The sequence below is a fragment of the Aphelocoma coerulescens genome, chromosome 3 (genome assembly GCF_041296385.1).
Source record: "Aphelocoma coerulescens isolate FSJ_1873_10779 chromosome 3, UR_Acoe_1.0, whole genome shotgun sequence".
Classification (NCBI taxonomy): Eukaryota; Metazoa; Chordata; class Aves; order Passeriformes; family Corvidae; genus Aphelocoma; species Aphelocoma coerulescens.
Genome location: NC_091016.1, coordinates 65,106,291 through 65,250,469, shown reverse-complemented (window position 1 = coordinate 65,250,469; position 144,179 = coordinate 65,106,291). Strand labels below are relative to the sequence as shown.

Below are 144,179 nucleotides of genomic sequence, written 5' to 3'. Positions count from 1 at the left end.
GAAAAGCCAAAAAGTCAAGAGAAATTTGATATTTACATGTGCAATTTTCAAGAGGTCTTTTCAGAGAAAAAAAAATATGTTCTACTCTCATAAAATTTATCAAAAATAAATATAAATTTTTGATATGAGAAAATTATGGTGCTTTTATCCATTATAAAACAGCTTAATACAATGCTACAAATTACAATAATTTTAATTTTTTTATATTCATCTCTTCCATTTGATGCCTTAGAGGTTTTTCAATCAAGTCAATTAATAAAAATAGAGTGAATCAATAAACATGTAATAACAGTGCTTGGATTAACACATTTTGAAATTAAGTAGATTTATATAAGAAAATAGCATTACAATAAATTTAATTAACAAGCCCATTCATGTTCTGTATTAATACTAAATAAAAGGCCTTGTATCCGTATTCTGTGAAAGAGGAGCCTTGCATTATGCAAAAACCATGCTTAGAAAGCATTTCCATGCAAAACTTCTCTTTAATCTGAAAATATTCATTAGGCAATTCTACACATCACTGACTGCTGGATCTGTGGGGTGAAAATTATAAAAACAGATGGTAGGATCATTTGCAGTAGAATATTTTATGTCTGTGGCTGTCCCAAAACAAATCAGTATGACTTTCTGCCCTTCATAAGAAAGGTCCAGTCAATGAACAGATGAGCTTTAGTGTGCTACTATGTTTCAATAGGTATTTTTGTCGTGCTTCGGTGAAGGAAAAAAATCTTGCTATGAAAAATTGACTAGAATTTTAATTTTCAATTCAGAAGTTGGAATCAAACCTTTTTCCATTTTAAATCATTATATATGCATTTTACCAATGACAGACTCCACTAGGCTTCATGTTAATTGGGAAGTTGGCCTGTTTGATCTTAACACATACTGCATTTTGAATCCCTTGGTTTCTACCAAAGACTGACAGTGTCATCTGATGAGTCAAGCAGAATGACATGCCACTTCAGACAGACTTACACAGCCTGCAGTATTTCAACAGAATGAGAGCTAGACTGCTGTGTGTGTTTCAGTGCCTCTTTCAACTCCCTTGAGGAGCGTGGGTAAAAACATCTCAGCACTTGCTTAAACTGCTCTAGTTCTCTCACACGACTGAAAAATCAGTTAGAGAACGACAGGCTGGGCTGTTCCCAGAGTACCAGATAAACTAAAAGAAGCAGTAACTTTATTTCTGGTCTATATCATTTACTGTAAGTAGGGTTTGTGCTAAACCCACTGTTCACGTCCAAAGGTGCATCAGAGAGAGAGCAAGTCAAAACAAAAGGATTTAGCTTCCCACAGAAATTGGTCTAAGCACTATGTCATCAAATAAAATCATATTAAAACTTTTGGCCTGACAGGAAATATCACTGCCTTCCAACATCACCGCATGCTGGGACATTGGGGGTGTATTTTGATCTAGTCCCTGAAGGGGCTGCAGTTTTCCATGTCATGCCCTCTTGGCATTTTGCCATTAGAAATAGGAAGGCAACATCTTCCGACATCAGAAGTCATATTCTGATGGCTGTGTAGCTAATTGTGAAGCTAATTGTAGCTTTATCACTGCTGCCCTGTGCTACACACTCTACTGTATGGAAAAGTTGTGATGCACTTGTACCAGCCCAGTTCTGGTACACCACCATGGTCTGCAGAGCTCCACTAGGGGATATGAAGATTTTGTCAGACAGACCCCACAAATGGTGATCCTTGTCTGTGCCTGATTTCTTCTATTCCTTCAGCCATGAAATGAACCCTATTGCAATATGTTCTGGGTGAATATCGGAGCATTCAGAGCTCAGGTACATCTCTGACTCAAGACAATCCCAGGAGAGTGAACCACCAGGTTTTTTTGTCGCCTTCAACTGGACAGGCACACAGATCCCTTTATAGATTTCTGCATTTTGGGTTATAGCTTGATCCATGGCCTTTGTATGGATTTGAATTTTTTTCTTGATAAGTTTGCATTTCTATGAGAAAAACAACATATAGCCTTGTGCTGCAACACAGTCCTAAAGATTCAATCAATTTACACAAATTGAGGACACAAATTTAGAAATTATGGTAAAATAGTAAGAAAGTGTCACATGGACCAACTCCCCACATTTTTTGGTGATATAATTCCACTGACTTCAGAAAATACTGGCTTAAGTTAAGCATCGACGCCTTGATCATGGTCTCCAACTCAGAGCATGCAAATGACTCACAGCAGTTAGCTTGACAAACAAAATCACATTTTGCTGTCATGAATAATTAGTGATTAAGCTGTGATGATACATTTGTTTACCATCTTGATTCAAGGTATGGTTTGTGCCTGTAGAGTTTAGCCTGGCATTTGTTCATGTAGTACCTCTCACACAGATCACTTTGCAAATGTGTACATAGTAATTTGTTATTTATGCTGTGGTACTTAATTTACGTTGTGTTATTTCTGCTCCCTGTTTCATTACATTTGGAAAAGATTAAGACTAGAATCACAAATACCGATGCAAACTGAGGGTTGAACAAACATTTCTGACATTTTCTCTCACAAGAGAGAGTCTTCTGATCAAAAATCATGATTCATATTGCGTGAATAAATTGTCCTAGAGAATATTAGAACAAAGCTTGTTTTGCTTGAGCAGATGTTCACGAGTAGTTTCTCCCTGTTCTCTCTTAACAGAATTTTAGCTAAAACACTACTTTATGAAGGTGAAAATACTTGAGTTTTTACAGAACATGTGATATGTACTTCAATACAATTTCGAGAAGTAAATGTAAGTTTTCTTTTTATATATATATTTTTTTAGTAGAGTCCAATCTCTCCTACTTCTTACTCATCACTATTTTAGGGACATACAAATGAAATTTGAATATTTATGTATTGTCACTCGAAATTTGCTCTCCTCAGTTATTACTTCACAGTCATAATGAGGTGATAATGTGTCTCTGTATAATTCAAGAGCCAGCTGGATGATTCTTGTCCTTCCTGCAGTAGCCTGATGTTAATTCAGCCAATGGTTTTGATGTGAGGAGAGCTGTATTTGATGTTTGTTAATTTATTCTATGTTGCCTGTTATGGCATAGTGAGTTTGGATGACTGCTACTTCAGAATGAATACAGTAGTGCATTTTCATATCATTTGCTCCCTCTAAATCACATCTTACTAAATCCTGCTTAAGTGATCATAATGATTTCCATTAGACATATATATTCATATATATTGCCTATATGCTTTCCCTCTTTCGCTCCAATTTACAAATTCTCAAGCTATTAAAGCCAGCAAACAGGAAGGTATGCAAACAAGGTTTTTAAAAACTATAATTGTAATTAAAATAAACAATGACATATACCAGACATAGAAGATATGAAATGCAAGGGGAAAGGAGAAAAGTAGTGCTTCCTGACATCAGAGTAATTAAGCACATAGTAGCCTGAAGAGATGAAGACTGGAGTTAATAACATACCACGGCTGTTCCTTCAGCTTTATGTGTTTTCTAGCAGCCTCATTTTACCTTCTTGCCTCATAGTCAGTGAAGTCTTAATATGTTGATGTATTACTGATGGTGCCTCTGACATGAAGAGCTTTTCAATAAGATGAACGATGGTATAATCAGTTAGTTAGTGAGGAGACAACAAAATAAATTCTTCTTACTCTTGTCTGATATATGTGCTTGAGTTGGGTTTAGAGATGGGATTTCTGAAATCTTTGCTCTATTACTGAGTAGGCTTTTTTTTCAGCCTGTGGTCTGAATTGATGCTGTGAATTGGTCAGAAGGAAATAAAAGTTCGTGTCTAAACTGTGAGGCTTGAAAGAGCATGAAATTTCTGCAGCAATTCTTAAATTTGAACATTTTATTCTTAGGGTATTTTCCTGGTTTTCTTCTTTTATATCTTTTGTCAGTTCTCTAACCATCACTTTCTTTTTCAACAATTTTGATTTTGAGAATGAAGGAGAATGATACAAAATTTAGGGGGAAAGAATGTTACATCAAAAATATTTTTAATTGCTTTTGTGGTGGCTTCTAATGAAAAAGAAAACATTTCAAAATTTTTAATGCTTTTCAGTGTTCAGTTACAAAAAATACTTTCTCTTTATTCTTCTGTATGACCACTTTATTCCTGCATTTGTGGACTGTACAGAGGTTCTTATCTATGGCTGTCAATTTGTTAGTTCCCTGATATTCATTTTCCTGGAATCCTCCTGAAAAGTCTCAGCTTTCAGATGATGTGTGGCAGGTGAAGTGGTGGGGCAGGACTGCCAGAAACCTGATAGTGGAATTCTGAATACAAAGTTTAATAAGTATGGAAACACAAAGCCGTCAAGTACGATATTTTACCAGAATTTGTAGTGTCTTATTTTAGTGCAGCAAGGTTATCGAGTATCTTTACCTTAAATTATCTCTTCTATGCAAGATGAGTAAAAAAGTGAGGTTTTTAAAAGTAGTTCTTAAGAGAAGAAAGTATCAGATGTGCCAAATTTTGAAAAAGAAGCAAAATAAGTATGGCTGCATCTAATTTACTAAATAAAAAAGAGCCAGGGATCACTCTGGCCTTGAAGCCAAGTGGCCCAAACTGACCAACACTGAGCCTCCCATGGGTTCTACATATTGCCCACCTAGGATCAATATGCTGTCATTTATTTTAGGGCAGCTTTGTCAATTCAGAGTTTCTGAGATAATGTAAATAGCTTGTCATGGTTTCCAACTTGAACCTGGGAGCATGAGTTTCATTGATGTTTGGCATGTAGATGAATCTGAGTGTTAATGGGTATAAATTCTAATGTTGGAAGAGCATGGAAAAGGCCTGTTTGGGTTATGTCTTGGTAGTTAGTGGATACCTATGTAGGGTATGCTCTGACTCCGGCCTGTGCACAAGACAGTGGTCGTTACATGGTCCCAATCTGTGTACAGAGTTTGAACAATCAGCAGACGGTGCTTGAGTCTGCTGTCCATCCCTTTTTATTCAGCAGTAGTTGTGTAGACTGTAAGACAGTCTAAAAATACTTCCTCCCAAAATCCATATGAATGTGCTGGGGTAAAATTTTACCTGTCTGATAGCACAAAACACAGTGCTAAATGTCTTAGTGGCCTACTGGACTGCCCAGGAGGAGGTTTTTCACAAAAAATCCACTTTTCCATCTTCTGGGCCTGCTCAGCTTTCATCACTGCATATGGCTGTACCAGAAACTAATGATGGCTGTGAGGGAATGCTGCATACCTCAGAACTGAGCTCTCAGGTATTGTTTTGTTTTCAGGAACTATCCACTGGGAACTGCCTTTAGATGGAACTTGAACCTTTGCTCATTTGATACTGAACACTTTCTGAATTGTTTTAAATAAAGAGCTGTGGACTCATAAATTCTAAATAAACATATTTTCTTGTTATTTAAATGGCATTAGCAAGATAATTTTAATATCTTTTGATAATTTGCTTTACAATTTAAAACAACTCAGAAGATTTTTATTTGCTTTACACTCTTTTGGGGGTTATTACAAGCATATTTCAACTCTGTCCCAATGTATTTTTTACCTAGTAGGTTCTGTTTTCACCCAAATTACCAACCCACTTGTGCTTCTGAGATGCAATTTTTCATCAAAAGGGTTTAATTCTCTTAGCATGACAATTAGGTTGATTATTTCTAAGTGTAGACAGATCCAGCCATGCTAATAGAGTTAATTACTTCTGTTGCATTAAAATGGTTTGGAGGGATTTGCCTAGGCACTAGATGTGTCACTTGCTGCAGCTGTCTGTGGGCTGGAAAGTGTTGGACAGTCTGATTAGAACAATGATTGACGTCTAGAAGAACTCTGTCAGACAGGCAAAAGCCTTTATATCTCGAGATATTTGGAGAAAATTACACAATCTGGCATATTTGTCTTTTAGACAACAATTCTCCCCAAGATGTCTTGAAAACAGGTGAACACACCAACAAGGGATGTCCCAGTCTGTTTGGCAGAAGCTTGCTGAGTACTACTAATAGTCAAAAAACATCTTAAGAAATTTTAGGATGTGCTAGACTTAATAATTCTTTGACCACTTATTTACCCACTTGGTTAAAGAAGAGATTTAGAGAAGAATTGAAAAGTTCTATAAAATCAACAGGGATAAACAGAAAGATTGTTCTGTGGACTGAGAATCTTGATGGCAGCAAGACTGATACAGTAACATGACTGAAGGTTAACAACAGCTGAGACTCTTGGAGGAGGCTGCTCAAAATTCTGCCTCTGACTTTTGTTGCTTGAATTCTAGACAATGTATGGTTGGAATTTATAACTGTTATTTTCTAGAATAAATCTTTCCAGGAGGATGCAGCTCCAAATCTAGTGTAATCCATTGTGGAACCAAAGAGGGAACATGCTGTAAACTACCCTTGGGAAAAAAATGTACAGGAAGTGAAAAGGAACAGTCTGTAATGGATGAAGACACCAACAAACTAAAACTGGCTTGAAATAGTTCAGAAAACAAACCTCTTTTTTGGGTTAGCACCATAGTTATTCATAAGGGAGTTCATGCAGAAAATATTAAAGAACATAAGATTTGGGACAAATAATTGATTTAATGGAGAAAAAAATCCTGGGGGGAAAATCTTTGAAGGTGCCTTATTTATGTGTATGAAGTCTGCAGATTTAAGAATTCACACATAAGGATACACACAGTATAATGAAAGGGACATTATTTGAAAACATATCTTGGGTGGCTCATGAAATATCAAAATATCAGTCTTATGTTTTCCTTGCAATGTTTAAATATATTATAGTTGACTCATTCCATGTCTAAGCACTGACATAAAAAGCAAAAAAAGCAAAGCCCACAGAAAACCAAGTTAATATGGATGTCAGGAAGAACCATGATGGTCTAGAAGAATGCCACAAATAAGCTGACAATCTAGAAAATATATGTGTGGAAACATAAGAGGTACAGCAAAAGAATGACACTAGAACAATATTTAGAATCGGTCAATGTGCTTTCTCCTCAAGAAAAAAAGAAATACAAATGTTATTTTCACAGAGGATCATTAAAGTTATCATCTGATCTCCTTCATATTTTAAACATAGCTCCTTGTTTTGTAAATTACATCTTTCTACTTTAAAAAAGGGATTCTCTCCAATAGTCATTTTCAAAGAACCTAATTTTTTTTTTTTGCCTTTTTTTTCCCAAAGTTATTCACTTTTATCAGAAAAACCTCAAAAAATACTACAGTTAGTATAAAAACTTGCCTTCTCACCCAGGGGATGAGCTTTCCAAGTGCTCTCCAACCTGGGAAGAATGCCAAGACATTTCTCTAAGGATCATAATCCTGAAAAAGGAAGTGAGACTAGCAAATTTAGCAGAAATGAACCTGAATTGTGATCTTTATTATTCTTGGGGAAAACATTACAACAATATTCTAAAGTACTGTAGTTCAGAAAAGGGTATTGTTGGAGACTGAAAGACTGTCTTTGGGTAGGTGTGCCCAAAAACACCTACAAGGTGGTGAGACAGTGCCATCCATAGGAAAAAGAGTGGCCTGTAAGGCAATGTATTGTCTTTAAGAGGACTTGCAGTCATGTGTCATCCTCCAAAGCTCTCAGAGGAAGAATGAGTTCAGCTCTGTTTGCTGCAGAGTGTGTCCAGGGGCTCCACAGCTGCGAGCACACAGATATTGCCTGGTGTACAAGAACCACCAGAAACAGAGCATGAAGCAGAGGTCTTCTGCTGCTTACTGCCTGCCGAGGCTAATCCTAGACTAAACTCTGCTTCTTCTCACCTTCATACATCTCAATCACCACATTGTATGTGTCTCACTTGTATTTTCCATTCTTTAAAAATGCTAATGTGTAATCGTTAAAATTACTGGTGTGAAAATTGTTGCAAAGTGTCATTTTCAAAGGCTCAGAATTCAGATGACCCTAACTTGGTCCTTTTTTCTTAGAAACCTTATTTTCATTGAAGCAACTGCTTATATTATCAGTCTTTCTCCATTTCATTTTTATGTTGTTTAAAGTTAAGATTTTTAAAAATAAAACATATATGAAAAATAATCTCATTCCTACATATGAAACTGCCAAGTGATCTTATTCTCCTTTTCTATCACTTTTTTATTAACCACACTGAGATTTCCACTGTATCTGACATGAAAATTAGTATTATTCTGCATCCACTCTGAATTTTATGCAGCACAATTATGTATGTATTTCTTGATGAAATGTTCAAATTGAACATTCCTCTTCTCCCTTAACTGTCACTTTTCTCCTTTGCTGCTTCTATAAGAGACAGATTCTGTAGTGACTAACTCCTTTTCAATGAAATTTTGAACACCCGCAGATTGCTTTAAAACCAATGGATGTTAAGCATTCAATATCTTGGTTTTTAAGGACTAGAATATTAGAGCTTTTTTTTCCCTAGAGTGTCAATTCTAAGGGCAATGTGTCACATTAAAATAAAAATACCTTAAAATAACAGGTATCACGAGCCTAAATTGATGAAAATGCTAACATGAAATGTTTAGTGATTAGGTTAATTCAGCTTCCTTTACTTTCATAAAATAGTTTCAATGTCTTTTGTTTTAGGAGAAAAATTTTAAATGTGTCTAAAGGCAGATGAAAATGTAATTATTTTTTCTCTTGTCTGTGCTGGTTTTGACTAGCATAGAGTTAATTTTCTTCATGGCAGCTGGTATGAGGTTGCGTTTAGGTTTTTTGTGCTGTAATACTGTTAATAACACAAGAATATTTTCATTATTTTTGAGCAGTACTTACAATGTGAAGGCCTTTTTTTCTTCTCATCCCATCCCAACCAGCAAACAGGCTGGGGGTCACAAGAAGGTGGGAGAGGACACAGCCAGGACAGCTGACCTCAGCTGACCAAAGAGATATCCTAACGCAACCGGGGGCTTGTAACCACAAGCCTTGGCGTGCCCTCAGGCAGAGGGGATGCAGCGTTAGCCTCCACAGCGTCCTCGCTGGATGGCTCAGTGGAATCGGCAGATGGTGGGCGAGTTTTTCATGCCTTGCGGCAGAACTCGCCAGTGGTAGCGCTGCATGGGAGCCTCTCGGTTGAGGGAAGGCACCGAGAAGGCAAACCGGGGAGCATCATCCGGATGCAGGGGGATATGGAAGAAGAAGTCCTTGATGTCTATGACTGCTAGCTTCCACTGCCTAGGGAGCATAGAGGGTGATGGCATTCTGGGCTGCAGGGGTCCCACGTCCTCAATGACTTCATTAATTTTCCGCAGGTCGTGAAGGAGTCTTCACTTGTCTGTCCCCGGCTTCCGGATCACAAAGACCGGGGAGCTCCAAGCGCTGTTGGAAGGCTCAGTGTTCCCCTTCCCCAGCTGCTCCTCCACGAGTGCAGCGAGCACTCTCAATTGGTGTCTTTTTAAAGGCCACTGATGCACCCAGACCCTTTTATTGGTGAGCCAATTCAATTTCTGAGTGGGGCGCTCCGCAGTGGCCCCTACTAAAAATCCCGGGGTTGAGATGGGATCTCAACCAGGGCTCCCCACTGGGACATGAGATCCCTGCCCCACAATGTAAACCCAGAGTCAATAACAAATGGACGGACTGTTGCAATCCGCCCCTCTGGACCCTCAATCTGGACAAGTGTCCTGCTTCTCTGGGCAGCCACGGATCCTCCCACACCTGTAACAATACCTTCTGCCGGCTGCAACCCCCAATGTGACGGCCAGTTGTTGGAGGCAATGACTGTCACCTCTGCCCCCATGTCCATCATCCCTGCTAGGCTGATGTCCGAGCCCTGGCATGAAATCTTGCATCTTAGCATCGGCTTACCTTCCCCTACCACCTCAGCCCAGAAGACAGATGGGTTGCAGTTTTCTGGTGAACTTCTGGGCATAAGGATGGCCTGGGCGAGAACCTGGCCAGCTGCAAGAAAGAAAGGCGAGTTAATACACTGTATGTTAATGGTAAAGAGTCCTTGTGATCCTACTTGGACGATCTCTGGTGTTATCGAGATCTCTGGTGGTGTACACGTGGTGTCTCCTAGAATAAACAAGCAGCAGTCTTGCAGTCCTTCGCAGCTCATGAGGACCCGTTGAGGTGTGATGGAGTCCATTGTGGTTGCAGTAGCGTTAGTCACAGTTTTCCTGGTTGCGGCTTCTTTATTTATGTCATCACGCGGGGCCACAGATCCGCGCTGGGTCCTCAGTTTCCCGGCTGTACCTCCATGGGAGTGGGCGATGCTACTTGCCCTGGGGAAACAGCTCGGGAACTTTGATTAATCGGGGCTGGAGCTCTGCAGTTCCAGGCCACATGTCCTGGCTTGCCACATCTGTGACAAGTCCAGGTTCTGTTTGTCATCCTCTTGTCCTGAGGTGCCGTTGCCTCAGTGGCACCCGCAGCTCCTACCACGTTCTCCCTCGTTTTTAAATTTGGTTGGTCAATTGGAACTAAGGTTGTGCATTGTCGAATAATTTGCCTTAGTGTTGGTGGAGGATCAAGTGCAAGGGTCATAATCACTCTCTTACAAGGTTCATTTGCATTAGCTTTTGCTATTTGAGTGATTATGCTTTCTCTAATTCTTGTATCTTCCACTTGCTTCTCCACCACTAATTTTAATTTGTCAATAAAGTCAATAAATGGCTCATTTGGAAGTTGCCGAATTTCAGTAAAATTTAGTAGAGGCACCGATTTAGGGGGCATCATTAAAAATGCTTGCTCCGCCACATGTTTAACAGCATTTAAGACCGGCTCTGGGGTGTTTCGGGCCTGGTCTTGTGGCTTGGCAAGCAACCCCTCACCGGTTAGGTGGTCCATGGAAACCCCTGCATTATTAGGGTCTTGCAATAGGATTGGGAGGACCTCTCTTAGTTGCTTTCTCCACCCGTCATCCCACAACTCAAATTTGGCTGGAGAAAGCAAGCAAGAAAAAAATGCTTTGGAGGTCTGCTGGGACCAGCACTGTATTAGTGAGGGTGACCCACAGGAGATTCCGGAAATACGGACTCTCCCTCCCAAACTCCTTCTGGGCTTTACAAAGTTCTTTGAGCCCAGCAGGGTCAAAGGGTTTCCAAGTGGGGTTGCCGCCAGCTCGGTTATAAGTAACTGGAGCGGCGAAGGGACCAGAGGAAGCTCCCGGTTCCGGGTTCAAGATGGCGTCAGTTCTGGTTTCCACAGCGTGGAAACCGGAACACAAGGTGTTGGAACCAGAAGGCTCCTCCCGGTGGGTGGGGGCTGAGGACAAAGAGGAGTGGCCACGGGAAGGGCAGGGACTCCCGATGCAGGGAGCGGTACCTGACACGAAGGAGGAGCTCACAGTCACCACGTTAGGAGGGGACGGGGCCAGAGAGGGCGAGGAGGAGGGGGGGAGAAGAGGATTTTGGGAAGGAGAAAGAAAAAAGGCGGGCTGTGCCATGCGGTCCCCTCCATTTTGGGCGAGTGCGGGAACAGCAGGGAAAGGGGACAAAACAGTGGACGAAGAAAAGCCTTTGCCGTCATTTTCAGGGCAGTAAAACTGGGAACCGCTTTTTGGGCGAATAACCGGGGAAGAGGGCATAGGAGAGCAGGTTTGGGTAGAAGCCAAAACAGCCTGGCCAGGGCTACTTCGGCGGGGTGGCTGAGAGGATCGAGGAGAGTCAGGGAGACAGTGGCAGCCCTGTGCCTCTGGGCATTTTACACCTCCCAGTCTTCTCAGCGAAGGGGTAGTGGGATGAGGAATGTGAGGGGGGAAAGAGGGACTTGGGAAGAACTGGGAAGAACTTGGGGATTTTCTTTTATTTTCCGATTAGCTTTGTGTATATCTCTCAAAGCCCAGACCATGTAGAGAAACCTCTCTCCAGAGGGATCTCCCCCTTGGTTTAATTCTAAAATTTTGTCCCCCACAAATTGCCAAAACGTGGCCGACTTCAAATTAACAGGGGACATCTGGGGAAAATAAAAGGAGAGCCACTTAACAAACCTTTTCAAAAACCCCTTTGATAACTTTAACCCACAATTCTTCAGGGACTCCCCAACTTGGAGATAAACCTCCCACTGAGGCTGGGAAAGCGTAACTCCCATCTTAAACCTCAGCCTCAACTTCACCCACCACCGGCAAAAAGGAGAAATTAAACGTAATTTCCCAGGGGCTGGGAATCACAAGAATACTCACACACATGAGAAGAAGACACAGGCGTCCGGTCCTTGAAACAAAAAGGCACGGTGGGGTCCTCCAGATCAGGCTGCTCTCCTGGCAGGAGATGGTAACCTCCTCTCGGAGAGCAGCTTTTAAAACAGAGCGCGCTGTCTTGAGAGGCGTCGGCAGCTCCGAATCGCTGACGCTCGCAGCCTCCTGGCAGCAAGGACAATGCAAGAATGCACACGTGTGTCGTCCCTGTTCGGGCGCCAACCTAATGCAACCAGGGGCTTGTCACCACAAGCCCCGGCGTGCCCTCGGGCAGAGGGGATGCAGCGTTGGCCTCCACAGCGTCCTTGCTGGACGGCTCAGTGGAATCGGCGTGGGATGGGTGCGGGTGCTGGCTCCTCCTCAGAGGAAACACGTCGGGCGGCCGATGGATTAGGCTCGCGTTTGCCCGGAGGCAAAGAAGGCGGGAGGGGCTTCTGGTGTGGGTTCCAACAGGTTTATTTGCAGGAGGGTCCAGGGACCAGCAAAAGCCTCGAGGAGATGTGGGCTAGCCCCTTTATGGGGGGATGGAGTAAGGCAGGGAAAGAGAAAACAACCAATGGGGTACAAGCAGAGGGGAGGATACAATTTTTCAGAACAAATGGGGAAAACAGGGAGGCAGGAGTCATAACAGGGAACCAATTAATAACTAAAAAAGGGAGAACTTTCTGGAACAGGGGGAGGTAATTTAGGATTGGGAGCCACCCAGGGGGAGGTAACCTAGACCTCAGTGATCTCTTCTGGTGACTGACATTTGATGGTTTCAGCCCAAGAGCAGGCTGACCCACCCCAACAATATCCCACACCGTATGGCATCAGCATATAAAGCTGGGGGAAGAGGGGGAGGACATTCAGAGTGATGCCATTTGTCTTCCCAAGTAACTGATATGCTGTGGAAAGAAAGTTTCTTAAAAATTGTAGCAATTTGTTGTGTGAAACCTTTTTTTCTGGAAATACAAAACTGAGCAAGGATCTAGATTTGTTGAATGACAGAGGAGGGAAATGACAAAAGATATGCAGTATGCAATAGGTGAAGTGGGTGAAAACAGAAGGAAAAATCCCTGCTGTCTAGAGATGTATCCTGCCAGTGTCTCACTTCATTTCATTCCTTACCAGGAAAGACTTCAGAGATCTGCTGCTGACCTAAGAGTGACTTGTATCACTGCCCTGGTTTGCTTAATTATTGGGCTGTGAGAAAGTCATGTGCCTAGAAATGACTTTTCTAGCACCAGCTGGTTACAGCTGGGTATCTAAAGGCAATTTTCTGGGGAAACAGTTGTGCCCATTAGTCTAGAAATTCTTCCCTTGGTGAGATGCTCTGTCTTTCTTCTTCATGTCCTCTATTTATCAGAGAAGAAATGATAACTTTTCCACTCAAAGTGATTAACTGCCAAAAGACACACATCAGCACCAGTGACACACAGCTGAACTTAATGAAAGCTGCCACCAGACCTCTGCATTTCTTATTCGCTCCAGCAACAGCAGTATTGTTTGAAGCCCTGTCATATAGGAATGAGAGATAGTAATTACAAAGCCAAGAGAATAGATGAAAAGGACTTTTCACGCGGAGGAATGGCCTTTAAAGCAATTCAAGACAAACCAACAAAATGAGACAAAAAAAGAGACTTTTACCATATCTTAATTGGGCTACATTTCCAAAGTTGCAGAGGCCAGAACTTTAATGTGCTGGCCTTTACCTTCTTCATACTGCCTGGAGAAAACACATGGTTTGATTTATCAGAAGACAAGCTGTCCAGCACAAACAAATCAAAATTCCCTATATCCATTTCTATTTGGAACAAACAAATTGCGATTATCTTAATGGTTTTCCCTTTAAGCATTTTATAATTTCAATAGCTCTATATACAATTATAACAGCACAATGTAAGATTGCCTTCTGATTTCTAATAAAATATTTCTTAAATTATGTAATCCAATTATTCCCTTTGGCTTTTTGAAAATTCCTTAAATTAGTCTCAGGAAAAAATCTTGCAACTCACAAAAAAATAAAATCATTTAAGGAAAAAAGTTCTTGTCTAAACATGAATAACCATGACATTATCTATCCCCTGCAGTCTAGAGCCAGCCAAACCAAACCCAACCAAACCAAAACCAAAAAATAAAACCCCCAAACAAACAACAAAAAAGTGATTTTACGATAATTTTCACCAAAAGGCATCCCCTATTCTATGGTACATTTTCAAGATTAGAATCATTATGACTACCCCTGTTTCTAAATTCTCTGAAGTACTTCAATTTTTTAGGGTAGAGTAAAAGCGAAACAACTGCTACAGCTCGTTCTGTGCTTCTGTTCTGTTGGCACCCAGCTGTTCACCAACAGCAGGGAATCCGACTTAGGGCATCTGACTAGGACCATGTGATATTTTGCAAACTGAAATATTTGTCATCATAAAAGCAAATAGAGGTGGTAGCTGGACCCATTGAGTGAATATTGGTACATGCTGACACGCTTTATCACCTCATCATTTTTCTGTCAATTTTCAAAGACTTCCAGCTATAGTTCATGTTGGTTTTTATTTTTCAGTCTTCAAACCACAGAAACATAGTGGCCATGAGGAGACCATTCTGTTCACCTCTAAAGAGAAATTAATGTTCTCTGGAGAAAATTCTTTGGTTTAAGAGTAAGCTCAAAATTTCATGTCTAAGAGCAAGTTAGCACTGTTTATCCATCACATGCAATTTGTCAAGACCTGGACCCTCCATTTATGTTATTTGCTACATATTTTGCTCAAAAGTAATCTGCAAATTGCAGAAAAGCACAAGTAAAAGTTGTTTCCATAGGAAGCTTCCATAGGAGAGAAGTTTGTCACTAAAAGAGGAAGCATCTCTGGAACATACCAAACCAATCTTTATGCCTTTAGCAGGTGTCCTAAGAACTCAAGCGAGATAGGTGAAGTTCCATAAATAAGTGCCTAAACATGGAGTCCATTCAGTCTGCCTTCACAGACCATATTTTCTAGATTGTGATCTTTTTATCTCTCCCACACTGTCTTCAGTCAGTCTATGCCATTCCTGGAAAGTCTTTCCAGAACTGTTCCAGCCTGCACACTACCCTAGATAAACACATGCCAAGGAAGTGAAGAGGTTATTCCCCTAAACAAAACAAGAGTTTTGTTGAATTGTTACAGAACTGTGCTTGGAGTGAAAGAGTAACACCTTTTTAGATTCATCTTGAGCTTATAATTCATGTTACCAACTGCTCTAATTACGAAGAGGAGCTGCCCAGCTTGTTCTCCAGTTCATGCTGTTGTTATGTTTTGTTACCTAAGAACTTCACATTTATCCTATTTGAGTGTCCTGTGTTTGTTCAGCCCACTTTTGAATTTGCTAAGGTAACTTCGAATTCTGTCAGTGTCTTAGTAGTGCCTTTCTCCCTACTTGGTGTCTTTTGCAAATGTAATGAGCATCCACTAGCTCATCATAGAGTCAGTAGAGAAAATGCCTTGATGAAAAAGCCTCTTGATGATAAATATATACAGAATGTCAATAAATCACATTAAACTGAAAAATATGAATAATTAAATTTACAGCACAGATCAATAACTTCTGACACCTTAGCAGTTCTTCAGCTTGGATTGTATTGCTCTCCTCCCCTTGTAAGAATATCATGTGAGTCATAGTACAATTCATCTTGTTCCAGTTTCAGTGTCTTCAGTACAGATGTTTACTCTCTTCATGTTGCCTTTATTGTTTGCAGAGAGCAGGTACTTTAAATGCTCAAGTCTTTTGGCCAGTTGTGAATAACTTTCTTAAGATGATGTGAGTTGCTTTCAGGATTTTTTTTCTCTATTCACTCTAAGAAGGAGCCTTAAACTGAATGTGGATCTCTAGACTGTGAATGTCTTCATACATTTATATGAATTTTGCCTAAAGTCTCACAAGTTAGATTACATCTATCACCTGCCTTATTTACAGAGCATCTCACAAAAATTACTTTTTGATTAAATTGATTTACAACAGCAGACACTTTCCAAAACCTGTTAAAAGAGAATCAGAGGACTCAAAACCACTTATAAAGTCAAAAATTATCTAAGGGATCTTCCTGTAAATATTTAGATAAGAAACGTTTTAAACATGTATTTAGGACTCTTACAGATATGTCTCGGTTCTTAAAAATAAATAGATTTTAAACTCTATTTAGTATGGCATATCGAATTAAATACAAAAGACTAAAAGAATCAAGTAAAATTTTCAAACTTAAGCACTACTTCTCTCCTTCAGTAATGTAGAAAACAAAATCCTGCATAAATATTTGTTTCTCCTGTGTTAGTCTCTCCCTTTTGGCCTATTTTTTTTCTTGCTGAGAAAACACTTTTTTTTCCTTTATAGGGAAGAGGGCAGAGATGGAAAGAGGAGTGAGGGCTTCATCCTTTAATTAATCCATGACAGTGTTTTTTTCCATAAAAAACAGTATTAATCTTTCATGAGATATCTTGTATTTGCACTTCAAAAATAAATTATCTTTTGTTGACCAACAGAAAACCTTTACATGCTTAAAATTCTCTGTCCACTTTAGCTACAGCAATTAATGTTTGAGAAAATTGCGTATTACCCTAGTGATTTGATGGCCTCAATATACAAGAAGAACAAGGTTTCTATCAGAAGTAACATGATTTATTAAGCTGTATCATTTATCTAGTTAAAACTGACAAGCTTTCAGGAAGTTTTCCTTCTCACAGGTTATTATTATTATCATCATCATCACCATCATTATTATTGAAACTATTATCATTAATTGTATCCATACAAGCAACAGGTAAATTTCATGTGGTCCTGAAAAATATAGCTTTGAAAACTATGCACTCTTCACAAGAGAATGGTTCTATAAATCTTTAAAAATTCATTACAGAGAATAGTACATAATGCATAGTACATAAAAATGTGGTGATAAATAAGACATTGCTACCATATTTTGTGTTATAATTCACTTAGAGAAAGCTATATCTTATTTTTAGAGAGAGGAACCTATCAGAAAAGTGCTATGAAAACTTTATTTCCATGAAACATAACATGCCACTAATTATAAATGCCTCGTAATACAAGAAATATTGAAAGCTTCCCTTTCTATTTTAAAAAATCGTAATGGAATTTTTGAATCAATTCCTGCAGTCCTAGGAAAAGCTGTGAATTTTTTTTCAGAGTGCTGTTATTAGAAGCAATTAAACTGCCTATAATTAGACCTCATAGAGTTTTTTCCAGGTTTATGAACATTTCATTGATTTGAATGAGAGTCCTACACAATGAACAGCTTTGAGATTTCTTGATTAAACTAATTTTTTTTTCAGTTTAGTAGACTTTTTGAACTGGTATGTGTTTTTCCTAATCCTACACTTGTACCTTTTAAAATATGCATAACAACAAAGAAAAATTAAAAAAAACTTACATGAAAGACAGAAAAAGAATCAAAGTATAAAGATAGTAAATAATTGAAGATCAGATTCATTGTGTAGTTACTCTCTATGAGCAATAACACTTCTGTATTGGAGCAAAGCATCCCTTCTCTATTCATCACTGAGAATAAAAGAAAGCCTTTAAAAACAGCTGAGCCTAGATATCGATTAGTTGGTTAAAACTACAGGACATTAGTTCCACCATGGCTTTTCTGTGCCTGTCTCCCTAAAAGAGGAGAAAATGCTGTTTTCTACTGCCTCGATATTTGTACAGATGGGAAATGGACAGGTCTCACCTGAGCATGGCATGCTTTTCTTCCAGAAGCAAAGAGGGATTTCAGGGATCCTCAGGGAGCTAAGGGTTCTCACTCTCTTCTCCTGAGGTAGTAATTAGCATCTGCGGGAATTCTCCATCTTTTGTTACTTCTCTGAGCTCCCACCCAGGGAGGAAAGACAGATTCACCTTTCTTATCGCTCTTTCTCAAAACCCAACTCTTCAGATTTTGGTATGTAATCTGCTGCTTTATACAAATTAAGTAAGGTTTTGTTAAAAAAATTTCTACAAGATCTTTTTCCCATTTTCTGTCTCTTTCTAGTCTTGTGGGCTTGGGGTTTTTTTGGTTTTTTTTTTTGTTTTTTTTTTTTTGTTTAATTGGGTTTTCTTTTTTTCTTTTTTTTTTCCCCTTTTTTTTGGGTATTTAGAAATATGACATATAAAGTACAGAAGTAGTCACATACCCATCTTGTGAAGCAATTTTCAGTGTTTAAGCCTGCAGGAATGCTGCTAGTTACCACTGCCTCAGGATCTTCTAGGTGGATGCACACACTGCACATGGGGATCCATTTGGGAGTGCAGCAGATGTTGCTGAGAGGAGAATGCTCCAGGTGGAACCATGTAAGATGCATTTTGAAGAGCTACACCATCCCTGTGTTGTCAGCCTTGACTTCTGCAGCTGTCAAGAGAGTAAAAACCTAATAATGAAAGAACAGAGTTCTCGTTTCTGAACAATATGATTTTTTAAACACTTTGTATATTCATTATTTTTGGAATGGCAAATATTTCCTGCACTTTATTCTTCTTTTAATACTTTTTCTTGTATATGAGGCAATTGAATGTTGTTCACATATTGCCTGGTATCAGTTACCTATAAAACAAAAAGACGATTTCTCTTGAATACAGCTCTTATGTTTTCCTCAGCAAGTAACAGATTATTACTGCATCTGCAGCAGACATGGGTGTGACAAGGCACCAAACTGCTTCACTGCCTATCTTTTCTGACTGAAATTGGATTCATACCAAGCAGAATAGGGAATATAATCTGTCTTTGAAGTTCAATCCATCCATTCACACAGTAAACCAACCATGTGGTAAAAACCAATTATCCTCACTTATAATTCATTCCCAGAATCAAAAGACCAGATTCTCACAGTAATCAGGGCAATCTTCAGCACAGAAAAAACTAATACTTGCATATGAGTGAGAATAACTGAGTGTAATTAATAAAATGTGTGGATTCACCTTTTTTCAGTAGACAACATGCAGCTTTTCCTGTCATCCATTTCTCATAGGAAAAATAGACTTCCCTATGAGAAAGAGGACTTGTAAAAGGAAACTGTTTTAAGCCAATCGTTCATTAATTTAAGCAATTGTTTAATTAAAAGAGACAAAATATTTCATCAGAGGGTAGCTCAAGTGTATGAGAAACTGAGTGAAGTGCCAAGTTATTCCTGCATGAATATTTTAGTTTTGGCTTGAGATTATGTGTGCAGAGCTGGTTTTCCTCAAGAGATCCATAAGCCCAATTGAATACAACAGTAATGACCAACCTGCTGCAGGCAGCTGTAGTAGGTGCCACGTTTGGGCTGGGCAATGCCCAGGATCCCTCCCACTTCAGCCATTCTTCACTGTCTGTGGTTCCATCATTTTGGACATTACAACTGTCACTCATCTAAAATTACTCATAAAGAGCATCCTTTTTTGCCATAATACAACATGGTTGGAAGAACTTAAGATGTAAAATGCTAAAGGCTTGGGCAGAATGGCTGGAAAGCTGCTCAGTGGAAAAGGATGTCAGACTGAACCAGCAGTGTGCCCAGGTGGCCAATGAGTGCTGCACTCCCAATGAATGGCATCCTAGACTGTATTAGAAAGTGTGGCCAGCAGGACCAGTGATCATTTCCCTCTGCTTGGCACTGGTGAGGCCGCACAGTGGACTCCGTCCTCAGTTTTGGGCCCCTGACTCCAGGAAGGACATTGAGGTGCTGGAGTGATGCCTGAGATGGCCACCTAAGAACAGAGACCAGGCAAGAATAAGGGAATAAAGGTAGGTATTTATTTGAGGGGCTTTCAAAGTTACACCCTGGACAGTCAAAAGGCTACATGCAAGGTGGATCGTGGGTCACAAGTTCTTCACACTTTTATAAGTTTGGTTCATTTGCATATCAGGGTTAATTGTCCAGTTACAACCTCAGTTCATGATGTAATCACCCCAAGTTTGCCCCTCTTCAGAGGCTTTTAGTGTACACATTTTGGGGCCTGGTGTCCTTGATGCAGAAACCTAGAGAGGGTTTGTTATGTCTAACCAGCATGAGAGAAGAGCAGCTAACAGGCCACAAGAAACTTCAGAGTTACACACTAGGCAGTACAGGATTTGAAAAATATAAAAGTTAAAACCTAAGGCATCAGGAGCATGTCCAGAGAAGGACACTGGAGCTGGTGAAGGCTTTGGAGAACAAGCCATATGTGGAGAAGATGAGGAAGATGTGGTTGTTTAGTCTGGAGAAAAGGAGGCTCAGAGGGAAACTTATCACTCTCTAAAGATGTCTGAAAGATGGTTGTAGGCAGGTGGGGGTAAGCCTCTTCTCCCAGGTAAGAAGGGATAGGACAAGAGGAAGCAGCCTCAAGTTGTGCCAGGGGAGATTTAAATTGGATAGTAAGAAAAATTTATTCCCTGAATGGGAGGTAAACAATTGGAACAGGCTCAAGAGGGGGGGGAATCCCCATTCCTGGAAGTGTACTATAAACATGTGGATGTGGCACTTAGAGACACAGTGTAGGTGTGGACCTGTTAGTGCTGGGTCAGTGGTTGGACTCAATGGTTTTTTCCAACCTTAATGATTCTATGATTCTATATTTTGTGGGAATGAGAGTCAGTGAAAAGCAAATGCTTGGTAATGCTAACTTCTTATCTTCACTTGCTCAGGCAGACAGATAGAAGACTGTCTCCAGAGTCATAAATTATTCCTTGTGAACCGAATTCTTGGAAAGATCCTTGAGGAAATGTTCTGGACTGTACATCTTTTCAATAGCAACCAAAATCTTGAATCTTCATTGCACCTAATATCAGACTGTAATACTGTTCTCAAAATAGGAATATGACTAAAATTTTTACATCTTCAGAAAATGCATAATATGTATCTTAGGAAAACACTCAAAGACACCATTGGGTTTCCATTTGCACTTCTGCCCCAGGACTATCTTAACATGGGAGCAAAAGCCTGGTCTTGGTTTTTTCTGCTAAAATGCTATGAAGTGATAAAGAATGTTATATACAGGGAAGAGTAGCAAAAAAAAAAAAAAAAAAAAAAGACTGCTTTTTAAAGAGCTAACTCACATAATTCTCTTTAAAAGATAACATTTGATGTATTTCTGATTGTACCTTACAGACCATATTTGAAACAGCAGGAAAATTTGAAAGGAAAGGAGTTAAGAAAATAATTCTAGGATCAAGGTATCCCTTATAATCCCACACATTTCAGATTGCTATGTTCAGAATTAAATGGATAATTTTATTAAAACTAATAAAAGCAGAGATTATTGATGTGGCAGAGTCCACGGTGACTACTCATTGGCTGACTGCCCTGTGGAAAGAGCAGTGCCTGGAATGTTTCACCACAATGAATAATCCAACAAAGATACATTTACACATTTTGTCCAAAATTAGCTAACAAAATTACCTGGACAATGACATCAAGTGCTTCTTACTTTTACGATAGTATTATCAGGGAAATACTCGTCTGTAACTAGCAGGAGACAACCAGACATTCATAGATTCTCTCTTCTATCATCCATTACAAATCTTGAGCAAGAAGTGTCCAATAAATAAATGTATAAATCACGTATCCCCCTACCAGCACCCTAAGACTTAAAACAGTTAACTATTCACAGTTTTCTCTGTATTTCCAAACACTCATTATTTGCCTTCTTCATCCCTTTGATTTAGCTTCTAAATGCTTTGTACCAAAGATAATCTTTCTGCTTATATTTTTATTTTTTCTTCTTTTTATAAATGGATAATTTCAAATCTTAAAATGCAACAATAATGGTAAACACAGTTAGAGTCATCACAATAGAGACTAAATTAGAAAAAAAGTCATTCTGTATAGTTTGCTAGTAAGCAATTAGAAAGAAAATCAATAACCAGCATGGTTCCATATCCATTTCCTTCTCTAAAAACATTTAATATATGTTTTCTGAACAGCACATTGACAGGCACTGGGATATTTGTATTGGATTTGCACAGCCATAAAGTCATATGTAGACAACATGCATTGTATTTCTCCAAATCAAACTCCAGCAAAGAAAATTGAGTGCATTAATAGCACTCCTTTCCAGTTCTGACATTCAAATTCTGTACTAGAAATATTAAGCAATGTAATCAGGATCAGAGGATGAGAGAGTCAGAAAGAGAAGCAAGAAAAAGGATAGCCTGTTATTCTGTCCTAACCATCAGAACTATCTCTGCCTTTTTGAATTAGTGTAACTGAAGTGTACTAGTATAAAGAGTTAGATTGAAGTGGTATGATTTCAGTAAAATGCAGATATTCTTGTTGATTATTTAAATAATTTTTTAGCAATGAAAGGGCAATAAAACCTGGAGTCTTCATTGATTTTCTGTGTTGAAGACAGAAAATTCTGGATTACCGTAATTTCAACAGAATTTCATGAATTGCACTGTTAAAAGGCTGTACATGATACCTTTATTGATGACATTCAGTGAATGTAGCAAGCTTGGAATGTGGCTTTAATTCAGTACATTCAATAATTGACTAAGTCACTGATTTTGTGCGGGTTATTTTGGCTTGTGAAATTACCAGGAAAAGTAAACACATACATAACTGAAAGAGAGCTACATAAAGTGAGGGAAAAAATGTCGATAATAAAAGTAACACTGCTTTGTCTTGATTGACAGCTTGGAGTTATCAAAATTAATTACATAATACCGATTTGCTTCGTGAATCATAAAGTTGACAAGAAAACCAGACCAATGGATATTGAATAACACTAACTTCACTAGCACTAATTTCAAAATAAATTTTCCACAAAATAAAAGTTTAAAATTCCACAGATGGATAATGACTCTCATGGTTTCACTGCTGTCCTTTTTGCTTTTCACAAGACTTGGTAAATGTTTCCTACATCTATTCATGTGAGAAAAATGGTAGCAACAACATTTTGTATCATTAGATTTTCTTTTGAGGGCTACTTAGTATCGACATTTCAATATGTTAGATACCAGCTGTAAAATACAGTTAACCACTTTTCTTTTACCTGATTAATGAGATTTTACATCAAAGGAGTCATGTATTATTTCCTCATATTGTTTGCTTCAAGTGTGTTGGAGGTGTATGTAATTTAAAGCAAAATTATGTGAAGGACTTTGGAAAAGGCCCTGGTTCTGGTCATAGTAAATCAGAATGATTCAGAAGATGCAGCTGTTCACTACTTACACTACTTTCTAGTCTACTCTTTTAGCCTTAGAAATCAGAATTCAAGTGGTAAAAGTCAATCTGATGATATGCAGTTGTTAAATTTTGTTTCACTGGGTAAGTATATTTTAGTCAATACAGGAAAAAATCTGACTGATATTTCTATAGACACGATGGAATAAAACTGGATCTTTCTTGATTACAAAGCTCAGTGAAATATCAGAAATTATGCTTGATCCTCCACAGCCTTGTACATTTTTTTGCTTTCTACATTATTCTGATATTCTGATTCAGTAGCATATTTCAGTTTAAATAAGTACAAATAACCCCACAGGGCTGTTAAAAATCAGAGTCTTTTTATGAGTGCTGAAAAGCCATTTGTGAGGAATCTCTATGGTGAGCTAAAAATCATCTCATCTTTATAATTTCAGAGGAATGACAGTATATGTTGTTAAATTTAAGTAGACATGGAAATAAAGGCAGAAAAATTCTCATTATGGAACAATGCACACGAAGACATGCATATTTTAAGAAACCAGTAGCAAAGTGAAAGAAAATGTTAAATGTTTCTGAGTATGCTACTCACAGCTTAAGAAAGTTATTTCACTTTTCTTGTCAGTGTTTCTTTAAGTCACTGCTGTTTGCCTCTAGAGAGTATTACCAGGAGTAGGCAGAACTTTCCGTTTTAGCAGTAGTGCTGGTATTTGACAAGTATCCTCAGGAGACAACATAGAGTGCCAATTCTTCTGTGAGACAGGCTTAATTTCACTAATTTTAAGTCTAGAGACACCTTACACATCATACTAGCTAATACATCAATTTCTTTCATCTTAGACTTGGTCTAAGATTAGGTCTTGTAGCTGCTGTAACTTACAAATTGTCTGTAGTCCTGGTTTTCAGATATCAGGTTTCAGTTATAAACCATGAGTCAACCAGAAGTCTCTAAACTTTAGGCCTTTTTGATCCTAGTTATGTATTCTAATTTTATCAAACAGATAAACATCTAGAAACTAGATATAAATCTATAACCAGCTTTATAAAGTAACTGGTATGGTCATGTCCCCAGTATAAAATTAGATTAATTCTAGATTTCGTTCACTCCCTTTTTACTTTTATTCCATCTCCTACTTCATGTTTTTTTCTCTGCATCTTATTCCACAGGGTCTGACATTATTCCTTATATTTGGATAGCACAGAACTTATGTCTTCTCTTCTGTTGCAATAAAATCTTGTTTTCTTGTGGTTTTTTTTCTCCATTTTGAAGCATCAAAGATTTAGTACCTCACAGAGTTCCCAATGAGAGATTCATAACAAAAGAAATCCCCTAGAATTTAATAAAGGAAAGAGACTTTCAGTCAGGGAAGATGTGATCACTGGTGGTTATAAAAGTAGTCAAGAGTTGTAGGAGTTTTGCCAAGCCAGACTCGGTGTATGGATAACTGTGCGCATATAAGTCTCTAAGTCCTGTATGATTCAGCCTGCTCTTCCTGTCTCCTTCTTCATCTCACTCATTATTTTATTCTCCCCAAATGGTCATTATTTCTGTTCAAAGAGGCTTCTTTCACCTTAGTGCTCCTGCAAGGCCTGTTTTCAGGAAGGAATACAAAAGCATTGACAGCTAAATTGCCTGCAAGCTTCCTAGAGCAGACCTCAAGATCTTCCTTATGCCACAGTTCTTCCTTTCCTAACGCCATTGCTCAGGACATATGAGCATTTGGGGCACCTGAGCCATGTGTCCCACTCCTAGCAGCAGCCCCACAATTGCTAATCCCTCTCCAGACACACTGTAAGCAGAAGCAGCGGGGAGGATGCTACTGATATCCGCTCCTGTTGGTGTATAGCTCCTATATTTGGTGTGGGGATTTCTCTCACCAATTTTTACCTTTCTGAAAGTTTGTTCTGGCTTCTCTCCAAAACACAGGATCCTCTTTACCAAGGGCTTTAAAGCTTACTATTTTTTTCTTAAACATTCTTTTTTTCCCCCCAAAGTTATAAAAAATAACTCCTGTAAAACATGTCCTCACATGCAACCCAGTCCCTCAGCATGTGACTTCTCTGGCACTATTGGCAGACCTGTCCAAACATCTTCATATGTTTTTCAGCTGGTTTCCAGGTTTCAGGATTTGATCTAGGTGAGCAAAATACATTCATTGTTTTAAGTTCTGCCGCCTCAGTATCCCAAAGACCTGAAAAATTGATTCTTTCATGTCATTAATGAAATTTTTATCTTCCTCTCTCTTTACTGTAGCTGCTTCAATTCTTTTGTAGAAATATAAATCTCTCACAGTTAAAAAATCGTTTTCTCCACCTATGCTTTCTCTATATTTTCTTTCCTTTGGTCCCTTTCTGACTTTTTACTTCTCTCCTTTTTCTCAGTTCTCTCTGACTTTCTGGTTTATATGCTTTTTAAGGCTAAATTCTACCACAGTAAGATTCTTTCCTATTCTCTGCACCGCAATGTGAAAAGTCTCCTCTTTTTTTTATTATTTGGTTGGAAATCTAGACTAAATGCAAGAAAACAGACTGTACTTTGTTCAAGCATTAGAGAATCATTAACCTGAAACAAGAGTACAGGCAAAAGAAAGAAGTGAGACCACTTCAAAATAGGAATAATACCCATTTCCCTGAAGAATGGATACATTGCCTTTTAAAGAGATTTCTTTCTAGTCAGTTCTGTCAACATTTCATCTCTTTTTCTCCTTTTACATACATAATTCTTCTTTAAAAGCAGTGTATACCCATGGTCTGTTATAGTTGCAGTGCAATTTCTCAATTTTAAATTTTTGTTAAAAGAAGGCTTCATTTTTTCTAAATGTTCCTTTTTGATGAAAATTCATTCATGTTCATTGAGCATCAGAGCAGATTCAGTAAAAAAAGAAAAGAAAAAAACCAAATTAATATAAAATACATACATATGCTCAAAAGTCATGTTAAGATTCTATCTACTATACTGAATTCTTTATTATGGAGTTTTCTCTCTTTTTACTTATTCAGAATTCCAGAGCCCCAAAAAGGAATTGTCTTGCTTTCTTAATGGGCAGCTCATCTGAGAAGTGAGGTAAATTGGTGTTTTCTTTTGTTTGTGGCTCTCACATAACTGAATATTTTTTGGAAGTAGATGCTTGCTTTATGATAACCATATAAGATATAACAGTGGGTTGGCCTGGAGAATTCTTTGAGAAGTTACATCACACAGGGATTTCATCAGTGTTTCTAACATACTTTGAACAAAACATTATTGTAAATGTCAGCTTTTCCTAGCTTTACTGAAGCAAGAGACAGATGAGAACATCATATTGTCTAGTCTGACCTTCTATATACCACAGGTCAATAAGTTTCACACAAATATTTCATAAAATTTAAAGATTTATTTAAGCCAGAGGTCTCCGTTCTCAAATTGCTGTACATTGAGGTAATGAGAGATCTAAGCACAATGAGTGCCTTAGGCTTCTTCATGGTTGGAAAACTCTTATGGTGAGATGCTCCCAGCAGGCAAATCATGTCTGATGCAGCAATGTTTCTTCCTTCTCTGCTTCTTCATAAAATGCCTACCAGAGAGAAAATGCTCATTTATGCAAAATCAACACCCAGTGTTAGTCTGGGTAAGTGAACTATGCCTCACAGAGATTTTCTGCTACAGAATTGACCCACACTACTCATTATTCACCTTGATTTTATATATAAGTAAAAACCCAGCAATTGCTTATTTTTGTCCACTACTTGGACAGGTCAATTTAAAAAAATACTGACTGCACTGAAAGCATTGTGACTGGAGATGGAGATTACCCTGGATGCTGTTCATGAGGGGAAGGAGCTGTAGGGTGTGATGGGCAGATCCATCAGCACCTGTGTGGTGGCTAAATCTTAGAGTCTCTGCAGAGATTAAGCCAGTGTTGATGTTTGCCATACCATTCTCTGGCACCGCATTCAGCTGGCACGGAGCAGCCTCTGTCTTCACTATGAGACCCTCTGACCTTCTGAAATGTGGTGACTGGGTCCAGTGCATCTTTGGGGAATGATCTTCAGCTGTGCTAACTCTGGAAGCACATCCAGGGTTTTTCAGGAATGGCCTTTGTTGACACCAAGCACAGCCAGTGACTGGTCTAAAAGTCTGGCTATGTAAAACACTGACTCATGGGGGTTAGGAGTATTTCCTAGATTTGCTTGATGTGTCTATGTAGGCACAGTCTCAGGGACTGGAAGGTGTGATAGTGTGAAAGAAACTGTCTAGGTAGTAATTGGCTGCCATGTGGGAGCTGCTGTGTCACTCCCTAGAAGCAATGACATGCACTGTGGTCTGGGATGAAGATATTTAGAAAGATCTTCCAAGGCATGAAGTTTAATAACTTTAATTTCCATTTTATCTTCCTTACTTTGAGCTTTTGCTATGTGAAAAGTGTTCTGTTGCTCATGTAATAGAATTTGGCTTTTTGTAGTTAAAGGCCTTTAGACTTTCTCTAGAAACCATGGTAGGAGAGGCAGATTCACATCGAGGTCCTGGCCACCTAGTCTCACAGTCTCTATCAATTGAGAAAGACATGGACAAAAAGTCACTAGAAATGCCACAGGCCGCATATATATGGGAGAATATTCTAGACAGAACCTAGTTGCATCCCAAAGCTTAAGATTTGAAAGTTTTTGCCTAAAATTTCAGCTTTCTGTTCTTTTCCAGCAACATAAATTATTTTTAGAAACAAAGGGCTGTAGGATGATATTGAAGATTTTTACACTGGTGGGGGTAATCTGGGATTTTACTTCTAAAGCCTTCCTCTTTTGAAAAAAAAGTAGGAGAAATTTAAGGAGGATTTACCATCAAACAGAATAATTTGTGGCATATGAAGCAATCCCAATTCCATGTTCCACTCCTTGCACTAAAAGCAGAGCTTTACAAATGGCCAAATCATTTCCATTTGAGGCACAGCACTTTGGAGCTTCTTTTTTTGAAAAATAATGGACTGTGCACTTTTGAATTGTTGTGTGCCACAGCTTCAAGTGGCTCTGAAAAGAGAAACCCATGATTTAAAAATTGTTTGGCATATCACTGTTTTGAGTCCTAAAGCCTAGCTGGAAAACATAATCAATAGGACTACTTTTCCTGGCAGGATAGACTTTGATTAGGTTGTTTTATTGAAATTTCAAATGTTCTGGAAAATAAGTCTTAAAATGCTCTAAAACACTTTTTCTTGCATTTCAGGTAGATTTTTTCCCAATGTAAGTGGCTGGGAATGAGAAATGTCTTCTCAAGATAGAGTAACATTTGAGAGACCAGAGCTTAAGAGGCATGTCAGACTCTGAGATGTGAATAAAAGTGTACCACATAATCTCAACTCGGGTTCACATCTCTCCTAAACAGACAGCAGAGGCTGGTTTACAGAGCCATCTCAACAGTCCTTCTGCTCTCAGAGCAAATGGTCAAATTCTTGCAACAAAGAGCAAAAAGACTAAATTATATTTTCTTTCTTTAATTTTTTTACTACTAGAAAGACAGTGCTTAGTTTATGAGAAATGCTGTGAAGGAAGCTTATCTTATCAGGGTTTTGGTTTCATACCATTGCTGACAGGACAGCTAGCTTCCTTTGTCTCTTTAAAAAGTTAATATCAGCATTCTTCAACAAAATGAAGAATGATCTTGCTTCTGGCCAATGTGATTTGTTTTTCTGCCAGAAGTAGGCCCTGTGTACTCTAAACCCAAACTCTGCTGCTGTGTGTAACAGTTCAGAGATTGACTGTCTGCTGTGCTGAGCCTTTCTGTGTCTTCAGCCTCCCAGAGCTTCCTATTTCCATCATCCTTGCCACTTGGTCCCATCTGTCACTGCAGAGACAACTTCAAGAGCAAAAAAAAAGATACTCAGGTTGTTGTCTGAAAGTACCTCAACCCTTTCCTTGGTAAGGTTCAAAATACTTCTCTGGCAGCTCTGCAGCAGCCAGGGAACCCAGGGTATTGCTACAGCCATATATCCCAGTGTCATGGTTTAGGATGGGTATTTCCCAAATCAGTATTCCCACTGAAATAATGCCCTGCTTGCTTGCTCTCTCCTCCTCCTCTCCCAGAAGCTAGCTGGAGAAGAGAATTGGAGGCACAAATGGTAAGGATCACAGGCTGAGATAAGCACAATTTTCTGGAAACAGAATAAGATAAGAAAATGAACAGTAACAGCTACAATATCAATTCCAAAGTGTACAAGATAGGCAAACAATTCACATGGGATTGCTCAGAACCCACATTACCCAACCACTCCCTCCGCCATGCTTACTCAGCTGGAAGGATTCCATTCTCTCTGGAAGTGACTCCTTTCCCCCTGCCCTTGGCAATGACCTGAGGTGGTAGAGAGTAACCTCTGGGTCCCAGCCATGATCCTCCTGGCTGCTGCAAAAATTAACCGTGCCTTGGCTGGAACCAGGACACCCAGCAGATCAGAAACTCCAATTATTTTCTGCTCTCACTTCAACAGGCAGTTTTAAACTCCAGCGCATCACTCACATAATTCTTCTGTGAAAAATTATAAATAATAAAACCAATATAAATAAAAACCAATATAAAGATGGCACAATCTTATGTATCGGTGAAGTTCTGCTTGGATGTATTTGTATTTCAGCAGTATTAATTTCATAAGCTACTTCCATCACTCATGTCAGTGCTAGTCAGACAGCAGAAATGAGGTTTGTATTTCTACTCACCTCACCAAACTTTCATCCAGCAAGGAATAGCGTACATACTAGGAAACAACTCAGAAAATAATAATGATCATCTCAATGCCAATGAAGCAATGAAAGAGAATCAAAGATGAATTTGTTGTACATCTGAAGGAGTTAGAACAGAACAGGAACCCCCAGTTGGACTGATTTTGTTTACTGCAACATATTTTAATTATGATTTACAGTTGCATAGGAATTCTGATCTACTGGAAAAAGAGCAGTTATTCAAGATGGAAGTAGGAAATAAAAAAAAAAATTATTGGAAAATTTACTTTTAAATAAATGAATTTTCAGACTCCTTAAAAAGGAATAGAAAGAGTCGTGGAATAATATAGAATATTTGTACATAAGGTTTCCTTGGGACTTAAACTTTTAGAGCATCTCTTGAGTCATGTTACTTTCTTAGCATTAACTGAGCAATAAAGACACAAAGCAGGTGGTGGTGTGGTCCTTTATTATTTCTTTATAATACTTTATATTTTATTAAAAGAAAAATACTTCTTCCTAATTCTATCCCAGTATCTTAGGATCTTGTGGCCTTGTAAGTCTTTTTTCAGTCAGATTTTTATTTTCAAGGCCTAAAAATATTTTTAGGCTTGTTCTACACACCCCTTACTACTGGAAATCCTTTAAAATCTACTTATTCTGTGGTTTAGTTTTACAACTGTGGAAAAGTAGTAACTGTTCATTTTTTTTTTTTTTTGTGCTAGTGCAAAATGGATTAGTAAATATTGCTGCCAAATCTCTACAAGCATCAATGTAGGAACTGTGCCAATTCACCTAAAGCTAATAAAAAGTCATCCTCGTAATTTGATCAAGAAAGGGTCCGAGCATTGACAGAGTAAATTAATTTGGCTGATTTTGGACTGAGGTGGACTCCTCCTTCTCTGTACCTGATGTGATAATGCAGTGATAACCAGTGTTAACTCTGTGGTGCTGCAGATTTAGGAGAGGTGCTTTATCATCAAGGCCTGCCACTGCAGTGTTCAGGCTCTCTCACTGATCATCTGCAAGTGATAGCATTGAAAGAGACCTGTTCATTTCTTTCTCCCCTCTGCACTTTGTGTAATGTTGCACAAAGTCCGTTACCTATTGCATCCTGCAGAGCTATTACACTTCCCAAAGAGACATTTAATTAGTATACCTTTTTCCTATGCAGTAGTTTCTGTAGCTAATTAAACCATCAAATAAAAACCATAACAAATGCCAGTGCCCACTAAAGTTGCACACAAATAAATCTTACTCTGCTTAGACCATGATTTCTATGAAGTGGGTTGTATCTCAGCCCTGTGCAACCACGCAGCCATTTAATAGGATATTACCATTACCAGTAACAGGCCACAAGCTTTGTAAGGAAATTCCAAAATCTCAGGACTGGGGCTTGAGAGCCAGGCTCAGTTCAAACTTTTCTTCACCTGTTGCAGCTTTGTCATACTTGTTTAACATGACAATAAATTCTGTAATTGGCATGAAGTTTATGTCTATCTTATTTTGGTTTTATCACTTTGTATGGCACAACCACTGTTTTACACAGGTGGCATCAAGTAGCAATTATTGAAAGCAGAATGAGATATTTATGATTCTGACATAATGATGCAATGTAGAGAAATACCTGTCTGATACAACAGCAGGGTTACTGAGTAGTGAAGCCACAGGATGTGGCACAGACATGGGCAGACACACTTCGTAATGGAAATCCCACAGCTATAAATACACCACTGATACTCTGTCAGAAAAAAAAGAAAAAGTAGAATTGTACAACACTAGTTTGGAGTGTCATAAAGACTACAAGGAAATAGTATCTAGAATGTATAAAATACATCGTATATAGATGATGCATGTGTTACATAGAGACCACGTCAATCAAGAAAGAAAAAAGGCTTAAAAGTGTGGTAGTAAACATATAAGAATTAATCTAGAAAGATTAAAGAAAAGTAAAAGTAAAATGTGAGAAAAGTAAAGAAGTGTTCAGAATGAACATTACGTTCCTCCCAGAAAATCACTCTAGTTGCTGGCAACTTGAGTGTGTATAAAAATTCTAGCTGTATTATTATTGGTTTTTTTCTCTACTATTCAGAACCTGGACTAATATTTACTAGATTCTGAACATTTCCTGAAGATAGTAGTGTTACTATAGTAGCAGTAAATTATAGTCTTTGTGCATACACATATGCATTTCTACTTTGCCCATAAACAATATTTTGAATGTAATATGTGCTCACATCAATAACAAAAGGCAGTGATTTCAGTGGGGTTCAGGACTTAGCACAGATCAATTTCATTCTACCTCAACTTTTAAATCTTATTAAGTTATGGGTCAATGCATGTCAGCCTACACTCTTCTGATGTTGTCTAAAGCCTGGAAGGCTTTTTTTCTTGTGGCAGCACTTCTGTAGCAGCTTTTAGTTGCTTCTGCCCCCAAGGCTAGTCCTTGGTCTCTTGGGAACCAGTCTCATTTCCCTCCTACCATGGCACACCTTAGGGTATACTTGAGCTCAAACCTTTACAATTCAGAAGTCCTGTGTGCTCCTAGGCACCCAGCAGAAAATTACCGGCTGATCCCTTGTGCACATATAAAACTGAATCTTTATTTAGGCATGGACACTGAGTTTCATAGGATGTTAGGAACTACTTCACAAAAATAGTTTTTCTACATGATAAGTTCTTACTTCTCTAATTTATTTTATTTCTACTTTACTACTTTCCATAATATAATATATATCTGCTTTATGGTAAGGTTTCCTGAGTGTGGCTCATTTAACATTGCTGTTAACCTTAATTTTTTTGAGAAGATGGCAGAAGTCTAATCTTTGAGCTATATTTCAAATCTGATTGCTTATAAACCATCTGTTTTATTAAAATTGGAAACCCAGAGAACGACATCACAAAACTTATTATTTCCTTTCTTCTTTATTTCCCCAGTGAAAGGAATATCTTTTTCCACTTCAATTAGTTTTCAGTCTCCCTTCTGCAATACAATCAAGATGTTTCATGCTGGCCAAATTATTAGTGACAACTGACTGGCATATGGAGACTTGTATCTAAAATGTGATTTAACAAACTGATTGAGTCCTAAATGCAGAGCAGTCTGACTTTCAATGTACCGATTCAAAATCATTTCCGGTACTATGGGAATTCCAGTATTTTTTGAACTACTGTTGACAGGATATTCTAAAGCCTATTTTTTTTCTGGCTTCTGAATACTTTCTCTAGATGATTGTCCCATTGCCTATTATGCTACTTGCTCTACCAAGCAGTACATCAGTAAAAGGTTCAGTTCTTGTCAGCCAACCCTGAGCAGTGTCCTAGTTAGTGAGCCCAAATCTCTGGGTTACATTGCAATAAAGATTTTTATTGTATTACAAACTATCTGGGTAGATATTCTTGTGGTTCTTGTGAGAATTTGTCCTGAGTACGTAATATTGAAGACAAGTAGTGCTAAGATAAGGACTTTCAGGTCAGATAATGGAATTTAAATATCAAATAATTTCTTAAATGTTAAATTATGTGCTAATTAATGGAGAATGAGCTTTACATTTCTATTTCTGAGACTTTTTTAACTAACAAAATTTACTGGCTAAGATACATCCTATAATAATATGTAATCACAGAATCATTTCATTTGGAAAAGACTTCTGAGATCATCTTTTAAGTACAACCTTTGACATGATCAAAGACCATGGCACTAAGTGCTATATCCAGTTGCTTCTTGAACACCTCCAGGGATGGTCACTTCACCACCCTCCTGGGCATATTAATCCAATGCCTGAAAACCTTTTTAGTGAAGAAATTCCTTTGGATGTCCAGCCTGAACCTCCCCTAGCACAGCTTGAGGCCATTTCCTCTTGTCCTGTCACTTGTTGCCTGGGAGAAGAGGCCGATCCCCACCTGGCTACAGCCTCCTTTCAGGTTGCTGTAGAGACTGATAAGGTCCCCCGTGAGCCTTCTTTTCTCCAGGCCAAGCAACTCCAACTCCCTTGGCTGCTCCCCATAGGACTCATTCTCTAGAATCTTCACCAGATCCATTGCCCTTCTCTGGACTCACTCCAGCACTTCAATGTCATTCTTGGAGCGAGGGGCCAAAAACTGGAGAACACTTGAGGTGTGGCCTCACCAGTGCTGAGTACAGGGGAGATAATCCCTGCCCTGGTCCTGCTGGCCACAGTATTTCTGACACAGGCCTTCTTGGCCACCTGGGCACAGCTGGCTCATGTTCAGCTGCTGTTGACCAGCACCCCAGGTCCTTTTCCCCTGGGTCACTTCCCTGATTTGAATTTTTGCTGCCTTCGATGATAGTGTGCAGGAGTAGAAAAACCCCTGCCCCAAACAATATGTCAGTCATAGGCTGTAACTCATTATTTTCAACAGCAAAGTGGATGCCTGTAGAAAATATAAGATTGAAGACCAGTAGGAAGCAAAGCTTTCTGCTGTGGAAACTGTATCCAGACCATTGAAATACAGACATATTATGCTCCATGAAATGGCCTCAATTTCCTTTGGATCTCTTTATACACTGATCTGCCAAAAAATCCTGAAGCAAAAGACTTGTCAAGAGGTATGTAGGCTATATGTTACAGTATTTGCTGCCATTCCCTATAAACCTGCTGCAGTACCCCTCACTTTTTGCAGTTTCGTAAACAGTTCCAAAGCATTCCCATAACCTCCTCAGTGTTCTCTTCTTGCTTTAAAGACTTCTGTTGTTTCTATCTTGAGATGTAGGGTCTCTTACCAACTAGAAGAGTTCTTAATAAAACTAGTCTCCTCAGAAGTTTAGAATTTATTTTCTTGCTATCCTACTTTGTGCCTTTCCAACTTTGCCATAGGCTCATTTAGATAGAGAACAGTAAGTATGTTCAGTTGAATCATAGACACTCACAATTGCACAGTGATATTTAACTTTATTGGCTAGTCTCTAGTAATTCACATTACTTGGTGTGCTGTTTCTTTAGCATTAACTCAGGGTTCTTCTGACATTGTCACATAAATATCTGTCCTGACCAGTCCTTCCTTGGTAGAAGAGTTATTTTAGTGATATTAGTGTTTAATGTTTAGTGAGGACTGATTTTTCTCATTTAGAGTATTTTCTAGTGCACTTGATGATTTCTATCATTTTATTGTTGGCTTACTCAGCATGGTCTTCTCTCCTTCAGAGAAAGATATATTTGTAATATTCTTAAATACTAACAGTGAGTTTTGTCCTTTCTCTATCTACATCCTTTTAATCAGTTACATATGCACTGAAAGGCATAGATCTCCCTGAAGTTCTTCTAACAACTTTTTATTGATAAACTTGACCTTTTGATATTCCTTCCCATCATTTCATAAATTCTGACTCTAAAAAAATTATGATGTTCTCCCACAGCTTCTTGATTTGTTCAATAATCTCTGATGAGGGAAGCTGCCAAAAACGTATTTAGAACTTTAAATACTATTTATCTGCTGAAACATCTTTACAAGAAAGGTGGCGTCTCTCATATGCTGTTTTCCTTCACCAGGAAAGGAACCCCTTGGTTCAATATCAATACTGACAATATTCTTGGTTTAATAATTACTCATCTGGCATTCAGCTAGAAATTGCTTCAGGAAAGGCTTCCAGTCTGTATTATAAAGTCAGATAAAATGCAAAAATCACAGTGAGTGCTTGTGCAGTGACAGCTTTTGAATTAAGAGAAGTGATATGTGAGATGAAGATTACTCTCTGTGATGGAGTTACTCTATATTTATGAGGCAGGTAATTTACACATCTAGAGTGAATCCACAGTGATCACGATGCTCAATTTAATAATTCCTATGAATGTGGTGATATTTCTAAGAGTTCAAACAAAAGTTGAGCCTATAATTTTTTGCATTTACTATATATGAAAAGAGAAGGGTTTTTTCAGTTGTGCTCATTATTTTGTGATGCCATTGTATAATTCAGACATTTTTCCATCTCTTTTACTTTTGAATAATAAGTGAAACACAAAAATTTAATTCACTGTGATAAAACTAGATTCCTCTTCAATATAAATTTTCTGCCTGCTTTATTTTTTATTATGCCCTGTAAGTGGCAGCAGCACTTGCTGCATGAAAATCTAATTTTTTTTACACAGAAAAATTCATTTAGCCCAATATGTCATAGATAGGAAAGTAACTCAAGGACACAGTAAATGGGAAAAAAGAAATGACTGGGATAAAAGCAGCCAGTACAAGAATTTTAATTCAGTGGAAGTCAGTTGAGATGGAAGGACATGCATTTTACTAATAGTATTATTTTCTACTTTTTTTCTGATGAATGTAGCTAAGATGCTAAAAGCTTCGCATTTTCCTTCTGTACAACAAACAGCAGACTGCATGTGGCCCAGAGCAGGTAAAGAGCAGGAGCTTAGAATTTTTCAAGGTGCAATCCCATGGATAGCTATGCCAGAGAGTAAAAGTAATCCATTGCTGGAAGTTACTTCCTCACAAGATACAGAAGGAATATTCAGATATGAGAATGGGATTTAGGTTTTCAATATACTGTAGATACAAATGGAGGATTAGAAACAGGAGAGGATTATCTGGAAGCAAACTGGAGTGTACACCAGTAAGCTTTTAACACAGTTCCCTTAGTAACATACCATACAGTTGGAAATTAGGAGAATGTTTCCAAGTCCGATTCTTCAATCTATTTCAGAAAACTTCATTTTCTGAAAAGCTGAGGTACACAATTATTACTCTTAGAAATGTAGTGTGGTGTATGATTTTCTAATGGCCTTGAGTTGGAGAAAAGTATATGAGCAGGTTTCAAAGGTGTCTGTTCTCTGTGTGCAAATATATATGTGCACACACACATGGAAACACATGCCCAGTGTATCATGGGAGATCTCTTGTTTTGGTTGTCCAGCTGCAAACTGAAGGGCTTCTTCTCTCAAGCCTTCTCCAGCGATTCGCTTCAAGGTTTCCTTTGAAAAGGATCCTATAAGAACAGGATAAAGTCACAGTATTGTTGGTCAAAGAGTGTGCTGGTGGCTATTCAACTTTGTTCAAGATAGAGATGAGTGTATTTCTAAGACATTGTCCTTCTAGACACTTACATGAGGCCTTCTCTAAAGGCAAATACTGCCAGTATTTCTCTTCTGCTGCCTCTTACACTGACAGAAAATGAGAAAGAATCTAACATGATATTAACCCTTTTGTAAGCCCTTTGAGAAATACATTTCAGTAATATCTCATACCCTATTCAGACCTTTCACATTCATCTCACAAAGACATTAGAGAGAAGCCTGTTTAATTTTTCATAATGTTTTAAACAGGTTTATTGGGAAAGGTATTCTCAGTTCCACAGAGCTGCTCTTTAGTCTTCATTGTCCAGAACCTTGCTTCAGAGGGAAATTAAATCAGAGATGCTAAGGAGTAAGTGGATTACTGAGTTGCCTTTATGATGTCTACTGAAGATTATAAAAAATTATCTAAGGCCTACTATGATTTTCTTCAATTTTGTTGTGACCCAGTAAATCATTTTATGTGCAGTTGCCTTGGATTCTCAGCAAAGAGAAACTCCATTTAAACAGACATTTTTGTTTTATACTTCAAGTAGGCCTCTTCATTTAACAATAAGAAATGAATGTCATAAAGGTACACTTTTACAAACAAAGAAGAAAACAGTATTTCACTCTGATTCCTTATGTAATCCATTTTAATATAGCAGAACATTAATTATTCTTTGGAGAGAGTTCTCCCAATGCTTATGATAATTCATTGGATACAACATTTATCTTTTATCTACTCATAATAAAAATCCTTCTAGGTGAAAATCAAATTAAATGAAAGAGAAATTATGTCGAAAGAAAAATTTTCAGGCAATTTGAAACCATTATTTTTATTTTTACTTTTAAAGGTTTTCACTACAATTAAATATGAATAAAGCATAATTAGATTGCATTTAAATAAAATAGTTTGAGTTTAAATACAAGACAGATTGGTTAGAAAGATGAAGCCCTGTCAAAATATTGATGTGAAAAGTATGGAGGGTTTTTTTTTTCTCTTTACAAGTACTGTTTTCGTAAAGTGATATTTTCTGATGAAATTAATATTTTCCCCTGAAAAGAAGATCCTGCTAGGTCTAATTTCTTCTGAAATTACTTCTGCTGTATGAATCTGTGGTCCAACTTCAATTAAATTATCTCTTTATTGTCTCTCACAAACCAGAGGACAGATGGCATTATTATCATCTCTGTAGAGACAAGCTTCAAACATTGCAACATCTTTATTAAAAAATAGTAATTAATTTCTTTATAAAATTTTCCAAGATCCAATTAAATAATTATTAATTTGAACTATAAAATAAAAAATGAATGCAGAATATAATTTAAATATAAAAATACTTTTATCTGTTTTCTTATAAGTTTGCAGAGAAAGTTGATATAATGCCATGTTGTAAGATAGAATCAAGTACCATAAAACTGATAAAATGTCAGTGACCAAGCATAGAAGTCGTTCATGGGATATAACACCAGGAAAATTAAAGGTTAGAAATGTTCAAATTGACTTCTTAAATATAAGTCAAGCAGCAAAAGCTTCTAAACACAGGTTAATGAAGAGCTAAATTTCATCTTTTTACAAATATCAAACAATCAGGGCTTGTTTAAAATGTTACAAACATGACTGAATGTTAGAAACATAGCTGCCATTTTTGTCATATGTATTCTGTTTCAGCCTGAATGTAGTTTTGGATTTGGACTGGCCTATTGGTATAATAAGTCTTGGGAAGAATTTATTACCATTATGAAAGCAGCAGTTGCTCTCTGTGCTTTGCTGCACAACAGAGGCCCCTGCACTTCTGAAGAGCAATCATCTCTCCTTCTTATGCCCAGTGTTTGCCAGGGTGGTTGTTTGGCTTAATGTGGGTATTATGATTGCCATGTGTATACTTCCTGCTAAATATTGGCTTAAAAAGCAGCTACAAACAGCTTTCAGCTATGCACAAACTCCCAAATCTGTTATCAGCAGGTATTACTCTTATGCAGCAGTCATCCATTCCCTATCTTCCCAAAACTTCTTTTGAAGATTGGTTTTGCTCATCTCTCTAGTCCTGGTTTAATGGCTGTGTTGGGGTTATATAACCCCCACTTCCATTTCAGATTTAACAGAAGGGGAAAAAAATTCTGTCAAGAGCAGTGCAGGTTTACACTATTATCATGTGGGTGACAAAGGCTGCAAGAAGAAAATGCAGAAGGTAAATAAGGAGAAACGTGTCTGACCGCTGTACTCAGACAGGCTGCCATGTTCTCTATGCTCAGTGACACACAGAGGTCCTGGGAGGGTTAGCAGGTGCCTCTTGTGGCAGAAATTTGGGGTTTGATAAAGAAAACGCTCTGATTTTCTTTATTGTAGCAAAATGTCCTTCTTTTTTCCTTGAGCAACCAGCCATGGGAGACATGACAACCCCCACCTTCTTCACATCAGGGTCTGATTCTTTTCCCCAGTATACTGACAGGTTTCCCAGTTTTATAAAAGATCCACACTACTTTGGGGACTGCAGCCCCAGGAGTCATATGACAATGATGGAGCATTCGTTTCCATTCTCTAACTTGTGGAAGTAGGAAGTAACAGGACACATTAAGGGATCTCTACCTTCTTTACATCTTCGAGTTTGCAACGATTTAGGGCATGTTTGATTAATGCATAGCAACAGCATTATAGTCAGCTCAGGTTTTCTTTGTTCTTTTCATATAACACTTGTGGCTCTGTATCTTTATTGAGCATGAAATTGAGGAAATGGTAATATTTATTATTTCAGGCCTTCTCCAGTGTATTCTAGCTTTCTCTGCTACTTAAGACACATTGTCTTATTTCAAACTGAACCACATGCTGCTCTAAACCCAGAGGTGCTGCACTGGAAGGACTTCCTGCTACTAAAGATTGATCATAAATATTGTCTTCATGGCATTTAAATATAAAAGAACATATAATCTGATAAACCAGCATATATGATGTTTATGGGGATACAAATTTGACTGCCTGAGCTAACTCTAGAGAGAGGTAGATTGAGTCCATAAACTAACTAATTTTGCTCTCTGCATACTCCTTCCTTTAGCTGTGGATGAAACAGAGCTGATCTGAAAATGACATTAGAAATGCAGCAGAAGCTATGTCCTCAAGAGGCAAGTCTGGGTTAGGAGACATCAGAGGCTTATGGGGGAGAGGACACAAGCTGTGACAGCTGTCAATCACTGTCTGGCTCCTTGTCATGGAGCCATTCCACCACACTAATGAAAGATGACTGTCAGTGACTCCAGAAAACCAGCACCATGAAGCTCTGTGAAGGGTCTTGCTCTGCTGCCCCTGCATTCAGATGCTGACGGTCTTGCTTATCTAGACCCAAGTTATTATTACACTCTAAAAGATGCCCTCATATCTTACTAGTGCCCTGGGAGTTAGTGGTGGTAAAGCAAGTTAGTGGTGGTAAAACAACCGCTGGTGGTGTTGAAACATAGATTTAGAAGAAACATAGAGATTTTAGTTATAGGCTAGCTGTGTCGAGATTAGTTGGAATAGGAAAGAACTTGGGCCCAGTGAGAGTTAATTAAAACAGTTAGGAGAGCTGGACCTGTAATGGGTTTAAAGATGTTAGTAACTGATTGCCAAATAACTGATGATCTGTCATTTGCATGTTTGCTTAGCTGTGCTTAGAATGAGGAGTAGAAACATTGATAAGTTGGTGTAGGGAACAAGGACAATTACCAATTTCCTCCCTTTGTGGGAACCAGTCCAAAAGTCACACAAGGTGCAACTTAGAAGTCACTAAAGTAATTAGGATTGTTAAAGCCCAGAAAGGCAAAAAGGTCAAAATGAGGAAGATGAGTTGCTTCATCTTTTTAGGACCACTGACCCAATTCAAGACCACCGACTCCATTCAGGACACACACTATGCATGCTTAATGACATTTAAGCTCACTTCCATGTGAAGCGGAGAATGGGAGGTGTTAACGTTATGAATATGCATTTGTATTTTGGATATTCATAATATTTGGAAATAGAAGGTATCGTGTTTGTTTGTATAGGGGCCCTGCGTCTTAGGGAGCTATCCCACGCAGTGCCTGGCGCCAAATAAAACATACACTTTCTAACTCTAAACTGTTAGAGAGTTTTTGTCCGTCTCAGTTGGATATCGATATTCAAATTTTGGTAAATCAGTGTGGTATATAAAAATTTGTTAAGAAGCTTCTATCTGGCCAGAAATTATAGCTCAGTATGAATGAATGGGCTTCTAGGCAGTCCACGGCCTGTCTTGCTAGTTCATGCCTTTAGACTCCTTCTACCTGGAACTGCCTGCAAATATTTATTTTAACCTAAAGTATTTATGTTGATGATGACCTGCAGACCTTGATGTAGCTTCACATGAATTAGCGCAGATAATTGCCTGGCTGATTGCTCAATAAATCTGCTATCTGAATGTCTGGACAAAAGGGTGTCTGTTTTGTTTGGGTAGTATGGATAGCCATAAGATTTCAGTGTTCACTACTGTTTTAAAGTATTGTAATTCACTTTACTACTTTGGCTAATGGGCCTGAACCTTAAAGTTGGAACATCTAATAGAAGAAACTTTAATTACATATGGAATCGTTGTAAATTTGTGCTTAAATAGACATTTAATCAGATGAAAACCGCATTGTTTAGAAGCCACTGAAATGTGTCCCTTATTAAGACATGTTAAAATGAGGAAAAAATTCTGCTGAAGTGGAATGTACAAGTGAGTGACTGCTTCCAGGCCCAACGTAGAAAACTGAAAAGTGTTTTAGATAAAGAGATGAGATCAAAACAGAAACTTGCATAGAACTATGAAAGACTTAGAGAAGTGGAGTTTTTTCAGGAAATGCTTTTATAGCTGAAATTCAGAAAGGTGCCATTTTTCTTCATTCAGTTGTTCTAGAAAGATCAAAGACTCAAATGAAGCCTCAAAATTTATTTTCCTTATTCAGAAAGAACATCAAGAATGTCAGTGGATTCAGCTTTTATTTCACCTCTTGTCAGTTCTTTACCACACCATGACATATATTGGGATGAGGTAATAGGCTGAGGAGAACCTGAATTTAGTGAATAGGAATTTCACAGATTCCATTCAACAATTAATGAAGGTCTAGGAAGTCAGATGGATCTTTTGATTTAGTTCTGATTACCAGGGGTGAAGGACATCACTTCAAACAGGGAATTTTTCTCTTATTGTTTTTCCATACTTTGAATATGAGAAGGCAAATGTGGCTCACTTCTTTTCAGGCTGCATCAAATGTCTCATTCTTCTACAATAAGCTAACACTATTTTTCTGCTGACAAGAGTCCCTTGCATAATTTCTCCTGAAGAACTCAGAAATTAAAGTTCTCTAGAGAGAACAACATAGCTCAAAAGTTTTGTTATTAAAATTTTTCCTTACATTAGCCAAACAATCATAGAAAGTTGGAAAATGAGGCATCGGATTGTCAGGTCACAGACTTAGTTTTAGAAAAGTAATACATAAAATCTATTCCTTTTGAGTATGCTGTACACTGTAAATTGAGCACCTCAGAAATTTGCCAGAGGTCTTTAAAAAAAGAAAAGAAATAAAGGAGATATTACTCTGTAGCATGATGATTAAGGAAATGCAAATGGTCACAGCAATTCTGAGTCTTCCTCTGAAACTAAAATTGCAATGTGAGAAGAAAAAACTTTCAGACCATGTTGACCTACAAGCATTCACTGAGCAGAGAAAACAACATATTAGCAAGCATCATTTGCCTTCTTTAAATAAAAAAAATGTCTAAATTGCAGGCAGCTATAGAGTGCTGGTGCCGTTCAAATCTAGCTGTTATCTGTCCCAATCACTGAACCACTCTTTCATGGTCTATTTTCCTGTGTTTTGATCTCACGGAAACCATAGAAACATAGAATGGTTTGGGTTGGAAGACACCAGAAGGATCACCTAATTTCAACCCCCAGTGCATTGGGCAGGAACACCTGTCACTAGACCAGGTGTCTCAAAGCCCCATCCAACCTGGCTTTGAACACTTCAAGCGATGGGGCATCTCCTGCTTCTCCAGACAACCTGTTACTTACCACCCTCACAGTAAAGAATTTCTTCCTAATACCTAATCTAAACCTACTCTCCTTCGGTTTAAAACCATCACTCCTTGTCCTATTACTACATGCTTTGTAAAAAGTACCTCTCTGGGTTCCTTGTACCCTTTAGGTACTGGAAGGTGGATGTCAACTGCATCACACAGGCTGGTGTTGTCAGCAAACTTGCTGAGCATGTGCTGCCCAAGTCACCAATAAAGATGTTGAGAAGTGGTGGTCCTCACTGGACTTCACTTGGATATCAAGCCATTGACTGCAACTCTTTTAGTGTGACCATCCAGTCACTTCCTTATCCACTGACAGGTCTATTCTTCAAATCCATGTCTCTCTAAAGACAAGGATGCCATGTGGGACAATGCCACTGTAAATGGCCGTTTTACCATGAGGTTCAAGTGGAGTCAAATAAACAGTGATTTAGGGAAATTTTGAATTTGATGATGAAAGATAAACAAGCCAAAAAGCTAACTTTTCATTTGGTATAAAGCCATAGTATGTTTTACAAATGCTATTCCAGCTGAAGGTTCAGCCAATTAACATGGCAGTTCATTAAAAAGATTGATTATTATTGGAGTGAGAGAAGACTGCTAAGTACCAGTTTCAAGCTACCTTTAAGAGCCTCATATCTGTAACAGATGCTGGTTGTCAATTCTCCTGGGAAATGCACAAAAAATATTCAACACAACAAATGGCCCTTTACAAAGTGTACTCTCCAGCCTCTGGAAATCAATACTGTGGAAAGTTTTTAATGGAGAATTTTCATTTGTGTTGTCAATTAGAGCTGATGCTTATGCCTCACTTAAAAAAAAGTAGTGCTTGCATGTAAGACTTAGAGATGGCAAAAAAAAAAAAATTGTTTTTTTCTGGCTGCTATAACATTCACCTCTAAAACTGAAGGAAAACACAGAGAAGGGAAGTGGAAAAAAGAGATTATTTAGAAAAAGCATGTTACACTGGAAGACTATAGTTTATATTATTATCCCACAATGAATCCCAGAAGACCCAACAGGGATCCAATGGGTGTGGAATGATATGAGGCATGTACAACATATTCTTCTCATGATGTGGGATTTATAAAATATACTAGTAGTCTTACAAATTAAATAGATGATCAGGCATTCTGTTCAAGTTACATAGGAAGAACAAACGAAGGAATTAAAAAAAAGGGTCAATCTGGAGATCTCTGAAGGACACACTGTGCTCATTATTATGAGTACAATTATTATTATTTCTTGTTATTTTCCCAGAAGACCAAATGCACAAAAGGAAGAAAGGTTAAAAGCAGAGTCCTCAAACACTGGCTGTAAGTCAAAACATCTTCAATAAATGAAAGCAAGGGGATGTGGGGATGACAGACAAAACAGCAAGGTGCAACACTAAAGAGGAAGAAGGAAACAAGGAGCAATGGAAGGATAAGGCTTTAAAGCATCTGCAGCAGTGAGAGAACCCAGTGTGCAAGAGGAGCAGCTCCCCAGGCTGGCGATGCAGCTCCAGGTGGGAACTGCAGTGCTGCTGAACAACTCCTGCCAATGCAGTGATGAACAGACCTAACAGAGGGCCTGAAAAAGAGATTCATTTCAGCCCACGTTATCTGTCAGATTTTAAAGCATTAATTTTGAGATGCAGTTTTCACTTTTGTGGTTGAGTGATTGTCCTCTGCGTTACCAAGTCCCTGGACTTCCAGGCTCTCTGGTGCTCTTGTGACCTGCACTAAAATATGTCCATGAAGCCCCTGGCTCACAGCTGGCTGTAGTGGTCCATGCAAGGCTCTCCTGGGAACCTGGGGCTAATACTATCTTACTAAAGCCATCTGAGGGCAGGGAGGTTGCATGCTCTGGCAAGGATTAGGCAGCCCCCAGCATTTTCTGCTCTTCTTGGCTCTCTAAAGGAGCCCTTCAACGTTATCCATCAAATCATTTCAAATACAAACACAAATGAGAACTTAAGCTTTTCCACTTTTACTTCTCTTCAGTTTTATTTGACTTAAAATAATTACTGAATTTTTTTGAAGTATGAAAACATTTACACCTTTAGAAGTGTTTAATGTCCAAGAGTTTTTTGCTTTCTCCAATTCTACCACTATTTCCACACAGATGAGCACCCCCAAAATCTTGTCTCACAAAATTCAGAATTATTTTGAGATCTCTGAAAGTCACTGAAGCATAAAACCAGTACTTCAGGTTTCTTAATTGTTACACTATTCATTTTGACATCTTAAAATATGTTATTTGTAATATTGTTTACAAATTGTCTTATTTGCAATATTTCCAAAGTTATTTTCCTTACATTGTCTTACATTGCAACTTATTTCTTTCAGTCTTTTACTTAATATACAATGTGTTGTTTTAGAGAGAAAAAAATATTTTTACATTTATAAATGCATATAGAAAATCATTTATACATTAATGAAAATGTATTTTTGGTGTTATTTCATTATATTACTTGTCTCTTTTTCCTTATTTTCTATCATTCTCCTTTCTTTGTACTGTGATGTCTTATCTCTGTTTCATCTCCAGTACTGCTTTCTTCTTCTCTGTCTTATTTATTTCTAGTCCTTCAGGCTTTTTTTGTTTAACTGCACAAAACTCAAGCTATTTCATTAATGAAGAAAATGTTTGGACTGTTGTGAGTCATATGGACAAGTAGATTTGAGAAGCTTCATACTCTGCTTTTATGAATTTATGAAGTTTAGATTTAATACAGCTAAAGATCAGATATCTGCTCCAAAATTTCTGCAGAGACAGACTGGGAGACATCCTGTTCTCTGAAGAAGATTGTGTCATTTTCCAGAAGCCCAGCTCCCATTCACATGTAAACAATGGGCTGCTTGCATAGAAAAGTAAATGATGTTTCTGCACACCAGAGCCATAAGCTCTCACCCGTGAAGACGAGGTGCAGTGAAATCGTTCACTCAGCCACAGACTTTGCCAGGACACGGGAAATCTTCATCCAGATTCTATACTTCTACATTTGTCTGCTTACCTTCCAGCATTTTCCTGTTCAAAAAGAGATTATGGTGAGTTCAGGATGAACTGCAACACACACAGCAGAAGCTAAGACCAGTTCACCATAAGAAGTGATTTTATCAGGCTGCATTTCATTTGTGAAATTTATTAGTGTTGGTCACCACCCTTCATCATTTCTTCAGTTCTATATCTGGAAAGAGAATGGCGAAGTGACTCATTTTAAAACAATTAGCTGATAAATGTTTTGGGCTGATTAATCATGAAAAATAGGCCTGGCAAATACAAACAAAGCTAATGATTTGCTATACTAATTTTGCTATTTCAGTCTGGAATTTTTTGAGCAACAAATAGAGTAGAATAAGAGGCAAGGCCTGTACTCCTGTTTACAGTTTTGGCTATTATAATCCCTTTTTGGCCTTTTGCCATCCTTGCCTAAAAAGCTAAATGAAAAAACAGCCAAATTATAGATATTTGAGGGGGAAAATCCTTCCAATAGTGAGTCAGTGAAGGGATAGTAAGCTTGGACAAAGACTTTGTATTAAACAAGAAGGATTTCCTTCCAGCCTTCAGCTCTCCATTGTTCTACTCGAGGTTGTGAAATATGAACACGCATATCTAAGAGTGCATAAAATAATGATTGGAATGACCATATTTTTTACCTTTAATAAATAAGGGGTATCAGATGAAACTTCACACAGGTTCAAAATAGACCATAGTAAAACACTGCATTCTCAAATTCCATCTATGGATAGAAAAGTACAAAGAGCAACATCTTTCTATTTTTCCTTTGTTTTGTTTCCTAGATCAGTGAGAAAGAAACAATTAGAGACTCTTTTTATAGTGTGGTGAATATACAAACCACTTCTTCGGACCTGACATCTCAAAATTATTTGTTCAATAAAACCACAAAACAGATGCTTGTAGGAGACTTCAAGAAACTCCATTCTCTAGCTGACAAATAAGATGAACTTCTAAGATCTCCTGTAGAAACTAAATGGTTATAAACCCCCAAAAAACCCAATATATACATCACTGTTCATCACTACTGCAAAATACAGACACAACTCTGAACAAATTATTTATATTACTAAACAGGATATTTACAGAAACCTCTGAAATGCAGCTGACCAGATGTTGTTAAACACCACTTTTAAAAGAACTAACTTATGCTTCAGTCATACTAAAAAAACAACTGTGTCAGCAAGCTTTCAGTGAGATAACCTTACACGTACAGAGAACTTAAATATTCGGAAGTACAGAGAAATTTAAACTTAAAAGGTAACTGGAATGTTGACCAAATATTTTGATGAAGGATTTGATTCAAATGAATATTAAACAAATCCCAGTCACTCAATATTTGATATGTGATATTTAGAAAATTTGGAGTTTGGGGAATCAATACTGAAAAATTTGAACATTTTAAACCATAAGAAGCTGCTTGAAGGTGAAAAGGATGACTGGAGTTTATAATAAAACAGGGAATTGCCTCATCTATGAAAGGATGGGTTTTGCCCTTTCGACCTTACAAGAAAATCACTGCAAGGCTGTTGATTTTATAATTCCAGGGAAGATAGAAAAACTCTCATAAATTGATATAGAATACTATAAATTATATGGATTATTCCATTTCCTATCAGTTCAACCACAGCAGTACTGATTTAAGAATGCCAGTTATTTACTCTGAGTTATAAAAATAAGTCAATTGTATGGGCAGCCTTGGCTTGAAAAATAGGATAAAGGAGGCAACTGCCCAAGGCAGCAGGCTGGGAACAAGGACCTGAACACCAGCCTTGAAGAGATGACACTGGCTCTTCCAGACTAAATTATCACACTCAGTTTCTACCACCATTGCTCCTTACTGTGGTTGTTGCAGCTGAGGGAAGGCTTGATCTGCACAGGACCTACACCATGGAGGGGAAAGAAGTGACTCCTCTCTGCAGAAGTCAATGGGTCCACTTGAATTACCATTTTTTGACTCACTTCATGAAGTGAGTCATGGAGTGCATGAACTGCATTTTTTTTGGGTGACACTAAATGGTAAGCTTTGAGCAAGAGCAAAACTAATTTTGCCAAGAGCAAAACTAATGCTCTCCAATTGCTAATGGACAGTTAGTCCATGGGATGTGACTAGAATTAAAATAGGGAATGGAAGCCCAAATATAGAAGAAAAGAAAGAATCAAACATAAAATCAGAGTTCTGACTCACCAGAGTTTGTCCCACACTCTCCCTTATGCTTGCCAATGCACTTGCCAATGCAGACATAGCCATAGATCAAAAACTCTGGGACTTGAAGGTGGCTCAGATCTCTGAAGTCGCTCTTTGGTTTCTCCAGTCAGAAAGCCATTCTTTCATACTCTTTTGGGTGATTAATAATGAGATTTCTCCTCAGAGTCATTACTCTCTACTAGGAGAAATCAGGATGTCAGTGGTTATTTAATTTGATTCCTACACCAAAGATGTCTATTTTGTAAGCTGAAAGAAACAGCTTTCTGCACATCATACTGAAAATAGAAAGTTCTAGCTTGGGAGAAAGATGAAAGGATCAGTAATTTATGTTTGATCCTTCCTTATATATGACAAAGGTGTGATCTTTTAACCATGGCACTTTTTTTTCTGCGCTGTGTCAATGAAAAAATATGCTTCAGATGACAAAAGGATTGGTTTCAAAGGGTTTTTTTTGTTGTCCATGAAGTACATCTTTAAAAGTGAAGAATGGATGATTCATCTTACTGGGGATCCAAAGAATACTGTACCTCCAGGCTTATTTTACCTCCACAAGCAGTCAGCTTTGTTGGCTTTTTTTAATGTTGATGTGCTGCACATCTCCAGGCTTCCTGTACATACAAGAGAGGGTTTGTTTAAAGCATAACAATGCAGAAGCCTGAAAAATCAATTTTATGATTGTGACTTCTTGAGACATCTTCTTGTGTAAGTTTTTATTTGATTGAACAATTTTGTAAACCATCATCTTTAACTACAGCTATATAAATAATATTCTTTCATGATCTCCAGCTTTCTGAAGATGTGGTCCCTGGATTAAAAAAAGATGGCAAGTAATCAATCCCACTGAGATTGGACACTCAGTTTTCTTAACTGAAGTCAAATGAATAACTCTTGCACCACTCCTTGATGTTCTTTCCTTTGCTGTTAGAAGGCCCAAGGATACAGCACCATCCACCTGTCAGCAAAGCTACTGTCAAAAGAAGGGCAGGGCCATTCACTCAAGGAGTCTGATTATGAGCATAATGAAGCAAAATGGTATCTCTGTTGAAGCTCTCAGAACTAAGGCATTCATTTTGAGATGTTTGATTGAACTTAGTCACCAGCTCTCATACATTTCTTCTTTGGGGGTTAGCAGTCTGGATGCTGCAAAACAGACTAATTACTGCAGTCAAGACAACATCTCCATAGTCAAGCACCTCTCACCTCTTAAAAATCAGGACAGGAGAGGTAGGAAAATAATAACAAAGCACAATAGTGTAATTAGGGCCTTCAGGATATTTCACCAACCAGTTGTTTCGCTGAGTCTCACACAACATGAAAAAGCCAAAGACTAAGCCAAACACATATTTCCACCACTATCTCCAGCACAAGATAGTAATTTTTTCGAAGCAAGTTACAGTCTCAAAACTGCCAAGTACTCCACAAATCTACAAGCTTACCTGAAGTAAAGTCTCAACTCTTCATAGTGACTTTTTTTGGTAAACCACCAGTACCCCTTCCTGCTCAATACACACCAACAGCTCTACCCCCTAGAGTTTTTACTTTTTATCTGTTTTCGCCACTGCTGCAATCACCTTCATAGCAAATAAAATCTTGTGCTTTCACCCTGTTTAACACAGCTTGAGCCCTTCCATTACTGTAGCAACTTGCATGTTCCCCTAGCCTCTGAAAGGTCTCTATTTTAAACCAACATTAAACACAGTTCAGGTTTTGCAGCATAGTCTCACGGTGCCAAAAAAGTCCAGCTGTGACAATCAAAGTTCTCATTTGCTTCACTTTTGGTGTCTCTAGCTTGGCCTTGCAGGGGCTTTCCCTGCTTTGTCCTGTGTTTAGAATAGAGATGTTTTACAAAATTTATCTTCACTGATTGCCCAGGGTTCTTTCCATTGCCTGCTTAGATCTCTTTGTTTGTTACTCTTTCCAGCTTTTAAGAAAAATCTTCAAAAAAGCCTAAAATTAAGTTACCTGAACTGATTTCCATTAGAAGCCTCTGAATTTATGCTGGAGTGATTTTCTCAGTGCAACAAAGAACTAACTTGTCTACTGCAATTAGTAGTGACAACCCAATATATCTTAGCAGAGGGTGCTTTTTCATTCTTTCATGCATATTTCATATGGGAAGTACAAAGCATTTGGGGAAGTTTAGCTCAGAAGTACTGCACTGTCAGGCTTCAAAATCACTGAGAATCTTTAATGTTTCACAGAAAGCATGATTTATTTTTCCTATGAATAATTTTTGTTTCATTATTTTTTTTGTAATTGCTCAACAGATGGATAAGGCTTTAGAATACCAAAATAATATCTTACTTTAGAACAGCAAAAATTAAATGAATGTCACAATTTGAAAAATAAAAGTGTTTGAGATAGCCTGCAATTAGTGAAACTTTCCATGTTATGTCAACCTAATACTGAAATCAAGTACATTTTGGAGTACTTGATATTTTACTTTTTCTACTTTTTTTTTTTAATTATGCATTTTTGAAATTAAATTAGAAATACTGAATGTAAATCTATGTTCATAAACACATTTTATTAGAAAAGAATAGCTAATCCTTTTAAAGGAAAAAGGAGTTGCCAGGGGAATTTATATACCATACAATTCAACAAAGTAAAACTGGGCCAGCAGAATGAAAGAGACATTGCCTGAGTAAAATCAATATAACAAATCCCCTAAATGATTTCTGAACAAATTATGATGAATATTATTTAAAAGCTAGCACTGTGGTGATCCTGACTGGGAGACTATACTACATGGAAGAGTTAGTGGTCAGGTAAACCCAGTCCCACACAGTCCTGTGCTGCACACCCAGGGTGCCCTCCAAGCCTGTGCTGGGCTGCACAAAACCCTTGGCTGAAGGATCACATCAGCTGACTTATTGCCACAGGCTGCTCCTGCTGGGTACCAGCAATTGCAACAACTTCCTGTTCTTGTCTTTATCCAGAAGTGCAGCAAAACTTTAAGTAAGCATCCCTTTTGTTTGACAGCAGAAATAATGAACAAAATTATCCTCATTCAAGAAATTCCTATAGCAAAGGGGGCCACTCTTCTCATGGACAGGGTCTGGACAATTTGTACAGAGTATGTATCAGAGATCTGTTCAAAGCTGCACAACTAAGGACTCTAAGCATCTGAAGGGACATAAGATTATCTGTATTCTTTCTTTCTTTCTTTCTTTCTTTCTTTCTTTCTTTCTTTCTTTCTTTCTTTCTTTCTTTCTTTCTTTCTTTCTTTCTTTCTTTCTTTCTTTCTTTCTTTCTTTCTTTCTTTCTTTCTTTCTTTCTTTCTTTCTTTCCAGTGTTACCTCTAATACATAGTATTTGAAAGGATACTTTATAGAGCTTTAGTGACTTTAGTGACTTTTTTACTGAGGTCATAACAGACCTAAATGTCCTAGTGCAAAACAACTACTTAAAATTACTATTTGAAGACAGTAGGACCATGTAGACTGAAGATGGAAATCTGAGTTTCTCATAACAGCCTTATTTCTATTTTTCTTTTCTGTATTCACTGAAAGTACAAGGGCAACTCTTTGAGTAAAGGGTTGATGCCCAGCATGTGTACAGCTACTGCTGAACTTCTGATTGGCTCTGAAATACAATTTCCCTGCTCTCTCCCCAGGAGCACTTTCAAGAGGCATTGAGGAAATTATCTTAGACAACCTGCTCATTCCAGTTTTAGGAACCATTTTTGATGCAGTCAAATACATGCAAATGACATACAAAAATATTCTTTGTGAATCTTAAACATTCCAGATGTTTAGTCCAAAATGTCTCTGTAGCAATTACATATAGCCATTATGGGATGTAATACTGTCCTTAGGGTCCCTCAGTGTAAGCCCTAAAGCTCAAATTGACAATATCAATAGTAAAATTCTCAAACTACTTGATTAAGTGACCATCAGATAAGACTTAGAACTTGTACTAATTTTTTTTATTCCTTTGGCTGTTGCCCATATGTATACTCATTATGAAAAATGTTCAAATAATCATGTTTGCTACAGAGAAAATATACCCTGCCTGTTACTGCATCTCTAATATGCTCCAAATTAATACACCAACTTACAGCCTTCCAATTTTGTATCATTTGCAAATTTGCTGTGAATACTCTCTGTCCCCTCACCAGGATGTTAACAAAGATTCTAAGCAGTATTGGTCTCTCTAGAGTCAAGCCTTGCAGCACACCAGTAGTTCCTTGTCTCCAGCTGGACTTTGTGTAGTGACAACCATCTGAGCGCAGCTGCACTTTTTAGTCCACCTCATCCTCCACTTAGTCAACGTTTCATTAATTTGTCTATGAGGATGTTATGGGAGAAAAAAAGCCTTGCTAAAGTCAATACAAGGAGTACACCCTGTTCTCTTCACATCCATCAAGACAGTCATCTCATCATAGAAGGTTTTCAGGTTGGCTAACTTGCTTTCCTCTTAATCAATCTATGCTATGACCATTTACTTTCCTAATTTTCATGTATTTGCAAATGTTTTCCAGGCTTATTTGCTTCATAACAAGGAAGTTGCACTTCCTTGGGGTCAAGGTGAAACTGACTGCCTTGTAACTTCCCAGATCCTCTGTCTTGTCAGAGGGGTGAAGACAAAAGTGCTGTTTGCTTTTTTCGAGTCCTCAAATGTCTCTCCTGGTCACCACGATCTTTCAAACATAAGAACAGGTAAACAAGGACTCATGAACTTTCAGCCTCTAGTTACGATAAAACATTGGAAGTCCCACTGGTTGAGAGTGCACATCATAACAACTGAAGTTCTTTAGGCACCAGCAAAGAATAATGATGTAATATGGTCAAATATCAGCAGAACAGATTTGATCAGCAAACCTGAAAAACTGAATGAAAGCAATTGAATATGAGAAAATGGTTTGTGAAGTTTATAACTTTCAAATATGTAATTGCAGTGGTTTTCATGAATAAAAATCTCAGCCAAATATGGATGGATACAGAAGCACCAAAGAGCATCACTGGATATCACTGATGCAACAACAACGTCAAAAACAGTTGTAAGGGTCAAGTGTGAGTTTGCTTCAGAAAAATCTGTACAATAACTGTCTTTTCACTGATGCACTCAAGACAGGCCTGTGTCCCTCCACAGCTGTACTTGGTTTACTTGGCAAGGTTTTTGTAGCAGGGGGGCTCCAGAGGTGGTTTCTCTGAGAAACTGCTGGAAGCTTTCTCTGTGTCTGATGGAGCTAATGTCAGCTGGCTGCAACACAGACACACCATCAAGAACTGAGTGTGTCAAGCTAAAGCACTTAGCTGAGAGAGCAAGTAGAAGTCCAGGCCTTTGACAAATTTTATGGATAACAAATTTTATCCAGAGCACATCTATGGCAACAATCACTGAGATGATCCTCTTAGCCTGGACATTCACACTCATTTTGTTATTGCTCCTTTCTCTTACTCAGTGTTCTTCAGAAAACTTCTTCCCCATGTGAGAGCCATTTTGACAAGAAGGATAGCTTGTTTTACTGCTTTGTTTTGTGCGGGTTCTTTTGTTTCTGAAAAAGATACCTCCATTTTCATCTGAATGCCTACAGTTTTCAATTTTTTTTTTTTTTTCATTTTAGGTGAAATTTAAATAGAGGCAGAGTTAGCAAAGAGATTCTCCAGGCACCTCGTCCTTGGACAGCTCCTAAGAAAGTTCTTAGCCCACAAAAAGACATTCATTATGTCAGTGGTGGTGTGATTTATAAACCTGAGAGAAAAGTGGATGATGAAAACTTGATTAATGTCCTTTCTCTCCAGTGATGTTGCTTGAAACTTGAAGAGATAATAAATAAGGAAATATCCTATATGTATGACACTACTTGCTTTCAGCCTAAGGGATAGGATTTGCAATTTTTCCTGCACTAAAGTCCTCTAAGTTTTGGAGGAAAGCCTCAATGGAAAGAGAAGAAATTAAGAACTGCACAAGGGGGCAGAAAATTGCCATTAACAGAATCAGGTATTTATACTGCCTGGCTTTATGAAATCTGTAATCCTTGTTTCCAGAAGCCTCAAATGCACTGTCCCTGTTGGGATGATGTGGGACAAAGTTATTTCTGTTGATTGCTACTGCTGTCATTTCCATAACAGTCACAGTTAGAGAGGCACAGTTATCTCTTTGAAGATAAGATATTCACTGTCTCGAAGGACCAGAATTCTACGGGAGTGATTCAATTGCCCAAACACACACATTTATTTTTATTTCAGATGACCTGACAATCAAAGACAGCTGTGAGGGCAGTTGTAAACAGATGCTACATAAGACACTTAGGAAAAGGCTGCTGGAGGCTGGATACAATATGTTTGAGTTTCTAAAATAGTGTCTTGATTCTTGTGGTTAGGCAGCTGACCAACCCATTTTCATTCTTCACCATATTTCTTTAAAGCTGATACCTCTGAAAAATGTTCTCCCTAGCTTAACTTAGACTGCATTTTTTTCCAGCTATCAAAACAGATGAGATTCATGAAATAGTACTTTTCATGGGCTTTTATATGCAAACATACTTCTCTGTCTATCCACATTTTCCATTTAACACATTTTGGACAATTCCAGTCGATTTGACAGATGGACAGTGGCTTCAAAGGCATAAACAACCTACAAGTGTCATGAAAATAGTCTGGATGAATGACTCTATTAGTGCCCTGACACAAAAAGAGCATGGTAGGAATTTTATTATAGACATTGAAGAGCCATATAAGAGAGAGCTAGTTTGAGCACTCCAGCAGCATGAAAACTCCATGTGGCATTAGCAGCTCCATAAACAGCAATAATTCCAACCATAGGAAGGCAGGCTTCATCAGTTCCACTTCTCACAGAATAATCATACTTATTATCACAATTCCACAACCATCTACATTAGCAAGTGACACCCAAGTGGTGAAGAAGCTGAACATTGTATAAGAAGCAAGAAATAAAATTTTAAAATAAGTGAGATAGATAAAAGAAATGCAAAAAGCAAACATCTGTAAGGTCAGAGAAAGACTCAAGGTTTTATTCTTATATATTCAAGACAGAAAACTTAAATAACAAAAAAGAAAAATAATGTGAGAAATTTGTAGCAACACATTTGTATCTGAACTGAAAGAAACTTTCACAAGTACTCATACATATATGATGAATACACTATTAAGTATGTCAGTAGCTGGCACTTCCAAATCTTGTGGAAACAATTCTGCCACATCTAACTGGTTGGCCCACACATGGTTTTATGACTATTGCAAATCTCTTCAGTGCCCAACAAGTAAGCACTTGGCACTCTAACTTATTTTTACAAGTAAATTCCATGCAAATGAAAATTAATTGATTCTTTAGTGTTTCTGCTGGGCTTGCTATTTTTTGTTTGTTTGTTTGCTTGTGTTATACCAATATAAGCCATCCACGTCCTTGTATGCTTTAGGAAGTACTTGCATATTGTCTTTGCTCTGCACAGGAAACAGACAACTGCTTGCAGGTCTAGGGAATAAACAGACAAACATTTGCTTAGAGATTAATAGCTAACAGAATCACAGAAGTTAGAAGACGGAGAAATTATACTGTGTGAAATTTTCTTTTTCTCTGCGCATTATGGCGCCATGTTTAATGGAATGCTTTATCTTTTCATTTTATTCCAGTGGAAACCATCTTGTTCACTAACTAGCATTGACTTTGTTTCAGATATCTCTGTGACTGTAGTTTCCTTTGCATCAGCACAAGGATTTTACCACAACTACTTAGACTGTCTGATTAGCAATTTAATGGGATTTAGTTGACCCTAAATGAAAGGACAGACAGCCCTAATGCCTAGAAGGCTGTCAGATTTATGTAAGCCTTCCTACTAAATGTGTTGCCTCACAGCAACCATTTCCTGGATTTTGAGCTAAAATGGATACATACTTCTGCTTATACTGGAATTTAAGGAGGTGACAGACAGAAGGCTTTAATTGGATTATTCCACCAGTATGGTGTAAATTTTGTATAGTAGTATGTTATAGTATCCAATATAAAGATTTTCTTGGGCTTGAAGACTTAAAAATGTCCTACATGTCGCAGTTCCGCTTTAGCTGCAGTGATGTAGGATCAGATATAATTAAGGGAACACACTGACTTAGTACAGATAAAGGACTTATATAGCCTTGTGCACCCTAATTGAGAACAAACTTTCTCAAAGTGCAACAATAGGATGATGCATAGAGGGAAAGGAATGCAGTGAGCAGAATGATGTGATCTAAAGCACATGTAAATGTTCTCATTACAAAGCATTGCTCAGATTTTTTGTTTTATCTCTTATACTGGAATATTATATTTGATCTTTACCCACTTTTGCCACTCAATTTGAGGTATGGAGGAGAAGACATGCTGAAAAACTCACTTCTTTCTGATGTATTGTCTGATTAGTCATCCATGTACTGGCCTCTTTCTAATAGAGACTCCTCAAAGTAATTCAAAAGTAATTTTGAATTGTTCAAAAGGTATAGGGTACCCAAAGGTATCCCAAAAGGATTTATTCATTCTTGAGATGAATGAGGCATTGGATTTAAGTCTCCTGATGCCCAGAAAAATACCATAAAAATACAGTTCCTTTTCTATTAGTTTACTATTTCAAGCTGATAGAAATTTCATCTGAATGCTTACTCTACATATAAATAAATGGTCTGCAGTAAAAATTACCTACTCCTTACCATTAAATTACCTGTGCATTAGAACCAAAGGACATAATTCTTCACTGTCCTACTGTCAATATAAAGCATAGTACATGTAAAAACATACTATGAAAATATAGCGGACAAAATGTTGATGTCTTGGAGAGTTCTCATCAAGGCTTTCAGACAGATGTGAATTATTTTAAAGAGTGCTAGGCAGTAAAGAAGGAAGCCTGATTCCTCCTAACCCTTAGTAACATGACATTAGAAGAGCCCATTGAATTCTCATTTAACTGGCCTGGAGCTGAAAGTAGCCTGCGCAGGTATCCTTGGGCGATCTGGTGAAAATGTCGGCTAAAGGTTCGGAAATAAACAGTCATGCTGAGTTTTCCTCAGAAAGGGCTAAACCCTCCTGACATTTCATTTTCAGGGTCTTTGTACATCACTGCTGAACCGAACAGGTAGAACAGAGAAATTTTTGTTTCCAGCTGAAGTATCAGGAATTATCTGAATTTTCTGTTTCTGAAAGCATGATCAAGGGCTTAATTGTTCTACCCTGTCAGGGTAAACCCTGCAGTGAATTCTTGCAATTAGTCTGACTGACACTGTAGGCATAGCTTGCCTACTCTGTTAGTCATCTCTTGAAAAGAAATGGCTGTATCTCTTGTGGTTACCTTGACAATCCACAATTTAGGATATTTTTTAATGCAAGTTTAACACAAAGGTGCATGCTGTACATTGCAATCCAATGGCTCCCATAGTCTGGTAGCATAAACTACACTGTCACTAAGGTAGAATAGGCAATACAGATGCAAAACACTATGGAAATGTTCTTATCATTCAGCAAAACCATACGTAGAAGTTATATGAATATGCATGCATTTCTCTCACTGTTTAAGATTCCTGCTGTCCCTGTGTCTTCATTTGCAACAACAGCCAGTCTCATCAAATCTCACATAATTAAACTGAACAGAATGGCAAGGGTAATTGTTCATATGTTGCCCCTGTGTAATGAGTCACCATAAACTAAAGGATGTGTTAATAAGTTTGCACAGCTGGCATTTTGGGCTGGATTCTGGCTAAATAGGGACATCCTGCAAAACATTCCAAGCATTGTGCTGTTTCAAGCCAGAAAATATCCTCAATTAGGAAGGAGATTTTTCCACTGCAATGTTCATCTTCCCTTGAATTTTCAGCATCAGCAGCTGAGAATTTAAACACTCAGAAGTCTACACTACTGCTGGAATGTGAAACAGGCTCTTCTTCACAGACTTTTAAGGAAAACATATCTTCTCCTAGTGTTTCTCATGAGGAAACTGAATACTCCCCCAGAACTAGCTGGGCTCTTCTAAAACCTAACACACTTCATGCACATACCTATTGGTAGATGGATTTTTTGTTAGGTTTATTGACCTGAGAGAAAACTTAACCACTGCTTTGCTCTATCTGCTGCAGTTACTCAAACAATATTTTTAATTCTATATAGCAAGTTAACAGAAATGTAGCAGGAATGATAAAAAAAAAAAATGATTTTGTAGTATCGAGGTCTTAAAATGATTGTGAAAGTCAAGGTTGCAAACACCTCGTGTATTGACAAAATGCTATTTGGAGGAGAAAGGAAAATAAACAGAGAAAAACATAGAATATTTTGGAGGGTATTTTCTGAAGTTTAGACTAAATACACTGATAAGCTTCATTTCCTACTTGAAAAAATACATCTTGAACTGTAACATGGGCATCAGAAGGCACAAAGCTACAGACAGGGCTGAAGAAACTGTACTTTTCAGGAAGACATTCTCCTCATTAAGTGACATGAAGCACTTTCCCAGATGAGTGTCGCGGTTGACAGAAATCAGCTGGAAGTGTACTGTTGTGATTTAATAGACAGTAATTATTGGGAATTCAGGATATCTACTGCCTTCTAGAAGAAGCCCATCTGATTAAAGGCTACTTTAAAGAATGATTTTGAAAGTGTTTCAGTCATGACCTGCTTGACGTGAATGAAATAACTCGTCAGCACCCGTAATGTGCGACTCAGCAACTGAAATGTCATTCAACAAAAAACTGAGCCAGTAGCTCCTGACTCTGCAGTAAAAATTTGTGGCCATGTGTATAAGTGCAAATGCTGTGGAAAAAATAGTCAGAAAAAGTACGACATAAGGTAAATCTTTTGCCATTACAGTGTTTGAGTGAAGAATGGGAAACAATAGATATAAAAGGCAGTTAGCTGTCTGCAGAGGCACTGCCCCTCAGCTGGGAGCTTGTTACTGTAAAAGTCTTAATCCAGTAGGAAGAATGAGGCTAGGCTTCAACTTAATTCAGAAAAGGAGCAGAATAAAAAGGAAATGGATAGTGATAATCCAGGTTCTGAAACGGAAGACACTGCAGGTAATAAATGGCTCACATGTAGCTCCAGGATGAACTAACCATCACACAGAAGCATGAAGGTAGAAAACACTAGATGATGGGGAATGGGATGTTTCCATATTCCAAGTGCTACTGATCAGTCATATGCTGAAGAAAAATACATCCAGCCACAAAATGCTGCAAGCAAACATTTTGAAGTATTCTTGGGGAAATATTTTAGGCAGATAATCATATTTGTGTTTAGCATCACAGGCTTCTTCCTTTAATATCTGTTGGCTTATCATGTCCTTAAGAAACACTAGTTTGTGCTAAGTGTTCTGTAACATTCTTCTCTCGTGAGCATGAAGATTCCGTACTGTAAGGAGGTTAATTGCCTGGGATAGTAAGCATCAAGCCAGGATGCCTTGATGTGGAAGCAGTGCAAGGCAGCCAGATGTCAGGTGTGTAGCCTACTCCTGCACTGACCATGCCCCCCTGATATTTCCTTGCCAAAAAGCATCTTAGTGACCTCAAACCCACACCCAACTCACATCAAAGTACAACTGAAAACAAAGAAGTCAGCCAAAACCAAGGCAGGAAATCTTCTGAAAACACATTTTTCATGGGAACATAGGCGAGATGGGCTCAGACACCTAACTCAAACTTTGCTTACCATGTGCCCAAGTGTGGCTTATAAGGGACTATTGATTTACACTAACCTTAACCCTAAAATTATGTGTTTTAAAAGACAAAGTCTAATATTTTTTCTCCTTCTGCATATATTGGCAGGTATCTTCAGTATTATATTATACAGTGGGTATAATTCAAACCAGGACAACCAGGATTTTTTAATATCAGCTGATCTAAGAATCATAACTATTGGCAGTGTGGCTATTTTAAACCATAGCTGTCATTCATATATAGTGGTCATGGCCACTTGACTAGACCTACAAGCCTGTCTGAGAGCTGACACTCCAGTGGCCTCGGGAGATGTGGGATCTGCCTTCCATCTCCATGAGCATGTATCCTTATGTAAACTGGAAAAGTTACAGGTTTTAACAAGTAAGACCTAAAACAGTGCACTTTCCCCTCTCAGGGTAATCTTAGGACATGCCATGAGGCCTGTGAGTTGGAGATTTTGCGGCAGGGCATGATGTGATTATGAAAGGGAATCAAAAGTATCAGTGCTTGCTGAATCTTCCATCACCCTAAGTCCAGCAAATACTGCACAGCTGATTCAGTCAGACCTCATGTCTTGCCTCTTGAAATCACCCTGCTGGTGTCTCCCCAGCTGTCTCAATACACCCTGTATATCAAGGCTGTCTGGTGTCTACAGGCCATACAAAACCCAGCAGAGCACATACTCATGCATGTATTGGAGTTTGAAACTTACTCTACCAGCCAAACTTCATCACAGGAAATGGGGCCAATTTGATAGCACTCAATGCTAAAACAGCCCTAGGGAAATCCTCAACGCTATTTACTGATATGTCACCATTTTTCTTCCCTGTGTCCACTATATCTGCTTGTTAAGGCATGACCCCACACTCAGATTTTAGGGAATGTGGAAACATTTACTGTTTCTTGGTACATTTTTCAACACATTTTCTCCCTCCCTGTATTTCAGCAGGCATGTTGGACTGCACGTTCCCCAAAAGTTTTCACAGGATTTTGCTCTGGATATATTTCTCCTCCTTCCTGTCATTGAGGTGTGTTCCTTTCCCTGTGGCGGAGCCAGTTTGCTGCTGGTCTGGAGTGTGTAGAAGGAAGAAAGACAAAATGAAAATATCCCACATGGAAGTGACCAGAGACTTTTGGCACCATTCAGCAAATCTTTTATCACCTGATGTTTGGGAGACACAGTAAATGGTCTGAGGAACAGGGTGGGAATCAGATGACAACATTTGTAAAGCATATCATAAAGAATGTCATAAATCTTATTTCACTTCTTTTTAGCCCAGGATCCATCTGCTTAATGGCTAGAGAGTAATTTTTTTTTATTTTCAGAATAAGATTTTGAAAAAAACACTCTGTAACTGGGGCACTGTGTCATGCTGTAAGAACAGGCCTTATGGATTTCCACACATTTCTACAGCTCTGAGTGCCTTTCTGTTGAGCCTCTCTGTTTGTAAGCTGCATAACTGTTCACTTGAAGAGGAACATATGCCCATATTTTCAACACTTGAAGCAAATGTTCATATAAGACACAGAGAAACAGATGGACCGGACACATTACATATTATATTTGTTATATGTGTGCGTGTGTTTGTGTCTATTATATGTGTTTATGTTGTTATTTGTCATACAACACCAATTCTTACAATACACAGATAAATATATGAACAATTCTTCATACACCTATTTTTTCTCATCATCTTTTAGTGGATGTGGTTTTAGCTTATGGTGTACAAGAAAGACATGGATAGACAAATATTTGTGGACAACATCATAGTTTTGCAGCTCATTGAAGTAGATCTTTTTTCTTACATCCTTCAGTCTACAAAGAAGAGACAGAACAATCTCCTACCTCGAATACTGAAATGTAGAAGACTTGGGTTTATACAACATACATAGAATTGGTAAGTGATGGAAATGTACACAGGGAGCTCAGCTCATTATCAAACTAATCTTCCTTCTCCAGCAAGCTCATAATCTTTTCTGTCTTAAAATTTTGAGTTCTGCCTGGTTTAGCTGTGTGGTGCCTCTGGTCAAACCCAAGGAATTACTGCATTTCATCATCAAATTTAAATTGTAGCTCTTAGACCTCTTTCTCTGTTCACTTAGTGTAGATCTTTGACAAATGCCATGGAAATGCCTGCTGGCTGTGGATTCTGTTAACAGAACAGCATACTTACATTCATTCATCACCTTTAGGACATTTAAAATATCTGAAATTCATTTGCATGGCCAGTCTTATGCAATGCTCATTATGAATCTCACCAACATCCTTAATTCTTTCTCTTAGATTTTATGCAGCAGCTTCTAGGGCAGTAGCAATACTGGTATCCTGATTAGCAAGATTACAAACTAGTATTGTGCATTTTTTGTGTGTTTCTTTAATTATAACATCATCTGCATTTCCTCTGGGTAGGACATCTCCTTACAAAGGTAATTTTCTCATGTGAATTCAGCAGGGACACAATGACAACTTACTTTCTTTGCAGTTATGGCAACCTCTTTTTACTTTCTAATTTCTGCTTCTCTGGATTCTACATTGCATACATATTTCCTGGTTCCTTTTATCCCCTCAGATGGTTAGAATTCAGGTTTGTAAAATAGTGCACTGCAATGTCAATGAAATCCATTATAATTTCAGACTATGTAGCTCATGAAACAAGAAATCAGTGGTCAAGGAGATCTCATTTTCTTTAAAGGCACTATGTCCCACCTGAAATAGAGGTTCCCTTTTTTCAGCTGGATGCTTTATTTAGATTTATTTCAGCATGTCTCCTGAAAGAACCAGGCATTCACTTGTGATAGCTGGAAGCATTCCAGGAGAATGGAATCAATCACCATCATTTGAGCCAAAAAGGCACTGATATACTAAAATGGCTCTTTTGACATAAAATGCCATCTCTTGAGTTGTACATTAATCATTGCATTCAAGATTATCAGAGGTATTTCTGGCCATGGTCTAACACTGATTCACTACAGAGATTTACAGTGAGATTTTTTCCTTCCTAGCATCTAATTGGATGGAAATCATTCATTTCAGAGACTGTATCTGTGATAATCTTAAATTAAAATTCCATTCAGTCCTGTATTTGAATTTTTAAAATATTAATAATTTCCTGAATTCCTGGGATTGAACACAAATGAGCTTACAGTTTTTCACTCCCTCTGACAGGGCACCATAGGTATCACAAATCTGTAACAGTGGTGCTCTGGCTTACCCAGTTCATTTTCCAATGCTTATTTCCTACCTTTTAAGAGGTGCTTCATCAGTAAGTATTATGGACAGACACTAGCAAAAATTAAAACATAGAATCACAGCAAGAGATTATTTTCATTCATGCAAACAAGATACTTTTATGAATAAAGAAAATATTTTGAAAAGCTGCCATCTACTTACCCCTCTCCTCATACCTCTAGAACTTTTCCATCTTTTCCTCTCATGGTTCCTCTTTGAGTGTCACTGAAGTTTTAAAGGAATAGAATAAGCACAGCACACAGTACATTTAGATTAATGAAGAAGGTTCCCATAGAACAAAGAAAGTGCAACAGACACTTCCCAACAAATGGGAAGCTGGGACCAACAAATGCCAAGCTTTGGTAGAATATTAGGGAAAAATGGCACTGTTGAATACAAACTACTGAAGTGACATAAATGATATTATAAAAATCTTCTTGCATTATTAACACACAATTAGATATAAAATGAGAAAGTATTCTATACTGACAGACAGGAGGATTAACTAGCAAAATATAACCTAATGACATCTAATAGCAAATTGCCAAATTCCAGTTTATCACACTCTGAAGACCCTGTCTTATGTGCTCTGACAGAAACAGGAGAGATTTCATCCTAAATACAAATCGTTCAAATACATTTTCTTGTCAGCAGATTAAACTTTATCCTCTATTGTAAAACAAAGGTAGTAAAAAACTGTATGTTAAGAGCAGCAGGGATACATTCCACTGGGAATTATGTCAGAGCTGCATCACCAAGTTCCTGATATTCAGCTTTCCATCTGGTACCTCTAGACATTGTGGAGAGCAGACTGCACCTGTGTGGCTGCAACAGCTAGATCTTGTTCAGAACAACAGGTGTAACCATAAAAATTACTTTAAAAACACATTATGACATGATGCCTTCATAACATAGACCTCACCTATTTTGAGAAGTAGTTTCAGCATATTCAGTAGTTTCCTTGAGAGAGTGTGATCCAAAGTCAACAGCAGAGCAGTAAGCAATCAGTTTATTCAGGTTCTGCTAAATGCAAATAAACAATTTAATTTCAGTTGGCCTGAGTTAAGACACTATGCAAACTCAGTGACTTCAGTAGCTCTGCCTTCAAGAGAACACAGCATAGATGAAAAAACCACAGGTTCTTTGTTAATTTTCATCTAAATAAAATTTTTCCATCTATTCTAATAGCATAGAGCAAGAGAAGAACTGTAACATTCAGAGTCCTGAAAGCTTACAGAAAGAATGAATTTAAAGACATTTATAGCATTATGTCAGTACTAGTTGGCAGTAAATTATAAGGATCAATTTCACTCTGTCTGTAAGGCCAAGAAATGCAAAGCCCAGCCTTTTTTGTCAAAATAAATAATATTGGTCTTGCCACAACAAGCAAATCAAATTTTTTTTTATTTTAATAATTAAAAGTTATAATCCGTCTCTGAAAGTATTGGTTTATTTGGAAAGCTATTATTGACTTAAAAATCAGAAACATTTGATATTTTACCTAATAACCACAATACTAGAACAGAATACTGATTACAGAATTTGTAAAATTGGGATTCCAAGCTTTGGATGTAATGTGTGAGTATATTCATAGGGAGATAGATAAGCCACTACAGGATGTGTTCCATCATCTCTGCATTTTTCATCATTGCACTTCACCTGCCATTTTATCAGACAGTGATTTAAGAAACTTATGCCTCTCCATTATCTGCTTCAGATGGACTATCTGAAAAAGTGTTATATTACCTACAAATGGGGTCATGACACTCTTCTTGTGCATTTCAAGACAATTTGAAAATATATTTATAAATAGATTTAATATTGATTTTAGGGGCTCCAGCTGGTAACTTATTACCACTGTGAAAACTGTCTTTAACGAGATGGATAGAAGATAGTCTTATGTCCACTTCAATTTGTACCTTAGTTCCAAGGGCTTTAAAGACATTTTTGTACAATCATAAATGAACCAGGATGAATATGCACACAAAGGGCCCTGAGAGGCCCTTTTGCCATCCTTAGGTTGGCCTAGATGGTACAAAGGATGTGCAACACAAGGACAGTGGGGTTCTGTGCTATTACAGGTACATGACCTATGAAAGTTTCTGTAACTGCAGTAACAAAATCTGCAAGCAAAAGAGGCTGCACACAAATGTGGCAGCACCCTTCATCCTGCACTTTTAACAGGGTTTGTTCTTAGGGAACTCAATGCAAAGGAAGACAGACACAAAGTTCAACACACTATCATTTTGAAAAGATAAGAAAAGTTATTAACAGGAGAGAGGAAAGTAAACAGCACATTTAATAATGTTTGTGCAGAGACTGTAAGGGAAAAGTGGTAGTGGAGGGAGCTGAGTACTGTCAAACAGATTGATGGAAACTAGAAGACTTCATGGAGCTGCTGAACTTTATCATGACACACACTTGACCCCAGAGGCATTTAAATAAAACCTCTGTTAAGCCTAGATGAGATTTTATCCTTGCAGGCAAACAAGCGGAATGCTTCAATACAGTAATAAAACAGCTAAAGATGGACATTTGTGACTATTGTCACATGCTTCACTGCATTTTATTGGTCTGTCCAACATAACACTTGCCCCAACTACCTAGTAATATACATGTCAGTGTGGCTGATCTGTAGAAAAGTAGGATTAGGAGACCTAAATTTATGGTACATATTTAAAATATTTAAATTTATAATAGCACATTGGGTGGTGAAAAAAAAGCAATCATCCTTTTCCACAAAGGCATGTGAAAGGTCAAGCAGATGCTGTCTCTGGAACTTTTCCACACTCTTAAAAAGATAGATCTGGATGGTGTCTCTGGAACTTTTCCACACTCTTTTAAAAAGACAGATCTGGATCTGATTCACATCAGTGCAGAAGCTTCACCTGATTTAAAAATTCAACTGAGAAAATATTATAACACATTTTCAGAACAGATGTAGCTAATTTCTCTGGCTAAGAACATAGATGGACTCCATCCATCCATAGACATCCATAGATGGACAAGCCTTCCCATAGTAAACTTTGCTATTCTTGAATTGCAACACTGTTTATGGCAGAAATCCCTCTCTCTCCCTGTTCTTTACTGGAAGAGTAATACTGCAGAGCAGCTATTAAAAGGACACTAATTAAACCTGACAAGTTTTAACTCCCATGTTTGAAGAGTAATTTAAGAGCCTAAAGTAAACCTTTCAAAAGAACCTTTTTCTTTCATAGCTATCATCCTCCATTCCTTCTTTTTGCTACCTATTCTCAAGTCTGCCGAAACAGGAGACATGTCCTGATGTACATGTCCAGATGTCCTGAACTAAGTGACCTTCATGCACAGGATGGCCAATGTACGTCCAGTGTATGCATCTTCTGTAACAAAGGCAAATACACTGAATTAGGAAGTATTCTTAAGCTTCAATAATTCCATGCAAAGCTGACAAAAAAGGGGATTCATAAGCTCCTGTGAATGGTGTCATTTTCTGCCCATATACAGAATGCAATTCACTTCCCCCCTTCATATCCCTCCTCCCTCCAAAGAACATTTTTTTTTTAAAAATAATCTTCTTCCTGAACCACAGTTCTTTCTAACCATGACACTCTGAAAAAAGAGCATGTAGACACTGCAATACCATCTCCACTTCTTTACTTATTGCCTTTGTCTTCTTTTTAAATTATATATTTTCTTTTAATGAGTTTTTATTACCAACTCATCTCTTATAAATAGAAAAGTTGCTATAAGTAGAAAAGACTTAATCAGTAAAGGTCCCAACAGAGTGCTTGATATATAGAAAAATAGCATTCTTTTAGCAGCTGTCTCATTTAATTGCAAATAAAATTAGTATTCATCACCTCTTGAAACATTTGATTTACTTGAACATGCACAGTCTCAATAACTAAAAGTTAAAGTAATTTTTATATTCTTTTGCTGTCTTTATTCATTACTTTTTGTATTACAGTTGGCACAGCTTCTCCTGAACCAACATGAGCTTTATCTGGCAGCCACTTATCAAGCACTGGCACTCTTATTACCCAGGAGGCTCTGGCACAGTAGCAGACAGAATTTGGATGATTAGTCAGTGTCGTAAAAATGAGAGTAAAATTAAGAAACAATAAGTACAACATTAACATTGTTAGGCTTAGATGGAAAGAAAAAAAATATTACCGGAGCTCCTGGGAACAAATGACATTGTTCTTAATCAAACTGGAAGTTATAAAACTAATTAGTTTTGATTCTCAATGAGCAAAGGCTTTTTGTGTTCAAGGACTTTTAAAGAGGCTTCTTCTGTGTTTACTTACCAGGAAATAAATTCTGTCCTTTGTTTTACTTAAAATTTCTAAGATGTTAAGGTGACTGGTGCTTGTTATCCTGCCCATTGACTTTTTGAAATTTGAGGCTGATTCTATATTTAAATGGCTCAAATCCATGCCTGACCCACAAGAGGACAATCAACTCAGTTTGGAGAGTTCACCCCAAGTCAAGCTCACTTTCAGACAAGTGTATTGCACAAAGTTATGCAATTAATTTCATATCAGAGTACCACAGAGATTTCATTACACTGATCAGGCTAACAAGCCTGAATTCTGTACCAGCATGCTCAATTTCACAGAGATATTATTAACATTCATGTTGATCCAGCACAGATTATTAAAAGTAGATCTTAGATTATTTGTAAAAGTTTCATGGTAGAATCAAATGGTTAGTGTGTCAATCTGCACAAGATCTTATAAATTTGTATATATATAAAAATAAACAGGTGAATGAGAGGAAAAGATTAGAAAATATCATATTCTGAAAATTATATCTGATTGGCATAGCAGCAACTTCGTAAGATTATTCACACAGTGTAACACAAAAGATCAAATCTCCACAGGAGAAAGAGAGGTCAGTATGGGAGGAAATACATGACAAGAAAAGGTCTCCACTCAATTACAAAGTGCAGGAATTGTAAGAGTAATGGCAATGCATGAGAAAGGCATAAGTGTTGCCATGACTACAAGATTATATATATATATATATGTGAGGTTCTCCCCCTACAAAGAGAACATACCAAGAACTTTCAGTCGTACTTGTAGAGTAGGTAGAACCAGGAAGAGACTGTCACTGGGTGTCCTAAACAGTGAAGAAACCAAGTAGATGGAAGACTCTTCGAGGTTCGAACCTCTTCACAAATTACAGCAATTTAGGACAAATAACCAAAAAATGGCAGAGCTCCAAGTCTTTAAAGGTAAGAGAACAAAACATTTATTGTGAAATAAAACTCAGGGAATTTTAGGCCAATCTAATGAAGAAAGAGATTAAGGAAAGCTAGCTATTCCTCAAAGGAACAAACCAAGAATGAACCTATGCTGCTGCAGGGAAGAATTGGGATGTGTAGTCAGAATCAGATCTTCTTCCATGATTTCAACTTCAAGGAGGAATAGAGAAAGTGGAAACTAGAGGAGGTCACATAAAACTTACAGATAAATTCTGTGTGCATACACAGACAAATCAAACAGGGCAAAGGACAAACTGATGCACGTCTCACAGGTGGTATTTAGGATAACAAGAGATAGTTATATAAACTAAGGAAAAGGTTACCTAAACCAGAAGAAAATCTATAAAAATGTGTCATGCAAAATGGAATCTTTAAAATAAATTTTAGACAGTTCCTTAAAGAGAATTCTTGGCTTAGGGTAAATAAACATAGGTTGGAGATTTCAGATGGAATTGAAATGTTTCAGACTTGTTGGGTGCAATATCAGGAAAATTAAAGGAGTGAACAAATCTCAGAACTGTTCAAAGCTACCATTAAAATAATGGAAGAAAGGTGAGGTAACAAGCAGCTAGCAAAGAGGGCTTTGCAATTGCCTAAAAAAAAATAAAGTTAGGACAAAAGTAGGTAGGAACTACAAATCAGTCAATTTACTTAAACTCAGAGAAAAATACAAATAATGAAAGAGAATGACTGTCACTAACTAAAATAAAACTGGAAGACTTAGAATCAAGACAGATGCCAAAAAGAAATTGCTTCAAATAAAACTGATCCTTTTTTTGTCGACAGAAAAACTGCCTTTTTGGAAGGAGTAACAGGAATGTTATATATTTTGCCTTTAATACCTTTGGCACAATCCTTATTATTCCAGTATCAAGCTAGGATAATGTGCACTAGATCTCATATTTACAGAAATTATACAGGTTTCATAGTTACATTGTAAAAAGGTTTATATATAATTCTTTAGCAAAATTGAAGGACAGATTAGTTGAGTGTGTACAAGTGTTCTGTTCACTCCAGAATCTTCAACTTTTTCATTAACAGCCTAAAGAATAAATATTGTGCTTACTGATTTAGCAGATGACATGATTCTGGAAAATATGAGAGGTATATTAGAGGGTAATTTGGTCATAAGAAAATGAAAAAGTAACCTAAATACTATGCAACTTGCTAGGTGCAAGTAAAGTATCTTTGCATGTATAGTCAGCAACACAAATAAAAGAAAAGTAAATAAGAAAGCAAACATTTCAAAGGCAAAGGATCTTGGTAATTTCAGACCACAAGTTAGACACATCAATAATGACCTAGCAAGAAAGGTAAATATCATTTCAAAGAGTGCAAAGAGAAGTGTAATTTACAATTACATGGAGCAATACCCCTTCACTTGGTTTAATATTGGTAAGGTCTCCGCTTGAGAACCATGTTCTGCACTTTAAAAGCATTCACCATTTGGAGAGTGCCTAGGAGAGAGCAATAAGAATGATCTGGAGCTTCTAAACATGACCTAGGGACAATGACTGAAGCAAGGACCAGGTAAATCTAAGCAAGGGAAGCAGACTCCTTGAGCGAACAAAAAATACCAGTAAAGATAAATATCTGCTGCAAACAGGAAGAAAATTATCTGTTTTCACTGTGCAGTGTGAATGTAGCCCGAAGTGGCAGAGAAAAACACAAGAGAAACATTTCTAATTGTGCCAGTGATAGAATATTTCAGTAAATAAGTGATGGGTCATGTGGAGTCATAAGCACTGCAAAGCTTTAAAAGCAGGTCAGGCAAGCAACTACCAGAAACAAAAGGTAATGTTTATCCTGCCTTGCAACTAGAGAAAAAGAGTAGTTGAAACGCCAAAGTTCCTTTACTAACAAATATTCTGTGATGTCATGAATACATATAATATGGAGTACTTAAACAGAGGAAGATGGACTCTCTCATGTTGGTTTGAATGGTATATTAGCCATTTCAGACACTGAAATAACTTTTGCAAGCCATTCGTGATTTCTCTTGACCTACTCAATATATCAAAAAGCTGTGAGTTTACAACTAAAAGCAAGGGCTGGTATTTTTTTCTTTTTGCTATCACGTGGAACATAACATAGCTTTAACAACTGTGATGTTTTCTCAGTCTTAAACATGTATTTAACCTCCAAGACAGGAGAAGTTTCACATTTTTTGTCTCAATATATTATACATATAGTGGTAAATTTCTTTCTGTGCTCACCCAAACATGTAAGATTCAAACCATTTTTCATCAACTGGAGCTAACTGTGGCAGAGGACGTGCCAGTAACATTATACAGCAAAGACAAACTATTACTGTGATTAAGTGGAACATTCTCATACCTCAGCTAAATTACTGATGAAAAATGGACTTGTGGTATCCATTGTATCACAAGATGTTAAAAGAATCTAAGAGGAGTGGAAGTTTTATTCAGGGTGTAAAAGCAATGCTAAGAGTAGTTTGTACAGACACAAATATTTAATACCTTTGGTGAGCTCCTGGAGACAAGTCAAGGTTTGTGCTGTTTTTCATGCACTTTGAAGACAAATTAGGCTTTGTGATTTTGACAACTATATGAGGGGGAATAAAAGCTTTCTGAAATAATGCAAATATTTGCAAATACACTAGGAGTTTAAAATATGACCTGCGAGTTTGTCGCCATTCTTTAATTCCCAATTTGTAAGCTCTTTTAAACACTGGAAATCATTATTTATAAAAGTCAATAAAGGTATGTAACCTAAAATCTGCTGCTTTTGACACTACTGCTGAAAATATGGGCTTCCATGGGATCCCATGAAGAGAATAGGTATAAAAACCTGGCTTCTAAGAAAAATGTGTTCTGCAAACTAATAGGAAGTGTTTGGATGTCATTCTTGTTAGTCTGAACAGCAATTACATGTATGACACAGAAGGTAGAGACTTAACACCACCAGTATATTTGTTCAGCACACACAGTACCAATTTATCTTACACTGGTCATTACTCTTTTTGATGTTGGAAGTTCTATTAAAAACACAGGCAATGCATTGTGTATTCAGCAATTTGATGTGATACATTAAATAGTGACTCAGACTTTCTCAGGGAAACGACATGAATGGAGTTAATGATCCTTGTGGGTCCCTTCCAACTCAGCCTATTCTGTGATATTCAGTTACCTGGGATATTCTGTGAAAATTGCTGCAGTGAATTTAACAATCTAAGACCACACCTTAGTTTCTCAGCCATCATCTTCTAAGGATGACGAAATTATGATCAGTTAAACTGGTAAATTGATATATAGATGAAGATGTTTACTTTCATTAAAACATTCAATCATATTTCAAGGATTTAAATTCAACCTAAAAAATTATAAATATGTTCTTTGGGTTTCTTCAGTATTTCAAATGCAATAAAATTCAGTGAATGAGTTTTTTCCATTACATATGGAAAGACAGCATCCTCTGATGTGCTTCTGGATACAGACCAGCTCTTTGTTTCCTCCTGTCATTCCTTCCTGTCACTTTGTGGAGTACTGCTGAAGAAGTCATCCAGTCCTGGATGAGCATCAAGTCCTTATCAATTCTCCAGCCACCACCTGTTCACACTGACCAAATAACATGTCATTGAGGAAGTGAGGAAGAATGTATACCATAATGCATTTTTAATACAGTTTCAGCTGTCTGTGGCGGTCTGAAAGAATAGCATCGAGAATTCTTAATAAAAATCATGCAAAACCACAGACAGGTAGTGCATATTGCATTTTTCACAGCTAGAAAACCTCCACATGCTTGGATAGTACTGTATTTAAATTCTGTACTGTGTAGTATAGTATGTAAGTCTCTCAAGAGCAAAACTAAAAACAAAGAAACAAAACATGAAAAACATCCCCATGTGCTGGGGATCATTTTCACTGGTTTCTTTACTCACACAAACAGTACTGAACACCTAACTGTGCCTCAAGCTGTACAATAAACAACCTGGCTGAAGCTTTGTGGTTTTTTACATAAGCAAGCATTCATTACATTGCAGCATCTTTTCCTTACATTGGACATAATAAATAGCATTGCAAACCATAATTTTGAAAAAAGTTGTTTCATTTTGTGTAACTGCCATCCCACGGAGATAAAAGTTTATAAAATCACATAACTATGTTAATTTCCAGCTCTGGTTAAAATTCTTGACTTAGGGGATTCAATGATTCTGGAGGTTAAATAAAAATATACTCTTAATCCACATTGCCCCCATGTTGCTATGGAAATTAATTTCTATTGGAGAGTAACTTCAGAACAAGTGCACTTTTGGTTTTGTTGCTGTTTCCAAATAGGCAAAGATTTTTAGTGGTTTAGTCACCATCTAAACAGGTCAGTTTCAATTATCTGTACACCAAACAATTACAATCATAAAAATATCCCTCAAAATTGTAAGGTACATATGCACTTGATTAGCTGGTAATTTATGGATACAGTATACGGATATGATTATAGAAAGCAGTAACCAGAGAGAAAGACCAGTGTGGAAGAGTGAGTACATGCTATTGAGTCAAGCACTGCCATGCTTCACAAGAGTGTCCTGTGTATCACAAGTTTCTGGTCACTGCAGGCAAGCGTGCTACGGCCTGGCAAGGAAATCAGAAATCCTGTGCAGCCGTAGTAAAAACAGCTATGTGCAGGCTATGATATAGGCTGTTTCCCTCTTAGAAAGAGTCAGCAGATAAATTTTGGAAAACAAAACAAATAATTTAAACCAGACAGGTTTCTGAATAGCACATGACTGAAACAAGGCTGCAAACCCTCTTTATTCAGTCAGATGTCTGTCTATCTGATTAGTTCTAAGCACATGCTTGACTCCTACTGAAGTAAACAGGACATGAAAACAAGCCAAAGGACGTTACTGAAGAGGAACTGAGTGGTGAACTGAGCCAGAACAAATACCTTGAGTATAGGAGGCACTTATGGAAGAGAGATGGAACATCTGTGTGCAGTTCGCTGATAAGCAGAAGATCTTTAATTATATCTAGGGAAAGGCATGGAGAAATCCAAGATTCTTGATTCCAGCAAATCACCATGTTACTTCAAGTGCACTCCTCACCCTGGGCTACCTTTCCAAGACAACAAAGAGAAGCCAATCTGTTGAAAGTTCTCTGCAGAAAAAAGCCTAACAGCAACAGCAAATCCTGGATATAACAGCAGCAGCATTTCCTCTGCCTATGAAGTTACGCAGCCTGCAATGCTGCAATTCCCCCTTGCTATGTATGATTATATCTTATGTAATAATGGCATCTGGTGGATTGGATTGGGGCAATATGTCACTCAAGAGCACTAATTTATTTGCCAAATATCTTAGCTGTCTGTGTAGCATTGCAAGGAGTATGGGGAATAAACAAGCAGAGGAAAACTCTGATTTAATTGGTATAACAGATGATGGCATATGTAGCAGTTTTTGGAATATTAATAGATTGTCCAAGAAGGGCTGCCTAGGGAATGAATAAGAGATGTAGAATTCTCTCACATATTACAGATGCAAACACTTCTTATGAAGGATGAAAGCTAAGAGTTAAACCTGCTGCATGGTGAAAAAGAGAGAAAGAACACTATTCAGATGGAGCTATATACAGATCAGTTTCCCACAAGCATCATTTTTTTGGTTGGTTGGGTTTTTTTTCCTGAACACCTCAAGGAATCATCTAAAGCACAGGACTGGGCATTAACAAAACATTTAAAAAGGCAAATGACAGATCAAAATGTCTGCCTAATTTTTGGGATGCACACAAAATACTTAGATAGAAAAATGTAGAAAGCAGCTAGGAGGGCTGTTCCTGTGAGTCTGAGTCTTACCAGCAGGGAAAAAGTCAGGGCAGAATGCAGCTTCAGTAAGGATGACCATGAACTGAAAAAGTGCCTGGTTAAAAGAAAGAATATGAAGGAGAACACAAAACACACACAATTTTTTTTAAGAGTGAATTCAGAATTTCTTTTATGTAGGTTCTCAAGGGAGAAGTCCTAGAAAAGTCTGGGAAGAAAAAGTCTTAGAGAAGAGGTGACATTTCCCCAAGGAAATAAATGACACAGCAGGTACAAGATGTCCCAGTGCAGAACAAAGCATGGAGACTCTGGCTGAACTGTGAGTTTAGCTACAGAAAGGGAAGGAAATAAAAGTGAAAGTTAGGGTAGATTATGAGACTGATACAAAAAAGTAGATTGTATAGACAGTAAGTCAGAAATACTAAAATACAACCTGAAGGAAAAAATAAAGAACATGAGAAGTATAATCTGTTAAGATACAAAAGAATTTAATCCATTAGGGATATTAGTACAGCCAGGATGGAGAACTAACTACAGACAATGGTGGACCAAAGTGTTAAGGACAAATTTCAATTTTCTTTAATGGATCATTTACAACTCAGTGGAACAGTACAATTTAGTATCAGTATCAAAGGCATAGAATCTCATAGTACAATTGGGAAAGAGAATGTCAGGGAGAATTTGAAATAAATATATATTTTATTAAATTGTTCATTCTTGATTAATTTCTTTCTAAGCAGCTTAAAAATTATCCAAATTACTCTTAGGGCCATTATATATGTCTGAATTCATAAAGAAAATAGAAGTGCCAGAGGACAGAAGGGGACAAGATGGTGTCTGTATTTTAAATGAAGAAAAAATGAGGATATGAAAGAAAGGAAAGCAATGGAAATTAGTATGGATCTCTGAAAAACACTTTCTTCAAAGTAGTTTTCTTCAATCATGGAGTAGCATGACTTATGGTTAGAGAAGAAACTGTAACCGTCACATGGCTTTTAATGCAGTGGGAGATGACATTTTCACAAGCAGTTCAGTGAAATAAAATATAGATGAAAGGTGAGTGACCAATCAGATGAATCATCAGACCAAAACAAATATTAATCAATGGCTCTCCTTCAAGCAGAAGGATGCAGAATGGGGCTCTGCAGAGTCCATTCTGAATACAGTTCTGTTCAGTACTTTCATTTAAATTAAGACATAGGAAAAGAGAACACACACATATAAATATGCATATGCATATGCATATGTGTATATATATATATATGTAATTTGTAGATTGCATGGAGCTGAAGAGTGCAATAAGCTTCCTGAGAAACATAATTAAAATTCAAATAGGAAAGAAAGACATGAAAGAATTTTTTATTCAGTAGGCGGCGGGAGAAAGTTGTGGTAGAAGATTTCATTTACAAATTGAGCAGGAGGAATAAACTATGAAAATACAGGGTGGGTTAATGGAGAGTATGTAGTAAAACATCAAAAAAAATCTGATATGTGAGGTGAACTGTAGACTGCACAGAAGTGAAAAATGTCATTGAGCCATTAAGAAAAAGGCAAAACTCATTTGAGGAAGTTAAGAGAGATGTTGAAATAAAACAAAGGAAATAATTCTCCCAAAGCACTTGGAACTCTTGCTGGCAATTTTGCAGCTGTGTCACTGTATTCTTTAAGAAAATACAGCAAAACTATGATAGTGAAAAGTAGTGAGAACATGGATACACATGAAGAGTGTTTGGATCAGCACAGGTAATTTAGTCTAAAGAACATTTTAGGGGGATAATATGGCACAGTATTGATACTGATTTTTGAAGCATCAGAATAGATCATGCGAATAGCTGTGAAAGCTCCATCACTGCATGCCTGTAAGACTAGATTAGAGAAGCCACTGATTACTCATTCTTGATTAGCTACCTCAATTTAAAGTTATTTGAAAAGGTTCTGCCCAGCAGCAGCACTTTGCAGCTCAATTATTGTAGGAAATGACAGAGTTCAAATCCTGGAGAAAGGAATTGAGATATTTAGAGATTCACAGATGCTTATACAACTCCACCAGATAGTGCAACAAATGTCGTCATGGAACATCCAGACATCCTTATTAACAGATCTGTCCCTCTGATGTCCTCTCAGTGATCCATCAGTTCCTGGGGATACACATGTTTAAAGCAGCTACATCATGATTATCTCACCAGGGAATTTCTAATACCTTTCCCATGTCTCAAATGCTCGCGTGAAGCCTAACTGCTTGGACCATGTCAAACAAACCTCAGTTAATTTCCTTCTCCTTCTTTTACAGTCTCCTTTGACATTTTTTTATATCCCATATTATCCCTTTTTTTGATTCCTTTACCTTCTCTAGTTCTTTCATCTACTCCTTTTCCATTTAGTATATGTAAAAGAAAAAAAGCTATTTCAGTCTTCTGCCCACACTTTCAACATTTCCTATGATTCTTATGACACCCAGGTGCTGAATGAATGACCAGTGACAATCAAATATGAGGTACAGCTAGAAATTGACATTTAACTTTTATCTGCACCTCACGGTTAAGGGAAGAGGAAATGAAAGGTAGGAGAGACAGAGAAAAGTGTAAGAGGACTGAGTTAACATATGATGCTGCCAGCTGCTGTGGCAACTTTGACTGGCCATTCTAGCCCTTGCACGTCTGCATTCCGTAGTATAGGTGTTAATGGAACATTGATCTATTTCAGAAGAGTTGTCTTCCCCCCTCTAATTCCCTTAGAAAACTCCTTACAAAGCTCACATGTGCATTTGAGTACTGAAGCAGGGCCCTTCCACAAAGACAGAGAGATAACCAAATCTATTTTGTTTTAAACTTTAAACCCAGTCCCAGAATCAAAAATCAGGATTGTACTTATATCCAGAAATTATACCACTGACCTGTTCCTAAAGATACTCAAGGATGTTTGAAAGAAAGGGTTTGAAAAAGAATCTCTGACAAAAATTTGACACACCACATATCCAATGATATATTTTATTCTTGTGGCCTATAACAAGAGTTTTTTGAGGGGCAGACTCACAAGGACATCAGTCAGGAGTGTTCATAGCAATAACAAACCCAAGGGGCTTCCATATGAAAGAGTTAGTCACAGAATTATTATAGAAATATACTGCTTAAATTATAGTTATCTTTCCTCCATTCAGCAGTAACAAGCAGACAGGGAGCACTTCAGCAAATTAACCAAATGGCAAATGATTGTGGTGGTTCTTGTCCCTGAGCCAACAGTGGGGATGTGTCCCACTAACCCTTAGTCAATCCTTACTTCACAGTCAGTGGCTTTTACTTGGGTGCTCCTTCATTTGCTTTCAGTAAGAATTAAAATTATGAGTGTCATTTGACAATATGAAAGTCAAGTCAAATGTGGCTGCTGAAAAGCCCTTTTGAAAGCACCATGCTGGACCTCCATGAACATTTGTCATGGGTTAGCAAAACATAGTCCCGGAAGTGATGTTCTTGCAAAGGGATGCTTACAGCTCCTCTATGACCTGATAGAACCTATCAGCTGGCCAGTTTGAATATGGACAACTCTTTGAGCCACTTAAAATTGTGACCGCCTCTGTGATCCACACCTAAGAATAGACACATGTGCAGGCCCCGTGTGGGGGTCGGGGGGCCGGGCCACAGCCATCCTGGAGCTGATGGGCCCTGTTCCACCTGTGCCCCAGCCCTGCTTTGTGCAGACGGAGCAGCTCGGCTCCCCCTCTCCAGTGCAGCCAAGATTCAGCTGAAGCTGCCCACTGCCCAGCAAAGATCATGTGACCAACAGCGATAAGCAACATTCCAGCTGCAAGGCCTAGGTGAGATTAACACTTTTAGTGCTGTGGAGAGCTGAAATCCTGAGGGAGGAGAAAGAGGAGATGCTTAAGGCTGAAATTCTGTTGTAAAGCTATGATGCATCAGAGTACCCGTTGTAATTTCATGAAGGCATGGGGGGTGGAGCGTTCAGCTTGTACTTGTGAGCAAAAGCACCTGCGCTGAGATAGGCAGATGCTGGCACAGCTATAATTTGATGAGAAGTTTGAACAGGGAGAGATGGAAGCGATGAGGACTTTTGCTCCAAATGGAAAAGGAGAAAACCTCAGTTCCTAGAGATGCTCCCAGAGATAGTCCTAAAGATGAAGATGAGGAGGACCCTTTACTCCCAGGGAAGGAGGAGGGCCTCTATTCTTAGAGATGAAATCCTCCCAGAGATGGGTGAAGAGAACTTTTGTTTCTGAACGGCTCAACCTTAAATTTGTACCCCAGTAGCTCAAGATTGGACCCTCGAAAGCAGTTGTGGGAAAAGCTGCAAGTCGGGGGAAGGGACTCTCACATGATGTGAGCAGAGAACCAACCTGGGCAGCTGTCTCATTGTGATAATGTCTCCATAGCACGAGCAAGAGAGACTCCTCTTCCTAAATGAACTGAACAAGGCTATTACAGAAGTGATAAACAGACTGAACATCTCAAGGGTTGTCTTTTTACATTGTCAGTGGGAGAAGGGAGAACAGGGGGGAGAAGTGTTCTGAAGGTGTGGTATGATTTTATTTTTTTTTTTCCTTTTCTTTTTCCTTATTTTAGGTCTATTAATAAACTTCTTTATAGTCTTTCAAGTTTTGTGCCTGCTTTGCTTTTCTCCTAATTCTTATCTCACAGAAGGTAAACAGTAATGAGTATTTTGGACCAAACCACTACAGCATTACATCTTGTGGGGACAGGTCAGGCGTTCTCTAACTGCTTAAAGACAGGGTCTTCCTCATCATTGCATCTGATGATCAAAATTACTAGTGCAAGAATGTGGTTATCAGAAACAAGGCAAACAATGCTGGATCATTTGGGGGAAAATTCACTAAATGGTTTTGACAAAAACAGGAGGTTGAGTCATCCCAGAACTGTTTGTAAGTTCTTTGTCTAAATTTATTCCATCTTTAAGTCTTTGACCTTTTTCCTATACTATAGATGCAGGCACTGCTAAGTATCAAGATTGTAAATTTTATTTTTCCTTCCAGCTGCGGCTGAAATTTTCATGCTTAGAAGAAAGAAATCAATGACATTTTCTAACATTTCCTGAGTCACTATTATAATAACAGGAAACCCCCATTTCCTAGATCATTGCTTTTGCATAAAAGTGTTCTCTGCTTGAAAGGTCATGCTCTCTAAATAATAAATACACAAAAAATGAATCAATATTTGTGAATTTAAACTGTTACAAACTTTAGGGCAATGCAATAAACTTCTGCCTTTATTTTAATTTAGCTCAGTCAGTGTTAAAATGTTGGACATTACTGCCTGTAAAACCATCTGTAGATCAGCATGATGCAGCTTCTTAAAAAGGCAGTGATCTAGTCCATGAAATCATTTGCTGCTCCAAGTCTCATTTTAACATCTACTTCTTCATCTAGGCATCAGCAGTTTGCTCTTAGACACTATTTCTTCCCTGTAGAAAGCTGGAAATCTCCCCAAGAAACAAGTTATAAAAAATGGACTATGAGTCTCCTATTAGTCAAGGTTACTGCCTTTAACTGATTGCCTACCACCTTTAGCATGGTATGACAACTATTTTTTTTTCCCAGGAGAATGAATCTCAAGCCTTTTGTAGAGCAGCTGACACCAGCCTTTTAATGTCTGCAGAGATATTTTCATAATGAAATAAGGCATTAATGAAATTTATGAATCCTATTCATACCATGCTTTACACAATCAAATTGAATTTCTATTGACTTCCAAAAGTGAGTAAACAAATAATATTTTTGTGTTTTTATCAAATGCACCATTTGTCTGATAATTTTAGGAAGATTCTCTTAATTTTGAAACTTTTATTTTGTGGATTTTCCATCAATCTTGAAGAAGTGTAAGGATTTGTCTGAGAGAGAGCAATCCTCATAGCAATCCTCAAAAATTAGCTTTTCTGACATGGATTGAGGAGGCATTTCATATTATAGAGTTTGAAGTGCATTTCTAGAAAGTAGCAAGAAGTTTTAAACTATTTAAAACAACAATGTATTTAATGTATTAAATGCATTGGCAAAGATCAAACAAATATCAAACCAATTTTTGTACAGAAAAAATATAGCCTCATAAGAAGCAGAAAGGTGAGCTGTAGAGAAAATACAAGCACAAGAGAATATTGTGTGCAGAAACTGTGTAAGAAAAAATTATTTCTCATTTTACAAATGTTTCTATTATATCATTCCCTAAAATTTGCCCTCTAAAACCTTTTATTTTCTCTTTTTAAGTGCCATGGCAGGCTTTAATATAGCACGGTTGGGAAAGATAAAAAAGATTATTCGCAGTATGCCATGGAATTTTGCAGACATTCTCACAGCAACAGCGAGTAAAATGCACTCCTTAATAGACCACCTTAATTTAAAAGCTTTGCAGTTACTCTCATTCATCTGATTTTGATCCAGGCAAATAACTGAAGTTGTCATTATCTCTTGGAGGTGTAAGAATGCAGAATATTAATATCAGGTTTGGAGAGCACTGCATTCATGCCCTGCCCAAATGCTTTCCTGCTGGAAGAGAAAACATTCACTTTGCCAGCTTCTAGGACACCGCTACTGAAGTGAAATGATCATACTGTTCTCACTTTGATAACCATATAAAAATTTTGTATACTATCTCTCATACTCTGGATTCAATAGCCACAAATTAATATTAAATTTCAAAACCCTCTAATATATTCATGGGTTTCAGAGTTGCTGAGTCTTGATAGCAACACAGCATGATCAGGGCTCAATTAAATGCATTTTCAAATATCAAGGACATTTTAACTATAAACTTGCTTCTTTTTTTTTTTAAGAAGTAACATTTTAAGAAGGCAAGAGTTTGATCATTATTAATTTCTGATGCTCAAAAATCTATACAACAAGCTAAAAACAAGCTGCAGGGTTAATCTGACTATTGTACTTTATGTATCGCAAATAATCAAAGAGCTGAGAGGCATTTTTTAGCTCAAAGAGAACTGTAATTACTTGAGAAAAAAATAATTTCACCTTGTCACTGATTTTTTAATTTTCTTGTTCTGAAGGTCTTTGTTTCAATGTTTTTCTTCTACAGAGTGTACTGGCAGTTCCCCTAGGTAGCTCCTCCCACTGGCTTTTAATAACTTACACGCTATTATTTTCTTTTATTTTATTTGGTTTGTTTTCTTCTTTTTCTGTTTATCATGTCTTTCTCATGAAGGCCTCACACTGTGAAGCCCAAAACTGGACACAGTAACAGGTGTGGCCTCACCACTGTCGAGTCGAGGGGATGTGTCACCTGCCTCGCCCCGGTGGCAACTCTCCTAACACAGCCCAGGATACCATTGGCCTTGCCACATGGGCCCGTTGCTGGTGTTTCAACACAGCATCCACCAGCACTCCCAGGCCCTCTTATGACAGGCCTCTCAACTGGATGTGCCACTGCAATACTTGCAGAAGCCAACGGGATGTTACTCCCTCCAGGGATTACTGAGTTAATAAGAATATTCTTATTCTCAGAATAAGAAATAAACCACAGTGACTATATAACTTCCCAAACTATTTAATTTAAGTGCTGACCTAGTCCTGCCATTCCAGAATATAACCAGGGCAGGAAGGAGAGCTGACAGCTGGGCTGGAACAGAAAATAACGAGTGCTATCTGCAGGCTGACAGAAATGTAGGTAACTGATGTGGGTTGCTGCTGCTGTGGACATACACCATTTGATATTGTGAAAAACTGAAAGGATTTTGCTCCAAAACATCTGAAATAGTAAAGAACAGCATTCCTGACTACTTACACAAGCTATTGAAACCTCAGGTGTTCTATATACCAACTTTGTTTTTCACAAAAATCTAAATATTCATTAATCAAAACAGGAACCACCTTACCATACTGGTAAACTGATGGGCACATGCAGCATACTTCTGGTCTCGTACTCATGTTACAATATTATCATGAAAACACTGCCAAGTCTAGAAATCTGGCAGGCTGTATTTTGGATTTATTAATTAATCAATTCATTGAAAAAATCATAAAAACAGCCTTTTTCCTTCCTAAAGTGATGTCAATCCAAGAACTGTGGTCAGCAAATGACTCCTAGAGATGCTGCAGATTAAGGTCTTTGTTATTTCTGGGATTGATTATTTCAACTATTTATTTTGGGGTTTCATTGATTGCACTATTCAAACTCCACAGTCTATGACAGATGCTACAAGTGAGATCATATGTAGAATTTTGAGGAATGTGAAAAAATAACCCTATATATTTAACTCATCATAAATTTCCTCAGCACTTTTAAAGAATTTGCTTCCTTTTTGAAGGCTCCTAAGAATTAGTAAGTTACTTGAGCAGCAAGTAACTAGAATAAAAACTGAACTTCTTAGGAGCCAGTCAAGGGAAAAACACTTCAGGATTTAATCTTGCTTATTACTTATTTCTGTGTTCATAAATGTTAGTGGGAGTAGGAACAAAAAAGTATTAATTAACAACATGGAAGTCACTCTCCTAAACTGCATCCTTGTGCACAAAATCACCAACAAATTAAGCTATGTCTCTTCTGCAGTACATTTTCTCATCACTTTGGTTGCATCACTTTGATGAACCCTCTAAACTCTGTTGTGTTTGGCCCACTGACACGGAGCAAAACGAAAGATTTAGAAATGTTCTCTTCTATGAAGACTCAAGAGATACAGAGGCGTTGTGAAGCACCCCTGACTTTTCGTCTCATGAGAGACTCCTAAATAATACAGGAAAGGCCTAAGTCTATCTTCATACAAAACTTTCCCTTGGCACAGAGAGATAGGGAAAGAGAAAGCTAATAAGCTTTGGCTAAAAAGTTGTTTATACAAAACTAGCTCCAAGCTGCTCTTGGTTTTGCTTCAAAAATCTTCACGCACAATTCACCTCTACAATTTTTTCTCTCCTAATGATAAACACAAATTCAGTGAAAGTACCTTAAATTCTGGTAAGAAGAAAGAAGAGTTCTGGAGATTTACTGTAAGGGAAAGGGGAGGACAGATAAACCACAGGTTATAGGTGTAAAACACAGAGTGTATGTCTGAAGACTTAATTGCTTTACTGTTATTATTAAAATTCCTGCCAAAATATCTCTCTGAGCTAAAACTCTGTTTTGGTCCTGGCTCCCATTCAGTTCCCATCTACAATACTATAACAGGCAGAATGAAGAGAACTTCTACATTCTATGACTCACAGAGCAACTGGCCTGTGAGGCCATGTTTTGCATCTGTTACAGATGTACCACCTGTGTTTTAAGACATTCACAGATTCTTGGTTTTACACTTTTTAAAAAGTTAACAAAGGTATCATATCACTATGGAAAAAGTAATAATACCCATATACTGTAATTTTTCTCTTGACCTGCAAAACATTCAAAAGGATTGTGGAGGAACTGAGCCAGCAAACAACTTCAAACATACCACACTACATTCTCTTCATTTTCATTTAATTTTCATTCCCTTTTCTCAAGAAACAATTATAATTTAAAACCTCACTTGTTTGCAAGAGACCATATACATAGCATGTGGACCTACAACATTGTTTCAAAAATGGAGGGATTATTATGTAGAAAATTCAAAATTGCAAGTGTAATATAAATAGGATTATGTAAAAATAAATATCTTAGCTTCTTCCAGCTGGTGCAGGACCACAAGGAAGACTGATGAATGATTAATACTTGATATTTATTTGTCCTGCAGATTGTTTCAGCTAATTCCTGGCTAGTATAACAGAACTATTTCTAAATAAAGAGAAGCAGTATATAAAGAGACTAAAAATTGAAATTAAAATATGTTTGTTTGGTTTTTTAATATTCACTTCCCATGAACATTTATAGACTCTATTTATCAAAAGCTCAGTGTTTAAGACTGGGAGTGCGAATGAGAGAGATGGAAAGGGAAGTTATCCTGACGTGTTTGTGTTCAACAAAGAGAAAATCCTCTTGCATGATACAAGCATAACAGTGAAAAGGCAGGACAGTACTGGCTGTAGGTACTGTAGGTAGGAGTCCACACTTTGATACACTACTTGTGAATGCTTTTTTTCCCAGGAGATTAATCTTGTAACATTTTACTGTTTGTTTTATTGTTTTTATTAATTTTGTTGTCTTTAATTTCAGCAATGAATTACTCTATTGCCCCAGTGAGGATGTTGGAACACAGTTAACCCCTGCCCTGGGCGCACACACTTTGACAGTGAATGCACCACAGTTCCAGTGAAGGCAAGCTCTGAGCAAAAAAAGCCATGTGCAGGGTAAGGTGCCATGGGGAGGGCAAGCAAGGGCCACCCAGCCCATGGGGTCACCTGCACCAGAACCTGCATGCTGGGGACAGCATGCTTTCGAGCAAGAGACCTAACGCTTCCCCTCCTTAGGTCTGCCCCTTCTACAAAGGAGGCAGTTATGGAAAATAGAGACAACCTTTTCCTTGCCTCAGCCACTCCGTTAGCATTTCTACTGCCTCAGAAACACAGAAAAACGGGGCATTTTTTATCTCATAGGAAAGTAATATTATGAAAACAGGACTGCCACCCAGAGATGCCAATAATCAATCAGTTGGAAATGGACTTGAGTAGCTGTATTTACATGCTAATGACTTTCAATATCTAAAACACCTATTAGGTGTTACATTTATGTACTTAATCTCAGAATATGAAATATCTCCTCCCGGGCCTTGTTCACCTTCCAAGTAAGGAGAGATCATTAAAAGAAAGCATTAGGTAATTCTTCATTCCTGCGTCTTGTTCACCTTCCAAGTAAGGAGAGATCACTAAAAAATAGCATTAGGTAATTCTTCATTTACTTGAAAGCAGGAGATTGAATTTCTATTAATCAGCAGAAGCACATATTCTGTAAACATCACACAGTGATATCCAAGTGGTACCATACGTACAGATACTACCTCCATTATGGAAAAAATAATTTTTTCCACAAGTGTTTTCAAGCTCATTGCTATAATAAATATCTGGAGTCAGCTAATACTTGTACCCACTAAAACTGGTAAAATCTTCAGTGAGCTATTGTCTCCTTATCAATCCTGTTCCTGCACTGAAAAGTGTGATGAATGTGCAAAACGATGTTAGCAATTATGATAAACACAGAAACTAAACAATTCTGCTAGGATCTTCTGATGTTACCTCATGAGAAACTTATGGCTGGCCCTTTGGGGAGGTTGGTCACTGTACTGACTTGGTAGGGATGCCCTGAACCCGTCATTTCTTCTCTGGCCTGTGTGCAGAGAACCAAGAATGGCACATCATCTCAGGTAATCTCAGCACCCATAATGCAGGTTATTGTGGAGACAGCTGGCTGGACAAATAAAAAAAGCAAACCAGACAATCAAAGGATACCATTATTTATGGTTTCTGCAAACATTGCATTACATGTTAGACAGATGCGTCTTTAAAATACAAGTTCTTATGGTAGTTGATATACTTAAAATATGCCCCCATATTACAATCTCTAGAGTTGATAATCTTTACAAGCCACACAGAGAAACACATGTTGCTTTCTAGATATTAAAAACCTGTGGATTACAGCCTGAGAGGGCAGTATGACCAGGCATTATGAGTACAATTAATCCCTTTTAAAGAATGATAGACACCACTATGATCAAGTTTCCTACATCCTTGCCTGTGCCTTTAAAGTTCCAGGGAAATCCATAGATTTTCACGAATGAGCTGCTAAAATGGCCAACTGCAAAGTTATTCTAGATCTAATTGGAAAAAAAAAAAAAAGAAAAGACACAAAGACAGGAAGAAGTTACAGTGCTCTGAAGCAGGAAGCTGCAAATATTTGGAGGAGAGAGACATGTTAGGGACCTCACCCAACAAAGCTTCACAAGGCCAATGCTAAACACATATATTAGTTTATTAGAAGAAAACCAGGAATTTTCAGGCAGCACTAAGGTACCAGCACTATTTCAGCCTTTGTCAAGGATTCAGAAGATCCACTCAATAGTTTATGATGACTACTAGCCTGGGCACAGATATGCAAGACAAATTAATCAAATTAGTAAATTTATGCTGCAAGAGCAACCAGTGTTTGAAGCAGCTGGGAAAGACAGTTCAATACAAAGGAAAAAAAAATAAAAATAATAAAATCAAAACACTCTAGATTTTGAGCTAATCAAAAATTTGGGTTCTCGTTCTTAAGGAACAAGTCTATCATTCCTATCTTTCATCATAAATCCATGCCTGAACAAGACACAGTTATTAGATTTAGAACGACTTTAGATTTAGGTTTAGTTGTTAGATTTTCCCTCTACAGTTGTATCCAGAAAGAGATAGGCAAAACATTATCTGCTAATATGAAACCCAAAACTGCTGATACAGCCCTGAGGTCAAATAGTTTGCTGACCATACATAATATATAGATCTATAAACAATAAAAACAGTAACAAGATTTTTTTTTTTTAATTGGAGACTGGAAAAAATGTTTGTTTTAACAGGGAGAATGAAAAACATCCTGGAGAGCAAATTGTAGTATCCTCTGGGGTGCAAAACAAAGAGCTGAATTTATTGGGAAAGCAATCACAGAAGTTGGATATCTTCAACTTACAGAGATAAAAGTCTTCAAGGGGAAGAGACACTAATGGCCTACACTGAAGAGATGCCAGGGATCTCATGTTACTGATACGTAGAGGGACATGCTTCCATCCCAGGCTCTGTTTAAGGACACAGGGAAACAGCCAGTCTCAGAAGGGAATCCCACTGGTTTCACCTATGAACAAATGAAGCATGGACTGATGGCTCATTTACCATCTGTACACTTGTCTATGTGTACATGTAACCACTTCACAACCTTGGAAATCAATATCATGAAAGCACTAGAACTGTACTCTTTTTCTCTTTATGAAAATAAACAACATATGCATGAACATCTGTTAATGTAAATAATTCTGAACTATATCGTCAATTACAGCTTCAATAACTGCCTCACTGTGACATTTGTTGCCATAAATATAAAATATGTTGAATTTCAGAATGCAAGCGACGTATAATGAAAATGTGTGGAATGATTTCCCTCTATCTTCAGACTTCAAAAACCAATTTTCAAACAGCTCTGCAATGAGGCAAAACCAGTTTATGATTTAACTTTACTACCTCAGTAGTGAAGTTAAATTAAAACAGGATGAATTGGTTTGTTTGACAGGAATTGAACAAATATTTAGCTGGTAACTAAATTTGTCCCTTTTCCTTCTCAGTGTAGAATTTTACTGACTGTGATTTTTTTTATAGTAAAACTAAATTATTAACTCACAGCAAGCTATATATTAATTTAACATCACTTCTCATCTGTTCTTAGGCACTACCTGTGCATACAAGATTTTTATCAGGTCATTTTTGTTTCTTGTCATAGTGCAGTGGCTCTTCTGTGATTTTAACACCTGGCTGAAAAGCTGAATCCAGAATCTCTGCAGCCAACAGTATTTCACAAATGCGTTTCCCCTTCTGCAGCAAGGTATCTCATAAATATTTTAGGGCAGATAGTCATAATTTGACATTCAAGCTGTACTGGTTAATTAGGATTGATTGCATAAGTTGCAGAATATTGAAAGACTGAAAAACACTGTGCAAAAGAAAAAGCTAAAAAACTGCAAGGCTTTCAATTTTTGAGGGGAAGTTAACAGAAACACAGTGGCACTGCAGATCCTTGCCAGTACTTCCTTTCCTGGGGAAAAATATACCTTTCCTGTGGCAGAGCTGTTGGAAGGATGAGGCTATAAAGATTTTTTTACCTTGGTGTGCCCTTAAATTGTTATTGTTTTGCTTAGACAGAAGACCGATGTATGAATCCAGGAATAAATTAGCGTGTTGCCATTCAATTTTTCATCAGTAGGTGGTGTAACCACAGTTTATCTGTGTTGTATTGATCTGGATGGATACAGGTTGGCTGGGTTTTGTGTTATCCCAGCTTTGGTGAGGTTATCACAAGCAAAAGCTGATATCAAAATTGCCACAATCACAAGAAAACTCTTTTTTCTAGTAAAAGTAGTGAATTAAGCCCATTTTAGTGAAGTAAATCTTATCACTTCTACTCAGGTTGATTTTAGCCCATATCAAATAAACTCAGTTCAAAAGTGCATTTTCTGGCAGATGTCCCTGTACCACTGAAGCACACATTCATTCAATTTTCAAAAGTATATATACACTATTTAAGTGATATTTTTCTATCTAAGATCAATCCCACAGATAAGTCTTGTGCAAACATTCACTATATTTAAAAATTTCTGCAAATTCTTCAAAAGAAGACATCTCAGAAGTTACTAACGATTGTTGATCTAATGACACTACGAATCTGATGAATGAAATAGTATTCATTGACAAAGAGATTACAAAAGCAATGTCCACCATGCTATTTCTCACAGCCCACCACAGGTCCAGAGGTTAGCAAAACCTCTGGATAAACAAGAGAATAAATATATAACAGAAAAGAACAGAATGAAGCTCATTGTTTGAACCAATTTGACTCCTGTGATATTGTAAGGTATGGATTACATCCAAGTCTGGTGCTCCTCTGCATCCTTCTGATGTAAATTATTAGGGTTTTTTTTCCATTAAAGACAATGAACTCACAAAGGTCTTGAGTTACTGAAGACAGAAGGGAAAGAAATATGTGACAGGAGCTCATGAAATCCCAGCCTGGAGAAAGTGTATATATAAAATGACTGTTCACCATGAAAAGAGAAATTAGGGGCCACTTTGATGATCAAGAAACAGTTTAACACAATCAAAACAAAAGAGACTTTCTCGCACCATTGGATGGTAAATTATGTAACACTGCTATAAATAGCACAGATGTCAAAAGTCTATGGTTTAAAAGTTACAAGGGTGTCACAGAAAAATGTAGAGACAAACAAATAGCTAAAAAACACTGAAACAAAGCAAAACAATAGAATTACAGAATAGTTTGGATTAAAAGGGGGCCTTAAATATCATCAATTCCCCTGCCATGAGCAATACCACCTACTAGATCAGGTTTCCCAGGGCCCCAAAACTGGAAGTTTTAGCAAGATTTGTCATGCTCTTTTACTCTTCCCTGAGAACGTACTGTGGGCCACTAGCATGGCATTTGAAGCCATGTCCTCTTGATATGGACAAATTTAACTATTCCAATGCTCCTGTGAGCCTCAGGTCAAAGTACACAGTGCTGAAGATAAAACAATAATATTAATAAAGAAAAAAAAAGCCATGTGATTTTCAATAAATTTTATAATCCCTGGTTCCTTGAAATTTATATTAATTGCCTATATATGTTAATGTATCCAATGTGGAAATAATAACCCCTTTCAGAAGCAAATCATTCTTACTGCTTTTTAGAAGCAATGATTACACCATGTGTTACCAATTTAATGGCAAGAGTACATTTGGCAGAAACATATTTAGGAGAAGAATGTGAGCAAAATTAAAGTACAGGTATTAAGCAGATTTGACAGTAGGGTGCAAGAGCAGCATGAAATTAAGTTATGCTAAGAGGTGATGTTTAAAATGACTGATCGCCACCAGAGCACTACTTCATTCATGTCAAATATTCTGTGCTCTCAAATGCATAACAAAGAGCATACCAGGCTCCAGAGGCAGCAGAAAAGATTAATAAAGTGGAAATGCTGAACATGGGGAGCCTGAATACAATTTTGATTAAAATACCAACCAGTTTTATAAGGTCAGATCACATAACTCTTTAACACATAAAGTGATCCTTAATATAGGAGCAACAGATTAAAAACTGATCTTTGACTTAGGAAGCAAACAGAGAGCTTACAACACCACCACAACATGGTGACATTTAAAATTTTTTAGCCAAGTTAAAGGTGATCTCCAGGGTTTTAATTCTGAACGTACTGTCTTCCACTCCTCTGTACCAAAAGGCTTTCTACTAGAGTCTACACTGAGTCATGTCAGCATCTCACAGGAGGAAGAATAATTTGAATTAAGTGACAAATCTGGACAAGAGACATCACTCTGCTCAGCACCCAGCTTATCTCAAATTCCTATTTTCCTAGGAAATATTTAGTTTGTAGGTTTTACATGGACTAAAACTAATATTTTTGCTGTTTTCCTCTTCCTTTTACTACTGGTTGAAGATAACAGAAAAATAAAAGAAGTTAACATAAATATGTCATAAAGATGGGCACCAATGTAGAGTACATAGCAGGAAATGGTCTGAGCTAATAGACCCACCACAGCACAGTGCAATGCTATGAAGCAATGCTGGCACCCATCTGGAAGCAGCATCATTATGTTCATGTGCTGTAAAGAGTCTCCCCCAGAGATGCTTCTGGCTATCTTGGTGAAAAGAACCAGAGAAACCAGTAAAAGCCTTCTGATCTCCCTGCAGAGAATAGTTGTGCCTGTAAATTAAGCCCTCTGAAGTGGTAGGGCTGAATCAAGATATTCTCATACAGTTTAGATTCTGGGAATATTCTCTGGGTTCCAGTGAGGCCTCTCAGCTCAAACACCGGTAGTCCATGCTGATCTTTCAGACTGCTGTAGTAAAGGAATGGCTCTGACTTTACAAAGTGTTGTTGAGCAGCAGGTGCTGAACCTCCACACACCAATCAGAAAACTTGTGGTCCTAGTGGAAGTAAATTAAAATTTTTCTGCTTACACATCAATTCTCCTGTTATGGTCTGTTTCAGGGTTTGATGAAGTTTGTTGGTACAAAGTTTGTCCATTTCCATTGGTAGCGCTGGCTCAATGAGATTCATTTTTATGGTAATGGTTCATAATTTTTATTACTTTGAACTAACTTATAGACAACTAAGTGTTATAATCAGCAACAAACAGCAATCAAGGTTTCTCATCTCTTGTCTCATTGCCATTTACTTAACCTCTTCTTCACTGCAATGCCTTGTGAAGGTTCATAAATTTACACTTAGGCTCAAAGCAGTCATCAGATGAATTCCGCACTGAACTGCAATGAGGTAACCCCAGAGTGTTCATGTTTTGACATATGAATGCATCAAGCCTGTAACTCTAATAATAGACCCTTCCAAGCCTTTTCATGCACTCTAGTATGTGTTTTCCACATAAGCCTTTTACTCCTAATGTAATTTTCTATCCACAATACTAAAACCAACATTAGAGAAGAAACAGAAACTTCAGAAGTTCTAGAGTAAAATGCTTTATGGTGTAACTGATACTTGTTTAACCATGGAGTTACAAGCACTCCATGCTCCAGGAGGGGCAGCATTGCAGAAGACTGCCTCAGTGCTTTCAACTAGGGTAGAAATTAGTCTGGGTTTTTCTAAACAGGATTAACATGTACAAATTTTATCATAAGCAAGGCCCAGAACATGAAGAAAAAAATTTACAGCAAATATGTGAATAAATTCTGTTACAAACAAAACAAATTTTAGCCATAATTATCCCACAGAAGTAACTTTTGGTAATTTTGTATAGTCCTTTGCATTTGCAAATTCTCAGCCAATTCTTAGATAGCCATTAGGCTCACAACTCCCCCTGTTTCCCAAACATCCCTATCACAAGTTTAGAGAGAGAATTTTCTCACTAAACAGAGCAATTTGTGCAGGGACATACAATTAAATAATACAATTCAAAAGCTAAACTCCTTGCCTCTCTTCAAATTAATTTATCATTTTCCACTTTCAGTCTGTAAACAAGGCTACAGACTGAACTAAATGGATTGTCCCCTGAGGGAATATTGTGGGAAATAAGAGAGTAATAGAAATCTTTCAAAATAATAAATGTTGTTCTTTACCGATTATGCAATGTAGATAAAAAATGCAAAAGCAATAAGAGGAAAGAAAAAAGTAACATCAGAAGATTCTTCAAATGCTAACACAGAGACAATATGAAACATGTCAAAGTAGTCTTCACCAAAGATTGGTTAAATAACCTAGCACAGGCCCCACACAAGAAGGGGATATCCAAACAGGAATTCATGCATTTTGATATCTGGTACAATAACCCAGTTGGATACCTAACTCCATAAATCAAATTCACAAGGCTGCAATAAATGCTTAAACTCTCTGTTCATTGAAATGTAGGGAGCTGGATGTGATTCTGAATTCTGGCCAGCTAGGCAGTGGGATGCTGTTCTTAATCAATACAAAATGATGAATGGAGGAACGGATGTGCCTGAAATTCACTGCTGTGATCCCTTGTCCATTTAGCTGTCTATACCCTAACATCTATGAGAAATCAGTATTCAAAACCATTCTTTTATACACTGATTTTTTTTTTTTTTTTCTCAAACAACTGATCCCTTTCTTTCTTTAGAAAAGCAGTGACGGATTCTCTTCTTCCCATGAGAGCCCGACAGTTAGGCAGCACCACAGCTGGCCAGACAGCTTGGGTCCTAAGCCCTCTATATCCATATGTATCTAAAACCATAGCTTATGCATCCCAAGAATGGGCATATAATCAATCAATAAGCCCAGGAATAAGCTGCAGGATAACTGGAGAATAACCTTGCTCAGTCTCATAAAACAGAAACATTAATTACTCTGTAAACATGTCCAGGTACAAACCAGACAGGAAAAAAATTGTTTAGAATAGCAATCAACACCACTGCAAATGTGTATTTACAACATTGGCAGCTGAACAACTGACTGTACCGGTTTGGACAAATTTAGAAATATATCCTCTGAGAGAAGGCAGGTCACCACCCCTCCCCCACCAGGTTCAGGAAAGAATAAATTTTCCTCAAAGGAAAGTGAAAGAGAAAAGAACTATTTATTTGACAAACACAAGGGAAAAGCAAAATAATTCTAAATAATAAAAATCTCTCGCTGTGAAGAAAAAACCTGGGAAAATATTAGAGTTCTCCCTTTGGTCTCCTCGGAGCTGGGGCTTGGCCCAGGGCCAGGCCCTCTGCGTTCAGTGGAAAGTCCTCCGGATGGGTTCTGATATTGAAGCAGTCCAGTGGAAAAAGGGAGAAAATCTGAAATTCAAGGGAAGGAAAAAAAAGTTCAACGCTCAGTCTCTCTCCAGAGAAAAAGAAACTGAACAACTGGCCAAAAACTGTCCTGGGAGCAGCAAGCTGGGTGCTTCCTCGCTCCCCTGCTGCAGCTGGAAAAAAAAAAGTCGCTATCTCTGTGTGACCTTGAACAAGCTGCAAACTGCTTTGAAAAAGTTTTGCTCAGTTTTTCCTTCCCCTTCTCAGGCCCAGTTTAAAGGCATAAAAAGGCACAAAAATTAATTTCTGGGCATAGGGCAGCAATATGGGATACACATCATAAAGCCACCCCAAGACACTGACTATAAATAATTTCCAACCGGCAATTAAAAACATAACTTTTCAAACACAACATTTTGTTACAGCTTCCTAATAGAATGAATAAGAACAAGAAAACCTATCCAGGCTATAAGATAGAACCTGAAAATTTTCTAAGGGGATTTCAGGAGGTGCTGGCAGGTGACTTGAGTTACTGACCCAGAGATCTTCTCATTCTTCATTCCTATGCTGCTTCTGCATAGCAGGCTACCAAATGATGTGGCCCCTGGCTTTGTAAATGACTGGAAGAGCCATTGAGAATGTACATATTAGAGCTGGGAGAGTAGATATTGCCTAATTGACATTAAAGCATTTAATTAGACACTGAAAAAGCATGCCGTCATCTCAGCCTATTTGACAGAAACTGCTGAGTACAAACAAATGCAGTTATCGCTGTGAATCTGGGAGGGCATCTAAGGGAAGAACCTGCTAGCCCTAAGGGTCTGCACTCTCAAGCTAAAAGAGAAAGTTGTCTCAGCATCTAAGGGAAGAACCTGCTAGCCCTAAGGGTCTGCACTCTCAAGCTAAAAGAGAAAGTTGTCTCAGCCACAGCTTAAAGGAGTGAAGGCAGATGTTAAAAAACAGGGAGATAAATTTAAACTCCTGAAGTTATACTTAGGCACCATAAGATTGTATTTTCAAAAACACATGGATGATTTAAGAGCAAAAGCCCTGCTCGAAGCCACTGGGTCACGGATGTTTTAGAAACTGCTACCCAGCTGAGGGTGCATCTCTTTGAGAATTAAGGTTTATGCAACTTCATACAACCATAGTTCTGCAAAATGACAAATAATCTCTAAACAGCTGTTGACATTCTCAAAAGCTGTATTTTAACTCCTGCCAAATGGCACCACATGGCAAAAGTGACTCGTTGCTTTTGCTGTATGCCTGAATGGTGGCAGTTGGCTTGCTAAAATGTACCCTGCTGGGCTGAATGCAGAACCTGTGCCTCACTTTTAAAATACAATTGACGTGCAGCGAAGACATAACCAACCTCAGCCCTCTATCAGCAGCTACCAGCAGGTAGTAAAGCCAGTACTTCACTGGCTATCAAAAGTCTGCAGAAGCACATATTGAGATACTTTAAAAAATGCCAGTTTTGAGGTTTAGATTAGAAATTTCCATTAATTTTCATAAGAATTCAGCCCACCCATGACTCAGGCAACTGAGGACCTCTAAGGCAAATTGTCTTCCACTGGTATTTTCCATTCAGTTAATACCACCTCCAGCCTCATTGCATATGGATCTGATGATTTTACACAGCCTTAACTTGCTTCCTGGTTTCAAAACAAACATCACAACCTAAAAAAAACCCAAGCAAATATGGGAGCTGTATGCCTGTTTTGTTTTTCTGAGAAATATTCCCTTCACATTAAGTTTATGATAAACAGCTTTGGGAAACAATAGGCTGCTCCTGGATCTGTTGGTCCTTCGGAAGTGATCAGGTCTGCAAACTCACTCTGAAATTTTGAATCTTCCTTCTCGTCCCCTTTCATAACCTCTCCAGTTCTGTGTTTTAGCATTGAGATTCTAGTCCTTTCCACCATGTTCCACACAAGTAGTTTTCATTAGAATAAATTTTATGATTCTTTGAACCTTTCCTAAGAAGAAAAACTTACAGCTAAAGAAATGGATCTAAAAAATTATTCAAAAACTATTTCAAAAAGTGATTATCTCGTGCCATCAGATCATCTTAGCATGGCAGTTGGCTAGAAAAACATCAAATATGAATATAAATAATATAAATTTTGTTCTAGTTATGTGATGGATTACCTTTGCATGATGAATTACCTTTCCATTAAAGGTTTTCCTCTTTATACCGGCTGGACACATGTACAACTAGCTTGCCTTGTGGGCACCTAAAAAACTTACTTAAGTAAGTTTAGTAATTGCTTACTAGGAAAGCAATTGCACAGGATAGTATATTTAACAGCTGTTAGAGGATTTGGACAATTCTAGTTTGCCATCAGTTTTCTGCTATCACAGTGTGAATTTCCAGAATAATAGTTTTTCTAATGTATTAATTTTGCTTGCTGTAAGAGCTTGTTTAGCTTTCATTAGAAATGCTTCATTTATTTTTGTTCAGGAACCAAATGTGTTAACATACCCTTGTTGATGGTGAGTAACCTTTCATTCCATTTTTCTTTTAGCTCTTGCTGACTTGCAAAAAAAAAGCTAAATAAAATATAACACCTGAAAGTTTAAGTACATATACAATCTTTCTGAACTCAGGCAAGTTGTGCAATATTAACAACTGCAAAACTCAAGCCACACCATTGCTACTCCACTTCAAACTTTCTCCAGTTTTAACCCAGGCCTGCTTTATGCCATATTCATTCAGTAAGGGTGAAAACAGTCCACATAACCTACTCTTTATGAGATATTCTCAGATTTAAAACTGTTAACAAACTAAGAAAGATGTCTTAATAAAAACCCAGTGGATAAAGCTTATTACATTGATTCATCTAGCCCCAGGCCAGGCTGTAGTAGTAATTAACTTACATAGTAAATTCTGCAAGAAAACCCGTAGTTATTTGCTCTGTTATATGGTAAAATAATGACCACAGAAGTACTTGGTACAATTTCACTAGGACAGATTGAAGGTAAGGACGGAGTAAGAAAGCAATAAGAGAGAACATATGATACACTGCTACCTGGGATGGCTTTCAGGAAGGATCAATGCAGTCTGACAGTGTAAGAAGAAATTTTTTTTTTTTTTTTGTCCCCAGAAACTTCTTCACAAAGAAGACAAGGAAAAATGTAGCACACACAAAAAAAAAAAAGTTACGGAAGTTATAGAGAACCTGTACCTTTTCTCATGTCACCTGAGGAGGGTAAACAGCCGTATCTGTACAGAACTGTAATTGTGATTTTAGTGCAAATCAGATAATTCTCTGTATGAGCAGCCAGAAATAACATTTTTGTATTCTTTTACAGAATCTGGGAATGTAGGTGTGATATCTGTACATATTGAGTAACATGGACAGATGCAATTTTGTATATAAGACTTTGTACATAGGTCTAAAGACTCCATTTTTAAAAATATTACCAAACTAAGATGGATATAAAAACAAAGCCCTTCCTGCTATTAAAACCTAAACCAAAGGTGGGATCCTTTAACTGAATCCCAGCTGTTTCACCTTTCTGTTTACCTTTATTAGAATAGAATACACTTCCCAACCACTTCAGCACTGACCAAAAGCTAAAGCACGTTCTTAAGGCATTAAGGGCATTGTCCAAACACTTCTTAAATGCTGACAGGCTTGGGGCATCAAACACCTCTCTAGGAAGCATGTTCTGGCATTTGGCCATCCTCTTGGTAATGAAATGTTTCCTAATGTCCACTCTAAACCTCACCTGGAACTGTGTTGAACCATTCTCACACATCCTATCACTGGATCCCAGGGAGAAGAACTCAGCATCTCCCTCTTCACATCTCTTTCAGTTCGTAGTCAATATTTTTGCAATGAATAAAAGGAGTCCCAAATAGCTAAGCTGTGGAAGAGTGTTTCTAGGTATTTTTTAATTAGGAGCCAACATAATGCCCCTATAAATTTTTTAGTCAATAAATTCAGCTATAGAAATTAAGACGTTTTAAAATTCAACTTGCAAAATTATTACCCATATGAAAATATAATCAAGAAAATAAATCATTTCTTAAAACCATAATTATTCTGACCTTAAGTATTCCTATAGCAATTTTTCATGAGTAATGGGAATGACACAAAATTATTTACTCACCCTAATATATGCTTTTAATCAAAGAAAAAAATTCATAGGCCAATTAAAATTCACAGACTTTCACAGTGGAAGAAAAAAAGGAATACACACAGAGCATTCTATTTAATTCAATCACCAGTTAATTTGATTCTTCATATAATCTTATAAAATCTTAAAAACAAAATTGCATGGACTTAGAGGACTTTCCTTCATACTTCTTTTACTCTTGTAATCAGCTGGGTAAGTAAGAATAATAAATTATTAACATTAAATTTGTGCAAACCCTTTTTAAGACAGTACCATGACTATGCTTCCCATGTATTTTGTAATACACATGAAATTCAAGGATTTTTCCAGAATTTGCTGAAGCACCTTGTACCTTAAAAACTTATGCAAGGAAAATTTTATATTTTGGGCTCATCAAATTTTCTGCATCTCATTTGTAGGCAACATAGAAGCACTTTTTGGATTCTGCATGTTTCAGTGAAAATCTCAGTCTTTGTGGCAGAATTCACACTTTTTGCACAGCTACTTTATTCACTAGTATCTGCCAAACTGAGTTTTCCTAAACAGCAATTCAAGTCCCTCTTTAAATTCCACCTGGTCATCTCCATTTCCTTCAAGGATGAGCTGTATTTAATTAGAGGAAACTCCCTCTGTCCTTTTGCTGGGCACCCTTTGGGACAGGCACTTTTGGTTTCAACACTGAATTTGTGACAACATGTAAACAAATGACATCACCAACCAATAACACTGACATAGTTCACTGTGCCCATTATCACAGACCTTAACCAATGCTCACCAAGCTTGTTTACACTCAATCTCCCAGCTCCAAGGCAGAGAGCCTTTTCAGCTTACAGGTTGTTCAAAAGTATTGGTAGCAAGCATTGCATTCTGCATATAAGATGGTAAGGATCTTTAATCATCTCTGGGACTTAAATCTCAGCTCAAAAGTAAGTGGAGGTATGCCCTTACTTTCCCCTTGGGCCCATCAGACAGTGTTTGCATTTTCAAATGCATAGACAATGTAGAGCACTAACATATCTTAATATATGTAAAAAGTTATTTAAGCAAGCTGGAGTGCTGGTACATAAAACACAACTGTGAAAAAGAGGAACCATAAGGACTATTTTCACCTGCCATACACTTCTCCAGGGATATTTATTCTTACAAGTTTTCATTTTTTATGGCTATAGAAGGTGGATATTCCCTCCTGTTTAAAAGCAATAGGATACTTACTTTATTTCTGTAAATATTGGAAGAACCTGAAAAACAATTCCATACAAGCAAAACTATATTCATTTTCCTAAAGTAATGGTAAGCAGCAGGTAAGCAACAGGAAAAGAAGTCAATATGTAAAAGTCAATATAAAAGTTTCTTTCCTGCTTCTTCTTGAGAGGGATAAAATAGTAAACTGGAAAGTTCAAAGTACTTTCTAGATTTACAAGACTAAATATGTAAATGTTGATGTTCTTTAAATGAATTAAAATTATTCATTTAACAGGTTGAAATAGGTACAGGATGATTTCTGAAATCAGTTAGCATGTTATGTCTAGAAGTCAAACTGATCTGTCATTATGCTGAGAACCAGAGACAGAATAACCAATGCAAGATACCAAGTTCAGCAGGCATATGGGAGTTTTGGTTAATCTTTGGACAGTGATTACTCAAACTTTTAAAAAAACGTGAAAATTCAACAAACAAAGCCAGCTGTTGGCTGACCACTGGCGTGGTCCCAGAGTGGGAAGCACGTTGGTTCATGGCTGGTGGGACCAGCAGACAAAGCTGTACTCTCTGGCAAGAGAAAGTCTTGCCCAGCTGCAGACTGGAGTGAATATTTTCGTCTAAAATAACTTCCTTTTTATTTTCAGTAATAAGACTTTTTGTCCCTCTCACTACTTTCCTCATTGGTGTTCAATCACTACTCTCAGCATCCACTTATCCCACCAGCAGGCTCCCATATTCATCAAGTGTTTCCTTCAGGATTTAGGTGTGAAATGGGTAATAATTTCTCCTGAAAATGTAACTGGTTGTCTGTTTGACAACCTACAAGTTGAAGCTCTCCTACAGTCTTTCTTCTGAAGGTGAATGCTTCACAACAGCAAAACAGCCACAACTGAAAAGACATGTAGATTCATGCAATTAAAAATTTTCAACAACTCATTAAAATAATTACTACATTTATTTGCCAGGAAAGTATTCATTACCTACCCTGCACCCATTAATAATATGAGGAATGCATCTTCCTTATGCTCTGGTACATTATTCCTAGTTTGATAAATGCAACAGCTCACACTCAAGGAAGAGCAGTGCCTATTGCACTATGGCATCTTTTTCTTTTGTTTACAAGGATCCGATTTTCAGCAGATTGTTACTCTTTCTCATCTTTTTATCGTTTTTATGGTTTATTCATTAAGTTAGAAGAGCCGAGGCCTAATAATTTGAAGCATTTGTCTTTGACTTCAACAACATACCTCTGCAAAACATAAATTCCCCTTATTCTTCAAAAAATATGCACTTCTTCTGGAAGACAATAAAATACGATATTACAGTAAATTATAGCCAGTGGCTAATGAGAAAATGAGGATGAAGACATGAACTTTTTGTTTAATCCATCTATTTTTCTGACTTGACCTGTATTTCACTAAAATCACTCAGAAGTACTCTAGTCACAGCTACACCGTGAAATCCTTAACTTCAGTAAGACTATTAACCAGAGTGTCTATCAATAAGAAGGTCAAACTTTGGTGTTTCCAATTAACCTTTGAACATTTATGCAGGTTGAGGTTTACACCAAATTTAAATAATTGTACTGCATTACCTACAGAGGGTGGAAGAGAACAAGTTTTTAAATTTCAGTCCTATGTTTGAATTAGTCAGGCACTCCACAGGACAATATTCTGGTATTGGCTTAAGACACACATATAAATTTAGAAAAATTTGCAGAGTTTAGACTTTAAAGAAAAAATAAAAGGTGAACACTCAGTTTGCTCTCTTCTGACTCTTCACTTTTTTTTCCCCCATCAGTGTGATTCTTATTGTTCTACCTTTTAACAAAATTACGTCAGTCACTCCAGAGTAGAAGTGACAAGTGAACATTTGATATTTTATCAGATTCAACATTTTTATATAAAGCTTAGCCTACAGGGTCCAGACAGGCCAGACCACGTTTGAGACTGACCTGTGCTGTAGCAGGTCACTGGCCAACACACTTTTCTAAGCAGCTTTTGCCCTGAAAAAGACACCAAGACCTTGAATAATGCCACAACGTCTTCACCCCAACTAGGGCATCACCCTCCTTTCTCCTTTCCTTTGTACAAAGTTGATCAGACAGCCTGGTAGCACCAGTAAAGTACATCTCACCTGTGCTAATGAAGGAACTTGCAGGGTATTGCAAATTGCTCTGCATGCTGTATTGCAGTAGGATTGAAATACCCTCTGTCAGAGAATGGGCATCTAGAACTGGCCATCACTTTCTTAAAAGTTCAATTATGCTTGACTCCAGAGATCTGAAACTATCTTGGGGAAGATAAACTGTAAGGCACAAGCCTATGGGCCCAGTGATGGTCCCCACTATAGGCAGTTCCTCTTGCATCTGCGACCCTGGTCCACAGAACTCTACCCAGCTTTGGAAGTTCCTACACGTTCTTCAAACTATGAACCCCTATTTTTAAATCCAGGGATTTCTGATTTATTGCAGTCTTCTTTCATAACTAAGATTTCTGCTGTGTTTGTACTAAGTAAAATAGTTCTGAGCTTTTCTGGTCTTGAAGAAATTAAAACAAAATGAAGAACAAAAGTTATTTTTCTCAGTGCATGCACAAAATCACTTTTAATAGCCCTTTACCCCTGTTACCCCTCCACAACAAACATTTAATCCATCTTAAATTCCCTCTGAGAAATCATTTGCAATTCAGTACTACACATTACCTGTGAATTGAGGAATTGAGCACAAAGCTAGAGTTTGCTTGCATAGCCTGCCCTGTGGAAGGACAAACACGTGGCAAATTACATGCAAACATGATAAAATCATCATGGTTGGGCTGCTGTAAAAGATGCCAGTGAGGTAAAAGATGTCTGTTCTGGATCTTTAGATATACTTTAGAGGAGACCAGCACTGCTTTTTCCACTACCAGAGCAGAGCAATTCTAAATTGATGATCTCCTGTGCTAGTTTAATTTTTTTTTAAATTCTGGTACACTGAAAGAACTTCATCACATAGATTTCAGCAAATTGCGCCTTTTCTGGAAAATACACAGTAACTCTGGGGACCTCAACAAATCTAAATTGTACCTGAATAAGGCCTTAAAGAAAATGTTTTTCCATAGCAGATCTGGAGAACATGTTATAGATTAATCATTTGTAATAGATATTCTCTTACATCTCCTGTAACCTAATCTACCGAAGGGCTGAGTAAATGGGATGTGCCTGGATAAAAGGCACAGAGTGCTGCCAGAGTTGGAGCACAAAGCTCCGGCAAAATCTTCTCTCCTTTTAGTCAAAAGAATTCCATGGAAGCAACAAGGGCAATTATTAAAGTTTTAAAAAGTGCTGAGTGTGAAAAATGCAGAAGACACCCATGCCTGAAAGAGCTCACAATTGAAACAGCCAGCAAAAATAGGCAGTTACCAGATGATGGCTAGCAGATCCGGTATGTCAAGGACTAGTGTTTGAGCCAAGAAGGTCAGCATGCACCTTATTAGTTCCACCATTTTGCATTCCTCCATCATTGGGTTCTTCAGTTTCAGAGAGATTAGAGTTCCATACAGGCAGCTTTACAGACAGAGATTTTTGGGAGGATAGCCGGCAAGAAATTTTCCAGTGAAGAAAATTTTCATTCCAGACAAAACCAACTTGGTAACCCTTTGATGAATGCAAAAGGAGTTTCAGGGAAACCCTGCCCAGAGAAAGAACACCTGGATACCTTGAAGTCTTGAAAACACTTTGGAAAGAAGACTGAGAAAAGCTAGGCTTTGTGCTATGAAAACAGGGGGGAAGAGCTTTGTGTCAGGGGTTTGTGTCTCTAGGAGGGTTCACATGAAATGGTGGTGCAGTCGCCACCTACATGGAGAATACACTTGCAGCTGCTAAGGGTCTTATCTATCCACTTTCCAAAATAAAATTTCATGTCAAATGGTGTATCACCCTGTGGTTAGGAGTTGCTTACCCAAGCAATTAAAAAATCCCCATCTCTGCAGGAATGTTAGGACCTGGCTGCAGGCTCAGTCTTTCAGATAGTACTTGCTGAGAGAAATGCTTCTGTGATAAAACACTGGCATTCATTCAACTGCAGAAAACTTATACCAGCAGTTCCTTTTATTTTTGCAATATCTGCAATTCCAACTTCAAAAATTAAGGAAGATAAAGAAATTACAATGCAGTAGAGGCAACGCCAAGTCATTTTGTGTTTAACTAAACAGACACCAATTTGCAAGAAATTTCAGGTGGTATTGACCTGGATCAGATTCAAGTAAGTGACCTAGAAATAAAAATGGATCTCCTTTGTATCTCCTTACTGCTTCCCTCATCCATCTTTTCTTGTGGCACTCCCTCATTGAGCTTGAGCCAACAAAAGAATTATATTTCCTTTCCTCTTAAAGACCATTACGGCTTTTTTTGCTCCTTGACCAAAAAAAACCCCCGAAAACAAACAAAAACCACAAAACAAACAAACCAGTTCAGATTTCATCATTATCTGCCAAAAGATATGCTTTTTTAATTATGTGTGCAACTCTAAAAAATAAAAATCATGATCTACAGAGAAAGGCACATAATTGCTATGTGCTCTACTGTTACAGAGTTATTATATTTTTCTTCAAGGAAAAACTTTCAGAAACCTGTTTACTTCAGGAGTCATAGTGCTTTACATTTCAGCTTACTGCAGTATAAGCATTAATGCTTATCAAAAGCTGTAATGCATCACAGATTTGGCATGCCCTTTGCCTCCAACACTCATTAGCATGTTTTAGCTGCTTGCATTCATCATGCAGGGATAGAAAGAGAAAAATCTAAACTGGAGTCCCAATCTCTAAGCAGGGCTTCTGCAAAAGAACCATATTTAGAAAAAATGTCTCTGCTGTAACAAATGAGACAGTACTGGGGTGACATTAAGAGATTCAAGATTTAGTTGAGATGTAAACTCTACCCACTGCATGAGTAGTGGGATATGCAAGTTAAGGTACAACACAGGAAAAGGGAGGCGAGAAAAACGTTACCAAGGGGGCAGAAAAAAAAGGAGAAAAGACAGATCAAAGGAGGAGGAAACAAGACAAATGCTTTGACAGAGATAGTAAGAATGCTGGAAAGGATTCTTATTTGCAAACACAGGTAAAGCTTCATTTTGTTTACCTTTGACTTTTTTTCAAATCTGAGTATTAATTTTTTACTCTGATTCCTTAATTCATGATAAACAAGCATTTGTTTAGTTTACAGGGAAGCCTGTTTGGTGCTGTAGAGCAAAGAACACCACTATGAAACCAGCATATGAAATATTTATTCATTCCTCAGAGATGGTAGATTGTATTAACACAGAGGAACTCTCACAATGCAGTAAGATTAGGAGGCTCATGTGCTGGAGAATACCTCCTGACAGGCTTCAGAAAATAAATACAAATCTATTGGCAGTTACTGGCTTCTGGGAATTCAGCCTACTCAAATCAGTTTGTTGTTGTTGTTGAGTAGACATCAATACCAGCCCACAGCTGTGGTCACCATCTTTCCCAAGACATCACACACACATACGGATATTTATATAAAGAATAGCCCAGAACAACTTAGCCTGGAGCAAAGATGGTTGATAAGCTAGATAAAACAGAGATCTGCAAAACCATGTTATGGGAAAGGTAAATAGTCACCCAAGGAAAATAGTACCCAAACCAGATGCCATTTAGTGAAATTTCAGATACTGTGTCCAAAACATCCAGAAGGTGATTCTCTGTGCAACAAGCTGTAAGTCCTCACTCTAGGAAACTGTGAATGCTAAAGTTTTACATGAGTTCAGAAAGTGACTGAACACACATAAGAAAAACAAACTTTTAAGACAATGCTTCTGCATCAAGCAATGATGCCCTCCCAGCATCCTGCAGGCACTTGTCCTCATATTCTTGTTATTTACCACTTTCATACAGCAGTGCATAGCTAGATAGTAGTCATCTGTCAGTCATTACAATGACTTTCAGATTCTTTAACCAGAAAAACAAACGTTTTAATTACTTTTCCCCATTCCAGGGAACTGTCACTGACTCTTTTGTTACAACAGAAAGTTGCACTATAATAAAATTAATTACTTGCTATTTACAAAGGAAAGCTTTAGTACATTAATAAATAGGACATTTTTCAGATGTTAGAGAGTATGTAAAGAAAGGAGTTCCATTACTTTTTTCAAGTAAATTATTGTAACTTTCTCATACTTGACTCTTTATTAGCAATTACAGAACTAAGCAGATTGTAAGGGAACTTCCTTCACTCATTCAATCCAATCTTCTGCTCATAACGGGTATAATAAAAGCAGGAGGTCTAATAAAAGCAGGTTGCACAAGATATTCTACAGTTGCATTTTGAAAAGACCTGAAGATGGAGTATCTCATTCTTGGGTGAAGGGGAGATAAAAAATCCTATATCCAAGGTTGCATCCACTCCCTCTTGTCCTTCAAACACAAAGCTCCAAGAGTCTGGCTTTGCCTTTATTGCTGGCTACCCAGAAGATAGATGTCTGTTACTGAAAAAGAGCAGGTGGTGTACATAGGCCCCATGTATGCTACCAACTTGAATAGCAGGTTAAGTTGACTGGTTAATACAGGAGAAAAGCAGTTCCCTTGAGATTGCAGCTATGATAAAAAACTTCATCTGGATTTCAATTTCCTTTTTTTTTTTTTTGAGATCCAGACCTCTTAACTGAAATCTCTTTAGAGGAGAACAGATAGTACCTGAAGACCTACATGCTTTATATAAAATCTGATTAATTTATAAACAACCCAGATGAAGCAGCTATGAAAAGTATTTATAGGAAATGAATCCATATACATTGCATTGTTCATCAGATAGGAACCCTTCCTGTTTACAACTGCATGAGTGTCCTATTTCATCATTTCATTTAAAGACAACACTCCAAATATAAGCATGTGTGCATGTCAGTCCTCACACCTGCCAGTGTTTTACTTACAGATTTTTTCCCTCCTTTATAAATAGTTAAGAGGCAGTAGAAATTCACAGTCTCAATGCTATTTATTAATAAATACTACTTATTAAGAGGAAGAAATTTTAAAGGGATGTGTTTCCCAGTGAATGTAAATTATGTCTCAAAACATCACCTTTCTTCCTCTCTGAAAAGAGCTGTGATCTTTAAGATACCCTCGGAAGCTCTCCCTTCAGTATTGATATGCACCAGGAGCTCTTTTCTGACTTGACTTGGAAGCCAAATTATAAACACCCTTCATCCCTTCCCTTTGGTACTGCAGAACATCTGCTTGCTTACTTTATGCCTCTTGATTTTTCCATTGTTCTTACTGCGGAATCACACATTACAAGCATCCATCTCCCTCAGACACTTGGAGATCTTTGTGAAAAGTAAGTACTCTTTCTATTTATCTTCAGTTTGGCATTTCATTGATTTGTCTTGTTCGCGGAAGCAGATTTTCTTCTGGGTGACACAGCACCCCCCCATACTCAGACATTTTCAGATCAACATGATGAAGTGTTATAAATTGCTTGCTTCTTCATATTTCAGTTTTACTTCCATGCAAGAAGTGCAAAAGAGCATTTTTCTTTCTTTCCAAATATGTGAAATTTTACTGGAATAGATTTTCAAACAGTTATTTATAGTTGTGATTACAGCTGCAACTCAAGACACGTTAGACTGCTCTTTCTCTAAGGCTCAAAAAAACTTGTCAGTGTGAGAGGATCTTGGAAACAAACCTGTTATGCACTTACTTTTGCCTTTTTCCTCCACAAACTTTTTCTAGTGACTTAATAAGAGAAGCTCAGTTTGACTTTTTGTTTATCATTTCTCCTTACCTGAAAACTGTGTTCAATGTGCAGTTTCTATGTGCATCCTGACAAAGTGCAAAGTGAGGTGGTGTGAATGACAGCAAAGATTCTGGGCTGCTGAGGGTCAGAGAGCACAAGGACTAAGCTGCTGTTAAGTTTCCACTTCTCACAGGAACAGAGAGGGATGACACTAAGTCACCAAGCACAAGCTTAACAGTGAGCAGAGAAGCTTAGGTATGTACTAATATTTTGTGGGAAGAAAAGCTAAAACTGAATCTCTGTAGATCCACTGAGAAAACAAGGCTTTTTAGTAATTTGGAAACATGCACAACTCCTTTTAACAGGGAAAACAGCTTACGGAACGTTGTCACTTTGAATCTGGAAATATTTGTCACGCAAAGACAACAAAGTGACGCAATTCACCAGACCAGCTATACCTGTCACTCAAAAATATGATCAGCTGTGGGACTCATGAGATGTTTTATTCTGCACAACCTCAGGCTCAACTTTTGAACTTGCAACTGTCCCATTGTGATGGGGGAGTTCCAACACTACTGCCTGCTGCACAAGCACATTAAAAGCCCCAGGACAGAGGGTTTCCCTTGCCTGCCCAGCTGTGTCCTTATTTACAGCATGGTCGAAAAGGGAAATGCACAGGGAGCATAACATCACAGGCACACACAGATTTGGACTCCTCCATGGAAGCAAAGACAGGGCAGTGGGTCAGGGCACACCAGAACAAGTTGTGTCTCTCCAAACAACTGTCATTAGATAATGAGAAGCTGAGTACCAAAATGTGTTGGGATTTACATTTAATTAAAAATTAAGGGTTTTTTTAACTGAATACAGCATGTCACAGCTGTAGTGCTCTGTTCCCTCCTTCATTTATAGCTCTGACTTTTGGGTATTTCCCAGCTTCAGGGGCCTGGATGCATGCCTGACTCCCCCTCATCTCACACTTGGGCAAAATCCCACTGCATAATAATTCTCCCTCCTGTACCTTCATTTCCACAGAAAATGGAACAGGAAAAAAACGCCCATGTTCCCACAGATCTGAAGTCTCCATACAGAGGACTGTGGGCAAGGGTATCCTACAAAGCACATGCTAGACTCAGACTAACTATTATTGCTCAAAACTGTCTTCTGCCTTTGTTGCACAAGCTGAATTCTGCAGGTCTCCTGTCTAGTCTGCTTGCTACATTATGGCAACCACCGTGTCAAAAGCACTCACTGAACAGGATTCAAGTAATTGCAATTTCTCCCTCTAGGTGCTGTGGATAATGGAGTGGATTGAATACTCCTGTGTAGTTAGGCATAACAGTAAAAAGGAAAGCATAAGCAAAAGCCAACACTTTTAAACCTCAAAAGTTAAGGAAAGGGAATTTCCCTTCTTAGACAATGGATAAAAAGATAGACATTTTAGTAAGAGCAGGGACTAACACCCGGAAATCTCCTCTCCCAGAGAAGCATGGGATGCAGTCTTATTTTACCATGCTTCCTCTGTCCCAAACAATGTCATGTTCCCAGAAGACTTACAAAGGAAAAAGAGATTCTGTTCTTATCCATGCCAACAGATACACTGCTGTCTTGAATGCAAAAGAAATGGGGTTCAAATTTTCCAGATGTTTCAAATTTTACAGCATTCTGAAGGAAATGGGCACCATTTCTGCTTTTTTAAAGGACTGCTGCCTTTGGAGTCTTGCACTGACTCTGGAACCCATGCAGATATGGAGACATATGAAGATGCCACAGTCTTCAAACACACATGCAAGGGAACACTTCCACACACACTCAGAGCAAGCAGACCTGTTTATGAACACACAACTGTTCTGTACCTCTGCAACAAGCCTGAATAATATGCCAGTACACACTCTTGCTATGCAGAGGCAGAAAAAGGACTCAGAACACAGGCCTGACCTGTAAAGTCAAGTGCTACCTTTCTTTAGCCCTGAATCTGTCATGTGCAGCTGGAAAAAAACAATTTCAAACAAATCCTATGAAGTTTATGTTTCCTGGTTCCACTGTCATGCTCCACGTAGCATATCGCACCATACAGGCTCTACACAACATTGTTGTTGAAAGCCTTAGTTAAACTAGGAATGATAAAGACATCAAAGATATGCATTTGGGGTAAACCAGGAAGCTAGGAGTCATCACTGAATTCATTTAGAGTTATTAAAGAAATTTCGAACAAATAGAAAAATAAATTTCTAGGTAGCTAGTAAGAGAGGTTTTAACTGTTTGATTCCAGGACTGGTCACAAATAATCAGCTAAGAAGGTGAAGCTAGTGAAGTAAGGCAGAAATTCTGAAGAAACAGCATCAAAAAAACTCAAACCAGTCATAACAAAAAAAAAGAAATGGACTTTAGACATAAATGAACAAGTCAAAGCAAGAACTATCTCCAAGTCAATGACAGCATAATGGGGTTATTCAGGATAAGACAGATGGAGCTTTGCAGAGGGAAAATAAAGTTGGTTTTGAATAATGCCTTTGATGATACCTGCTAACACTATTTAGTCTGGAAAGACTGAAAAAGTTATGGCAATATAAAACAAGTATTTCATATAAATAAGGAGATCAGGTCTTCTGATGTACAGCAACCTTTTTTGTCATTTAATTGTCTCATTCTTTATGGCAGTCTTCCACTGAGATACATACATGCTTCAATCTCCAAAATCCTTTGTAAGAAAACACAGTCTTTCAGGTTAAAAGCTAAGAAATGTATATAGATCCCAGAACCTATTATGAACAGATTCTTTATGTCTATAGCTTACCTGCTTACTAAGAGCAAAGTGGAATATTTATCATATAATGTTGCACATATTTTTATTTCATATATTATTGCAGTGCATATATTGCACCATCAATGGACATAACTGCAACATCAACTTTAAGGCTTCAGCCCTACTGATTAAACACTCTAACTTTACTTTACTCTGAATCCATCATTTATCCTGTTTTAACCAAAGTATTTTTTTCATTTCTTAATACATTTGAAGACTGTTTTTTATTTTCCAGGCAAGCAGATGATTTTGGAATTGACAGAATAGAGACATTTTCTGCACTGTCCCACACAGTCTTTAAAGGAGCTGATCATCACCCTTGAGTTACCAGAACTAAAAGCTATTTATCCTTCAGGTGCTTGAGGGTTCTAAAAGGAGAGGTTTTGATTTAGCTGATCTGGGAAAAGACTTAATCTTTCAAAACAAAAAAGATTAAGTAAAGCCTGAGGAGTGCTTGGACATAAGACTAGAGTGTTTATAGTCATTTGTGCACAGAAACTGAGATGCTGAATATACCACAGCCTTGCTGACTTAAATGAGAACTGCCCCTCATTTTTACTAGAATCAGCTGTGGGTTCTGCTGGCAGAGATAGATTTAAAGACTCATGCACAAACATTTTGGGTTAAGGGATAGTTGTTAAAAAAAAAAAAAAGGAGCAGAATTATCAAAATCATGGGTTGTGGTCTGTGTTTTTATCAGAGACTTCAAAAAAAGAAGAAAATTGTAGAAGTGCACGAATCTGAGTCCACAAGCATTCCTAATGGGAGATGGGCTGTTCCTTTAGCACCTGTGGTAAAGTACATTCCTGGTCATTTATTGGAGGCCACTGAACACATGTTCATGTCGTCATCATCATGTAGCTTGTGCTTTTCTTGTAACAAGTGATACTCATAGGGCAGACAGAAATGCTTAAGAGGAAAGTTTGGCCAAATAAATGAAAGAGAAAATACTGTAGCTGGCCATCCTACCCTCCCCTCCCCTTTCAAGCATGGGCCAAGATGGTTCTTCAAGAGAAATAAAGACAGAGCAGAAATAATGGACAAAGCAATAAACACTACAGACTAATAGGTAAGAAAACAGGTATTCTGGATAGATATAGAATGTTTTGAAACTGATGTTCAAAAAGAAGTTATATGCAAGAAGCAGTTGTGATCAGTAAGCAGAAGGAACAAGATGCCCAGTGACTGACAAAATCCCTGTGCAAAGAAAAGCAAAGGAAAATTAATGCAAAGTGTATTGGTAATAACAGGACTATGTTTCAATCCTGAGATCTCACAACTTTTGCTCAGAGCCTCTGCTAAAAAATGTAACTTATTTTTCCTTGCCTGGCAGTCAAGAAGGTAATTGCATAATAAGGTTAGAAAATACACTGATCCCAGAACACATCATGTGATCTGAATTTAAAACAGGGACTCCTTAAGGAAAGGACACAAACACGAAAGTAACCCAGGATATGTTCAACAGTCGGCTCCTGCAAACTTGTCATATTTTCAAGATGTAGAACTTAATCTTCAATTAATTACTTATCAGGAATGATGCACTCTGGGGACAAGGGCGCTTATTTTTAAGCACACATTTCAAAGTTTACCCAACTCCCCCATGTAATTGTGAATGAATTGGGAAATGGTTGTTTCTGTACAAAATATCTGATCTGCGCAGTTTTGAATAAGTACACACTGATCAATGGGACAGCTGCTGCTGTATTTTTGGTTTTGCCCATCTAAGCCTGCCAAGTTACTGGTATGCTTTCAGCAGAGTGTTGTATTCAGGGATAGTCACAAGGGCTATTTTTGTAACAATATAAAATAAACTTTAATACTGCTCTCAGTGATGCTAATATGAAGTAGAATCTGAGCTAAAACAATTCAGTTTCCACAAAGCAATTTAAACTACTGCAACCACCCTCATTTCAGGGAAACACCTCCAGGTTTCCAGCTGAAAGAGGCCTAATATTTATAGCCAGCTGACTGTGAGAAAGGGAACCAAAACCAAGCACCCTTTTCAATTAAAAGGCAAATGTATTTCCACAATGAACTCAAATGAGCCTAAATCCCAATGATCCTTTTTGATCCTCCTTATCTAATGAGGCAGAAGACACTGGCGGGAGTTAGACCACAGGCAAGGAGCAGCTGAAATTTTTATTTTTGTATTTAGAGGAGTCAGAACTTATAACCACGTGGAAGTGTCTGAACTTGCACAGGTGGGGTGCTCTTCCTGCCTGATCTCCAAAGCTTTAGGTATCATAAGGATCCAGCACTGATACTTGGGAATCTAGCTTGACTCTTAAGGGACTGTAAGTTCATAGGTTATGTCCTCAGAGACAGGAGGTAAAGCACATCACACAAATATGTTTTGCATAGAATTTATGAAAAGCTATTCCTTCCAGTAAAGACTAAGTAATGAAACAGAAGCTGAACACACCTCTGACTGTTCTGCCTTTCTCTTTTCCACCCGCTCTGAAGACACTTCACCAGGTAAAAGTTAATTACAGCCTCTGCATCAGATCTGCTATTCTCCTCCGGCTGCTCCAGATGATGGGTTTACTAAAGGAGGGGGCTCTTTTATAACCTTGTCAATGACTGCCTAATCAGCTTCATCTGATGACCAAGGCCTTCTCATCAAGTAATAGATTTCTGAACTTCTGGCAGTCAGATCTCAACTGACTACCTTGGCCTGGGTAACAGCTATCATCATTTAAGGGTGTTCTGCTTATTTATCAAAGCTGGGTAAGCTACAGTGTCATCCTATCTATTCTGTCAGCATTTTAATGTCTGTGAGTACTTGGAGTGCTGCATACTTGTAAGTTATTTGCTGTATATCCATCCAAGGATGAAACTTGCTTACTGTATTCTATTGATCTCACTTTTTACGCAAATCTGCCAAGAAAAAAGAGTTAACGCCAGTGTTTTTTCTCATTCTGGCAGACCTGAAACCCCAACTTGTGCAGGTGAAAATTGCTGCACAGACATGAAGGCCTGGTCAGCCCATCTCAGTCTGCCACTGAACAGTTGTTCCAGAATTTGAGGGAGGAGAGTAAGCCTATCTCATGTTTCCTGCAGGGTGAACCTCCAACTGTACCTACAATTACATTCTATAATTGCCTGTGAGATTCACTAGTGGGAATATTCCTCTGTAGATAAGCAATATCAAGTAGCAGGAACCTGACATTTAGTCTACCTCTTGATTTGTGCGTTGGTCTTGTGGGACTTTTTTTGGTCAAAACCACAAATAAAGTAAATAGAAATTTAATAGAAGCACCAATAAGTTTTCTCTTTAAAACAAGAGTTAAGGGCATTAACAGACTCTGATGCCAATGTTGCACAGAAATAGAAGAAAACCTCAAAGTTTCTCGTGCAGTTCATTCTGTGTGTCTCACAGCAGAAGTTAAGAACTGCCTCGGGTTTGCCTTGCTCATGCCAGTAAGAGCATAATCCTATCCTGCTGAGTGCAACTGAGCACGTCGTGCTCCAAGTGACTTGCCTTCAACTCTTCTTTTAGCCAAAAGCAACACACAGAGCAAGCTTTCCTTCCTGCAGATGAGGAGCAAGCTGGCAGCAAGGAGCAGAGTGCAGCTTGTCCCCCTGGCCCCTACCCTTCCCATGCCAGCCCTGAAAAATGCATTTCACTGAGTCTGGCACCACAGTGTTTTTAAGGGAGGGTAGACAAGAATAACTCCCATATTCATCCAGGGGCAACATGCACACACCTGAGCCCATTGTCATGCCAGCCCAAGAACCTTTGTTCACCTCCCAGGATGTGTTTGTATATCCTTCCATCAGCAAGGTTTCCATGCAAAAGTTCCTTATTCCTTCTTATTCTGTCCTGAAACTCACCCCATGGTTTTGTTGTGCAAAAGGATGTTTAGTCCATTGTTTTGTTTTCATGGGCAGTGGGGGTTTTGCTGTTTAGCTCACAAACCTGAGCAATTTTCCATCCTTAATTTTCTATGAAATGCAGCTGAACTATCAGCTCAGGATCCTCTGTAAAGAGAATGCATGACAATGGAGTTATAAAAATAATCTTGCTACCAAATACAATACACATCTTTGCATCAAAATCATACTTAAGGGAAGGATTTATTTTGGCATGAAGGAAGAGGATAGTGGCTAACAGGACATGAATGTATGCAGAATTTAAAAGGTAACAGTTTGCTTAATCTATTTAACTGGGAATTAAAATCAGAACTATTGAAGTCTCACAGCTGTAGGGAGCTCACACACAAAATAAAAAAAAAAAGCTGAAAAGACAAAATCTCAGGCAAATGAAGCTAAAGAAAACAAAAGACAATTATATTTGAGCGAATGAAATTCAGCTGATGTTAATGGCTACACAAATAGAAATCACAAAACTGTCAGTTAAATGAAAGGCAGAAATATCTGACACAAATACTAGAAGACAAAGACAGTAATTTAATAATAGCTCAGTAGGATACAAAACAGTGATGACTAAGACAGGGCATGAGACCCTGTACAAGCAGCTTTGAAGTGGCAGTCAGTGAGATTTCTGAGCCAGGAACAGGGACCTTCCGTAGGTTTCCAAGCCTTGTGGAGAATTCAGAGCACTGGAGATATGTGACAATTGTGGCATCTATTTTAGAAGCTAGCTAGGCCAAGATGGCTCAATTTTATGTGTTTCAGAATAATATCAGACAATTCTGACCAAAATAAATGGAATGGCTGAAACCGGACCAGCTAAATACATCGAAGGAAAGTTACTGTTACAGATTTGCAACAGCTTATGGGGGAAAAAAAGGAAGTTATGGTCAAATTTGACTAATTGACTCTGTAGTCCAAAGTTTTCTGACAAAGAATAATATTGATACTGTACTGTCCTGTAGACAACTCATCAGCCTGACCCCAACAAAAAGGAACATTCAAGTGAAAAGGCATCTAATTCAGAGATAAAGTCCCTATGCCATACTGCTAGGACAAGCATTGCTACTGCAAAATTATTATCTAGGTAAAGGATGGGGAAGGCAGCACTGTATTTAGGTGCATGTGAAAATGAACATGAACTGCCTCTCCCTCCATTTGCTTGGTCAATAGCCACACTTGCCTCAAGCTTGTCACCCAAATCCTAGAGACCCAGTGCTGTCTTCAGCAGCATTTGGTCTACACCTAAATCCTTTCCCAAAAGCTTAATGGTATCTTTAGGTCTGTAAACTTGGAGATGCTCAGCAAAAAGCCCAAAAGATTTTCATCTCTGCCTGGTACCAGTCTACCATATTCATTTGAAGAAGGGTATTAACAAACAGGAAGGATGAAGGTGGAGCAAGAAAGGAGTCATGAAATCCTAAAACATGCCTTAAAACAAGACTAAGAAACCTTGAAACATTTTATTATCATAGAAATTACTTCATTTAGGCTTAAGTACCTCATAAGGACAGAAATTTGACAGAGGACTCTTCATTCTGCTTGATAGGGCTTCAAGATGAAGTTAGATCATTAGAAGCTGAAAGAGATGTAAAAATAAGTGTAATAGGCCTCTGGAAAAAACCTACCAAGACTTTTATGGGAACTTCTACTATAACATTTTAAATTAAGATATTTTTCTCTTTTTTATTTCCATAAGATTATTAAACCAAGAACTCATTCAGGAAAAGCATCATTTTATATTAAGAGATTATCAAGGTTATCAGACCAGGCCTTTTGGTTTTAAAAGTCTTTCAGATGAATTTATGCAAAATCTTACATTTACAACTTTCACATGAAAGTTGTTTTAAATGTGGGGTTTTGAGGTTTTCTGTCCCTTTACATATCTTTTCAGATTTTTCTCAAGGGGTTTTCCTGGACTCTCTGATTCTATTTCACTGATTCTACTTGGACCACTTTTTTATTTTTCTGTTACTAAGGAATCTGATCTTGACTTTCCTCACCTCTTTCTTTTCTTCAGTTTTAGTTTTCACTCTTCACTTCTTAGTTTGTGCTCCTTCCAATCCCTCATTTGCCCGCCTTTCTCATTTTCAACCTTTCTCTTTCATCTCTATTTTGCCCTGTTTATTTTTCCATTTAAATTATTTAATGTGATTGCATATGGAATAAGTCTTTCAGGGAACATAAATATAAGTTACTAACCACTCTCAAATAATAAACAAAATGTATCCAATAGTCTAAGCAGAAGAGGTAAAAAGCATGGACCACAGTAACAACATCAAAGCACACTGAGTTGATTTATGAGCATGTTGAATTGCAGCATCTTAGCTAACTGCTTTTGATTCTGACTTTAATAGCTTCACTCATGGTGAATTTTATAAAATATAAAGGTATAAATGTTGAAACCACTTTAAAGAGTCAGCAGAATGTATACATATACTTTTATCCATAAAGAGCAAATCACAGCCAGCGGCAATCTTACTGTTCTAGAAAATCTGACAGGTGTGTCTGAAAGGCATTATCTTCTTAAGGACTCTTATCACCCTTTCTGAGATAAGTTGATGCATTCAATTACATTCCTGGTGTGCAGCCCCAGAGTCTTGCAATTATCTATTCTCCCACAGATCCAGCAGGGTTTCAAGTCCTTCTGTTCATTCCCTTCAGGACCTTACAGTCCAGACTGGTAGAACCAACTTTTCTCTAGTCACTGGAACTAATCACTGGAGGAAAATACTACAATTTAGCTTCCAGGCAGAAAATAATTTTTTTATATCTGACTGAGAACTTTACACAGAAGTCTGACATGCTTTACCTCATTCATCTGAACCCCACATCTTTCAGCGCATTCACTGAATAATCTCACATTTCCCTGTGAATATATGGAATCTGGGTTAAATGATCAAGCATTAAAAAAGTGCTCATCACAGGCAGTTTGTCCTGAACACATACAGAATGTCTTTTTTCACCTTGTCACAATTGACATATTTTTCATTTTTATGCCATGCTATTTCTGTGAAAAAGTCCATTCACTAAGGCTGATGTGTATACAGGGTTCACCTTTTCTTAAAGGCAATAGATATTCTTGTTGGATGTTAACTTCACATTTTAAACATTGCTGTTCTACCAAAGGCAATCTATTAAATTTATTTGTGATCATATGTGCACGTTGCTGCTCACGACGAGACAGAATTTGGCTTTTGAATATCTGGGAAGGAGCTGTTCAAAAGCCTTAATCTTCAAGTGAGACTTAAGGCATTCTTTCTTTACATTGCACTATTCAGTTCAAAAGTACAAGAGTACCTCCAGGATACTAAGGAACTGTATGAGAATTGAAAACAATAAAAAAAAAAATCTTAATAAACAAATTAAAATATAATAATTATATTGTTCCAGGAAAATGTAGCTACAAAATTCATCCCAGGTGCCTCAGTAGAGTCCTGCTTCTTCTTTCTTTTTCCTAATAAATGTATTCATTTACATGTATGCTTTGCAGCGGCAGTTTTCTTAAAAAAACAAAAGAGAGGTAAGAAAAAACAGGCAGAAAATTAAGCAGATAACTATTTGAAAGACATGATTAGACACCGCAGCAGGACAGTAAGAAAGTCACGGATCACTGAGTCCCCGGCACAGAGTGTGACAGGTAAAAGTGGGTTAGGAGTGATGACAGACAGAAGTTAACTTACTAAGGTGTCAAGGAATCCATAAAAGTTAACAGTGCTCATGGGTTTGGCAAGAGGAAAACTTCATCTGTGTTAGAGGTAGCTGAACCTGATGGGCAGTGGGAGCCAGGGGCTCTCCTCCTGTCTCAGCCCCAGGGATGTGGGGCTGCTGGTGTTCCCTCTACCTGAGTGCAGGCAGAAGAGAGGCTGAGCACCCATTCCTGACAGCTGAACATGTGCACTCACACTGCCCACCCATCCAGCCACACGGGTGGACACAGAGAGAAAGCCTCACACAGCCCTCAGGTGAACATGAAGAGCACAGGTGGCCCAGTCCTGTTCCTCCTCCCCTGCTCATCAGGACTGGAATCTGTCTCCAAGGGCCATGTGGCACACACAATATATGGGCCACTGCTGCTGTTGGCCTACTCAGTCTCTCCAGGAGCAGCCCCCACTGCCCCTGCCATGCTCCAGTTTTTGGCACCGCACCCACAAGCCCCTGAGGTTCAAGGCTCACTCCTGCTGCTGGGCCCAGACCTCTCATGTTCACCAGCTTGTGTGGGCTAAGGTTTGCCAGCATTCGCACATACACATCTAGAGCAGAGAGAAAGGTCACAAAGAAGGCAGTCAGAAATCAGATTTAAGTAGAACAGAGAGCAGACTGTGCCCATCAAGTCCAGGGCTCTGTCAGACAAGCTGCCTGACCTTTATTCAGTTAAGCCCTTCTTACCATTTTCCTTCTTTTTTTTCCACTTTCATTCCTCCTTAGTCCACCTTGCTCCCTCTCTTTCCCCAGTTTTGTCCTTTCCCACCAACTCATCTCAGTGGGTTTCACTCCAGGGTCAATCTTTCTCCCACCCCTTGGATGGTCTTAGGGAGCAGCTGAGTTGTCCATTTCCACTGGGTGGGCTAGTAAGGTTCTTTTGCCTGTCATTGTTCCTCCAGTCTTCCCTGGGTCTTTGAGTTCCACATGATTAATCTGTGATCGCTCAACTGAGCAGCCTTCAGCAAAAATAACCATGCCATGAACAACAGAATGACAGAAACAGTAAATGCCAGCCAAGTTATTTATCTGGGGCCAATGAAAGGCTCATAAAATAATCAGTCTTAAATAAAAGAAGCTATCATGAGAGAATTGCCACAAAATGTCAGGTAAGACAGTAAAAGAGATGTAAAAAACCAAAAAAGTGGACAGCCTAAACTAGAGGCAGAAAGAAGCAGCTTAACATCTCAGGCTAGTTCATGAATGAGGCATGACATAGACACTCCCAGGTCAAACTGCATCCAGAAGGCCTCTGGCTGCACACTCATCAAAGTACACACTACCCACCTCTCCCTTCTCCCCACAGGTAAATCAACACTTTTTATCAAAGTCTCAAATGGATCTGTGCAGAAACTTGTATCCTATCACACAAAGGCCAGGGTAGTTGGTGTTTGAGGCTGGAGATAAGAGCAGGTCATCATCAGCACTTATCATGTGCTGGCCAGGTGAGCTGTATTTAGGATGATCAGTCGACCACACATAGCCTTGAGCCAGTTCTTCATTCTCAACTGTGCAGAACAGGACATACACTTTTACTGCAAATGAAATAAAACAACACCTCTGCCAGCCCTGCCATCTGCAGTCATGCAAGTGCTATTCACAAGAATATTTGAAACGCATTTGTGTGAGTTCCCATCCAAAAGCAAAGGTACCTTTGCTATCTATCACCCCTTGCCGCAGTGTAATCACAGAAATATCTATGGCAGACAAAGGCATTTGGCCACATGTGGGGCAGATTCCTGTGCCCCACACCAAAACCAGCACCTGAGCTCCTGCTCATTCCAGAGCAATGGAATTCCGCCATCCCCGCTGTTAAATTGCTAGACCCTTACATGCTTTTAGGTATAGCTAAATTTCAGCTTTAGCTACATAATAATCACCCACAGGATTCCAAGACCTGCTTGGGTATAAACACTGGCTGAGACCAACTTCCCAAAGACATTTTGATGTGATCACCCAGTTTGGGAGATAACAGTTTAGAGGACATGGACACGGGCCATTCAGCACCACTTGCCTTCACACTGGGAAGAGACATTTAATGCACTGCTTTAAATCAACACAGCGCTGCTGTGGATGGCCAAAAATCCAGTGTGGGGTACAGGAGTAACACCAAACTGCTATTCTTTAGAATCCAAATGAGTTACTAGAAATTGCACTATTTCCGCAGGATTCCTGATGAGATAAGGAGCTACCCTGCATAAAGAAATGCTTGGAGAAATTGGGACTAAAGAAGACATTTCTCTGAAAGGAGGAAAAAAAACCACTGGTTTTGTTATGTTCTTTTCTGAGCATACAGAGAGGCCAGCAAAAACTGGGATCAAAAGTGTTCTTCACTAAGAAGGAAACTTTTAATTTATATTGTCTTTCAGCACCTTTTCAAAGGACATGTAGCCTAAAATAATAGGTATTTAGAGTAGGATTTTCACAACACTGTTTTAGAAACAATCTCTGTTATCTTTTTGAACTCATGAACACATTCACTAAACTTCGGAATATAGTATATACAGCAAATGTTTAATCTTTCCCCATAATTTAATTCTTTGGCATTTTAAAGTGAAACTACAGTGGTATTTATGATTATCTCACAAAAGAAATTGTATTTTCACAACACATAATGCCACACAAAATAGCTACAGAAATCATTCCATTTCCATTACAGAGATTAAAGATAAAATTGAAGAACAAAATGTCTAGTTTTAATTAAAGATCAGAACAGAACAGGTTCTTTCTTTTTTTTTTTTTTAATTTCAGTTTTTTACTTTAAGCATGAACATTTTAACTTAAATTATTTCAGAGACAGAGATTCTGATTTGATTACCATCTCAAAAGAAACATTTCCATCATTTCAAAAGCTTTCCAAGCACTGCTAAATGACAAATGCACTGAAACAGACTTTCTAGTCTCGGATAAAATTTCAACTAATCTGTGTCTTCCCATGGGGTGGAAATACAGAGGGAAAACAATCTTGATATATTTTCAGTCACAGAAATCTTTGCAGTTACTTGCAAAGTCCACCAACTTCAGGCCACAGGGCAGACTCGGAGAGTTTACATCTCCCTTCCCTATATGAGAGAGTTACTGACCAGCAGCATGAAGAGAACTTGCAGAGCATTCCCTGGACAAGTGATTTCAAGTCACTGTGTTTCCAAAAGTTTAAAACATTTATTTAGAAAAGAGAAGCATGAAAACAGAAGGATAGGAGACATTTCTACAGGGGATAGCCAGAAATATGTGGATTTTCTTTTTGCTCTTTTTTCTTTCCTCAAAGCCAATTTAAATGAGTTAGAAAATGATTTCTCAAGAGTCAATCATATCTCTCAAATTTTGAAACTTGAAAAATTGAAATTCCATCTTCCTAAAGTCTCCTGTAATAAGAATGGCTTAATGCCATGGGTAGCTAATGAGAAAGAAAGCATAATGGATATAAAGGTGAATATTTCCCATTTGCCGTCATGCTGCAGATGCTGTATTAATTAAATTGCTTCTGATGCACATGTCCAGAGACAGCAAAAATGTCAACAAAAAAGACATATGAGTTGCAGTGAAGCCTGTGGAATTGCTGCTCTGGCAGCAGTTATGGATCTTACTTTGTTTTCAGATGTTGCTGTGCATTTTATTGCTCATAGCAAACCTGAGCAGAAGACAGCATTGTCACTGGAAAAACAGCTTGCTAAAATAAATTTGTGTAGTGGTTCGATTCAAAATATCCATTACCTACTTATTTTGCTTCTGTGAGACAAGAATTAGGAAAAAGCAAAGCAGGCACAAAACTTAAAAGAATATAAAGAAGTTTATTAACAGACATAAAAGAAAGAGGAAAAAAACCTCAGAACAATTTCCTCCCCCCACCTTTCTCACTTCTCCCACTGACAATGTAAAAAGACAACCCTTGAGATTTCCAGCCAGGTAACCACCTCTATAATAATCTTTTTCAGTTCACTCAGGGAGAGGAGTCTCTCTTGCTCATGCTGTGGAGACATCTCCACAAGAAACAGCTCTCTCATGGCTTCAATGTCACAACGAGACAGCCTCCTGGGTTGGTTCTCTGCTCGCGTGTGAGAGTCCCTTCCCTCGACTTGCAGCTTTCCCCACAACTGCTTTCAAGGGTCCAGTCTTTGCAAATGGGGTACCATTTTAAGGATGAGCTCTTCAGAAGCAGAGGTTCTCTTCACCTATCTCTGGGAGCATCTTCATCTCTAGGAATAGAGGCCCTCCTCCTCCCCTGGGAGCAAGGGCCCTCATCAAATTACAGCTACTACAACATTTGCTTATTTCAGCATAGGTACTTTTGCTCACAATTGCAGTTTGAATGCTCCACCCCCCATGCTTTCATGAAACTACAATGGGTACTCTGATCATAGTCCATCACCACCACAGCTTTACAACAGAATTTCAGCTTCTAAGCATCTCCTCTTTCTCCTCCCTCAGGGTTTCAGCTCTTCCTGCTTCACAGACTTTGGTGTCTTTATGGCATTTTCTTCACGTGCCTTCACCTTCCCTCTTCCTCTGACCTGGGAGAGGATTGATATCTGCAGGCTTCATCTGTTCTGGAGGGAACTTACAACACTAAAAGGGTGAATCTCACCCGGGCCCCGCAGCTGGAATTTGCTTATCGCTGTTGCTCACACGATCTTTGCTGGGCAGCGGGGCAGCCTCAGACGAATCTTTGGCCGCACTGTAAGGGGGGAGGGTGGGGAGCCAGGCCATGCTGCCTGCATGGAGCAGGGCTGTGGGGGGGGTTGCGTATGGAACAGGGCTGCCCCACAGCCGACCTGGCTGGGCAGAGCAAGGCCTGGCCCGGCCCCGCTGGGCCACTTGCAGGCCCCCCCTGCTACCTGTCCGAAAGCCAGAAGACAAGAAGAGCTTTCCTGGGCTCTGTTCGTTCTTAAATGTGGATCACAGAGGCGTGTCAAGCTTCTTAAGCGGCTTAAAAAGTTGCCAATATTCAAACTAGCCAGCTAATTGGTTCTGTTAAGTCACAGAGGAAGCTGTAAGCACCTCTTTGCAAGAGAATAACTTCCGTGGCTGATGGAGCCTTCTTTACTAAAAAACCAAACTATGCTAAACCATGACAATTTGGAAGTGTTAAAGTCAGTGTGTCAAGTTGTACCCAGAATCTAGCCCAAGAGGCAGAAAAGTGAAAAAATTCTTTCTCAAGATGGCTCTTTTTTATGTGGTCACAACACCTCAGACAATTCTTCAGCAGTTTTGAGAACCATCTTAAATTCTGGGGTTTGTCATGGTGAGAAGGTGGAGGAGGGTGTTTTGTTACGTGGCCTTGTACACTGCCTGCCTGAAGTTTTGCAGATGTCTTGGTTGCCTTTCAAAACACAGATCCATGCCCCAGGTAAATCCTAAGTTGAAATAAACAGAAAATATAAAGCAATGTTACTTGGCTCTATCAGGTTGGAACAGTGGAGGGATGCACTAGGACAGCCAGATCACGGGGCAGCTACTTCTTGGATCTTACTGCAGCTGCCAGTACATCCCTAAATGTCCTGAAGAAAAATGCAAAGACTGCTCAGTTATTAAAATCTGAAGCTTATAGTCTCAGTTCAAACTGCTGTCTCCTACAAAGAGCCTATTTTGAGATGACTTTGGTGTCATTTGCTAATCACTGGAAAGAACCAGTTGTCTGATTCTTGAAGTTCTACCATCATGCTGCATACGATGGTACACTGAGTGCCTGCCCCACTCAAACAATTTCTGGCTGGGGCACACAGCAGGGTGAGGAGGAATCCTGAGAAGTGCCGGGAAGCAGGAAGGCATGTTCAGGGACCACTTGTGAACTAGTAAAGTCTTCTGGGTGTCTACAGTGTATCCTGCTGAGCTCTTGGGGCACTTCTATCTGCCTGAACATAGCACAGTGTGGCACAGGCAGTGTGCCTCACAGTATCACTGCAGAGATGGCCCGAGCAAGCATCCTCAAAGGGCCCTAAAACTGAAATGAAGAAAGAACACAGATGGTATGTTTTAAAGCAGTATCAGCTAGGTCAACAACAAAATCAAAGTGCCACCAGCATATGAGCAGCAAGCTGGGGGGGGAATTTTCCCAGCAACTTATTCTTTACACTTTCTATCAGGAAGAAGGGAACAGAGGCTGGATGTCACTAGGGACAGCAAGAGCAGAGGCACTTACAGACAAAGGTACAGTCCAGGGGAAGTATTTGGTCATTGCACTGACCAAATTCTTCCCTCAATTCCTTTGTTATTTCTTTGCTACAGTGGGAAATCACCAAGAGCAAGAAGGGAGAACATGAGAAAATACCATTTGGAAGTCCTTTTAATAGACTGGCTACTCTGCTCAGACAGTGTCCACAGGTTGGACGTGTGCGGTCTGGGCACAATATCCAGATCAGACAGCCGTGCTGTTTGTCTGCATAACTTTTGTATACAGACCATTTTGAGCAAAATAAAATTATTAAGATGTTCCAGTCTGCCCACAGAAAAAAAAAATACGCAGGTTTGCACCCATTATACTTGAGATGAATTCAAATGCTTTTTACTGCCTTGTCCCAAAATTAGATTTAATCACCATTCAAGAGTTTCCTTGGTGTGGCGATCCGTTTACCCACTGCTTTTCCTACCCATATTGTTCTCCTCCCACTTTTCCTTGCCCCTAGCCCTGGCCACTCCCTTGGGCTCTCCCTATTGGTTCCTGTACCCCAATTCCACGCATGTACCGCCCCTGGGCCCTGAGAAAACCCCCCTGCAGCTGGATCAGGAGGTCTTTCTGCCTCTGGGGATCACTGGGGCAAGATGTAAGATTAAAAGTCCTCTGAAACCCTTCTGGAGAGACCCTTCTCACCTCCTTTGCCGTCACTGTGTTGTAAGGCTGGTAGCTACCGGAGCAAAAGTGCGGAGCTGTCCAAAAAATGGACTACGGGAGGATGGAATGGCTGCCCTGCCCTAAGCAGCTCCGCTGAGCTCTCAGGAAAAGCTGCAGCTTGCTGATCTAAACCTAGCACTACAACAGCTTGGCTATTGTAATGCCACGTTTACATTTGGTAGAGCTCTTGCTGATTCCTGTCAGCTCTTTTCATTTGCACTGAACCTGTCTCAGAGAAGGTTATTACAGATTTAGACACTGAATTCAGCTTTCCTTCACACCTGCTTTTGTTTTCTTGTCTGAAAGGTGAACTCTGAACTGTGTGAGGAATTGTGTTAGGATGTAACAGTTCTCATGATAAATGAGCAGCTCAGAGACTTCAGAGTTTTCATGACTATCATGATTCTTCAATTTTATTATTATGTTTTTCACTGTTCTCCAGCTGGAAGACTTACAGTGGAAATAGGAATTCCATTGAAAGATGGAAGCAAAACCAGAAGATATTTTGTTGAATTTGCTTTTAATTGGAAGAAAAAAAATTGTTGGATCTAGCCTTTTTAATTTGTCACAAATACTGTCAACTTCCTGTCCTTCAAAGACAATGCAAAAAAAAAAAAATCTGTCTTATAAAAAGTTTCTATTTTTAAGAAAGCACTGAAGACATATGCCATGTAGATTAATTAAATTAGGGGAAATTATTAGATAGAATTAATAAAAATTCACCTTCTTTCTCAAACCTTTTTGCTGAAGCAAAGGCCAAGTCTTTCTTAAATAAGACTTCAGATCTTAACCAGCAATCGTACTGAATTATCACAATGGGCAAACCTCAGCACTAAAATGGTGGCATATAGGAAATACCCCTCCCAGCAAGATAAATGACACTGTAAAAATAATTTTTGTGATATTTTAATGTAAATACAAGTCATTTTTATTAATAGACAGAATATTGATGGATTATACTTAAATATTAGAAGATGAATCTTTCCAAGACATAAACACCATTTCGTTTGCTGCTGTTACTTACTCAGAGTGTCAGCACAGTTTTTGCATGCCTAAACTTTGGTGTTGTGTTATTCAGAACACTAGCTTAATGACTGCAGAACATTGCAGGGAAAAAAAAATATAAAATACTTTGTACACTATTATTTATTGCTTAAAATCTGTGGACAGAGGGAGGGAGGATGACTATAGAGAATATTTGGCATTCCAGGAGTTACCTGTTTATTGCTGTAATTAAAATCAATATTTTTTAAAAATGTTTGGAATTATAACAATGGAAGTATAGTTTTATAAAACAGTAATCATTTTAATTGGCCATATTATTAATATTGACTGATATCCAGCACAAGAAAGATTCATGAAGCTGTTAGAGAGGGTCCAGACAAGTGCCACAAAAATGATCAGGGCTGAAATACCTCCCCTGATGAAGAAAAGCTGAGAGAGAAGTGGTTTTTTCAGCCTGGAGAAGAGAAGGCTCTGGGGGTACCTTATTGTAACTGACTCATAAAAGGAGCTTAGAAGAAAGATGGAGAGAGCCCTTTTACCAGGACATGTGGTGACAAGACAAGGGGTAATTATTTTAAACTGAAAGAGGGTAGATTTAGATTAGATCCAAGGAAGGACTTTTTCTATAATGAGGGTGGTGAGGCACTGGAACAGGTTGCCCAGAGAAGTTGTGGATTCTCCATCCCTGGAAGTGTTTCAGGCCAGGCTGGATGGGGCCTATTGAGTGACCTAGTCTAGTGAAAGGTGTCCCTGCCCATGGGCAGGGGAGTTGGAACCAGAGGCTGTTTAAGGTCCCTTCTGACCCAAACCATTCTATGATTCCCCAACATATGGGTGCTGAGGCAGTAATAGTTATCCTGGGTTATCTACCACCTTATGGATAACCAGTAAAACACATATTCTGTTCTGTTCTCCTTCTGGAAATGGTTTCTTGGAATGTATAATTACATAAACACAGGCTGTGGTTCACCTCGACCCTTCTCAGTTTTAGAGTTTCAACACTTTCCTGTCAAATGCAGCAAAATGTCAAAAGCATAAAGACAGTACAAGATTAGTTCAGCTCTAACTGACTAAAGGAAGTAGCTGGGTGAGAGTGGTTTTGTGTTACTAAAATAGAATTGGTTTTTCACTTCAGCTTTTCAGTGGCTCTGGGTAAAAATAATTGCTGAATATTCAAACATATACTGTCAAAACACTATCTTCAATTAATTAGATTCTTCTGGGTATAGTTTGAAATACGACACTATTCACTTCAGGGACAAAATGCCCTACAAAATAGGTCTTAGAGGCATTCTGTCCCTTGCAGTTTGTACAGAATTACTTTGTGAAGAGTTTTCACAGTGAAATTCTTCAATAAGTTTTCTCCGAACATCCTCTTAGAATCAGAGAGTAATCTCTTCAAAATAATCACACTTGACATACGGCACTCTTACCTCCCTGTTCTTCTTCTCTAGAACATCACCTAGATAACCCGACAGTGCATTTGCGAGACACTGACGTACGCGTACGTCGAGAGCACCGCATTTCAAACTCCTGCCTCATACTACTGTACTTTCTTGTCAAGTCTATCAGCTTTTCCTCCAAGTTCTTTTGAAGTGCATTTGAAAGGCACTATACAGTACTTATTTACATAATAATGCCATATAATGATACATTGTGCTACATTTGGTGTCTACTACCACCGTGACCCATGCGCTTTCATTAAGGTGTTGTAGTGGTGGCCATTAGACATTAAACGGAGAGTCTTGAAAATATCATGATGAGACACAGTTGATAAATGCTAATTGATCTTCTAATAAAGCAATTGTGTGAGATAGGAGGAAACCTTCTGGAAGACTGAAGACTCTTAAGATACATTTTCCAGGAATGAGTTCTTGAGCACTTTATCACCTTAAGAAGTAATTGCACAGCTTACTTTAAAGCAGGTAATTTCAAAGGCAATGATGAGACAATTCACAGATGCTTATTACATGCTGCATAATAAATAGACACATTGGCAGTGATTAAGTGGCTTCCTTCCATTCCGTAAGTTGTTGATATTAAGGACCCAAGTTCTTTGCTGCAAACTAAGAAAAGCACTGGCAAAGTTTTATTCCTTGTCATCTTGCTGAAAGAAGACCAGTTGCTATTCTACTTTGTAAGATTTGCAAGACACTTAACCACTGTCTAATCTGTATAGTAATCTGTGTTTCTGGGTTGTTTGGGGGTGTTTTTTCTCCTTTAAAAAAGAAAAGGAAAAAAACCACAAAAGACAAACAAAAAACAACAACAACAACAAAAACAAACAAAAAAAACAGTTCTCGTTTGGAATCTAGTGAGGGCATGAAATTCTATAGAATACTCTTATCAATATCTCCAGCTTCTATGATTACTGTCACAGATCTGGTCAAACCTCTCAGCGCCAGGGCAAAAATGCATCAAAACAGCTTGGTGTAACATTTTACATCCTGCCTGCCACAGAGTTACAAAACTAAGTCCATGGTGATCCACACTTGGTCTTCAGTGCTAAGATTTCAGAGAATTCTTGGAATAAAACCTGCTGTGAGTGAAGTCAGTGGCAATGGAGAGGATGGTCAGTAGTGTGGAGAGATGCTCTCTCCACCTGTATCTATGGGAGTGTATGAACACTTTCCCTGTACAGCCACCTTAGCCCCAGGAACTTCCAGGGTAAATTCTTCACTTTATGTAGTCCTTACTGGAAATGCTTGAGGTGTCTGTAGGGCAAAAATGATGAATGAGAGTGGCTGCATCTTTTCTACTCGTGGACACCTGAGTGACTTTTAATTTGGTCCAAGTTATTGCTTTGTGTAGAACTACCAGAGGGGAAAGTAATAACTGATTTATTGTTAACTGCCATACAACTCTAGCTAAAACTCTGACCTGCAGCAGTTTTTCAGCTACTTAATGTTCTTTCATCATTTTTAAATGAGCTTCTGTTATTAACAAACTTACTTCCCTATGAAGGAAACAGGAAAATCTACTTCTTTACTGATAACATTTTTTTCTCTTGAGTTTTGTAAAGTTCAGATTGATGCCTCACAATGCAAAAACACTTTATGGGATCTGTATTGCTCATAGTAATATTTATGTTGATAAAGAAACAAGAATGACCAAATTATAATGAACAATAAATCAGTTTGCAGCAAAGGACAATATTTCTATAAGCAGCTTAGGGTTTGAGAATCTATATTTCAAAGTAAGTATTATCTAGGAAGCACACATCCTAAATTTCTTTACAGTCATTTTCTTTTTACTTATTTTAATTATTGTGCTTAAAGTTGTTGTCCAGTGGTCCATCAGCTTTCCTCAGAAAATGTATTGTATACCAACATGCCTTTAGTGTTCCCCTCGCTCATTTGTTTTACCAGGTGAACGTTGTCACAGTCAAAAATGGATTTCTCATTCTGCTCAAGTTCTGTTCTGAGTTTTTTAAGTTGCAGAATCCAGCCATGACTTGCCACAGTGTGCCTTTTTAGGCCACAGTATGTAGCATTTTAGATCCTCATATCTTCTTTAGTGAAAATATTTACACACTCCAAAGAAGGAACAACAGTTCACTGCCTTTAGCAGACTGAGAACTCTCCATTGTCAGAGGCATTTCCCCTGGATCCCAGAAATACGTGGCTATTTTTTTTTTCCTGCCTTCCCTGTAGATTTTCCAAGTCCTTTAATAGAGGTGATAGTAGGGTTATACTCAGTATTCCAGTCTGAGCATAAAAAGCACCTCACTGCTCACCTGTTTAGATACCCAAGGATCATATTAACATTTTTAGTACAGGCTGCACTGACTGCTTATATAAAGTTGCTACTATTTCCAAGGTCTAAGTAATTTTCGATGCAGGATCTTCTATGTCTGAGTCATCAAGATGAGATTATGACCTGTCTTTTTAAGGGATCACTCTAGATGAAGGTGGGGTACTAAGAGAAATTTTGAGGTGTTAAAGAGGGCCTTGAATCAACATTATGCTGGGATGCAACATCATATCCCTCACAACATAACTTAATCTAGAAAAGTTTATAGCAACAGTTTTTCTCAGTTCTTCTTAACTTTTTCTGCATCCCTTTTGTCCCTACAACATAATAGATATAATTTGACAGTCAGCATGTCCATTACAGTTGACAATTAAAATACCTGTTCTTTACTGCTTTTTAATAAAGGGCCATTTCAATCCTTCTGATTAGTCACATTTTTTTCATTCCCTTTTTGTTTACTCTGAAAGGCCTTTCATCTGATTTCATGTTTAAGAATTGCTGAAAGGAAAGTTTTAAAAGTGATTTCAGTGTGCTGAAAGCTGTGATCTTGCAGATAAAGATATAATAAACAGTGGAGTAGGGGGGCTAGTGTTTGCCTGTGTCTGTAAACTGGATGAATGAACTGTTGTTGAGTTTGCCTGTGCCTATATGACTTAAGTTGATTTTTTGTTAACTTTACAGATAAACATTTGTTAGCAAAATCAGTGACTTCCCAATTAAAAACTGTGAAGGAAAGCTTACAGAGTATTAAAGGAAGAAAGCTCTAAGATGTTTACATGCTAGGCTTGTCTTTGAACAAGCCAAGGAATGAAAATAAACTTTATGACTCTAACTAATAATAACAAGTGGCACAGCTTAGATGATGAATATCAAGGATCAAAATAGGTTATTTGGGAATGATCTACTGAGAAAAAATTATAATTTTTTTTTGGTAGTCTTCAGAGAAGGTATTGAATTTGAGGAATAATTCACCTAACAAAACTTCTGAAAATGTTTTGGCCCTTCAAATCCATCAAAATAAGTGTTAATTGAATTAAGCAACTTAGCTTGAGAGGCATGATTTTAGTTCTGTGGTTCTATTTTTTTTGTGCATTAGTGCTTTAATCAAGCTTTACATACAGAGAACAGCTGTGATGGTCCTACATTTACACACTGCTTCTTGGCTCAACAGATCCATAAATGATTTACATCCTAAGTTCTATGCCTGTCCTGTGAGCACAGCTTCCAGTGAAGTCCATAAACAAAGGAGCCAATGAATCAGACTCCAAACAGTCCCAAGCTCTCTTCATCGATCAGAGAAAGACTGCAAGCACAACCCATCTACCCATACAACTTACTGCTGCCATACAATGGCTAAACCATACAAGTCAAAGCTTCAGACATGTAGCTGAGAACTCTTTATTTTGAAATTTGGAGCAGACACTGGAAACAGCATTCTGCTCTTTCCTGCAAAAAAATACTAGTGCTTCTGTAACTGCAAGGGGTTATGACCTTCCTTTTAATAGCCATGGTGAGAGCACAAATCTCTCTAACAAGCAAATCCACTTGCCATGGATAGGAGATTTGCACAGTGCTATCACCTACTTTTGTACAGCCTTGCTGTTCTATCCTAGTAACTGGGAAGAGGGGATGGAAGCTTGCCCCTCTCTTCTGCTGAGCAGTACATGCTGGAGTGTTTAATGGTGTTTGCAGAAAGCTTTCATCAGTAGATGTGCAATGTATGCTTATCATATTCTGCAAATTTTATCTTATGATCCACAGCAAGCTGTCTACCTCAGAGTCATGTAAACCCAAAGAGGAAAACTTTGAAATCATAGAAGCTTAATAAAACCAGGATTGCCACACTTTGGAAAGACTTTTTTACTCATCTAATAGGCTCTCTAGAGAGAGACTTGCTGTTTGAGACTTATTTTCTTTAAAGAAAATGATTGATTTGCTGAGAGACATTTGAGGGACAGAACTGCAAAACTCTTGAAGAAAATGTTGGTCTGACTCCTAATGTGTTCTTCCGGAATAAGATAGTCTCTCAGCACTAGGAATTTGTGCTAAATTTTACTATCATGCTCCTAGGTATGTTCATTTTTAAGACAAGGCAACTTAAAATTCCAGAAACTGAGTGCTTGTAGAAAGTTCATATCAAAGTAGATAGAGCAATTATAGCCACCTGTGATTCAGAGCCCCTCTGCTCCTCCTTTCGGGGCACTCATGCATAAGTGATGATATAGAATTGCTCCTAATAATTATTTCCTAATCCAAGTGATATATTTAGATTTTCATGTTAATTAAATTCATATAACAAACCTTACTGATTCTAGTGAAGTTGAAGACTTGAGGAAAAAACATTTCACAAAATAAGAGTTCATTCGTCTCCCCAGTAATGTAAACTGTGATTAACTCATACATGCAATTTCCTCCTGCCTGCAGCAATCCCTGTACTACATGCTGCACAAAGACTCCTGGAAAGTGGGCTTATACATGCAAACTGCATCAGGATGCTCTTTATATCTGATGCCTGGTAATTCCACTTCTCCTCCACCAGCTCTAAGCACAGACTTACTGCAGGACAGGTTGGTCCATTACATCATTAGGATTTCTCCTTTCATTGTGCCTAAGAAAACCATGCCACACACATGGACAAGTCAAAAGCCTAACAAAAAAATCCATGGTGGTTTAAGAACCTCCACTTTCAGGACGTAAGAGAGTTCATAACATTTATCCAAGAGCTTTAATAGAGCCCTGAGGTATCCCCTTTGCTGTCTTCCACCTCAAATTACCTGGTACAGATAGCAAAATACTTTTCCTCTGTGAGGTGTTTGGCATGCTGCTACTTCCTCTCCTACCATACCGCATAAAAACAATCCCTTCTACCCAAAATTTTTTATTTCATTTATTCCCTTAAACTGTAACTAGCTGTATTTTTGAAAATGGGAATGAATGTTAGACAAGGAAGAAAATACAGGTGTATGTTCTTCCATAGCAACTGCAGCTAGATATCCTGCACCTTCCCCAGCTGCACCTTCACTCAGAGGGACGGGAACCCATGCAGCTTGATTCACACAGGTGAGTTTGATATATGAATAACCTCCAAGCAATGGGATCCATGGGGTGTATTTGTGCTGTGCAAATTCAGGTGCACTTGCTGGCAGGACAGTAAGGGAAGTCCTTTTCTCCCAGGAGGTTTTATATGAGACATTGCTTGTATGCCAGACATCACATCCTCCAGAGATGGCACCACGATTTGCATGGGGTGTCAAGCTCAGGTGATGCTAGAAGGGCTCCATACAGATGAAAATACAAATACCCTAACCCAGGTAAGAAATGGCTTTTGAGAAATGAAAGTCAACTACGCTGCCAACATGTGAGGATTAAAGTTTACTGTAGAGCATAGACAGTGTGTATCCTTGCTTATCTTGCCCTCCTTATTCTAAAAATCATATTGGGTCCATCACAAATCCAAGCTTTCTTTCTCAAAATTCCAGTCTCACGAAGTTGGGTATGCTAATAAACAAATCTATTTCTCCAAGATGGAAAAGGAAAGGGTTCAGATTAGTTTTGAATATTCAACCAGGAAAGTGTTAGTTCTATTATACAGAGCACCAAAGAAAGATAAAACTAATTTCCAAAAATTTTAAATATTAGAAATGTGACAAAGTTTGTGAAAAGCAATAACACCCTTTTTTCTACCAGCTGTTATTATTGAAAAAGGAAAACGTTGTTGAAGGCAGAAGCTCTATGTCAGAAATGATCAAGAATCAGAGAACTTTAAATATAAATACAAGAAAATGATTTTACATGATTTTTATTTAACGTGATAATTTTAAATACGTACAGTCTTGCACAAAACTTGGTTTGTATTTTAAGGGCAGAAGAGGGTGCTGAGAAGGGAGAGGTGATAAAGCCACCAGTTCTAATGGGAAATACAGGAACAGACACTTATTATCTTGTTCACTTGTAATGACAGCCTTTCCTTGCATTTCTTGTTTTAATCTCTTCGCTTCAAAATAAGAGAGAGTTCAGTGAGTTTTCTGGCTCATGGGCAAAAGATAATAGTATTTTTTTCTGATTTATTTTTTTATTTTGCAGCTAACTGGGTTTTAATTCCACTTAGAAATTATTTTTTTTTTAAAAATATATAAATGCAGAACATACTTTTTTTCCAGCTTCCGTGTGGCTAATACAGTTTTTAAAACATCATACTGCTTTGCACAACCTGTTATTATTTCTCCTCCAGATTGAAGCACTGTTATTCAAGCACTTTTGTTCAAAAGGTCTGCTTATGCAAAAGCTGTGAAAACAAATCGCACTGACACAAAGACTCTTCAAGCCACATGAGGAATTATTACTGTTTTTGTTTTGGAGGCAGAATATCCATCCACAACTGTGGAGGCCAATATTGCTTTGACTTCAGGTCCTGACATTGCATAATAAAGGAGTTTAATAATATTTTTATTACATATGGCTACCTAAATAGATTTAACCAAACAAAATTTAAAGCAGAAGCAGCAATTTAAATGGAATGTAAATTTAAATTTAATTTAAATATCTAAACCAGCTTCCATTAAAAAATAAGAACTTCACTTAATTTCTGTGCATATGACATTAAATGCATTTGGTTTTCTCTGGAAATGACCAAATTCAGATGTCTTACAGGTGCTCTCAGGCACACACACATAGGGTCCTGTGGTAAACAGGGGTCCAAAATTACAACATGACAGCTAGAGTTCACCTGCTCGTGTTGTGCTCTGGCATGGGGTAGCCATGTGTTAGCACTGCCCTTGGCCACAGCTGGTCAGCAAAAGCTGTGAGCACCAACACCAAACACCAGCAGTTACTCATCACAGCCAGTAACACTGGCCACTGGCAGCCTGAGCTGCTTCTTTAAACATCTTCCCATACACTTCTGTTCCTCTCTGGAATGTAGGCCTTAACCACCACCTGATAACATGAATTGAAACTGCAATGGCTTTCACTGTCAAATAAAGGAAAAGCCACAAAACTCCCCCAAAACAATTTGTCCCATACACCTGAGTCCTAAGCACTTTTCCCAGTAATACAAAACTGGGTAGCCTTGTACTTACGTATTTCATCTGTAGTCGGCATGACAATATAATTTTATCCTCCCACATGCCTTTCATGGCCTTTTGGAAAAATCTGTATTAAAATGATGATTCCTGTAGCAATAAAATGGGCTCTGACAAGTAAGGGCATGTCAGGGTTCTGTCAGCGCTCCTTGGACCACCTAGAGAGAAAGAAAGACTGTGGGCAACCAGGAGTCCTTGCTGGTGCCTTCTGAACAATTTACCTTGCACTGAAATGGGCTAGAGGTGGGTGTGTAAGAAAATGCACAGCCAAAATACACCTTGGGCATGAAGGAGGGCAGTGGCACCAGCTGAGCTCAAGATTCTATCTAGGAATCTAATCCACATGTTTTCCTTCCCATACACAAATTTAGTCAAGGGAAAAGGAGATCTTTTCAGATTAAAATGCAGACAAGTTAATAAGGCTGATGACAGCTACACAGGAAAGTGTCCCAAGTGTCAGAGATGATATTCTGCACTGACAAAAGGTCAGAGACACAATCAACAGGATAAGCAGTGGAGAAAACACTCATCAGGGAAGATCTGACAAGTGACATAGCTATCAACAAACAAATAGAAGGTCTTCTCTCCAGCTCAGTACAAAATTTCCGTAAAGTAATGAAATTTTTGCAAAGCAGAGGGACAGGGGACACACTCCACTATTACTTTGTCTGTGGTATATTCTAACTTCTCTTAGACATTGAAAACAGTGAATTTATGGGGGTCACCTACTCCAGAAGTTCTCAGAGCAGGCTTTTAATTCATACTCTAAGACAGCTGGAAGGTCTTTCTAACTATTATTTGAATGCAATGGAGCACCAAATATAGTAATTCATAGAAATTTTCCCTCCATATTGTAATCTGTCTCATACGTGTCAAAATAACATGAGTGATTCATGCACTATTTGTCTGGTGCCCAGTACTATGCCTGTCAAGGAATGAACACTTGGATTTAAAGGTGTGTAAATTTATCTGGCAAAGTAGGAAATTATTTGGATTACTCATTAGCATCAAAGAGCCTTCCATGTTGTGCCCACAAAACACGACCCTCTAGGTCATAATTACCCCCTCCTAACTTGTTATTTGTGTGTACATGGTGTGCAGGACAAAATACACAACAGAAAGAGTGTGATCAAATCAGGCACTTCATTATCATGTTTTCCACTCATCTGTCCAATTATGATTCATTTTACTAGGTGAAGTAAATGGTTCAGCACTGAAATGCATACTGATCTCTGCTCCCTGTTTATCTTCTAGACACAGAGAGTAGATCAAATATTTCCCAGTTTAAGGTCCCCCTGATGCAGATCTTTGAGTTAGAATAGGTCTTATTTTAATTCGGTTTCTTTATTTTTAACAAGTAACGTGTGCGGGCAAGGGGTTGGGGGAAGAAGATTTTAATGCTCCACAAAGCTTTTTAATCCTTTTTAATGCTCCACAGAGCTTTAAAATTGTCCTTTTCTCAAAAGCAACATGAATGTGGAATAGGCTTTCCCTCAGTCAAAATATTCATGGATGGAAAGTGTAGGACGTAGTTTCAGTTTCATCATATGAACACTGCCTTATTAATTAGGAAAACGATTCTCAAAGATTTTCACTGACAAAGCCCACTTTAAGCATAACAAACACCACTGTTCATTAACTAAAAGGTTAAAACTTTTTTTTCTGCTTTTGTGTTGCTTATTTTTACTACTGTTTATGAATATTGGTCAATTCTTCACCAGCAGCTAAGAACAGATAGGTAATCTGGGGGTTCCCCCCCCCCCAGTTTCATCTTTTCTTTTTGCTTGCTCTTGCAATAAACTCAAAATCATGTATTAATGACATTACCATCTGCTCACTGAGCTCATAAAGAGTGTATTGTGCCACTCAAGATTCCCTGAATCAATGCTTCTGCTTTCTATTCCCAAGAAAAAGTACAAACATACCAGTTTTGGAATATCCCCAGCACCAAAACAAAGAGTCCTCAGTAGGAACAATCCACAAAAGGCTTTGTTAATATGGGAGAGAAGCCCCTGTTCGTTGCTGTATCAGCTGATGGCAGCTGAGGTCAATACAGTTTCTGCTGATAGGGCCACCACTTCCACAGCCAGTGACCTCTTAAGAAATCCTACTCCCACATACCCATCCCACTGGGGCCTTTCTGATCTATTGGAACACCCTCCAGCTGCACCCAGCATGCCCATGTTATTGATGAATGAGATGAACATCCTAGGTACAGCACCAGAAGAGCTTGACCCAACTGCTAGAAGCAGCAAACACAGAATAAAAACTGAAAGAAACAGTGTGAACAGGACTTTTCAACTGGTTTTGTTTGTTCTTTGTATTGACATACTGGTTATACTTAAATAAATCAGAAAAATTATTATTAGAGAAAAAAATCACAGGTAAGAAGGAGCTGAAAAAGACCAATATACATGGCAAAGCAGGCTAACTCTCCAGCCTCATCTCAGAAACTTAGATGTCCTTACCCCAGTGAATCCTGGCACTGACTACAGTAGGGTTGGTCTTGGATAAGAACCCATCACAAAGGACAGGGTTCCAGTGTTTGACTTTCACTTACAGCACAACTCTTCTTGGGGCCTAAGTGCCTCACTACTGCACAGACTTTCATACTGGAATAAAATACTAGGAATCTAATCCACATGTTTTCCTTCCCATGCACAAATTTAGTCAAGGGAAAAGATGAAATAAGAGAGCAACTAAGAAAAGACAGCGAGAAATTAGCTGCAACCCACAGATGCTACTAGTAAATCAAGCTTATTTCCATTTCTACTACCTATCTGATAAGGCTAGATGAATTCACCTCCAGAAGATTACCTTTATGTCACTGAGCAATAAAATATCAGCAAATACACCAAACAGATAACTCTTCTTTCCTGTGTTACATCTTCCCAACCACTTTCTCATTTTCTAAAATCATTTTATTTGCTGCTGTTTTGCTCATTACTACAAGCTTTTACACTTTTCTCTAATTTTTAACTCATTCAAAGTTGTAACTCAGGGCAGCTGAGTATAGCTATGATTAATGTCTCAAATCACTTCTGTTCAAGTTGCCACTGCATTTCACTCTGCAATAGCCGAGCACTCAGCACCATCTCTGGCCAACTGTGTTAAGTACAAGCTAAAATTCAAGTACCAAATTCAAAGGACTCAGAACAGATGAGGTTGACATGACGATTTTATGGACAAAAAGACCTTTGCTCACCTGGAACATAAGGTGGCCCCAGAAAGTGAAAAACATGTGAAATTTGATTTAGATCTTTCTGTAAAACTCTATAAAATTTCTGTAAGTTTCTGTATTATGCATTATCCTTTACAATTTGTGGTTTTGTTTCTCCTTTATCTAAGAAGCATTAAACCCCTGTGTTTCCTTTTGCAGGATGGCAATGTTTTCTGCCTTGAGTTAATCTCACTATTTAACAGCTGCAGAATGATGGACTAGATAGGGAGAAGCTGTGAGGATGAAATCCCTGTTAGGATGGGAATCCATATTTCACACTTTGGTCCCTTACCACAATGAACCAAACCAAAACCACAAATCCAAAAGACTCATTATTACAGAGGAAAATAATGAATTTGAGCTTATATATCTGAACTAAGAAAAATGCTCTCCCCAGCCCTCATACCGTATATTGAAGCCTGCATCTTTCCTTCATAATTTAAAGTGTAAGTATACTTAAAGGATAAAGATAATACGTGGAATCTAATTTGCACATCAATTTTGCTTTCAAATCTTGGGAAACATTGACTTTGACTTACTTGGTTGCATTAACCCTTTTCTGGGGTTGCAGGTTGAACAATATATGGAAAATATGAAATTACTGTAGCTGAAAAATTATTCCCTCAAATTACATAAGCTGTAACTAGAACACACTCTCCCTTCCCCAAACATACATAAATACATGTACAGAAAAACTAGTTTTGAGGCTGTGTGGGTTAGATCAAGGCTTAGTCTCTGCAAGTGTTTTCATCAACATCTGTTTTTCTTCCCCTGGCCTGAAATGCATACTTAGCGAAGTCCAAGAGGAAAACGAGATCTGCAATTGCGTTTGCATTGTCCATAGAAAAAAGACAGTGATCTCTTGCTTTACGAGTCTGTGTAAAGTGCAACAGTATATTTCAGTTACACATTAAACTCTGATCCCTTACTTAAAATGACTCAGAAATTCACACTGAAGTAATCTTAACACAAGTCTTCCTTTCTATTTTCATTCTCACATTCTACAAAACTTGAATGTTCTTCTTCACACTAAAAACTGATAATCACCTCATTTGTTTAAATGATTTATCAAAACAAGGTTTGACTCATAAGAGAAGTCTCAGACTTCAATTCTACAAAAGCCTAAATGGCAGCTTAGAATAAAAGTATTACTATAACCTATCATAGTAAAGGCTGCATCTGTTTCTCGTCTGCTTAAATTTAAACATATACCATTGGTATTCTAAGTAGCCAGGCATGAAATACCAATGAATCAATCCATTGCACTTTCTCAGATATCTGAGACACTAAAAAATAAATCTAAGTTTTCTTTTTATTTTTTCACTTGTCATGACAAGCATGAAAAAGGCTTTACTCAAGAACCACAAGCAGAATGTCTACTCATCAAGTGTAAAAATGTCTGTTCACTGAGCATTTGCTCAGACTTTTATGCTGACTGACTTCCTGTGTTTTCTCATTCCTTTCATGTTCTCTTCCTGTTAAGGTGAAAAGCAACTGACTTTCAACAGCATAATGTGGTTGTAGAAAAGAAATTTAGACACACATCTTTGAATACTTGAGGTAAGTGGATTTAAAACCCAGTGTTCAAAAGCACTACTTGGAAACTTGACAATAATCAGTTAGCCTTCATGCCATCCAGAACCTCAGTAGCCAGATGTCATTTGTGTCCCAGTCCTAGAAGATCACACTCATTGCAGCTTCTGAAAGTTGAGCAAGTGTTGCATAAGCAGGAGCTCTCAGCTTTCCTTCATTTTATTCCTTCAGCTCCCTGTGTGCCATCTGACCCCCATCCTCTTCTTCTGTCTCATCCAACTGGTTCCCCTGTTCACCCTCCGCCAAAACAGCTCATCTTCAACTCTGTTGTCCCACATTTCCATTTGCCGTATTGCCATGCAAAAGGTCTCCCCTATCCTCTTCAACACTGTCCTCTTTTTTGATGCCAGGACTTCTGTGTAGCCAGTCCTTCACATGCCACACTCTCTGTTTTATCTTCTTGTATAAGGTATAAGGTATAAGGTATAAGGTATAAGGTATAAGGTATAAGGTATAAGGTATAAGGTATAAGGTTTCTCCATGTACTTGAGCCTTCCTGCTGCCTCTTCCATCTTAACAACTCCTCTGAAGTTGCTCATAGACCTAATGCTCCTTCTCTGAGAGAAGGTAGGGAACAGTGAGTTTGGGGAAAAAAAGTTTTGGACAACACTGAGCCTTGCTTGGCTGAGGTCATAATACCAGGGGAAAGAGGGAAAGCAGGAAAAATGAAGCTTAAGAAACCCTGTAATGGGTGTCATTAAATGTTGGCTTGGTTTCTTGCATTAAAAAAAACAGTAAGGAAAAAACCAGCAGGAGGTAAAACTGTCTGCAGTGTCTCTCCATACCCCTTTTTATTCCTGCTTTCCTCTCAGTTCAGTTGCATTCTCTCTGCCATTGCCAAGAATCTCACCCGGAATTTTCATTCATGAGATGCAATTTTCAAAAGTACATGTCGCAGAGAAATGGTCCAATGAACCATGAAGTCACGTGCAATCTTGGTTGAGCTAACTGAACTTGGTTGAGCTGATTTCAGTGGTGGGCCCTAGACTAAAACCAAATATTCAGAAGTTAGCACAGCTAGGGAAATGGCCATTTTTGAAGGCATAGTGCAAAGAGAAAAAGAGCCTTATTAAAATAGCTGTTATCAACAGGTATTTTTCCAGCTCAAGTAGAAATAATTCAACTTGAGGGAGTGAAGAAAGGGTTAGTAGAGTGTGTGGCATGTTTTCATTCAGCTGGGGTTCTGTGAATTTTTTATTTATTGCAGAAATCATGATCTTAAGCCCTGTAGGGCTGGGGATGGTAGGCTAGCTACAATACCTTTCTGAAGTGTTGTTCCAGGTTTTATGCTAGAAAGAAGAGAAGTTAGGAAAGAAGAACTAGCAGCAATTCAGTGGTCAACCTGAATTGCACGCCTGTATTAGGGATAAAAGGCATGGTTATGCATGCAGAAATCTCAGAAGAATGCCTTCTTGCTTCTAAAAGGGACAGCAGCAGCTTTAAGGACAACAAACAAGCAGGATCCTGAAGTTTGTGCCTGGTATGACAGTTCTTCAAAGCAATACCGTGTCTCCTAACATCCCAACAGGGCTATGGTTCAGTAATAACTTTATGGGAAATGTGACATCCAAAGCATCAGCATCACCTAGGGATGGTATGTCATTCCCTCAGAGTATTTCTCAGTTACAAGTAACATAACACCTCAAGGAAATGACACAGTACACGGAGTTCTTCGCATCAGCTTCTCAGTACAGCTTAGATGAAAGAGTGCCACACATGACTTGATTCTTACAGTTGGGATTCACTGACAGCTACTTAGATGTTGTTTACTGTCATAAGTCCAGTGAGAGTTTGTCCTATATCCCCTTAGAGCTGGGTTCTTTTAATTAGCTTGAGATGTTTTGTAACAGTGAGCTTTCCTGTTAGAAACACATCTTTGAATATGGAAATGATTGCTGATGGTGGGACAAACTCTATGTTCATTAAAAATTGGTACAAGCCCAGACTAATTTTTGCTTTGTATCTCAGCCATTTACAGATACTTGCAGATGAGATTGGTCCTTGGCTGTTGTACAAAAAATAACACATACAGACAGAAATGTTATCTCTTATATTGCAAAAATTCAGAATTACTTTTTGGCATTCCTAGTTTTTATCTTTTCTTCCCAGTTGTTTGATACATATCAACCACCAGAAAAACAGACTTAAAATACTCACACTAATCCTGAAGTCATGTGTAACCCTTACTAATGCCTTTTACTTCTGTCACACAGGATAGAGACTCCACTGGTGTCTAACTAAAAAAATATGTGCCAGGGATGAAATGTTAGAGAGACTGACCAGCTTTGCAGTTGCTATAAATCATTAAAGCTCCAGTGGATTTGCAACTGAAGTGCAGCCTTTGCAACTGAACAAAGATGGTTTACAGCCTCAGAGAAGACAATCTGCAGCTGCTCTTCACTAAATCTTTGTATAAAAGCTTGACATTAATTCATGAAACAGTGGTAAGGCACTAACTACAAGGCAGCAAAAGGAAGATTTGAAAGGATAGTGTGACAAAGAGGAGACAAATATATACAACAGATGTAAATGTTTCAGAGCTAAAAAGCAAGTGCTACTCCCTTGACATTTATTTTCTGTCAAAATATAATAAAAGAAGAGCAAAAAAGTGTCTCAGTAATGCACATAATTATGACTCTAGCCGTAGACATGTTTGCTTGAAGTGATAAAAGTACAGGCATTCCCAGGTGTTAATGGTGACTAATCAATCTTCTATGAACAGGTACCACACCTTTAACTGAAAGAAAGGAAAAGGACATTTTCCCAAATCAGTCCCAAGAAGTCAATCAAGAGAAATCAGGAGAACAGAAGCATTAGTTATGTACCACAGGCCCTGAATTAATGTGAATTATTAAAATTCAAAAATTACTTCTATCCAAAAAGTTAATATTCCAGCAGCCCCTGCAAGAAAGTTAATCTTGTTGATGACATTTCTTGAAAAGCTTGAATTGAACTTCTTCATATTATTCTCCAGTGAAGAGGGAGAAATCATGAACCTCAACATGTAGAACTGTTTCCTCATTCTTCTTTGGAGAGAGAGAAGCAAAATTTTCAGCTATTTCCTGCCTGCCTGCTCCTGTCCAAAACACATACCTTTTCAAATCTGTAAAGACTCCAAAGAGTTCAGTGAAGAGAAAACGCATTTTCATCTAAGCTACCTGATGACATGCTGTTACACAGATTCACACAAACACATGCACACCCTCCCTTAACCTTGACAGGCCTTTACCATGGCCTTCACCATGGCCTTCCTTTGCCCTAACTCTAAGAAGAGTTCATCCAAGAACAGGGAATGGGAAAAAAATTTCAAATACAAGAATGAGCGAGCAAAAATCATGGCAGAGCCTGGTCCACCTTTCACAGTGCGTGTTGCTTTGCAACCAGTGAGATAATCAGGAGGCTCCACTATAGTCCTTTAGGGCAATCCCCATTTCTATGTCTTCCACCTGTCTCAAACCTGGACCTGAAATGATATCTAGGGGTCCCAGGGAGACCATGATAAAGTCAGTGTCAATTGGGAAGAGCCTGGCAAGTCTAGTTCCTGCTCTCAGGATTACTTCTGATTTATTTATTTACTATTGGGAAGGAAGTAAGGAGCTGATCAGAGTCCTCCACCTTGTAATTCACATAAATCCTGCCCTGGAAATGCAGTAACACAGTTGGCACTGAAGGAAATCCAGGTCAGGACAGGAGGTATCAAGTTTGTTCAAGTGCTGTTTGCATTAGGGTGAAAACAATGACCCCACTATAGGGTCCATCTATGTCCTGCTTTAGTTATCATCATCCTTTTCTAGATGCTGCTTCTCCCTCTCTCTCTTTAGAAATCCTGCACCTAAGCATAAAAATCTCAAGTTATATGGCTGGCATTATTGTATTCTTCCTCTCATTTACACATTTATAACTGCTCCCACAATGGCTCCACTAGTTTCCTCATTTATTGTAAACCTAATGCAGTGGTAGTATCAAAACATCAGCCTGTTTGTTGATCAGCCAAGCAGTCTTTGGTGATTTTCCAAGGAGAAAATATTGCTAAAGGAACAAAAAGTGCACAAAAGTCTATTTTATTTAAATCAAAACCGGTAGGTAAATAAGCAGGATTTATAAACTCAGGGTTTGTAAACATCACTAATACTCCTGGGTTATTTCATTAGCTCCATTTTTAATTCATGTACAGCTAAAGGGTCACATTTGTGAAAAGTGGTTGTTATTAGCTGTGAAAATATTACGATTCACTGTTATTCTCACAATAAATGTAATGTTCAGGGAGTCCTTTATATGGATCCAGTTAAGCAAACGTCTTAAACTAATGCTTACACTATATTAATGCTATATACCAAACAAAATATTACATTTCTTGATTTTCCAAGAGGGTTATTGGAATGCCTAGCTTGACAGAAACATTTTCAACAATCATACACCCACCACACACACACCCAACACCCACACACAAATGCACACACACACACACACACATAATAAAGGAGTTGTTAGGTTTTCTTCTTAGCAATGAATAACTTAGCGAAGAATAATCACATTGGCAAACAAACTAATTGTAAGTTCCCAGGTAAAAACACCTCCCACATCTGTGTGGAACAAGTTACATTTAAATCCTGCTTTACAACTGGGACTCCACAATACCATTGTGCTTACTAGCAATAATAACAGTGCTAACAACAGTATGATCCTTGCTCTCAAAGACATGTCCTTCCACGCACAGTGACTGCTGTGGTACTTTGTCTTCACTGGGGTGAAGCTTCTTGTACCACAGTGTATCAGGAATATAAAGGAAATGCACCTCCTCAGCAAATGTGCCTGGGTGCTGCTCTGCCCACCCATACCCAAAGGCACACAAAGACCTTCGGTACTTCCCAGCACATGCATTCCCTGGGCACCATGAGGAACGCAGACAGTACCACAAATGATTCCACCCTGCATCCCACCAAATGACACCCAAATGATTTCAGCCTTAGCAAATGCTCTGGGAAATGCAGAGATGGAGAGAAAACATTGAATTGACCTCCTACATGTTTTCAATTAATCAAAAAACATCTTGCTACATTTCTAAAGGAAAGAATAGTTTAATGCCTTTGTGTTTCTTTGCTGTATTTTAATTTTTTTAATTTTTTTTGGTCGGATAGACAACTAAAATAATTCAAATGTATGAACTTTTCTCAGCAAGTAATGTTTCAACAGAAAACCACAAACAGTTATTAAAAGAAATGCCCAATAGGAATTTTTATGTTAAACCACTGTACACTCTTGGAAAAGAAAAGAAGGTAGAGAAGTAGAAATGCAGGATAGCTTGTTTTCCCATGAGTCAAAGGCATCAGCTCTTGTCTTTTCATGTCATCTTGCTATCAATAAGCTGTTGCTAGGATGTGAACGTTTCCATGGCAATGCATGAACTCTTAGCTTCACTAAGAGCACTGTTCTCCACACAGACACTCCTTCATTTTCTGAGATTATTTATTTTTTCATACCTCAGGAACAAATATGGAAATGAAAACAGAACAAGACAGGCAAATCCTGCATCGGACTAAAACCTACAAAGGCCTGAGGACCTCTGTGTGACTCCAGGTAAATGTCTCTGAGACAACATCATGGCTTTCACCATAGTTTACGGCAGCTTATTTCTACTTCAGATTTCTGGTATGGAGCAGAGAACGATACCAAGCTCAGGAAATCTTCTGTAACCTGAAAGGCGGCAGCTTGTGCAGAGGAAGCTGCATTTTAAGGGCCGGCTTTGCTGCATGCGGAGGATTTCGGCAGGCAGAGACCTCTGTGCAGGTGCTCGGTGGAGGCGGGGGAGCGGAGCCGGGCGGCGATTGCCACCTGTTGGGACTGGAATGGCAACTGCAGGGGCCGGAATGGCACCTGCGGGGCCGGAATGGCACCTGCGGGGCCGGGAGCCCCGAGGGGCTGACCCGCACCCGGGGCGAGGCTGCCGGAGCGCCCAGCCCGGGCCGGCTCTGCCCGCGTCCTGCCTCCCTCCCTGGGGAGGAACCAGCGCGACCTCCACCCCCGCAGCGCTCAGAGTCCCTTGCGCTTCAGCCTGCTTGTCAGGGGCTGATTTTTTCTTGACAAACTGTTCAAGTAAGCAAACATTAAGCCGGTATTTACGGGTGAGAAAATCAAGCGGTGTAGCTACTTTTCCTCTCCTCCTCTCTGAGTTTTAGAGGAGGGAAAAAACCTTGGAACGAAATTGTTTGGCTGCCAAGTCTCTCTCCTTAGGCAAAGGAAGCAACAGGGATAAGGCCATAGCTATCACCTCTGTTGCTCCTTTTGTGATTTCTTTCTCAAGCAAAAAAAAAAAAAGGAGACAGGGAGCTAAATGGCAAAGGAAGAAACTGAAGTGCCCCTTCTCACCTTGCTGTTCCACGT

The 144,179-nt window shown here is 38.2% G+C and overlaps 1 long non-coding RNA gene across 3 annotated transcripts; it reads right to left on the bottom strand.

Moving 5' to 3' along the window:
- Positions 1–54,359: 54,359 nt before the first annotated feature.
- Positions 54,360–111,286, bottom strand: LOC138107274 (uncharacterized). 3 transcript variants are annotated; one of them, XR_011149368.1, is made up of 5 exons: positions 111,165–111,228; positions 86,572–86,733; positions 63,938–64,038; positions 63,178–63,240; positions 54,360–55,593 (listed from the first exon to the last, which is right to left on the bottom strand). It is a non-coding gene; the product is annotated as an uncharacterized lncRNA (long non-coding RNA). The 3 variants fall into 3 exon arrangements; XR_011149366.1 differs by lacking the exon at positions 86,572–86,733 and having other exon boundaries at positions 111,165–111,286; XR_011149367.1 differs by lacking the exon at positions 86,572–86,733 and having other exon boundaries at positions 63,938–64,035; positions 111,165–111,286.
- Positions 111,287–144,179: the final 32,893 nt, after the last annotated feature.